Genomic DNA, 143,393 nt, shown 5'->3' with positions numbered 1-143,393 from the left:
AAATTTGAAACTCCTTTGACAACAAAGACACCCACTCGATCGAAAAAGAATCTTCAAAAGCCAGCTCACTGCGCGTCCCAAACTTTGACGTCACATTTTGATGATTGATATCAAGTACACAAGTGCTGGTTTTCGCTGGCCGGGGCTCATATTTTCTTTCTGTACGCAAAGCTCAGGATCTAACATACAGATATACAAAGCTTCTAACACAGCCAAGTGCAACGCATATCTACCACGTGACAATATTGAGAAAATATTATCACTGTACAACTCACGACAAGTGGTACGGGCTGACAGATGTTGCTTGATTGACGAAATGCGATTATTAGCTCCGTTGGGTGTTGTCTCCTCCAATGTCCCATCATCTCGCCTCTTCACGGCACCACCACTATCCGTCTCTGTCTGTTTCCGCGGCCTTCCACGTTTCCTGACACTGGCCGTTGTGTGTGCGATGCCCAGTGTCCTTTCAGCTACGTCTCCTCCATTGCGGTTTTCTGTCGAGCTTCTTACTCCAACTTGTCCGGTGTCCGACGTCGAGGTTCGTTTTCGCGGTCTACCCCGTTTTCGAATATTCACTGTTGTTGTCACTTCTGTTGTCGCTGTACGTGCGTCCTCACAAGTCCATGTCTTCACTTGGCTTCGCGCAACCCTTCCCGACACCGACAGATCCTTTGTCAGTTTCAGTGGTTTACGTGTCGGTATTTCATCATCTTTCACGCAGTTCTGAGCTGGCCCCTGCCCTACACAAGCAGAAGAGGAAGGGCATGCAGTCACATCTTCACGGGAAGAGGAAGATCCACCGATGGACTGGACAGCACATTTCGGAGGACGACACTCGCGCGCGTGAAGCGGAACAAAACTTAACGGCACATGTTGACGGGACATTGGGACATTGGACGGGACATTGGAGGAGACAACACCCAACGGAGCTAAGAATCGCACTTCGTCAATCAAGCAACATCTGTCAGCCCGTATCAATTGTCATGAGTTGTACAGTGATATTGTTTTCTCAATATTGTCACGTGGTAGATGTGCGTTGCATTTGGCTGTGTTAGAAGCTTTGTATATCCGTAAGTTAGGTCCTGAACTTTGCGTACAGAAAGAAAATGTGTTGTCGCTACAGTTGTCTGGTGTTGCTCCTCGTCGAGGTGTTAACAATGTAACTTAATTTGCTCACTATATTGTTGTCACAACTATTATTTTCCTTCGAGTTTTGTGTCGTTCGGAACATAATAATTTTCCACCTTGTCACGAGTGTTGATATCTCATTATCTTTACGCTATATGAGCCAAGCCAAGCAAAAAGGTGGCTTAGGCATAATTTTTGGAAATTTCTTTTTCCATGCCAAAGTTATGTCTACCTATCCAACTTCCATCAGGAAAATTTTGGTGCCCATCTGAAATGTATATGTGCCATAAATACGTATACATTGCGCACATGTCATAGCATACCTGGTATCAATGACACTAAGGATTTGAAGACCGGCCCAAACTCCCAAAATCATGGGACACCAAGTGGAGACAAAGCTTAGCAGGTGTGGAAGCAATACAAGAAGAACGAGCACTTGTGTTCTAATTAGAAGATCCAAAGAAAGAATAAATAATTGATCTATGTATCTCATGCCATTTCTCCACGCAACACGAATTTTCATATCCTTCAATGATGTTGTGAGCCTGTGACTATATTTTCGCTGGGCTGGGATACGTCGCATCTAAGTCTTACCAAGACAGTCCGTTACTCTCTCCGATCACCTATGCCAGCATGAATTAATCCTTTCATGTAGCTCGTAGTGTTGTGCCAGAGATCGAGCTCCATCCGTCCCTTGCACGTACGTGTAGGTCCAGCAGTCAGCACATCGCTAAAAAGCGGCACTGATTCCTTGTCCGTCCTAGTCCAAGTCATTCTCCTTCCCTGGTGCAGGTAGTGGTAGAAGGCACCACGATAATGCTTACAGGTAGAGTCAATTCGTCGTGTGGCACCATTGGCCTTGAAATGAGGAAATTTTGGAATACAGTACGCCACGTCATGACCATTTGAAGGTGCCGAAACAAAGTGAAACATCGCAGCAAGAGCCAACTCACTAGGCAGCTTGTCAGAATGATAGTCGGACGGCTTGTACACGTCTCCCCATAGCTATACTAGCCGCTCTAGTCGTGGCCACGATGAGAAACACGGCCACTATGAATGAGCGAATCTTCCTCGTCAAGTGGGGTTGGGCGCACACGGAGACAGAGTGTCATCCTGCTCACCTCCACATTCTCCAGAACGCTCCATTACGATCTCTGGCAGGGGCAAGAAATCCCCACAACGATGAAAGAGGGAACACTGAAGAAGTGTTGCTCAAAAATAGAAGGCCTCTTTCTTCTTCTCCACTTGCAAACTATTTTACTTGAAAGGTTCAAAGGGTGCTCGAAAGTGAATATTTTCGCGACTGCGCTCGAGTAGAATTTTGCCGACTGTGACGTTTTGGTGATTTTCTCGATTTGTTGGCAAAACGCTAAGCCACTTTTTAGCTTGGCGCGGCTCATATAAGTTTTAGTCTTTCCATCTTGAGCCATTCCTGTACAATCCTTGATGAGAAGGGACTGAAAACGTTCGGACACTTTATGACAAGTGCCTTATTTGACTGGATGTGTGTTTGCATGGATACTTGCGACCTAATACTTACCATATTTGACTGGATGTGTGTTTGCATGGACACTTGCGACCTAATGCTTACCTTCATTTTAAAATTCATTATAATATAATATCCTGGTGGTGACAGTCAATTTTTTCTTCAGACTTTTCCCGTTTGTGTCTTTCCCTCAAACTAGTGAAGATATAATAATAATATTATTATTATTACGAAGCAGTGGTTGCGACTTCGGCGATGATTTGTAAGAAAGAAAAGTCGGCGGAATAGCGCGGGCTCCGGTGTGGGGAGCAAACTCTTTATTATTATTATTATTATTACATTTTTATCTCCACGGAAGCTTTTTAATTATTATTATTATTATTACGAAGTAGTGTAGCTTATTATTATTATTAATATTAACACAATAATGGACCTGGTTGGAGAGCCAAGGATTACCAAGGAACTACTAGGTCCGCTATGATGTCCACTAACACCACCAGTTACTAAACAATCAGCTCGTGCTTATCTTGGTTGCGCTCACCTTCCCCTCCTTACGTTATTTCTTTTAACTTATAACCTTCCAAGTTGGAAGGCTGTTGGAGTGCGCATCCGAGATGTGCTAGAGCTGTTAGCCAGTTAGTTGTAGAACGTCAGTACCATCGGTCAGTGTCGTGCAATGTTATCGCATGAGCTGATTGTTTAGTAACTGGAACTGGTGGTGTTAGTGGACATTATAGAGTAACTTGTAGTTCCTTGGTACTTTTTTTATTTTTTATAAATTAACGCAATAAATAGAGTATGCTGCACACTCAGTACAAACACCATAAGCCAATCTTGTTTTTATGTATAATATCTTGTTCCTTGAACGCTTTCGTGGCCATCTCTTCAGAACAAGTGTTTTATACATGAAAACAAGATTTTGCTAATGGTGTTTGTACTGAGCGATCCGATTACTCTATCTATTGCGTCAATTACACTTCTATCTCCATGTAATCTGTTTAATTAAGTATTATTATGATTTATTTTTATGATTATGATGATGATGATGATGATGATGATTCCCTCCTTCCAACCCGGCAAATATTTATATTTATATTTTGATAAAAACGATTCAAAGCCTCTTAATTATTTTGTAATACTTCTAAATATAAGTTACCAGAAGCAAGGTGAAGAGACGAAGTACTGGAGATTTGAATACGTCGGTACTGGAAGTGACAACAACGATCAACAAGAGGAAACGAGGAAGACCGAGGAGTCAAACGAAAACGACCATGAATTCAAAGGACGTTGGAGGTGTCAACAAGCCCAACGGAAGAGAACAACGGCAAACGTCGAAGGTGACAGAGCTAAATGATCGGACATCGTCCATCAAGCGTCATTTGTCGGGAAGTGCTAATTGTCGTGAGTTGTATAGTGATGATGTCTTTTCGGTTTTAACTCGTGGAAGGTCTAAGTTACATCTTGCTGTGTTAGAAGCTCTGTATATTCGTAAACTAGATCCAGAACTATGTGTACAGAAGGAGAATGTGTTATCGTTGCAGTTGTTTGGTGTCACACCTCGTGAAAGTGTGACAAGTGCTTCTTGATGTGTTCAACGTGTTTGTCTACAACTTGCTGCTTTTGTTTTCGAGTTTTTTTCACACTTTAGTCATTTTATCGCCTATGTTGAAGTGTTGACTTTTTCTCTATTTTTCTATATAGTTATGTGTTTTTCCAAATTTCCAACATTCCCTGTACTATCCTGAAGAGAAGGGAAAGAAAACGTTTGATAGAAAAGAAGTGTCTACTGAATTGTGTGGATTTGCGTCGTTGCATGCGAATACTTATTACGAAACTGTTTTCCCACCGCCTCCAAACTACTGTTTGAAATATAAGAATAATAATAATTTGAAACTCGGATGTTGAGCCAATAATAAATGTAGAAAGGAAAAGGAAATATAGGTACGAGTTGGGAGTAATTCTCCATCACTGTAACAATATACTATATACAGTCAGAAAGTGCAACAACTAGGCACAAAACTGACAGAGTACTGAGACATTCGACGTCCTGACACCTAGCTTCAACACATCTCCGTAGTGCTAACCGACAGGTTCAAGGTTATGGAAAGACCAAAGAGGGGAAGGCAAGCGCAACGAAAATGAGTACAAGCTACAGTCCCAACGGAATGTCGATTGTTACTGGACTATGACGAGATCAGTAGGATATTTGACAAAGCGGTCTAACTACAATTCGAAGCAGCAAAGCAGCACACCACCCAACTTGGGTGGGTCATAAATATCAAAGATAAGTAAAGAAAGGGAAGCTTTGCGAAAACAAATTGTACAAGCCGAAAGCCAAACTCCTACAGTACTCCTCATGCATGACATTGTAATGGACTAGTTGACTACAAAACAAGTTGTTTCACACGACGTACGTTTCGCCGTATGGTTCGTGACGGCTCATCAGGCGTGCAATTTGAAACTTATAGAGCAAAAACATAGATTGAGAACTCACGCTATACGTGTGGAAAAAATAAAATTCAGCTGAACAAGTCAACAACAGGGTGAAGGTGAAGAATGGACTAAAACATAATGAAAACATCAATGAGAAGAAACATTCCTGACACTTCCACGAGGATTAGCGCCAAACAACTTGAACGACAAAACATTTTCCTTCTGGACACACAGTTCAGGGGACAACTTGCGAATATATAACGCTTCCAAAACAGACAAATGTAATACAGATCTGCCACGGGCCAAAATTGAGAAAACATCATCTCTGTACAACTCACGACAACTATCACTAACCGACAGATGACTTGAGGAAGCGAGGGAGACCGTCTCGAAAACCACCCAATGTGACACTGGAGCTCACAGACACCGGAAGAGTTACCAGAAGCAAGGTGACTGGGGATTTGAATACGTCGATAATGGAAGTGACAACAACGATCAACAAGAGGAACGAGGAAGACCAAGAAGTGAAACGAAAACGGCCATGAAATCAACGGACGTTGAAGGTGTGGACCGGAGCAACCAAATAAACAAGCCTAACGGAAGAGAACAACGGCAGGCGTCGAAGGTGACAGAGCTAAGTGATCGTACATCGTCCATCAAGCGGCATTTGTCGGGCAGTGCTAGTTGTCGTAAGTTGTATAGTGATGATATCTTTTCGATTTTGACTCGTGGAAGGTCTAAGTTACATCTTGCTGTGTTAGAAGCTCTGTATATTCGTAAACTAGATCCAGAACTATGTGTACAGAAGGTGAATGTGTTATCGTTGCAGTTGTTTGGTGTCACACCTCGTGAAAGTGTGACAAATGTTCCCTGATGTGTTCAACGTGTTTGTCTACAACTTGCAGCTGTTTGTTTTTGAGTTTTTAACACTTTAATCATTTTATCACGTATGTTGAAGTGTTGACTTTTTTCTTTCTTTCTCTATATAGTTATGTGTTTTTCAAATTTACAACATTCCCTGTACTATCCTGAAGAGAAGGGAAAGAAAACGTTTGATAGAAAGGAAGTGTCTACTGAATTGTGTGGATTTGCGTCGTTGCATGCGAATACTTATTACGAAACTGTTTTTCCACCGCCTCCAAACTACTGTTTGAATTATTATTATTATGATTCTTTATTCCACTCCAAATTGAAAATAAAAATAAAAATTGGAGGTATTACACTAACTCACCGGACTTATCATAGCCAAAGGTAAGCATATAAGGTAAGCATATATAAGCCATATTTATCAACCATAAGTACAGCTGCAGTGGTGTCTTCGACTTCATTCTCCAAAGGTAAGCAGCACGGAATAATATATGGAAAAAAAGTAAGGTAGAGAGAGAGGAAGGGTGAAAGGCGCATGTACCATCACAGGCATTAAAGCCCAAAGGTATCATGACAACAGGTATTGCAGAAAGGGGAGCATCAGAAGTTGGCAAAAAATTCAGGCCGGCAAAGCTCATCACTACGCACAATATCCAATGCGTTCCCACAGAAAGATCAAATATGAATAACCACAGAAATATCACAGTGCTTCAATTACAAACTAAAACGAATACAATAACATACAGAGCATAAGAAGCCCACCAGGGACAGCGAAGAGCCCTATGCTGCACCCAAAACAGATCTTAGAATGGCCATCGAGCCAAGGATAGCAGCCCGCTGCAGTTCGTGAAGGTGCCGCTCTTCTCCACATAGCTGCTTAATTGAGGTAGCCGCTTCCTTCGTCAGGCCACCAAGAGCACCCACTATGATGGGCACTACGGACACTGCCTCTCGCTGCCAAATCTGCCCAATTTCCACTGCGAGGGGCAAGTACTTCGCTCTCTTTTCAGCATGTCTTTGTGTCACTCTATGATCCAGTGGCATACTGACATCAATAAGTTGGACTGACTTGCCATCGTACCACACAAGATCCGGCCGATTTGCTCCAACCATCCTATCTGTAGGGATTGGCATTTCCCACATTAACTTACGGCCTTCACTATCCTCGACGTAGTGTGGCAAGTGGCCAGGGGGAGCAGGAGATGCCAGTTTGTAGCGATGACAGAGTGCCCGGTGGACTATAGCGACAAGACGATTATGGCGAGTAATGTATGCCGTCCGTGCCAACACGGGGCAGCATGCCAAAATATGGTCAACAGTCTCCCCCGGACCTCCGCACAAACGGCACACGTCCACCACGGAAGTGTCGCCAATAACCAATCTCTGGTAGTTCCTGGCATTAACCACCTGATCCTGAGCAGCAAATACTGATGACTCAGTGGATGGACGCAATGTTGGAGACTTTAAGAAGTTGAATGAGAGTGGCATGTCCAATACCGCCACTCCTCTGCCAATAGCGACCATGCAGGGGCTTCTGCCGCAGAGAAGCTTGGGTGGTGGTTCTGATAGCAGACTTAACAATGTCAGTTGTTGCACCTCCGATGTCCAGGATGTTGAAGTGCTCCATTGCTGTGGCCGCCCGGGAGATGATCGACTTTGTAGGCGGAAGATTTTCATGATGAGCATGCAGCGCAGCAATCAGCGGCAGGTCAGAGTGCGCCTGGAGATACCTAGACAGGCGGATGTATTTCCTCTCCAGCAGGTGCTCAACCGATACAATCCCTCGGCCGCCCTCAGATCTCGGCAGGTGAAAGCGGATGGTGGAAGATCGTGGGTGGCGTGCTCCCACTGTGCGGAGCGCACTTCGGACATTCCTGTCGAAGGTTGCAATAGCACCCTTCGTCCATGGCACAATGCACAAGCCATACGACAGCACTGGGAGAACATAAGAGTTAATAGCACGAGAGAGGTTGCAGGCATTGAGAGACGTGTGGGTCACCAGCCGCAATCGCCTCCAGAACTCTTTGGTGGTGGCCACCTTAACAGACTGTTCCGCCATACCAAAACACTCCCTTATGCCAAGGTAGGCATACACGGAGCCGTCCGCCAAGGAGGCAATGCTGGAGGCTCGATCCACAGTGACAGCTGCTGGCTGATCCGGATCAACAGCACCATGTGGGCACACAAGCTTAGCACACTCTGCTGGAGAAAGCTCCATTCCAATGGATTTCCCAACGCACGATACTATGTTAATCATTGAGTCAAGCTGCTTACTGGTTGCGGCCATCAGCTTCACATCATCCATGTACCATAAGTGGGATACGGTTGTTGTCCGCTGAAGTCCGCACACATATCCAAAGCCACTTCTCTTGAGTTCACCTGATATTGGATTCAATCCAAGACAGAAGAGCAGAGGGGATAACGAGTCACCTTGGAAAATGCCTCGCCGGATCGGTATTGCCTCACTCATGTCAGCTCCCAAGCGCAGCCGGGTACGCCACTGCGATGAGAGCACAGACAAGAGCGAAGTGATCTTGGGGTGGAATTTGTACAGACGTGTGACTTCGACTAGCCACTCCTGTGATCGGCTGTCGAACGCTTTCCTAAAATCCAACCAAGCCATTGCTAAGGTGCGGTGATGACGCCTAGCATCCTGGGTAATCATAGCATTGATCAGCAGCTGGTCAGTGCAGCCTCCTCGGTTACGAGTACAGCCAGTGTGTTCATGGGCCAGAATGTCATTGGTCTGGATATGGATCCACATCAACTCACCAATCCCGGAGGTGAATAGCTTGTACATGGCTGGCAGACAGGTGATTGGTCGCCAATTCTGCGGCTGGGTTAGGTCTCCTTTCTTTGGGATCATGACCGTCTGGCCCAGTGAAAACCACGCTGGGGCATCCAGCTCACCATCCAGAAGCAGCTGGAAATTTCGAAGTAGAGCTGGATGGAGAGCAGTAATTTTTTTAATCCAGAATGGCGGGATCGGGTCACAGCCAGGAGCACGCCAGTGTGGCATCTTGGAGGTCGCAGCAGACATAAGGTCAGCAGTAATGACAGAAGATTCCTGGGCATGGATGTCCTCTGCGTACATGCCTTCACGCTGGATCCAGGCCTGACGACGCACAGGGTAAGGGTAAGACCAAATGTCTCTCCAGAACTGCTCCAATTGATCCATACACAGGCGCGTGCTCGGCGATGGGCACGGGGGGCACGTGCACCCCCCCCAAAAATTTTCAATCTGGGTAATTGCAATTGTAATGTATGCAAAATTTAATATGCTCTAAAATTCAAGAAAGGTTGCAAACAAATTGCAGAAAATTGCCGGGGGGCTCTCCTCGGCTCCCGTGCACCCCCCTAGTTGGGGGGCCGAGCACGCCCCTGCATACATGGACGGTTCTCGGGGTCACTATCCTTCTTGGCACACAGGTTACGATAGAGTTGACGTTCACTGTAGCGAAATAACTGATTTTCCTGCTTACGTTTCATATCAGCTTTGTATCTGCGCATTCGACCCGCAAGGGCGAGAAGTTCCAATTTCTTTGTTCCTAGAAGTGAAGCAGCAGCGTGCCGAGTTCCCACAGGGTAGCGCTGGTACATTTGCGGGTTGTCAGATGCCAGGTAGCTTGTCAGTCTAGAGACATCCTTCCGAAGGGCGTCAACCTTTCGCTGTAAACCGGCTTTGCCAACCCAGAACTTCCGGCTGTGGCGAACTCATGCGCGCTGCCGGAACTGGCAGGATCAAACCAGTAGGGTGAGAACAGCGGCAGCATACGCAACATGATTCAAGAACTCTATGGACAGGTCAAACTCACTAGCAGCAACCAGCTGACGGTACATGTACATCATTGACAGCACCACCAGCGAAGACGAATTGTGACAAACCGAAACGCCAACATCCTACTGAACTCCACTATCATGTATGATGGACTAGTTATTTACAATAACAAGAAGTTCCACACGACGTACGTTTTGCCGTATAGGTCATGACGGCTCATCAGGTGTGCAAATTTGAATTTGAAAACAATTTGATGTTGGCGTTTTGGTTTGTCACAATTCGTCTTCGCTTAGCTTCCCCTTCTATGTTTATTACATAAACTTGAGCCTCCCAAGTTGGGTGGTCTGTTGCTTTGCGTCGCTGAGTTGTAGTAGGGCCGGTCTGTCCAATAGTCTTACTAGTTTCGTCGTCATCCAGTAACTTTCGGCATTCTTTGTTGCCGTAATGCGTAGCTTGTGCTCTTCTTCGTTGCGCTTTCCTTCCCCTCTTGGACCTTTCTGAACCTGAGCCTTCCAAGTTGGAAGGTTGTTGGTTTGCGCCTTGGAGAAATGTTGTAGCTAGGTGTCAGGTTGCTGAATGTCTCAGTACTCCTTGTCAGTTTTGTGCCATTTTGTCGCACTCACTGACTGTATAAGATCTGGTTACGTTGGTGGACAGTTTGTCATAACTCGTAACATTTTGTCCTTCTCCTTTCCTCATCATAACTATATTGGCTCACCATCCGAGTTCAAATTATTATTATTATTATTATTATTATTAACTTAGAAGTTGCGACTTCGGCGGTAATGTCATGAAGTTGGTTGCTCCAACGAGGAGCACACGCTTCTTGCCGAACTTGACACTTGACTGACTCACGACTGCCATCCGGAGCACACCAGGAGCACGTCGCACCTTCCGCTCGGCAAACCTGAAAGAAAGCACCACTCCCTGCTCAATACACAGTGTTTCGGGGAATTCACCCCTCATCAGTTGAGCTTGAGTAGGCTGAGGAAGATTGTGCCTGAAAAGCACCACTTATATACTGCTCTCCAGGCCAAACCATCACCAGGGATACAAACTTACAGAGACGCTTTGTTTCCAGCGCGACAAACACCTCGTGAAGCCCCAGGTAGCAGCGTGAGTCAGAGTCGCTCATGGAGTTGTGCTAAACAGACGTTGAGAGCCAGTATAGCTATTCACAACGCTGTCACCTCCAACAACTAGTCGCACGTCCGCATGAGGGACAACAATACGAACTTAGAAGTTGCGACTTCGGCGGTAATGTCATGAAGTTGGTTGCTCCAACGAGGAGCACACGCTTCTTGCCGAACTTGACACTTGACTGACTCACGACTGCCATCCGGAGCACACCAGGAGCACGTCGCACCTTCCGCTCGGCAAACCTGAAAGAAAGCACCACTCCCTGCTCAATACACAGTGTTTTGGGGAATTCACCCCTCATCAGTTGAGCTGGAAACAAAGCGTCTCTGTAAGTTTGTATCCCTGGTGATGGTTTGGCCTGGAGAGCAGTATATAAGTGGTGCTTTTCAGGCACAATCTTCCTCAGCCTACTCAAGCTCAACTGATGAGGGGTGAATTCCCCGAAACACTGTGTATTGAGCAGGGAGTGGTGCTTTCTTTCAGGTTTGCCGAGCGGAAGGTGCGACGTGCTCCTGGTGTGCTCCGGATGGCAGTCGTGAGTCAGTCAAGTGTCAAGTTCGGCAAGAAGCGTGTGCTCCTCGTTGGAGCAACCAACTTCATGACATTACCGCCGAAGTCGCAACTTCTAAGTTCGTATTGTTGTCCCTCACGCGGACGTGCGACTAGTTGTTGGAGGTGACAGCGTTGTGAATAGCTATACTGGCTCTCAACGTCTGTTTAGCACAACTCCATGAGCGACTCTGACTCACGCTGCTACCTGGGGCTTCACGAGGTGTTTGTCGCGCTGGAAACAAAGCGTCTCTGTAAGTTTGTATCCCTGGTGATGGTTTGGCCTGGAGAGCAGTATATAAGTGGTGCTTTTCAGGCACAATCTTCCTCAGCCTACTCAAGCTCAACTGATGAGGGGTGAATTCCCCGAAACACTGTGTATTGAGCAGGGAGTGGTGCTTTCTTTCAGGTTTGCCGAGCGGAAGGTGCGACGTGCTCCTGGTGTGCTCCGGATGGCAGTCGTGAGTCAGTCAAGTGTCAAGTTCAGCAAGAAGCGTGTGCTCCTCGTTGGAGCAACCAACTTCATTATTATTATTATTATTATTATGGGGGTAGCTTTATTGGTTTTGTGTTTGTATTATGCAGCATCCCGGGTCATTTAAGACCATGGGGAGTACTGCTGTTGTATGTGAAGAAAATATAATAAGGAAGACTGAGAAAAAAGAAAGAAAAAAGAGAGAAATACTGTGAACAGCAAATCTACAATGATGCATGTACAATCTATTATACAACTAATCTGCGAGAATGAGACTTAACACAAGCAGTTATTATTATTATTATTATTATTATTATTATTATTTGATAACCGCAATCAGTAATACAAGCTGGATCGACATTTGTGTACGCTTTATTCATGTCTCCACAGTTTTACATTACATGAATAAAGTGTACACAAATGTCTATCCAGCTTGTATTACTGATTGCGGTTATCAAATTGTTGTCTCCTCGCCGTTTGTTCAAATTATTATTATTATTATTATTATTATTAACTGGTTTGAGGGAAAGACACAAACGGGAAAAGTCTGAAGAAAAAATTGACTGTCACCACCAGGACTCGAACCAGGGACCCTCGCTTGTCGCCAGCGATGCTCTAACCACTGAGCTATGGTGTAGTAACATGCTTTCATGCTTTTCATGCTGTCGTGCTTTTTCTACAAAATGCACTCTCTGCCGCGTTGAAAGTACACTGAAGGGACCAATGATGTTCTTTTGGCACATAACAAACTGCTACAAACTCCAGTTGAGATGGCGGAGTGGGTCAGACATACTGGTGAGCACCCATCGACCATAATGGTTTAAAGCCAGAAAATCCTCCCATATATTCAAAGATCATAGGCAAAACTGGAAGTGGTGAGAAGACCCTCCCTCCCTGAGGGGCTACTACAGTCTATTCATCGGAAACAGTCCCGCTGGCTTTTGAAAGTTGGATTTGGGCCGAATTGAGGATCAAAAACACACAAAATCTCAAAAATCTGGGTTTGGGATCTGCTTCTCAGCACATTTTTCCATGGCATACATGCACCTGTCCTAATTTTGTAAAACCTGGCTGAATTTCTATTTCCCTGTTCTTGGACCTTTTGGCCTCAAATGTGGCAAGGAGAAATTGCACGGGTCACACAATGCAGGATGCTCTGTTATTTTTCATGAAATCTGCATCTATGTGCGGGGGACGCCAAAATGTTAGGGTGCCAGTTTCCAATGAATGGACTGTAGTGACCTGAGTCTACCCACACTGGCAGTATACTGATAATGACTTACAGTGGTGCCGGGATTTCACAGCAAACATCTTCTTATACGGACCCAGTCCACACGTGTATGTTCCAGGCAACGGAGGCGCAAAGTCCCAGCTTCCCAGAGAAAGCAGGGTCCACTTGCTGGGCCTGAGGACAAAATAAGTTGAGACGTAGGCCCCGTGGCGAAAAGAATATTGGCGTCTACCATTCACTAGGATTGCAGCTGGATAAGGCCTTATGAAGTTGGCTGCATGCTTGAACATGGCTTCAGGCGTACCAGATACGCGGCAATCTCCACTCTTGAACGGCCATGGGAAGCTTGGATGGTGAATCAACCAAAGCACTTTGCCAGCCACAGGTCCTGGATTACTACTTCCAAAGCCTGTCCATCCCTCGAACTGGACCGCAAGTGTATCTGCAAGAGCAACCACACACACACACACACACACACACACACACACACACACACACACACACACACACACACACACACACACACACACACACACACACACACACCAACACGGTGGAGACTGACCGACATGGGATGCAGGAGACGGACACAGGCTGTTACAAACCACAAGTTCTCAAGTAAAAAAAGGTCTTCTCGTTCATGACATTGTATTCGTTTCAATGTCGTATTTCGACTCCGCCGTACCGCTGATGCATCATGCATGGCCTACGCTATATGCGCTAGGCGCGATTTACTGTATATGCTGTCATGTATGTTATAATATGTGTAGGCTTTTCTGATATACGCTGTCATTTGCATGCTATAGATATCTGGTGGTCTTAGGCTGAGTTATTATGTTATATCAAGTGAAATATACCGTTAAGAGTCAATAGTTGTCCTCGTGCCGCGTGGTCGTTCGTTCCTGACACTTTAGAGAATCAGAGGGTTCACAACATTTGAGGCCAATTGAAGGAATTCGCCAATTCACATGGGTGCAGTCGCATCAAAGAATGGACAACATACAATCTCAAGCCATAATGCAATTCGCACTGCTCTAACTCCATCTTCAAATCATCACAAAAAATATTTTTAAAGGGGAAGTGCATCGATTTTTCAAGTAGGGCTCAGATGAAAGACAATTGGATATCGGTTCCGATGGTGTATCTCTCGCTTGCGTACGGCAAGGGAAACTTGCCATATCGCCGGTTTCCTGATCCCGTTTCCATGGCGACTACAGGTGATGACGCACATTCTGCTTAGCTCCGTGAGAGAGAAGGTCGATCACTGCAGAATTGTGTCATTTTCAGTTGTCTTCTTGTATTCACGAAGTGAAAGAAGCTGTGTTCAATGCTGTTAGTGCGGTGAACTGTTTATTAGTAGTCCTCTCCGATGTGTACTGGGACGTGACACCGACAGGGGAAAGCTGGAGTGCGGAGACGTTAGCTGGCAAGCGAAAATCGTGACGAACCAAGTGCTGAAATCTTGGTTGGGACAAATCAAACGTTCAGCATTTACCTCAACCAAGGACCATGCCGTTTGCTCTTTCCACTTCCTGAAGATGGATGCGCTGCCTGCTGGAGACTCTCCTATCTCTCGTAACATCTTCTGAAGCCAAGTGAGACGACGAGTAGCGGAGATTAGCGAACGAAATAATGTCGTATGTTTTGAAATTTTTGCTGAACATATCTCAGGAGAGATGGCGAATACCAAGCATATTCTCCTAGTCTAGAGAAACCATTTCGTAGGCTACATTCCGCCTAGGGAAATGCAGGAGACGGCCTGGCTGGGGAGGACACACTTGGAGGAGAACGAAGTAAGTGATCTTGTTTATGTTGTTCTTTGGTATTGCAATCTTATGTTTGACGATCATACGGCATGGTGCCTAGTTGGTCGTTGAGTGCCTGCATGTGCATGTATAAGTGTGTGCTGATAAACACTTCCTATGCAAGAATCTGACACTCATGCTCTCTTTCTTTCTTGCAGTATGTGCGCACGTGTGTGTGTGTGTGTGTGTGTGTGTGTGTGTGTGTGTGTGTGTGTGTGTGTGTGTATGTGAGAGAAAGAGAGAGAGAGAGAGAGAGTGTGTGTGTGTGTGTGTGTGTGTGTGTGTGTGTGTGTGTGTGTGTGTGTGTGTGTGTGTGTGTGTGTGTGTGCAGGAGCAGCGTGGAGCATGCCAGTGTGATCGCTGTGGCCGTTGCTTTCTTAGCTGTGGCGTTCTTGCCCGTCACAAGTGTGTGGCTCAGCCCCCAACGACAGTGGAGCCGTGTTGTGGTGAATACTGTGTGTCCTGCAACCGCTGCTTCCGTTCGGTCCAGGGCAGGAATAGACACCGCTGCTGAAGCTCTCCCCGGCCGTACGTCAGTCTCGTGGCAGATGACCCGAACTCTCATTTTGTGTGTGGGGGGGGGGGGTATGTATATGTATGTGTGTTGCTCCCTACGTAGACAAACTCTTGTTTTTGTGTCCCGGGTGCTATGGGGCGGCGTTCTCCCATTCTCTCTCCACTGCCCCTCCGGGCCCACGTGGCAGTGACTCGACAGGGCAGGGCAAGTGTGTGTATGGTGCATGGTGTGTGCTGGCATGTCTGTATAAATATGTTGGACAGGAATTTGTTCACCCACAACGTTCACGGAAAACCATGCTAGGTGTTGCTGGAACGTATGGAGTCTGCGAGCACTTACAATAACTTACGTCATGTCACAACAAAGAACGGTGCAGTGTTTGACCCTCATGTACTGTGAAACATGATGATGATGGTACCTCACCTAAGCTACCCATGAAGCTAGAAAGAACATCAGGTCAACAGAATTGTACCAGAGGAAAGCATCTATTGCCCGAACTTCTTCATATCAAATGAACAATACCCTTCTCCATAGAGACAACATGCAGATGAAGTGTATGGACAAATAATAATAAATAGGCCATTCGCTGAGGGCATGGAATGATCTCTACGTGTAGATTGGATAGACACATGCACGTCTGCAAGGAAAGCATTTGTTCATGGGTTAGTTCATGGGCTGATTGAGTTCACATGGACTAATTCATACATGCCATCTCTCCTGAGATATGTTCAGCAAAAATTTCAAAACATACGACATTATTTCGTTCGCTAATCTCCGCTACTCGTCGTCTCACCTGGCTTCAGAAGATGTTACGAGAGATGGGAGAGTCTCCGGCAGGCAGCGCATCCATCTTCAGGAAGTGGAAAGAGCAAACGGCATGGTCCTTGGTTGAGGTAAATGCTGAACGTTTGATTTGTCCCAACCAAGATTTCAGCACTTGGTTCGTCACGATTTTCGCTTGCCAGCTAACGTCTCCGCACTCCAGCTTTCCCCTGTCGGTGTCACGTCCCAGTACACAACGGAGAGGACTACTAATAAATAGTTCACGACACTAACAGCATTGAACACAGCTTCTTTCACTTCGTGAATACAAGAAGACAACTGAAAATGACACAATTCTGCAGTGATCGACCTTCTCTCTCACGGAGCTAAGCAGAATGTGCGTCATCACCTGTAGTCGCCATGGAAACGGGATCAGGAAACCGGCGATATGGCAAGTTTCCCTTGCCGTACGCAAGCGAGAGATATACTATGGGAACCGATATCCAATTGTCTTTCATCTGAGCCCTACATGAAAAATCGATGCACTCCCCCTTTAAACCTACACAACCTACTGCTAACGCTCCGTTTCAACAGCCTTTTTCACAAGGATACATGGTGCAAATGAAACTTGGAAGTGTAGCTGATACTGTAGTGACCACAGCAGGCGCGTGCACCGCGTGGTTTTCTTGGAACCCGAAGACCACCTTTTTGCATCCGCTATGAAGTGCATTCTGCAAACACTCAAATATTTCGTAACTTGGCTTTCCCTGAACGGAATTGAGTAACTACAGAGGATCAGCAAAACGAAATTCGCGTTCGCGTTCGCTCTCCAAGGAAAGTCGAACTCAGTGACGAAATTCGCGTTATGAGAAGGATTAGCAAACAGAATTCGCACATCCATGACGTTGACACGACGTACATTGTGTACAGACAGTAGAGCGTGGTAAATTTATGACTGTCCTGACACGAATCCGCGATTCGTGTTCCAACTACTTTTCCGAACGAAAAATGCGAAAGTTCGCAATCCAGTTCGCGAACTGAAAAAAGTTTGCGAACGCGAACGCGAATTTCGTCTTGCTAATCCTCCGTATTGAAAGGTCTATTCGCATTAGAAAGTTCTCAGCTGTCGGCTCCAACAAATCCGAAGTCGATCCAAGGTCGAATAGTGGAGTTACGGTACTCGACAGGTATTTTACGTCCCATTGCAAATTTTCACTTCCGCACTTGGGTGCCAATCATATTATTGTCATAAATATGTTCCTCTATCGCACGACAGTCCAGCCATCCATAGACATGTTTGACGTCAGGCACCGGTCTTTAGCGGCTACAAAAGAAAGGAGCGCTCTACGATGGATATTACATGTACAAAAATACTATGGATCTTAGCGAATTGTCTCAATTTCCGGTTGCGCGTGTCTTCCCAGGGCTATAGTGCCACTGCAGACTCCGACAGTGACATGGATTGACCTGCTTCTTTCACTCACTTACTAGATATGGTTAGGATTTTACCGTTCACGCTATTTTCGACGGTCGGCGTGTAGAGGGCGAGTCTACTGTTTTTTTGGTGTTTTCGAGCCACGGTTAGCACTTCGGCTCCTGAGTCCTCACTCCTGACGCAACGATCGACTTGGGAGTAACCCTAGTTGGAATCTTACCGTTTCGTTCTCCCGCTAAACAGAGCTTTCTATGGTCGAAACGGTACCAAACTGACGGTATTTGGGGTGTTGGGTACGAGTACCGTTGGATCTAGCGCGTGAACGGTAAAATGCCATGTCTACACACACAAAAAACGGTACAGGCCGACCGTCGAAAATAGCGTGAACGGTAAAATGCTAACCACGTCTAATGTCTGAATCGTCCTTCACTACTTCGAACTACTTGTATAACGTCGGCTAGCCTATTCATTTATCCGGTGTCAGGAAAATGCCTTTGTACCACATTTGTTTTGATGGCTCGGTGGGACTGGCAGCCATAACTTTTAAAGCTGTCTTTCAGTGTGTAATGCGTGTTATTAATACTGCTGAATCTGCATGTAGCTTGTTGCAAAATGGCGGTCGAAATTTTTTGGAAACCACCATTTTTTGACCCGGTGCACGCGCCTGCACAGTATGTACATGTACGATACCACTGCACAGGCGCAAGCATCACTCAAGATGACAGACTCCGGCAGTACTGCAAGACACTGATCTTGCGCAACCAGATCTGTTAAATATTTTTGCGGTAATCATTGTGACCTGGTCGTTGCCATAGCGCATTGTGTTCATCCTACCGGGAACGTTCGCCCAACCACAGTCGACCCCTGAATTGCAACGAACACCATTGTGCACGAGGATTGGTTCTTTATAGCTGAAGTTTGTTATAACCGAAATGCACTCACACCAAACAAACAACATGCCATGTGCCACTGGCATGTGTCCCTTGACTGTAGACAGGCTTCGTTTCACGTTGTTCACCACTGCACCATGAAATTTCACGTCGGTCGGCCAAAATTCGGTTTCAAAACGCACGTTCGTGACAGGGGCTGAGGCCGACACACGTTTGACGTCCACGCGAGTTTTTTTCTGAATATACTCTTAAGATAAGGTGTGGATGGCTGTAATTTTGTCAAACATATGTAATACTTTGCTTCAGCGATTTTGAGCTCTTTGGCGGGAATCCGGAGGCGCTGGAGTGTGGCTGTATAGCTAACTGGAGGTTGAAGAAGAAGAGAGGAACTACAGTTGGCTTTCTGCTTGACAAGGAACTTGTCTATTTGGAGATCTGCTTTATTTTCATCATATCTACACTCTACCAGCGCTTTGGCCGAGTGGTTGTGGGCTTGCCTGCGAATCACAAGGTCCCGAGTTCAAGTCGAGACCCTCGCTGGGAGCAGGGAGCGTGTACTGTGCTAACAAATGCGCTGATGCATGCGTGAACCACTTTACATGCAGTGAACTGCGCCGACATCCACGGTCAACTGGGTGCTCACTATTCGGAGTGAGGGTAACATGGATGCAGCTAACGAGATTCGCCCCCTTGTCGGGCATTGGCTGTGAGACGACCTCACCTCACCCTCCCCGTTACGTGCTGCATCTGCCACCCTGGTACTACAGCCATGGTGGTGGCCTGGCACAAGCGAAACCTCCTAAACTGGTTGTGTTTCTCAGTGAAATTGTATAGCCGGTGGTAACGTGCACATGCAAACTTTGCTTTACACTCTATCGAGATGTCTGTAGTATCTCCTAAGGCCAATCAAGAGTCGCCTGTGCCTGCGTCTCCTGTGTCTGCGTCAATTGGTTCCCAAGTGGCTCAGCAATCTGCTTCAAGACATGCTATGATCTGGAGATGTTCCTATTTGTGCTCGGGAAGCCTTCCATATTCGAGCCGAGGATTGGCATGAGAAACTGAGAGAGGGCAGCCAACAGCCTGAAAAAGAAAGACCTTTCCGGAATTGAAAGGTCTGTCTGCGAGGATGGTGTAGGATAGGACTCTGTGAGAAATAAAACTCTAGCAGTGTCTACAAGCTCCTAAGAAACGATGAATGTGCGCCACACAAAACACAAAGTCCGAGCTCTCCAAAAATCAAGTCTAGCTTTTTTGAGTTTCGCGCTTCTCATTGTGTCACCATGGGAACGATGCGCTTCTCACTACGCGTCACCTCGAAAAAGTGACGTTCACGTTAGAGAGCAAATCACGCGAAACCAAACCTCTCTTGTATGAGTAAACTTTGTTACTTCAATTTTGTTTTTTTCCGAGTAGGTTCAAACTGGGACATGGACAACAGTTCACTGCATCACGAAATTCGATATAAATTACACGAGTTCGTTATCAATAGAGTCGACTGTAACGAACAGTCCCTAAGGCCTAACCATTATCATCGCCAGTTGCTGTGGCCAAGAGCAGGAAGAGTAGCGTCACTGCACCTCTGCACATCACACTGATGGCCATCCTGTTCCCTCCGGCCTGGCAAAGTCCGTGATGACAGAGGATTACCTGTAGCAGCATATCACAACCCAGACATCCAGCAATGGAGACCAGTACTGTACACATTGTCTGCGAACCCTGCTGCTGCTCTACGCATACATAAAGCTGGCCTCGCAAATCATTCTGGACATTGTCCGCCCCTTGACCTTGTCTTGCAAACTAGCTCCCCTCATTGTCAAATGACTACAGTGAACACCTGATATCAAACACCATTGTGCAGGAGAATTAGTTCTTTACAGCCGAAGTTCGTTATAACAGGAATGCACGTACACTATACGAGCAGCAAGTCATGCCTGGCAAGTGGCCCATGACAGCATTAGCAGTACACTTGGTTTACATGCGACCCTACAAGAGTTGGTTCCTTATAAAAGAAAAAATGTTTGCTATAAAGGGTCAATTTTGTATTTGTATTTGTATTTATGGATTCTCCACAGGCCTTAGCCAAAATCGAGGGAGTCTCCAATTTTGCATGGATTCAAAGTTTTTTCAAACAGGGACATGGACAAAGGTTCGCTATATACAAGTTCATTATAAGTGAAGCCGACCGTATGTCAACACGACAAGTGATAGTATAGTCATACATCACAATCATGTACTTCAAAGTACGCAATATTCAACGTGACTATGCCCCGTGTCACACGGCATGTCCAAACTCAATTATCGCGAAGGCGGAAAATTAATGACAAGCCGAGAACTGCTAGCTACTTGTAGCGCTGGGCTAGCCGGCGGACGTACCATGAACTGACAATCTTTCCTTGTCGCACTGCACTGAAACGAAGAGGAAATATCCGGCGTCGAAGTCGAGCGGCATAATGCAAGCTCATACACACCACACTACATCCTTGCTGTTCGCTACGAGTATCAGTACGTACCAATATCACTCGATGGAGTAAGTTGCACACGGTGGCTGAGCGTGACACTATTCCATAGAGAGAATCCCGAACTTCTGAAGTAGGACATGGACATAATCATTGCGGCATGTACAAAATATTGAGAAGAATCCACACTGACCAGATGGCCAAACAAACTACAGAAATCTACGTATAGCATGTACCACGATGCACATGGCATACACATGCAATGATCGCGTCCTTCATTCAGACCGATTTTTATCAAAAATAATATTGATAAAAATCGGGCTGAATCAGCGAATGAAGGAAATTTTTTATGCACGGGGTAGATCTACTGCTAGGGTTTACCGGGTGTTAGCGACCGCCGTGAGTTCCCCTCAGGATCCCACGGACACGATAATTTACTTTTTTGTTTACCGGTACCATGGGTTCACATGGTTCATGAGGTCGCGCGATCACTCCCGGGAGAAGCCAACTGTCTTATCTGACTGTATACTGACACTTTAAAGTGAGAAACTGACTTTCGCTAGAGATTAATTTTCGCGACCATCACATTTTCGCAAGTATATATCGACGCAAACTCCTCTGTACGTTGATCGTAGAATTGAAGAGATAAAATCGCGACAATTTCTCATCGTGAACTACATGTAGTGCAATTTTTGAAAACCTGGCCTAAACTAAAGTCGTAAGACGTTACAGTGTTGAATCTAACAATAATATTCGCGGGATCCGCGTCGACATCCCCTGAATATTCAGCAGCACACAAACTAGCCTTCGCATCCGAAGGCCACCACTAACGTCTATGCCTGTTCACAGCTCAGTGGTGAACGCGCTGAATCTGTACTACGTGATTATTCACGACGTCGTTGAGACCAGGGAGCCCTACACATACCCATATTATATGGGTATATATGGGTATATAATGGGTATGTGTAGGGCTCCCTGGATGAGACCCCGTTTGCTGTCAACGAGGGGCAGAGGAAGAAAAAGGGGGGTTTCGGTACCAAAGCACCCCCCCCCCCCCCCCCCACACACACACATCAAAATCCTGGTTTGAAGACAATCTTGGTATAGACGTCTGCAAAGTAATTCATAAAATTAAGCTGGGCATTGCTCCTCTTCATGCTCTCTCCTGCCTAAGCTGGTTTGCTCAATCTCAAGACATGCGCACCAGAAACTCTCTCCGCTTCACTATTTCGCGGTCTGCCTCTATGATAACATCTCCTCTTGCTTACCGCCATTGGTCTCTCCTCCCACAACATCTAAAATCCTGCCAATGTTACAATACATTCACACAGCTACTGCAGAATGCAACATACTAGTTGATATCCAGCCCTGCCCTAGCTTCTCTTGCTTTTCAGTTCCCCTTTCATTCTTTTTCTTTCTCCCCTCTAGCTCTATTACCGCCATGGCTGGCTATCGCCCACATCACCATTTCATTGGCTAGTGCCACGTGATTGTGAATAAATAAATAAATAAATAAATAAATTCCACGCAGTGTAGGTATTCAGTTATTTAGTCATTAGACTTACAAGTACGTGGATTTTTTCAAATCTGAAGCCAAACTACTGTGCCTGCCTGCGTTTGTGCAGTATTAGGACATGCTTCGTGTGAGGAACACATCAAGCAAAGACGTTCGCATGGGCTCGTAACCCTTGGCGGATTTTCTGCTCGATATTCGCAGAGCCACACAAACCGTATCAATATGTCAAGCACTTCCTTGAATTCTGCTCCATTTCTTTATCCATATACCAAACATGCATGAAACATACTTCGAAGCAGAAAAAGGTACCAAACTCTGCCAGTGTTCATGCCAACACTATCCGCCAATTGCTCTCGGGCCATCACTGCGCCCATGTAAGTATCTTAGTGTCGAATGCCGCAGACCTCGCAAGTGAGTCAGGGCCGAGGGGGCCGGGGATAAGTCTCTCAACACAACGGGCGTGTAACAGACCCACAACCCCATTGCCCTTATCTTGGACAACACAAATAATTAAAACCTGTCTCACGCAGCAACTGGCTTCGCTGTGTTTTGCAGTTCTGTCTGCTCAGTGTTTGCGTTGGCGGTTATCGAAAAGAAAAGAATTTTTTTTGATTGATTGATTTTTATTTCACGGATCCTCCAGAGGCAAATAGATGCCTATCGAAGGGAGTCTCCTAAGTAAGTATGGAAAATGAGAAAGTAAGAAGCTTCGCTCATCATGACTGTGTTGCAACTAATTACTTACTGCATACTCAGTATGCAGTATTGCACGTACCTTCTCAGTAGCTGAGGAGTAAAGGTTGAAGTGCAGCTCGCTAGTCTTCGGGGCAGGTAGTAAGTCTGATCAACAATACCTTTGCTGCACTATCCACGAAGATGAAGAGACAAAAATTAATAGTCGAGAAGTCTGACTTTGAGTGCGATAGTTCCGACAGAAGCATACAGGATTTAGCTCAACACTCCTCACTAGTCACTGTTCGTCTTACCTGACGATGACCAAGTGCCGAAACGTTGTAAAAATTACGGAACTGGTTCGGATGTGCAGCGCTATGGGAATGTGTGTGTCCACCCGAATTCCTTTCGCTCCTCACCAGCTGGATGTTTACCATTCAAGGGAGATTTTCAATGTCAGCTGTGGTGGATGCTTCTGCTTACTTTGCCATCATTGCCCCTAGATCTACAGGCTACACATGGCGGATCAGCGAAAAACCCTTTACTGGCTTTAGCATCTAATCTGTATCCGGCACCACTTCAATCAGGATGAACGTCATTCGAACAGCCGTTATGATTACGCTGACCCTTTGGACTCAGCCTTATTGTACATACCGGGAAGTGATTCACCGCGAACATGTCGATAATTTGAACTCAGCCGAGGAACTACAATCATGTAGATCTACATGCAGTAGCGAGGTGCGCAACCGGACCCTGCATGGTCCACAACCACTACAAAGGTCGAAAAGTACAGTCGTAGATCCACATAATGTAGGTCTACACGGTTGTTTCAGGCTTGCGGACTTGCAGTTGCAGCAATAACAAGAGTGGCCCTTTCCCAAAGATGCTCGCCACTTTCTTTCGCAACTTTTGGTTGTTTTGGAAGAAAACGCAACTTTCGCAACTAACTAACGTGTTACTTACTTTCTTCATTTTCGCGAACTACTTCGCAACTTTTTCGCAACCTCGGCCCCATAGGCCCATAGCATGGGGTCAAAAGGTCAAATCACAGAATCATGTCGGCCTAATAATGCATACTCTCGTTCGAATTGTCACTCTTTGACTTTTCGAGGAGTTTCGTTTTTCTAAAGAGGTGGCGTATTAATACGTTATATTGGCCTCTTCAGAAAACGAAAGGCTCCTCGAAACTCCAGAACGTCACCGGATGGGAGAGCGGTGGATTAGCTCCGCAGGTTTTTCTATTCATCTTTCCGGATCATGGATGGAAGTTAGTTCTTTGACAGCTGGGAGCTCATAGTTACTACAGTGCTGGCAACTGAAATCCGACCCCCTAGCGTCTCGTAAGAATCGCTAACGCGGCTAGCGCACCGCTCGTCAGGCGAAATTACTGGTCAGTCGGCGACACGCATTTTTCACAAAAAATTGCGTTTCACCTGCTGGGAGAGTATGCGTGTACTCGAGTCTCATCCTGAGCACGTTTTTTTCTTCTTTTTTTCAGCTCCAGTATAGCTGTATTTTTCATTGCAAAGCCGTCCTCGATTGCTGTGTTCGTTGTTCAAACGAAGTGGACATTCAATCATGAAGGCAGAGGACATAGGAGCCTGATTGGAGTTTCTCGTGGCATAGGACGGCCACACGGAGACACTTTGGGATTTTCTGAATATAAAATACCGCACGCATGATGCTGAGATCAATTTGTGCGATATCAAAATTGTTTGTGATCTACCACATCGAGCAGAACGGGATCCAAACACAAGCTTACCGACGGTTAGGCTGCCGACCTGACTGGACAAATGATCCCTGGCTTCACCAGACGCCAGAAGTCGGACAGCATTTCCTTTGCCGCGACGTCCATCTCCAAAAAGAACTCCATCTTCGTCGTGAAAAGGCTTGAAATACTCAATATTCAACCGAGATTCGCGGTCTCACCCTTTCTCAGATCGAATCATTTTTTGTTGTAGCAGTTGCAGGGCAGATCCCTGCCACTACTTCAACAGAAGATGGCTCCAAAGCATGCCTGGAACAAGCCATATTGAGGTTGCAAGCCACCCCTCTCAGCAAAAAAATCGAAGAAATTCGAAATTTCAATGGTGGAAGATATACTATGAAGAGAATTTCAAAAAGTATGTTTCGCGGAGCGATCGCTCAACCTACGTCATTCAAACTTTGCAGGATGGTTCAGACGTACATGCTAGGCATGGAACCACAGAAGATGACACACAGAGTCACACACACAGCAGATTCGTGTGCACAGATACTAAATTAGTGGACGTTGTCATCTTCTTCCCGCTGATCTCAAAATAAGTACTATAGATTATTATTATTTTTATTATTTATACAACACCTCCTGTATGAGGAAATTTGAGGCCACATGCCTCGTATCGCACTGCTCTTTTCTCTCCGCAACTCAACACTTGCAAGCCAGAACATCTCCTGACTCGCCATAAGAATTTTTTTTACCTGAACACAAGACCAAAAAATGAAAAGAATTGTATCTGTAAAGAGGTTTTTTATAACAATATACCCAAGCCTCTTATACGGGCAAAATATTCACAAGCGCAACCTCCACATGTAGAAAATGAGATAAGACTACCAATAGTGAGAATGAGATGAAGGCCCAAGCCAAGTTGGTAACCTAGGATGCACAGGCTAATACTGCACAAGCCTTGAATTCAGGACTCAGACACTGCACAAGTGTGTTCTATGTACAGCACGACGTAGAGAAACTTGTCGGAAACCAGGAAGAGCAGTAGTAGTAGTATGCGGGGTGCAGGCTGTACACTTGTGAAGGAAAGAAAATGGTTAATGCCTTGACGGCATGTTGTGGATGCATACTCTTGAGACCGGAAGGTTATTGTATGGGGACAACGAATGTAATGAGCGCAGCTATAACGAAAGCAACTAATACGCAATACAACCTGAACCACACTATGGAGTGCTAGTACATACAATCAATGTAGAATGGATATGAACTGATGGCTGGGATAGTGAAATGAGCTACCACCAAGACTGGTAGTTGCCTGGGATACACTTGAAATGGCAATACTTTGAAGTATGTACAATTATATTTACCCGCAAAACGTTACCCATCCTATGCGCTGGCTTCCAAGCATTTCAACCCTAAGTTAGTGGATGCAAGATCCCATGTCAAATGCATGGCTTAGGACCACCTGCCCCCGTGGTGTGCCACAATTGTTCTCAGTAACCACACGTGAACGCATGGTCACACGCACACATTCATGTGCACACACACACACACACACACGTACACACACGTACACACACACACACGTACAGACACACATACACGTACGAAAAAGAATACCAGTAAACGGTCAGAACTACAGAGTATGGCAGGGCGGAGGATGAGGATGGTAGACGCACAATGACAAATCCTTTATGAGGATTGTGACGGGTGGGTTGAAGTCGACAGCTCACTCAGCATGGACATGTCTGTCGGCATTCTGCGCAGCGGGTGCTGAGGCACATTCCAAGATTTCTGCGTCTTGAACTTCTCATGCAATACAACTCCGAGCACAACGACGGCCATTATGCCAAAGATCAGTCCTATCCCGATCGCTACTCCGGCTCCAATGTGCAAGCCCCGGGTCTTGTCTGACTGAGCCATCACAGCTACAGTGGAGAACACGACAACATCAAAGAATACAATGCTTTCGAATCATTCCTCAAAACATCTTCTAAATGATGATGAATTATTAGTACTAGTATTACCCAATGCTGTAGACAGCAAGCTGTTTCTGCCATAAAGGCCTTATTAGTGCAGCTACGAGCTTTAAATTGGCCGAGCTATCAGCCATGGTGCAACGGAGGCACCACGGACATTAAGATAGCGCGTCGCTCTAGCGCCAGAGATTATATTATTATCAGCCTTTTTTGCGTTGACATCACCAAGCAAGCTTGGCTTGTCTTCTCTTAGGCTTCATCATCTTCGCTGATAATGAATTTGGTAACAATAAAGTTGGGCCGCTTGTGTTGATTATTTTAGATTCAAAGATTGAGTGAGAGTAGTGTGAGTTGCCATCAAAACTGAAGCATCTCTGGATGGGAAGATCAGATAATATCCAATCTTATTTAGTGTCATAAAAAGTTTAAAAAAATGACCAAGGAACTACAAGTTACGCTATAATGTCCACTAACACCACCTTGGTCCTTTTTACTTTTTATAACTAATCCTTCGCTCTCCATCCGAGTTCATCATTTAGTGTCCTTTTTATTTTGTTTCGGTTCTTGTTTTTTTACACGTGCATGGATTTGAAAGCACGTCGTTTGGGGCGGTGAGAGGTACAGGTTACTTACACTGAACGTCTCTGTGCCTGTTTCATATATTTGTTGTATTCTGATGAGGGCCTAAAGGCCCTCTTCAGACTAGGTACAAAACAGCCTATAAGTCACATTTACATAGAAGTTTCCAAGACAACAACAAGAATCTGGCGGGAAGCCCCAAAAGCTGCCCAATCCTTTCAGGCAGGGTGCCAACCCTTGTACAAGGCAACTTTCCTGCATTTATCGTACTTTCGCCAGGCAGTTGTACGAACTTTGTACCCGGGTTCGACTGTCCGCTGCTTTCACACATCCCAGGCCCCTTGCGCAATTTCGTAGGGTCAAAGGTTGCCTGTATATTGCATGTAAAATGTGTAGTCTGAATGCAGGCATGGAAAAATGTCGCCTTTTAGGTTTTATGTGATTTTGTACTGGATTTTCTATGTACGTAGTCTGATGAGGGCCTTAGGTCCATTTTGAGCATGTTCAGTTACCTGTACCATGAGATGCCTGTAATCCAGCAGATCACTGACGGTGAAACGCGGACCACAGTCGAAAATCTTCATCTATCACACATTTATGGGTGTTTGAGTAAGTGTATTTACATTAAATTCATTATATGGAAAACTCAACGTTCAAATGCCTTTTTCTCAACTTTGCCAAAGCTACACACAATGTAAGCCCCATGTCCGGATTTGGAGGTTCAGTTGTTGCTGTACCTGGTAGCATGTGAAACAGCCAATAGAATTGAGGAGGGGGTGAGACTGACTAACAGCTATGCCAAAATTGCAGCTTTCTGTGCAATACCTCTTCTGCTCTCAAAGTAAAGGGAGTTTGCACCCTACATGCAAACCGCTCAGTATGCATGTGATGCTAGGATCAGTAAGCAACCTGACAGCATTGCTACGGAACTACGGCCATTCCGCTTCCCGGGACGCAGGAACACAGCAGCTAACCTGGAGTGGCGGGTGCGGCGCTTGTAGGCTCCGACATATTCATCATGGTGGAGACTGTTATGGCGGCGGCTGCTCCCTGTCCAGCGCGATTGACGGCCGACAAGCTGAACGAGTAGGTTGTCCCCTCGGCAAGATCTCCGACTTCTAGCTGGCCAACAAGGCCATCGACCTTCATCAATTGCCTGCCGCTGCCAGAGGGTGTTATCGTCATGTATGTCAAAATGTACTCAATCACAGTGCCTGAACAGTGGCAGTAAAAACAAAATAGAAAAAAAAAACGATGCTTTAATTAAATTAAATGTGAAGAGAATGCTTCGGGGGAAAACAGTATAACTTATCCGGTGTGAAGTGCAAACATATTTTTACACAGTAGTTGGAACACAACTTTGATGCATATCGTTCTCAGACTTTTGAGCTGCTCAAACTCTCCCTGGTTGTCCATAAACGTTAGAACTAGACACTCTCACCTCTAGGCAGTGCAGGAGGGTTCCAGCTCAGCCGGATGCTGGTGATGTTCTCGCTCTCGGTCCTAAAGTTCAGCGGTTCCGAAGGCGCTGCAAACAGTGAGAGCAGGACGGAAGACGTGAGAAAGATGATTTCCGTGAGTGGATGGGTTTCAAGGCAAATCTTCACACTAACTAGTCATGCAGACATTTGTCATCCCTGTCATCGTGCAAATGTGAATGAACGTTCTCACCAGATACATTGTATGGTTTGGCAGAGCTCAGCTTGCAAGACAAGGAAATCCACGACAGGTGAAGAACAATGGTGATACGCCAGAGGCCAGAAGTCCCAAAACACTTTTAACACATCATAGCTCAGTGGTGAAAGCATCGCTGGCCTCAAGCAAAGGTCCCTAGTTCGAGTTCTGGCGGTGACAGTCAATTTTTCTGTAGAATTTTCCCGTTTGCATCGTTCCCTGAAACCAATCAACATAGAATACTGCTTGAAACTTGCTTTCCAGAGAACAAAGAGGTGACAGCAGACAATGCCCCTATTGACTCAGCTCTCACAGGAACTATCACTTACGTGCTTCGTGAGTGTACACGTTTACTGCCGACGGAAATCCGCCACGCAGCTGGCTGTTGGCTGCAACGGCTATGTCATACTGTGTGTTGGGGCGCAGTCCAGAGAGCACTACACGCTGTGGACTAGCTTGATCTAGCAGAACAGCAGAAGAGGGTGTTGGAAGTTTAAAAGCATGTGCAGTACCCAGCACTATTGTTGTTAGTTGCATTCACACCTTTGCTGCCTTGAGTGCTATAGTGCTACGGTTGCAGTTGCACTCCTAACATTCACATTTGCTGTTGTGTTCTCTCAACCTGTCACAGATGCGTGGCACCGGCGTTGGAGGTGGTCCGGGGCTGAATTTTGGAAATTAGCGTGCAAAATCCTGCGTTCTGGGCACTTCTGGGCGAAAAAGTGGTCCTTCCAAAGCCGGTCCGGGCGGACCGGCTGCTACGCCCCTGTGTCATGGCTACACCAAAGGACTATACATACATAGGTTTGGCTTGTGTTTGCATGAACACATTTTCTACACTGGAGTTCTAGTAGCCTGAGATCATGCACAGCATGCGCTGTGAGAACAAGGATGTTGCGTGTCAAATCAGCCAGGTCTTCAGTGCTCCCAACCGCAATGGAACCTCAGCAAGCTGGAATCTACTCCTTGACAGTGCCGGGCTGTTCTGAAGCACATTTTAGTATGATACTACTTTGGAAGAATGTGTGGAAAATCCAGATATGTCTGTGGAAAGGTTTTGTTAAAGAGGGTGGGCTAAATTTGAAACTACCGAAGCACTCACAATAACTGAGTGGCTGGGAATGGATTAATGGGAGGTATTACCAACTGACCGTGAAAATTGAAAATTAAACATTGCGCGTGAAGGATTTGCAGCCAAGTTCTGTTCGTCAACTTTTCGTAGATCTGTCATCCTCAAGTCAGACTCAATTGATTATTGAGTTGATGGCTAATGGACAACACAGGGAACTCACCGTCTTCATCTACAGATGGTGTCACGGATCCCGATAATGAACACTCGCCCTGACATGGACATTGACGTGGCTGCTTGCATGCTGGTGCAGAATATAAAATAACATAGTCCAAGCGAGGGCGTCCGAGAGGCTGCAATGTTCAACAAAAGCACCCAAGGAATCCATTTTGAAGGCTGTAAAACTATCCCACCCTATACACATTCACAGGCTCGAGGGAACGGTAGAGGGAGAAGTATACACTGACTCTCACCACGAGGATTTGAACCGGGTACTTTCGGTAAATGCAAGCCATACAATAACCAGCGTTTGGAGGTAATGTTTACTTTGCACCACAGTGCAGCGTTTCTCAACACCAGTGTAAAGCTGGTTGTTACGTGCACCTGAAAACTTTAATTTACTTTACGATGGCCCAATTCCTTTGAGCAGCCTTGGATCAGATAACCCCGGAAGAACTTCACTTCGTGCAGCTGGAGTGATGTTTAGCTATTGCTGTACAAACAGTGAACATCAAGGACATTGATTATGCTTTTTAACACACACTATGTGAAAACCATGAGAACGGTGCAGGACCAGAACAGGCAGCCAGTACATTTATTTGAATACACCAAACGCACTGGCTTGCCATAAGGTCTCTGCACACATACTATAATATTATTACAATGTACCAATATTATATTGCTTGCAGAACCTTACCTGGAACACAACAATAGCTTGGGTAGAGGATGAAGCCGTAGCGTTCATGTTCACTCTAGGTGGCCGATCTATATTCAATCACCACAGCACAAACACCAGAAACACGGGCATTAAAATACCTGCATTTTCCTGGTATACCAGTTACATAAAAGTGCAAAACTGCATTTCTATTCATTACCTAATTTGGGCTGTCCTTTGCTTTGGCTCTTGCCTCATGGCTTCATGCTTTGTCAATAAACCTGTTCTCCACACAATGGCCAGCAGACTTATCGCAGAAATCCCCCGTAAAGATTGGAGTGACGCATAGAACAATCAGTGCCCTTAGATAACTCTGCTACAAAAACCACAGTTAAGGCCATGTTTAAAATTATCTTTGATTCTCAAGTACGCGCGCACCGATTTTTGGCGGCACACCGACGATTTTTTTATTTCTATGCATTCATATGCGCACATGAAAACGGTCAATGCGAAAGGCATGAATCAGGGAGTAGCAAAATACTGGTATTTTTCTACTCCCTGGCCTGAATAATAAAATAACCTGTGACGTACATATGTGTGACCCTATCTTTGGAAATAAAAAATTGTGGGAAATAAAATAAAAAATCGCTCGCTATTGCACCGATTTTCACAAGCTCGTGACCTGAGAATCAACTTTATTTTTTACCATGGCCTTAAGTCAATTTACAGTGATACAGAAAGAGAAAGGGACCTACTGTAAAAGCAGGAATTTTCAGTGGTGTAATATTTTTGGTATTTCCCAAAAATCAACAGTTCGGTGGCGCGAAAATTTCGAGAAGCCAGTTTTCCGTACTGCAGTCGGCATGCTTGTACATATTTTTTCGGTGCGTTTTATTTTCGGTAAAGATTACCTGTACTGAAGTTACCGAATATAAAACACCACCGAAAACTTCTGCTTTTACAGTATAAGTTAGTACTTTAATATACAGTAAAACCTGGTTTAAGTGACCACCCCACGGTGCAAGCAAAAGCGGTCGTTAAAGCCAGGTGGTCTTTAGAACCAGGTCCCACAGAGTCTATGTAGAACTGGCTGTGCATGGAAAAACGTTAAGAGCAGGTGGTCGCTAAACCCAGAGGTCGCTTACACCAAGTTGTACTGTAGGTTCTTTTCTCTTTCCATGAAGTGATATAAAAACGTTAATAAATGCACAGAGCCATAACATACCTGACCCTGGATGGTAAACAGTCTTTTAACACTCACTGGGGGAAACTCACCAAACTGAGATGGCAGCAGTGAAGAGCTGGTGGAACCAAAGAAATCCTGGGCACCGCATGTGTACCGAGCAGCTTCTTTGGGCGAAAAAGCCGGGAGACGGTAGTCCAGTGAACGTGTGTATCCTAAGCTGAGTCGCTCGCTGCCTCTCCACCAGGACATTATTACGGGACTCTCACCGAGAACCGTACAACTAAGCCGTAACGGCGACAAGCCTTCTATATACCACCAGGGTTCTGGCAGCCACGGGGGCTGCGCAAGCTGGGCACGTGTTTCCATACGCTCGGGACCTCGAAAATATTCTGTCAAGCCACAGTCAAACAACAACAAAACGAATCAAAAATTTCCAAAAATTGTCTCATTTTATTCCGGTGGCAATAGCGCACTCAAGGAAGTCAGAAATGGAAAATTTCTTCGGAAAACAAGTGCTGTCACGACGAGCACTCGATCTTGAACCACCGGCCTGTGCTGTTGATCAACAATGCTCCATCACTTACTAAGACCTAGCTAGGGTGTTATCTTGTACTTCTTTGAAGTAGAATGGTACTTTGTAAGTTTTATGACGTATATCTTTGCAATGGAAGCTCTAAGAACTCAGATGCATGGTGAGCCGAGGAAAAATTATAACATGGAAAAAAACGATCGCATAACTTATGCCCACATGTTTCCATGTTACACTGGAAACTCTGTGTTCAGTATTCAAAAAATTAATATACTTTTAAAAAAGTTGTATTCCTATCACATCAGCTGTGTTCAAAGTACATTTTCACAAATTTTCATAATAACACCAGCTCATTACGATTATACTACTTGGCAATCTGAAACGCAGAAGCGGAACAAGGTGTCACTTGTGCTGCACAAAAAATTGATCTGTGCTACGCACACGTGTATAATAATAATGAATAAATAGATGAATAAACTCTCTGCCGAGCAACTGATAACCATGAAGTTCATGATTGGGGACTCTCCCAGGCCAGAATAATCTAGACTACACCTGTTTGCGGCCATCAATGAACACGTACAGTACTTATTGGGGTAGGCTTCCAGGAGAGTAGCTCGCACATCTATGGTCTGGTGACTACGGGCCAGAGCACACCTACAGTGCAGCGACCATGTACCACCCGCAACCTAGTAATCTGAGCTGCCAGTTTGCCCACCATGACTACGTAGTAGCCATGTTGACCATTTCGTGGCGTGTTGTCAGGGACTACGCTGACTACACATGAGTTAGACGCCTGGGTTTCTGTGTCCTGTAGACATGGAAGGGCGCATTATTTTCTTCCAATACCTGCCCAGATCTCTGCTATGTCTCCAGGACAAAATATAATTATAGATACATTAAACATTTAAACTTCACTTCTCAACTCCAAAAAAAAAAACAATTAGAAAAGATACATTGTAGATATAGATATAGATTTTTGTAGTTTGAGCACTCTGGCGCTAGAGCAACGAGCTATCTTAATGTCTGTGGTGCCTCCTTTGCACCATGGCTGGTAGCTCGGCCAATTTAGCTCGTAGCTGTACTCATAAGGCTTTTATGGCCGAAACAGATTGCTGTCGACAGCAGTGGGCAATTATAGATACATGTATGTGCAAGTACATGCTCTGAACGTTTGTGTATGGAACACTGAACTGGAGCTGCCTCGACCGGACCTGGTTGTAAATACATGCAATATTGCTATTGCCGTAGTATTGTATATTCAAGGCTCGAACAGAGAGCCAAGGATTAAATTTAAAAAGAAAGAATCAAAGTCACCTTCTGACTACACGACATCTTGCTTACAACTGTTAATGTTAATGTTAATGTTAATGTTAATGTTGGACACAAACAACAGATAGCATGTAACATCTAGCATACTTACGTATAATTTTCACCTTAAACATCAGCCGGTGTTGGGTCACTCCGCACGTGAAAATGCCGTGCGAACCTTCCAGTGTGTAGCGTGTGCTCCAATCAAACCTGGACTCATAGATGCGATCGGCACCCTCCTCCCAACTCCTCTGGGTAGTTTTGAACTCGGACGGGTCCAGCGCTTGGCCATCTTGAAGCCAGAACGGATAGTTCTGGTTGAATACACCGTCAGTTGTGAACTGGGCTTTTCTTGCGCGGATGGTACATATTGCTTGGCTAATGTGATTGTCGTTTGCTGTATTATGCCACAGCACAAACACTCGGCCCGGCCGTGTTTTTCGGTGCAAGGGGAATTTGTCACTGCTCGTTATGAGGATAGAGTATCCACCTAGGAGGTATCAGATTGTTCCACCACAACCGCACAATCGTGCACCCACATGAGCATACACATGTACGCACCCACATATGCACTCACACGCATGCACACCTTCCCGCACATGCACACACAAACACGCACACACAAACACACACACGCACACATGATAGCTACAGTTAAGCAATTCTTTAAAAAAACTTAAAATAACACTCCATCCAAGTAGAATATTTTCAGCTGTGTAATATCAATCCCAGGGGCTGCCCCCCCCCCCCCCCTCCCCCCCCCCCCCTTGAAATACTGTTGAGCCAAGGCAAGCAAAGAAACTCTCTCTCCCTCTCCAACTCTTCTGGAACCAGCTCCCAAGGGTCGGCACACAAGGCACAGGTAGGGTCGATCATTCCCCCTTGCCCAATTTCAGTGTAATTGTAGCATGCATCTCTAACCTCACTGCCACAATGCTATTTTACACAACTGATCACAGTAATTTGACTACTTTGCAATAGAATCCTGAATTCCGCCATGGAATGCTTTAGCCGGATGAAATCTAGTTGGATCAGCCTGTGAATGAACGGGCATGTATGTGCTCAGACTAAAACGAGTAAGGAGCACTGTTGACTTTGTATGATGTTGTAACCTGGGATACATGTAAGCATTACTCCTATACGTGACACCTTTCTAAGACGACCGCTCAAGGGACTTTCAAAACGTGGTCTCTGTTACCAGGTGGTCTCTGCTACCAGGTGGTCTCCTTATCCAGGGTCAATTGACTGCAAACAGCACCCGTCGGTCCTGGTTCCTGTGGTCGTCTTCCAGGACTACTTGGTTCACCGTTCATTCCTTTCCAAAATAGCCTTCTGCACAACCTTTGACCCACTCAGCAATCCCTTAAATGAACCGGGAATCTGGGGTGTGAAGAGTTCCTGAGCCATGCTTGCCGTCCTTTGAATACAGGGTGAAATAATTTTCAGATTGCTCGTCCAGAGAGCCATCCACAAAGTCGCGTGCAACTTCGTAGATACCATTAAGCCTGAGATGTTCTTCGCTGGTGAGCACTCCATCCTGCATGCAGACACCCATCTCCATGACGAAAGCATCTTCGGCTTTGTCCCACTTCTGATAAGAGACGAGGAGCTTCTGCAACACATTTCGCTGAGTGTGCGCAAACTTCACAACACAGCCCAGTGCACATCCAACAGTCATTGAGATCAGGGAGAGAATGCCGACGATGCGTCTGTCAACGTCTGCAAGAACAGTTGTCTGACTTGCACTGAGAGCTACCTGAATGACGAGCAATGTGCTGACGATCAGGTTAACACGTGCAAGCTGCTTCTCAACAGTGTCGCTTTTGTTTTTCATAGCTGCTTTTCGGCGCTTGATTTTTCGCAGCATCAACCTAAGGTGCTCCAGATGAGGCTCATCGTAATCTTCATTGTCGTCCTCACGGCACACGCTACTTGCAGTGTCGATGCTAATAGAGGTGTAGTGTTCAGTATCCATATTGATCTCTTCTTCTTCTTCTTCTTTCTTCTTCTTCTTTCTTCTTCTTCTTCTTCTTCTTCTTCTTCTTCTTCTTCTTCTTCTTCTTCTTCTTCTTCTTCTTCTTCTTCCACCAGGTCCCTTACTAGGGAGAGGAAATATTTTCGATGCGCAGGTCCAGATAGATGGGATATCCTGCGGTGATGAGCTCGCCAGTGTTGAATTTCAACCAGAAGGTCATCTGACGCACGCTTTCGTTTCCAAGCAAGATGCGCTTGTCATCCTTGGAAAACACATAGTTATTTACACCGTTCAGGGTTTGTACGAGAAATGTTTTCAACACCCTGGAATCCACGTTGTCTTCATATTGGATGGAGGGGGCGATCAGGTCTGTGTACAGCAGAACCATTCGACGACCAACGGTGAGGTCCACAGCGTGCGAGAAGGTCTGCACACCTCTAATAGCATAGCGCATCTGAACTTCGCCAGCACCCAGCACGACTCCTGGAGAGTCATTTTTAAAGACACAAGTCTTGCCTGTTGGTACTGATGCTGTAATTCTGCTGCTCAGTCGTGAATAGGAAAAAGACACATCGCCATGACCATGCATAGCAAGCGATGCGTTGATGCTGAGGACAATGTCTTCTGCATCTGTATAGGTTCCTGTTGAGATGGACACACGATCCTCCACTCCACTGGCGTTGTCCGTGATGTACAGTTTGTTCGTGCGCTCACTCACGTTCTCATGATGCAGTTCAAACTGTGCGGATTCCAAGTGAATGGTTTTACCTCGAGTATCGAATTCTTTTATGTTTAGGGTAAAATTAGCGGTATATCTCCCACTGCTCACAGCAGAGACTGCGTTGGTGGAAGTGAGAATCACAGACATCCTTGGTTTATAGATGAAAAAATTTCACCTCTGAAGTAGGAAAAAACAAGCGTCCATAGATCATGGCATTCTGGACATCAACTTCCCATAAAAGCGACGCAGAGCTTAGTTCGCAGAGGGCGGCTCGCGAGGTTCAAGACGACGTGACACAACTGAAAGTGCTGCTTGGTAATAAGAGTACGGAAAACACTATAGTGCATGACGTGCAGTCTTTGAAGGCAGTCAAATTCAACAGGACCGAAGGCATAGAGCTGCAAAAGCAACTGATAAAAGTTCGCAAGAGTAAGGGACCTCGAGGTCAAAGAGGTACAGGATGGCTCGGAGGCGGAAGGGAGCCGTCCATAGCAGAAGGTGGCCTGGGAGACTTCTACATCAACACAGGCAACGGTCTGGTGTACAAAAAGGAGTCCGAAGGATGGGTGGTGATAACAACAGCAAGAGGACCCAGAGGATTGCAGGGTCAACGAGGAGCGCAGGGACTAGTGGGAGAGCGAGGAGAAAGAGGAAGACGGGGTCGTGTGGGTGAGCCAGGTGTACGTGCCATGGTTCACACTGTCAGCGGAACACTCCCGGAGGCTCAAGCAAACACAGAACTGGTGCTCACTGAATTCCCATTTGGAAAAAATGTGGATGCCGGTACCATTGTGCCGCTTGGGTTATACATTCTAGTTGGATGCTGTGTGTGTGTGTGTGTGTGTTTGTGTATCTGCTGGACTGTGATGTACTATATGGCGGAAGAAGATGGCTGAAGCACGAGACAGCGGACTGGATTCGGGAAATGATGATGCCGTCATCCCAGTGATCATCAGCAGCGATGAGGAGGACGAGGAGCTGCAGGAGGAGCTGCAGGAGCAGCAAGGGCCTGTAAACCAACACCAAGAACTAATCGGATATGACGAGGTGGTCGTCATCAGCAGGGAGCGCGTTGAAGGAAGGTGGGTCAACGTTGTTACAATCACCACTAAAACATTTAGGTACGCCAATGGCGAAGAGTTGACCAATGTGCACGTATTTACGAACGTGGACGGTATGCAGTTCTAGTAGGGAGACTGTTCTCGGAGCTGGGTACTATTGAAGGTACTGTGCGAGTACTTGCACGCCACTTCACTGACAATACGCTGCACAACGATCGCGTGATCCTGGACATTGACAGTACTACTAGTGATGATGATGATGATTCAATCACAAACGACACCGCAGGTGGTGGTGGGACTGGGAGTGACAGCGGTGCAACTGCTGCTGCTGCTGCTGCTGCTGCTGCTGCTGCTGCTGCTACCCCAGACACTGACAGCGCCGGTGTCAGTGCCAGCGAGGATCATGATGATGATGATGATGATGATTTTTTTTTTTTTTGATGATGATGATGAAGCCACTTCTTTGGGCAAACAAAACACAATTTCCCAAGATGAAGGAGTGGAACCCTACACAAATAATAGTTTAAATGAATCCAACGCAAAGATCGTTTTTCCATGAAATACAACAATTGAACACAATTACATGCTTAAAGGCATGAAAGCAACAAAACAGCAACAAAAGGGTAAGCGCCATACCAATCCCGCATGCACAGTCAGGACACAGCACGATACTTAACAAACTAGACCTGACTCGGCCACGGCAATCGAGACATCATGAAAACATCTCGCCGGATGGTGGTACCGTGACCGAGCCCCACGTATGCACAACACAGCAGCACGCAGCAAAGCAAAAGACAGCCGACAGCGGAGTAAACCAATGACCTGGGAATAGTGAGATCCCGATGACTCGGCCTGCATCTGGCACAGTCTCTTGAGGAACACATTGCACAGCCTCCCACAACCACCATGCACAGAGAACACGAGAGGTGTGATGATGATGATGATGATGATGATGATGATGATGATGATGATGATGATGATGATCTATTGATGACATCTTTTGTCTTTTCTTTGGGTTTTAAAAGGTTAACTTCATCCTCGTGTTCCTATTGCCTTGTATTGGAATTTGCCCATAAAAGTGGCTACGGTGTGATAATGCATTTCTATAAATTATTTCGTGTTTTAACATTATTTTCAGAAAATTGCTCTTACAATACCTTGCGTTTCATATTCATAATATTGTTGCCCGTAAAAGCGGCTTGGCCACATGATGATGATGATGATGATGATGATGATGATGAGAATGACGACGATGTGTGGATGGAGCGTTTAGCCAGTGAAATGCACAGACCAAGACGTGTACGCTTCCCCCGCAGGCGTGTGATAGTGCACGAGCTGGATGACATATGGAGTGCGGATCTGGTGGACATGCAGGCGTTTGCAAAAAATAACAATGGTGCTCGACATTTGCTGACCGTCATCGATCTTTTCAGTCGCTATGCATGGGTTGTACCGCTCCAGAACAAGACGGGTGCACTTGTCAGAGATGCGTTTCGCAGCATCGTGACCAGCAGCAAGCGCTCACCTCGCAAGCTGTGGGTCGACGAGGGTAAAGAGTTCTACAACGCAACAGTCAAGCAGTGGCTTGCTGACAACGACATTAGCATGTACAGCACTCATAACGACGGCAAGGCGGTGGTTGCAGAGCGATTCAACAGAACGCTCAAGTCGCGCATGTGGAAACACTTTACAGCAAAATCAACAAATGTCTACATCAAAGTGCTACCCAAACTTGTACATGACTACAACACCAGCAAGCAAGCACCGCAGTATCGGTATGACACCTGCCGAGGCGTCCGAGGAGCGTAATGCACCGTTTGTACAGGATCACCCCAGCAAAAGTCAAGATGCACGCACGGCGCGGCGACGCTATGCTGTGAACGATGAAGTGAGAATTGCTGTGAGCAAAGCTCATTTCGAAAAGGGCTACACACCCAATTGGACTGAAGAGGTGTTCGTCGTGTATAGAGTTCTACCCACCCAACCACCCACCTACAACATTCGAGATCTCATGAACGAGCCTATTCAGGGCAGTTTCTACGAACATCAACTGCAGAAAACCAAGCAAACCAAGTTCCGCGTGGAGAAAGTCCTCCGCAAACGCCACGGACAGTCTCTGGTCAAGTGGAAAGGCTACCCGGACAAGTTCAACTCCTGGGGGGAGTAGGCATTTCCCAAATCGGCCCAATTTTTTCGCCTAATAAATCGGCTTTCGATCAGCTAAGAAAATGTCCAAATTCGGCCATATTATGAGCCCCGAAGTCAGAATTCGGCCCAAAACGGTACGTGAAGTCACCTCTCCCAGTGTAGATGTACGTTTACACGCACGCTGCAGAGGCACTAGAACATCCATTTTCGGCAAATTCAGCGCGAAATTGGTAAATTCAATGCAATTCTCGGCGATTCCTTGACAGCCATTGAGTTCGACGTCTTCTCCTGCTGACCGTTTTCGGAAATGCCCTAAAGTCGCAGTTACCATTCATCAGAATGCGTACAGAAATTGCATTCGCATGCTGTTGAGGCCCTAAAACATAGATTTTCGGCCAATTTTTCGGCCAGCCGATTTGGGAAATGCCTATCCAGGACAGGTGGTCGCCTTATCCAAGTGGTCGCCTTATCCAAGTGGTCGCCTTATCCAAGTGGTCGCCTTATCCAAGTGGTCGCCTTATCCAAGTGGTCGCCTTATCCAAGTGGTCGCCTTATCCAAGTGGTCGCCTTATCCAGGTTTTACTATACATATGCTTGAAGTATGAAACTACTACAGGTCTTCGGTGGGTATAGGAGAGCACACACAGACTGTGATGAAGCTGTTTCCATTGGTATTGGCTTACATCACACGGTCACAGTGTGATGTGTGGCATTGTGCAGCACTATGATTTTGCCATCCACACCAGCGCTGGCAAGTATTACCTCCACCGGGGCGGCGGTGACTGCAGCTGGATGATCCCGGATCTGATACCGCTATCATTTTTCTGCACCTTGTCCTCGCCCGCTTTCTGAGGTGTGGTTAGCCCATGTTTGAGATCGTTTCCAAGTCCACCCAGAGTTTAGAGATGTCAGGGAGTGTCACCGTTGGGCGATTCAATAGCCAATTGAGTCATTTCACAAGATTGAGTCTAGCTATGTTTTGCCTAGCTAGAACCCTGCACATTCTATCAATCTATCTATCTATCTATCTGTCTGGATGGTCTGTCTGGATGTCTGTCTGGCTATCTCTCTTTCAGGCTACCGTTCGGGTCAAATTTCACCTTATAAGTACACAAGGATAGAACAGCCAACTAAAGAACTTATTGAATTAGTTTACCACTCATGTTGTGGAAATGATGTACTGACAGGGCCAGCAACAAGCTTTACACTCACCGACTTGCACTGGAGCATCCTGGCCAGCAGAGCCTCCAATCAGCGCAGCGATAGCCAGGATCATACATGTTGCCTGCAGCAAAAATAATCCAAAGGAAAGATGACCGATTAGGTGAACATGGTGAAGGAGAGTCTCGACAATATGAAGTGAAAGTTAATCACCAAACACAAGGAAGGATCTTCATTACCGGTTACTGTTGCCGTCAAACGATGTCTACTCTCCTTGCCATCGCAACTTGGTCGTACTTCATACCGTACCAACAACCAGCTCATTCTCTGCACGAAACACATTCACTTGAGCGCTACAAGTCATTTTCACAAGAAGGCGATATCTGGGCGGTCTTTGGTCTAGGCTGCTGGGTGTGGGAAAAAGTTGCCATGGTTTTGTCTGCTTCAAGTAGGAGTTCAGGTGCATCGTGGAGTCACTTGTACAGTCATATACATGTAATGCAAACTGACTGTTGTTCTCTTTTCTTTTTGACCGAAAGACCCTGTGCTACGGGTTCAGTGTGAACTGAGGCTCTGGTGTTATCCCTGTAGAAACATTGGAATAGATAGCGATGAGCATGCATATACTCCATGCAGTAGTGGGCCGAAGGCGAAGGACGACAACTGACTTGGATGCTTGCGCGATGGCCTACACTCAAGGCTACCGCCTACAGGTAGAAGTAGACTCTACCCGGTATACTGTCTTTCTTGTCACCGTCCATGTTTATCTATCACTTCCGGAATTCCACTCGGCCAGCTAGTCAACCAGCTAGCGACGTCGCGCCACGGCTGACATCCTAGGCCAGGTCCACCGGGACTACTACATGCTCAGTACAATCATACAGCCTACATGTCTACAGGTCTACTGTACTAGATCTACGCATGTCCTTCCTAGATCCTTGAAGTTGAAGCTAGCCGAGCTAACATGCTGAATCCGCACGGACGGAATCAGACGGATGGCGAAACTCTCGCGACCCGCTGCGCCGCGATACCAGCACACAGCCACCAATAACACACCTAGAATAATAATAATTACTGTCTGTTGAGTATTATTCAGACCAGGTAGGTACAACTCTAACACCATCGCTAAGACCAGCCAGCGAGGAACAGATCGAAGTTCACGCACAAGAAGTGAACTCCTGCTGTAACTCTCCCCACTGCTATCAGACGCCGATAGATAACAGCAGCAACGGAAACACTTTGTACTGGTTGACGAGAGCATCAAGCTATAGCCGAGGCAGCACGATATCCTAATGCAAGTAGGAGAAAAACAATGCACCTACCTTAGTCAATAATCTCTGTCCCAGCCTTTCCTCCATCTTTCTTGGCCTTGCGACGAACACGATGCCAAACGAAAGGTTAGCAACAAAAAGAGAACTAAATTGAACGAAAAAGGCAACAGGCCGCACTGCACCTTTGCTCGTCAATCCAACAGGTAATTTCCTAGGCTCACTTGATCGAAGCCTAGGCTAAGGTCTGTGAGGGGTAGATAGGCAACGACCGTGCCTGCTGCGGACTCTACCAGTCCATGGTCCCTTCTCCGAAACTACCCCCCCCCCCCCCCCCCACACACACACAGACACACACACCACACACAGAGAGACGCATACGCACTACACAACAGGAGGGAAGCAAATGACGCAGACCTCTCTGCGAGGTCATGCTCCAACACGAGCCGCAACTGTCAGTGTCCCGAAAGGTTTCACGGAACTACACGCTTTTTGACCCTTCCGTCAGACCTCTTGTCTCTCGCTCTCTCTATTCGCTTTTACGATAACCAAGCGATCGAGGAGAGCTAGCTACCGACCTTACGTTACGCCATGCATAGTAGAGCGGTGTGCTCCGCGTGGATGGATCTTGACTCTTGACCGAAGACAGTGCTCTCCGCTTGATTGAGTCCGAATCACAGAATGATTAGCCTGATTATGACAACGTCATTGTGTTGTTCTTGTAGAGATTGCGTTAGCTATAGTACAAGGGGAGTGCGCTCGGTTCGCAACGAAGCCGAGACCCTAGGCTATTTTCAGCAAAGCTGCCCAGTGCAGCGAAGCCCAGTTCACGTTCACTTTGTGCGGGAGTGGATGCGTGGAGGTGGAAGAAGCCCTAGAATGGCGCTCCACCTGCGGCTTGGGTGAAATGGAACAAGCTCCAAGCACTAGAGGATCTAGGAGACGAACCTGTCACATTTCGTATACTTTACAATGCGTTTTGATATTGGACCTGTTCACCACAATCTCGGGGTGAGCGCCAATGGCGAGCACGGAGCCTCGTCCTTGAAAAACGTCTATCATACTCGGGTGGTTGCTTTGGGTCAGTTGGTCTCACATAGTTGCATGCAGAATTAGAAGTCGACGGTTCAAACTCGCGTAAAAGGGCACGTTACCCGGCGGGCTTGCAGTCATGACATGAATATATATGCACATATTCGGGAATATAGTGGACTTTCGTATTAAAAAAAAATAAAAAAAATATCGACGTCATGCAGCATGTCCGGTCATCTATCATTCTAGGGAGTGGGGTAGATCTACCCCGTAACGTAAGGAAGGAGAGTAAAATATTTAGGGAGCCAGATCACATCCCCACCCCCATGTCCTGGTTCAATGGTTGCCTGAATGGCACTGGATTGGAGATCCTAGGGCTAGGGCGGGGAATGCAAACGAGACCAGTGAGAAAGCCTCCTTTTCTCCAGGGCTTTGAATAATACACTCGTTCATCAATGAGAGAAAGAGAGAGCGAGAATGCACGAAAGAAAGAGAAAGATAGTGTGTTGTACATTGAAGTCTAACAGGTGAGGGCTGTGACCTCTACAACAGGTGTTTCAGGTCAGGAATCATGGGCATGATTTAACAAGCATGCAATGCGTCTAGAATATTGCGCGGATGGAGAAGAATGCGCGGAAACTTTGCAATGATATAAAAGCAGATATAGAAGTAATTTTAAAACAAGCAAAGAAGGTAAGGTGGCTGCTTCAAACTTCAGAGCGCGCGCTTCCTGCCGACTGCCTTGAATTGATACTTTCATAGTCACTGTCGATGTGGCGAAATCTTAACATCTTACAACACCTTAGTTCGTAGAAACGCTATGAAAAGATTTTATAAAAATGAATCGTATGTATTGAACGGGTTCTTCCGACATCCACGTGACCACCCAACCTCATAGCAGTGACCAAGGTGCCGAAGAACAAACAGGCCTATGTACATGGCAACTCAACTGTACAGACAATGACACGACAAAAATTGGTGATTAAAAGGAACGGCTATGACTCCGAACCCCCAGTTATTCGGCACCAGACAGGACTGCAGTGCATGAGGGTTTGATGGCCCAGCCTACACGTATGAGCAAGTATAGAGACAGAGAGCCGCATAAAGATATCGTGTTAAAGATGTACTCAAAATGTTAAGCAAATCCACCAACACATCGTCCAATATGCGGCTCCTTGTTTGTTGCGAATCGAGATGATTGGGTAATTTTTCATCAGATAACCAGGTTATTTGAACTTATTTCCGCATGATGTGATCATGCGAAAAACATTACAACAGAGCCAAATTCCACGAGAAATGCTCTTCAAATATAAAGCAAAAGCTGGTACTATAGGGATTCAGCTGTGCCTGTGTATAATGTGTGCATGCCTCATTTCTTATTTCTTTGGCTTCGGTGTTGGACAACACGGCCTATTAGGTCCAGCAGTGCGCGTATACGCGTGCCCGGCGACACCAAGTCCCGCACGTTGACATCCTTCACCATTACACCGTCGCCATCGAGCATTGCGAGGGCCGTCTCCATGTTGGACAAGAGCTGCGCCTCGCCGAGCGGCGCCCACCGGCTAACGGAGTACTTCGTGTTTCCGTTGACCGTGTTAAGCACTATGCTGGGGAAGAACGTGGACATGTTAACGGCATAGCCGCCTTCCAGGGCCAGCGCAAACACCAGCATCGTCCCATCGTACAGGTCCGACAGCGACTTCAGTGACAGGCTGAGCTTGGCAAGCTGCTTGTTCACAAAACGGAGCGCCTCGGCAGCCTCTATGGACGGGATGAGAACGCCGGACGAGGTCATCATTTCGTAATCATCATCAACTGGCTTGACCGCTTCTGCTTTAGGTGTTGAATCCCGGTCACGCAGTGCGTCTGAGGTGTGAGCGCTGACACATTGCTTGCCGAACGCTTCGAACCAGGTGTCCAACAGCAGTGGCTGATACTGGAGAGTGGGTTTCTGCGGAGTAGCCGGCGCGCCGCGGCCGTCTTTCACTTCCTGGAGAATGAACACACTGATGTCGGCCTCAGTTAAGTGCACCGGTGTTTCGTACAGCACCAGCAAGGCAAGCAGCAGCTGTAGCGTGGCTTGGATGTCGCCGTCCAGTATGCGCTGCACTGTCCACATGCGTTTCAGCCTGTCCGCAGCCAGTTTCCTATAGCGAGCCGAGAGGTGGGCGTTAACTGCACCCAGGACCGCAGTAACCCTGGGCGAGTGTGCACTGCGGCCTCCGCGGACTGCCGATGCAGCAGAAACTGGCCCTGCGCTGATGCTGTGCGCACCACTGGGACGCGCATTACCAACACCCACTGGCCTGCAATGGCCATGTGCTTGTAATGTTCTCTGCACGTTCTGCCAGCCGTACTCCAGCAGATAACCATTACGAAACTCAATGCCGAACTCACAGCCGCCAGGACTCAGCTTCCCTGTATCGCTGTTGAGTAGGGCGGGCAGTTTCTGATAGACGCGTGCCACTAGATCCAGTAGATGTTGCGGACTGCGGCAGTTATCTCTTGCATAGCTGAGAAGAAGGTCGCGATCCCACTTCGTCACTGAAACGTCTGCTGACTGGCGTTCCCAAGCAGTGGAGGCGGCTTGTAGTGCTGCACATTCATCCGTGTCCTTCCCCTGACGGAGTAGACTTACTGATGATACTGGAGGAGCGGGCAGGCCAAAACGTCGCCTTGGTGCAGGGCTTTTACTAACATTTCCTGGCCTGGTTTGTGGACTGTTACCGCCAGGCACAGATGGCGGCGACCAGTAGTTTCTTTGCGCGGCCGGGATTTCTTCGTAAATCTCCTCATCTTCGTGCCCTGGCTCCGAAGGCAGCCGCCGACCCAGTGTCGACTTACTCATCGCGCCTGGCAGTACCGTGTCTTCCACTGCACCCGCTGATATGATAGTACTGTGTGTGCACTGCTGCTGTACTAAAACTACTACGGCAGCACGCCCGATTCCAAGGGATCGTCGACCTTTTCTCAGCGAAAACCAGTTTGGATAGACAGCGGACCGACAGAAAGTCCGGCTGGTACACCTGGCTCGCATGCGACTACGAATATAATGATCTGGCTTTGAAAATAATGTCTTCCAGTGCAAGCTAGGATCTTTGTGTTCGTCTGCTCTTGACTTCGAGTTTGAGTCCAACGAACAGTCTAGCATCCGTTCGTTGCGTAACGTGTATGAAGCCACGCTCACCCGCTGCTGGCTGTAGCCGTGGGGAACAATGGAAGTTACTTCAACAGTTCAAGCGCAAGGAGCGTGGCCGATACTTCCAGCGGATGCCTGCTTCGTCCACATGCACGGCTAGGATCGGTGGACACTTGCGAACCGTGCATTCCCTTTCGAGCTTTTCAACTGCGGCATGTTTTCTACGTTTTGCAGCATAGCGTATCACCAAGATAGGCGTAGATGCTTGGAAAATTGGCGCTTTGGTCAGACAGTTTTACTTGAAGCGAAGTAGGCGTGCCTTTTCTTTGTAGATGGCCTCGCCAGGTGCTCGCCGTGTTGATTTCTGGAACTGTGTCCCGGTGTTCATGCAGAAAAGGCACTTCTTTGGCCTCACTGCAAGGAGTGTGTGTGTGTGTGTGTGTGTCTAGCAATGTTATAATTTCAATTGCCCTAATACGGTAATAGCTAAACCGGACACGGACCGGTCCAAACCAATCAATAATATTATTATGGGAATGAGATCGACGACGTGCCGTCACGTGTGTATGTACAACCCATAACCATTATGGTCGTAGGGGCGTCATGTGTGTCATACGGCAGCAGCAGCAGCATAACAAATATTTTAATAATAATATCTTCACTAGTTTGAGGGAAAGAGACAAACGGAAATAATAATATGAACTGGTTTGAGGGAAAGAGGAAATAATAATAATAATTAATAAAATAAAACCTAACTGCACTAATATTGATAAACAAGCTGCCTATGCCTATCTATCACGATCAGCAGCAACGAGAGAGAGAGAATTGTAAGATGCATTGGTCCAGTCTTTGATATTGGTGAACAAATTGTGACGGGGGCGACCACGGGGTCGTGATCATGGTGATCCAGGCACCATTCCATCCAAGAAATAGTAGGAGTAGCTATCCTGATGCCTTGCTACATGTTAACGCCGAGACCATAGGTCGGTGTTGTGGGCTAGCCTCACCAGCACAGGCTTGCTTTGCAGCCCCTACTCTCCCTGCTATTTTGTTATTGTATACTCTGTTGTCTTCTCCCCTTCTGACGAGTAGGTTGTGTACTTAGTAAAAAAAATGTCCAAACCACTTCAACTTGCGTGTAACAGTTGAATCAAGGCGTGTGAACGGGCCAATAGCATTCTTGACTTCCTGCAGCCATATGCGGGCAAAAAACCAGGTTAGGTGAACCGAAATTTTAGGTACAAAGAAGCAGAACCCTATTGGATAGTGTGTATCAATTTGTGTGAGGGAAATTAAATTTTCGGTATGAGAAAAGTTCACTGAAAGTACCGATCATTTGTTAGATTACAAAACTGTGGCGGGAGGTTGTGGCAGAGGTCTCCCCTGAGACTCAACATGGACAGGATTATGTACTGTCGTGGAGTGTTATGAACGTTTGCACATTGCTCTGACTAAATAGGCTCTACATGGTTTGAAGTAGCCGCAAAAAGGTCAAGGTTACACATCTTCATTTTAAGAGTGACGATCTTCAAGCTTCAATCTCTCACATCAGGTACCTCCGAACTAGTCATTTCCCATTTTCTGAACACTCCAACTCAAGATTCTATTCGTAACCCGTGGTGTCTCGCCAATTAAATGTCTTACCAAAGTCTAACCAATGTCAACACCATCATCTTTAAACAGATCAATTGTGCCAAACTCACCGTGTCTCCACCGCCTCATTGGGACCAGCCCCTCACATCCACCATACCTCATTTCAATTCTTTTCAGTATCACCATGATTATACGAAATCTTGGCGGCGACTTCGGCGATATCTTTATGAGTAAGTTGGTTGCGCCCCACTCTGGAGCATGCGAGAAGTCCACCGAACCTTCCACTGGGCAGCCCTGGAAGAAAGCATCACTCGCTGCTCAATGCACAGTGTTTCGGGGAATTCACCCTTGATTAGTTGAGCTTGAGTAGGTTGAGGAAGGTGACAAACAAGGCCGGTCGAGGCAGCTCGAAGCATTCGATTTAGGCCTGTGGATGATCCATGAATATTAATACAAAATAAAAAGCAGAGAAGCAGAGTGCTTTGAGGAAGATTTTATGTAGTTGAGTGTGAACACGTGGCACAATTCACCTGGATATTCCCTCATCAAAACGTTCATCTGACCGTCCCAAGTGATGTCTATGCCGAACTTCTCCGGCACTACTAAGTCTTGTACATTGCATTAGCTAAAGTGTTGTTTCATCTTTCCCGCAATGTGAGAAACTGTGATACGGGCATAGGGTTAGAAGCATTGTGAGAAACTATGATACGGGCATAGGGTTAGAAGCATTGTGAGAAGTCAGACGCGAGATCAGATACCTTTCGATGTATGTAAAAGTGGTGCAGTACTTGGCCAGTATTATTATTGAGTAAGGGAAAATCCCATCACTACAAGTCCCTGATTGGATGGAATCGGTTTGCATAGTGTATGTAGCTAAGGACTGTGTTGCACGTTGTGGATTGGACCCCAATTGGATAGATGTAATTAGTACAGAGCATTCAGACATAGAACGAGAGGAAGACGGACGGATGCTAGGATGTTGACCAAGACCACGATCCGCACACGGAACGGAGATCACCACAGCGATAACCACAGTCATAGAAAACCTGTGGTATGCTTAGAGGTGAGAGCGGGTTCCCCGAGCCGTCATGCTACATTAAAGTCTGCGAATTGTGGCTACAGGTGTTTCGCCACTCTGTACCCCCTGTAGTCCCCTATGGAGACCCACCAGTACATTATGTTAGGTCCTTAGGTCTTGTACGATATGGTTCCTCTCAGTATTTCTCACTTCCTCTTCTGTTCAGGCTGCTCGTTTTGGAGCCATCAGTTGCCTGATGATCGTGACTACGCGAAACTCGGAGTTGCGACACAGCTCCCCCCCCCCCCCACACACACACACACTCTCTCTCTCTCTCTCTCTTGTGGGTGTATGTGTTAGGTCCTTTATATCTAATGTACATCTAATTCAGTTCCAATGATTACGTACCTCTACTGTAGTCCCCGCTCCCAGACCTGTTGTATGCGTACCGTTCATGACTAGACTGTGGCTAAAAGGCCATATACAATGTACACTGAAGCCTATAAACTTGCACATGAAATTCGACATCCATCCTGAATTAAATAGTACCCGGCATCACTGCCGCCACATGGCCCTATCATGTCACGACTCACGAGCCCCATTCTGCACGCTCGAACGTGTCTCAAACGTCTCTCTCTCTCTTTCTCTCTCTCTCTCTCTCTCTCTCTCTCTCTCTCTCTCTCTCTCTCTCTCTCTCTCTCTCTCTCTCTCTCTCTCTGCGCTATTTTCATGGTGTCGGATTTCACTGGCCAGAAGTTCGCGTACCGGTAGTTTCGTGACAATAACAGTAATTCGAGACAGCCTCGATTATGACTATCGCCAGTGCAGTGTGGGCAGGGGTGGTTGCAGGCTTGCCATCGAGTTGTCCCGGCGTAGTACCATCGGCGTGGCGCAATGAGGCGGACAATATCGTGCCAGCAACTGGCACTATGGCCCAGTATGGGGGGGGGGGGAGGGAAGAGAAGAGGTGCCAGTGATTACTATCGTTAGTGTTACCTAGCATCCGCAGCTTGTACTGTGCGCACTTCGAAGTACGGTGTCCATGGAAACAATCTACATGTACGTTTACGTGCATGTAAGCCTGTTTTTCTGATGCTACTAAATTTGTGTTCTCTGCATACACTATACATGTGCATGAAGCTGCTGCTGCTCTACACTAGTCCAGAGCCGAGGTTGCATTGCTGGTGGCGAGGACACCGACAGTCAATTTCGATTGTAGACGTTTTCCATTTTCAATTCCCTCTGACATCGGAACATACAACTCTTCTTAGTAATTCAGTATCAGCAGTCTTTCGAAGAAAAACGTTAACACGTAAATGCCCAGTGAAACCTCTGTTGTTGTTGTTGTTGTTGTTGTTGTTGTTGTTGTTGTTGTTGTTGTTGTTGTTGTTGTTGTTGTTGTTGTTGTTGTTGCTGCTGCTTTTGTTGTTGTTGTTGTTGTTGTTGTTGTTGTTGTTGTTGTTGTTGTTGTTGTTGTTGTTGTTGTTGTTGTTGTTGTTGTTGTTGTTGCTGTTGTTGTTACTTGTATTTTAACATCACATCACAAACAGGCAACTGTGCTTTCTGTCATGTGTGCCACTACATGTGCATGCATGTGAAGAAAATGTTCTGCAAGAAGTGGAATGAACTGATTGTTGACGAGCAGAGGATTGCGTAACGTGTGCCCAAAGGCAGTATAATCAGTACAGGTGCAGCGTACTGTCTTGCTAAGAAAAAGGGTGTATCCGAGGCAAAATGCCTGGTGTAGAATAATTCAGGCCCCTCAAAAAGAGCACGTGATATCCCGTAGTATGTTAAATCCCTGAGTACCTGCATGCTAACACATGCATATCCAGGGATACTTTATGCTCAATTTCACTCCAACGTGTATTGCTACTTGTAGTACAAATACCAAGAGTCTTAAACCTAGAGTACAGCATGAAAAACGTTATAGAGGACGCTACAAGCCTCTTTTGCGGTCCTACAAACATATACCAACAGGTCGACAATTCGTACATTCTAAAAGGGTTGAAAACGCCGATCTACATGCGGTTTACAACATAGAAATTCGAACTGCACCAACAGTCCAACACGGTACTAGTAAGTTGCAACACGTTGGCATATTCGAGCAGGACCAACACACTGCATGATGGAACACCACTGCAAGTTACATGTAATGTCCTCTAGAAGGTACATGTATATGACATTGGATAGGCTGTGTATCGTGTAAGCTCCCAGGTGACTACATGTATCTAGAAGGGGAAAACAGAGAGGTCCCAGGCTGTCCAAGAGAGTGCTCAATACCGAGAGGCGGAGCTAGTTCAAACAATAAGAGGATGGAAAAAGTGTTTTAACTCTGAGTTTCAAGCATCAAACACTTCTTCCGTCCTCTTATTGTTTGTATCTAGAAGGGGGTCAGACCACATTAGGTTTAGGCCTGTTTTGGAGCTCCACTTTAAATAATGCCAAACAACAACAACTACAACAACTACACATATCATGTACGAGTGTGCGCGCACATTACCGAGCTGTCCACCTTCCGTCACTGCGCCAGCAGTAGGTAGGATGTGTTGTTGTCCATAATAGGCATAGCTGGTCATAATACACATGATACATGTGCATGACTGATTGTGCTATGGAGTGCCGGTTGTTATTACGTCATCGTTGTACTGATACAGTAGACTAAGATCAGGGAACCCTTCAAAATGTGCATACTGACAGTTAGTAATAGTAGCCTATGTGAGTATGTCTATCGATCCCTGGCTAAGACTAACAAGTAGAAACTACTAGTATGTCCTCCTGATCTTCACCAACAGAAAATACCGATACATAATTGGCGAACTCGTGCCCAGTGCGAGCGAGATAGGGCGCTTTTCACACGGCTCTTTCCCGTGGTTACCGTGCACGCCAAGAGCCGGCGCGGCCACGACCGCACCGCACCGACCCCGTCGCTGGTACAGCACTGAGTCTGTCGACATGGCGTGCATGTATGTACAATGCACATCTCAGTGATTGGGTCAATCACAGGATAGCACGGACGGTCGGTGAACGCATCCGTCACTGCTGGGCTATGCAGTGCAGCGTGAAAGACTGCTGCAACCAGCTAGTCATGCCCACTAGATCACACACGATGGCCCACTTGACTCTGCATCTGACCCTATGGCCTATGCCATGGCTATACAGGTGATACCAAGTCTTGATCAGCATGCGGAGGCTAGTAGGGGGGCACACTAGTAAATGCTTTGTTGTTGAAAGTGAAACAGGAACGGAGCGGGGAGGACATCTGAAGCTTGGGAGGTTTGCCAGCGCTCTGGCCTCCCGTCCTCCCCTCACACTTTGTCACCAGCATCACCACCAACAGCAGTAAGAGCAGTAATGGAGGTGTACGCTGAGCCATCGCCATCAGTGAATAATACATCATCGTTGAGCCGTGGTTTGGACTGGGAGCGTCACAGTGAGCTTCATGTCTGCCAAGTTCCGTCCACTCTTCCCAGGGACGCTGATGCGGGAAGAGGAGACTATGAAGTGCCGTTGTCGGTCGCTGCAGGGCGAAAGGGCTTCGTCGGTTGGATTACCTCGGCTGTGCGAAAACAGGTGAGCACTCTTTTCTGAGGTAGAATGACTGATGCTGTCCAATGCATTGCCTCATACATTCGGCTGTGCTGTGAGAAACCAAAACAGGGTTGGCATGTTGTTGATACCTTGGAGTTGCTTGTAGAACCGAATCTTGACAAGTACACAGACTTTATGAGAATCACATGTGACGACACGGATACGGCGTGTGGAGTATTGGTTTTGTCGCTACTCCCTCCCAGTGTCTACTTACGTAGCGCCACTCGGCACGGCCATTCCTGATGTGGTGCCTGGATTTCCAGATAGGAAACCTAAAAAGAGAGGTTTGGCAAACTGCCGGAAAAGTACTCAAATGCGCAGAGCTTCTTCACATAAGAAAAAGACAGAGGATCCCGATTGGAATATGTATGTCCTAGCTCAAAAGTTTCATGCCGATGTTGTCTGATAATTGCCTCAGTATGGACTTTGAGTTACGGTATATTTCAATCGAAAACCTCTGTCTGTCCGTTTGTCACTCTCCCTGTCTGTATCTCGGTCACTCTCTCTCTCTCTCTCTCTCTCTCTCTCTCTCTCTCTCTCTCTCTCTCTCTCTCTCTCTCTCTCTCTCTCTCTCTCTCTCTCTCTCTCTCTCTATCTTTCTTTCTTTCGCTGTCTGTCTGTTTGTCAGTCTGTCTGTCTGCATGTCTCTCTCTCTCTCTCTCTCTCTCTCTCTCTCTCTCTCTCTCTCTCTCTCTCTCTCTCTCTCTCTCTCTATCTCTCTGGCTCTCTGCCTCTCTATCTCTATCTATCTGTTTCTCTCTGTCTCTCTCTGTCTCTATCTCTGTCTCTATCTCTGTCCCTATCTCTGTCTCTCTCTTTCTCTCTCTCTCTCTCTCTCTGCCTGTCTCTCTCTCTCTCTCTCTCTCTCTCTCTCTCTCTCTCTCTCTCTCTCTCTCTCTCGTTTTCAAGTACGTTGCAATAAGAGAACTGTATAAAGTCTCTACTGACGATGGAGGCCTAAAATACACGTACTCTTCCAGGTCCCATAGTCAACTTGTCCAATTCAGTGCATACATTACACATCCCATACACATAATTATTGTATCGCTCTCAGCCATCGGCGCTGGCCGAGGATAAGACAATTCCCAGCTGCGGTTGTGTTAGCTCCAGTGCTGTTGTCAACGAATCAGGCGCTAGAGCACGGGCGATGAACGCACTACATGTGTTATCATCACCTCCTCCATTCCAAGTACAGGCCACAGTGTAGTATCGTGTACGCCGCATTACTATACATGTATACGTATACATGTACATGTACTGAAACTAGCCGGCAGTTTTCTCCATGCATATTGCATGTAAGGAGGAGAATCACGGAGGTGCTCCCAGAACTTAAGTAATTGCATACTACACAAAACGTATTCCATAGCATTGCGCGGATTCGTCTTACATCCAGATATTAATTTGTCATACTCAGCTTTTCGGCGGCGACATCTCCAAACACGCTTAGCTAGTTTTCATTGGCCGAAATGGAATGAAGGAATGAGGAATGAGCTGGGGTCAATGAGATGCACACACGATATTATCGTAATGTCATCTGATCGGTGACGGGGCTACCTTACTTCCTTGCCCGCATACCTGACCTCGCTGTAAGCTGCCAAATACGAAGCATCGAATATTGCTTTCCGCCTGGACCGCTTACCTTGTGACGTACTGCGTGCCGAAAGGCCTCGAATATGGTCGGCGGCATCGCTAGGAGCGCTTGGGCCATTTCAATCCCTGTCTAAACTGCTGTCTCGCGTGTCACGATATATTCGGTAGCATGTTGAGGTGTTCATAAAACATGCCAAGCATGACTTCTTCTCTGGTCCGTCAGCTTGTTGGACGTTCTAGTAGTTTCCACCACAGCCTCTCTCTCTCTCCCTCCCTCCCTCCCTCCCCTCTCTCTCTCTCTCTCTTTCTCTCTCCCCCTTCCCCCGTAGCTCTCTCCCCTTTGAAATTCGCTTCCATAGAATTGGGCACCATTGCCCGTTTGGCCTTGCGAAGTAAAAAAATCAACAACAACAACAACAACAACAACAACAGCCTAGGCGCTCGTTTCGAACTGCTTCTAATCTAACTGAACTAAGCGTCACTGTTCTTACATCCGAGTGAGCAGCATGTGTACATACAGGTACATGTACTTAATCATCGCATCATACATGGTGTCCGGTGATTGGTTTAGCATGAAACATTTAAACGTTACAACGCAATCCGACAGGATTTCTTTACTTCAGGCTTGTGTTTATATGTACCGCTATATGGCTTTGCGCTCCACGCTTTGAGCACTTGTTCGGCAGTAGCCACAACCCTGTATATCACGCAATCTCTGAACAGCTATGGCTGTTCCGCCCTCGATAGGTCTCACCAATGACTGTAAGGCTTAGAGTCATCTAAAGTTCTAAACACAGAGTAACATAGCCTCGTATGCAAGGCAGTAGGCAGAGCGGCTTAGTTGCAAACTTGCGATAGTTTCTGCTACGATTTCATGATCGTACAAGGCCTGGAAACTCGACGATAACTACGATGGTGTTCAAAATGCAATGTACCTTGCAACGCTAATGGCTCGTTGCAGTTTAGAGTTATTGGGCACCCTTGCGCGCATACGTATTCTCTACCGCTGGGCGAGGCGACAATGACTTTTAAAAGCGTAGGCGAGATGTTTCCGACGAGAAAGGAAATTAATAATCTTCTATGTTTAAGGCCATGTCGAGATTTTTACAAGGTACATATCCCACCTGCAGGCACTTGGGGCTAGCATGGGGTGAGACGCTGCTGGTGGAGCCTACCATGCTCAACCGACCAGAGGTCCTGTTTGTTCCCTCCTGCTCCTTTCTCTCTCCCCTGCCTCTCTCTCTCTCCATCCCTCTCCCTGTCACTCACTCCCTTTCTCTCTTCCACACACACACACACACACACACACACACACACAACGTGTATCTCTCACTCATACACGTGCACATAAATGGCGCACAAATACGTAAAGGTGCTGTATCACTTGTGTTGGCTGTCAGGCCCAACCAATACCGACGACATTCTGCGCAGCAATCTCCACTGCGGCCCAATGTTTCGCCATAGGTTGTCACCGATTCATAGTCGCCAGTACGAGTTACCGGCGATCTCTTTCCAGGCTTATTATGACTGTCTCAATCGGTACCAAGATAGCTGTTGCTCCGTGGCGAATTGTTTTTGAAATGTCCTGTTTTCATTTAGGAGGACCATTACGGTAATTATGTGATGGTAGAATGGTGACGACAGCTATGAGAAATGAGGGGCAAAGCAGCGGCAAATTGACGTGACATTGTGAAGGGTTGAATATCTCCAAATTTGGTGCTCACCGACCCTGGATACATCACACTGTATTGATGAGGTCTAAAATCTGTCGTGTGTAACCTACGTAGACGAAGTAAACCCCCAATTTTCCGAGGCAATGTGCAGCAACACAAAGTCATCTCCGATTCATGTTGTGAATCCTGCAAGTTCCCAATAATCAGTTCTGGCGGATGAAGACCACCGCGTGTGAGAACCGGGACCTATCCATTACAGAACATTGAAAACTAGCATGTGTGAAACGTGGTAATTATGGCCATGGCCAGTGTCAAGCGTTCACTCACAAAGTTATGGACATCACGCTTTCTATATAAGTATAGAAAACCTGGCTAGTCCGACCGCACCAGGAATCTCCCGGAGTGTGATCCCTATGTATAGGTGGTCTCCTTAGTCAGGTTCATAGGTCTGGAAAACGACACCCATTGGTCCTGGTTCCTCTTGAGGCAGGTGGTCGCCTTAGCAGGGTGCCCTCTCGGAGACTCTGTACAGGCGGTATACATATCCACGCACATTACAAGAACTTACAAGATCTGAGGTATTCACGTTGGGTGCCCACTACGTACATCTCTGCACTCCAGTCCTGGTGTCGTTTCCATAGTTATTGGTGCATGAACGCAGTCACGATATTACGCACAACATACCTGCACACGTACATGTATGTACCAGCAAGCAGTAACTGGTAACTCCACTCGCCAGGGCAATGGGGCGACTGGCGAACCGGCGCGGGAAATGACTGGTTTCGCTCGTAAGCGTAAAAATGCCCGTAGCTCCCTTCTTCATGCTGGTATCGAAACCGGCGCGCGGAAACGTACACATACCTTCCTTTAGAACTGAGCAGTTACGCTACTACAGGTATACATGTACAGTACACTGTACACTGATGTACGTATGTGAGGTATTCAAACCCAGTGTCAGTACATGTACTTCGAAGTAGCACTAACAGCAAGGTTAGATCTTCTACTACATGAAAGGGAAACACAAATCAGTGACAGTCTACAGCTTGACTATGCACTTAGAATATGGGCAAGGGCTTGGGAACATAATATCCCCCCCCCCCCCCCCCCACACACACACACAAACATATTCACACACAGGTGTATACGACTCCCAAGCGCAGATGTACCATGCACATGTATGATCAAAAGTACATTACCCCCGCCCCCCCCCCCCCCCCAAGTCTATGTATGTACTCTTGCAGTCTTGGTATGATGTAGGTCTGCATGGGTGTTAGGCATTGGCAGATTCTGCTCGAAAAGCAGTGAAATTGGCAGAACCATACAAACCTTATGGTGGGCAATTCCTCGAATTCTGTTCCATTTCTTTATCCACATACCAAACATGCATGACACTTACCAGAAAAAGTACCGAATTCTGCCAATTTTTCTACCGGCCTTTAATATCCGCACGTGCCTAGTCTGCATGGGTGTGCTACATGTATGCCGAGGGTCAGAGGATTTCCTGTGAGCCCAGATACAAATCTCTCTTTTGGCCCTGGGCTATGGAGGGAAATTGCTGTCGCCTGGGAGTCGAATGCCCATCTGTTTTTGAGATCGGTATTAGACGTTTACGCGACGTACACACTTTACAGCCTAGCCTTACGTTGGTGAGAAAATTGGCAAAATACGTTGACACATAGACTACAAAAATAGCAGTAGCTGCCTTTTATGGGAAGATGGCGTGAAAGACCAGACGGCAAGGGTTTGGAGGTCGCAACGATTTGCTAACAACAAGCGAAAGAAGAAGAGGGGAGAAGGAGAATACTCACTGCCCAACTAAATTCTACTTCTTCATTGTGTTTAAACATGGCCCTCAAGAGAATAATAGAAAGCTGATGATCGCTTAATGCGTGAAACTCAGAGTTAAAACACTTTCTCCGTCCTTTCATTGTCTAAAAAGCTGAATCTACAATTATGACGATTATTAACAATATTACGTCTTGGTGACATGTCGATTTTGTTTATGCTCTTGATTATTCACTGGTTTGAGGGAAAGACACAAGCGGGAAAAGTCTGAAGACAAAATTTACTGTTGTCACTAGGATTCGAATCCGGTCTTGATTATCATTATGAAAATGGTTGTCACGGCTCGTCGTCCCTTTTCATTGTGTTTTCTTTACACTCCCGTCTTCAAAGACTAAGTTCTTGCTTGCGATGCAAAGCAATGCAATCGGAGTAAATACAGGCTGTATTTTTAGAAGTATTACATGTAGTTCATCAGGTGACTAGCTATGAGAGCAACGCGCGATTTTGTGGATCAGGTGTTCACAGGAAGAGGGAAAGGGCTCGTTCATCGGTTATTGTCACGCTTGGTGCGGAAAGAACTCGATTCTTGCACTCGTAGATCTACTGAAAGCGCTAGTGTTGTTGTGTAAATAAGCGTGACCAGCGAGATGCGCTATCGCCAATATCACGCAGGTATGCGCGTATCGAAGCGGCTTGCTGCGAAAATGTAGCTTGAACTCGCTGGCAACCTCTCTTTACGACTCCACGCCGCGCGGACAGACTTCGAGACGTGCCGCCAAAACTGAGTGCACCTGTGAACTTTAGACTGACCCCAGCCCCTTCAGCATACAGTCATGCAGGCATTGCCCAGCTACCTCATGCATGCTTCGGGTAGCGACAACGATTTTGAGTATGACTTGTGTAGAATCTACATGACTGGTAGACACTGCATAAAGTAAACGACATGTGGAAGCACTGTGACTGCGTCGCGGCTTGGCCATCTCCACGACCCTCCCGCGATCTGTCTTGCGACTTCACACTGGTTGCCACACACGACGATGTGCAGGTGGCCTTCGCTCGCAAAGTCAACCGCGATAAACTCGTTGCTGGCGCAGACAGGAGCTCACCCTGGTAGTGTTCATGTTGTTCGCACCCACAATTTCAGTGTATACACAGAACAAAAGAATAGTCAGTGCACACATTGACCGACATAACGAGCCTTTCCGTTCTGTGGATCGGGCTGTCAGAAAGTTTGTGCACTCTTTCCTCACGACCAGAGCGCCTCTGTAGACTCTAGTGTGGCATTGGCACAAGCTAACGACCCGTTCCTCTGCTGCTGTAAAAAGACAGGCAGGTCGAAGATTTGCTATTCATTTGATTCGATCTCATCACAAGCTTGAAGCACATGCCGCCTGTCTCTCGTATAAGCTCATGTTCAGAGAAAGCTGTTGCGGACAGTGAAAACTGAAGGTGCGCGTACCTTGTCCTGTGGCATTTTGTAAAAGCTGTGAAAAACAAGGTGTTGCGTACAAATAGTGCAGATGCCAGCTTGCAGAGCGACAAAGAGAAGCTCGTCTGGTCCTGTCGCGGTCTGAGGAAGTCGCATATCCCAGGCTGTCCTGCTCATGGCGACGTGAAGACGTCTTCTTCTCCTTGTTCCATGGTTCGGACGATGCAACTGCACTGTCCTCGGATGGCGAACGGACAATATAAAAGCCAGAGCTTGAAAATGATGAAGTAGAGTTGCTCGATCCAGACCGCACGACTCTCGATTCGGCACGATACCTTCGTGGCTGCCAGGGTCTCTCTCTCTCTCTCTCTGCCCTTATAGCGATGTTAGAGAAAATGGTGAAAACTCGAAGTCGAAATGGGGGTACTCCGGTCACGGACTATTCAAGGAAGCCTTTGCCTATTTCCTCACGAGCTAGTATGCTGTTCATGCAGATCTTCGGCTCTCATCTGACCGAGTCCGGCGGCTTCTCGCCGATCGGTTCGCCTCGCTCCCGTGCTAGTTCGTCCAGCGGCACGCACGCCTCGGACAGACGAGGCCTGGTGGGAATCATTGCACCAAGCAGCGTGCGAGTGGATCGACCTGTGGATGCTCAGGCCAAGTCCACCAACGGTGGCCCGTCGCCCGTCTACATCGGCTCGTTCCGCAATGCCAAAGGAGTAGACGTAAGTGTATGTTGTTGGTGTGTGTTTGTGAGTGTAACACATGTCTGCTTGTGACCATTCCGATCTGAATACCATCATGTACATTGCTTTTGGAATAGCGCTGTTCTTCCGACTCTTGACTTGAAAAATAAATTGACGAATGTAGAGGAAGATTTGGAGTTTCAACTTTCAGAACAGTCGCTGCATGTGGATGCTGGGATTCTGGAGGGGTGCTACAATAGAGCGTGGTGTTGTCGATACTGGACCTGTGAGGCACCACTATACAACACGTGCGTGCTCCTTGCTACCGGCTGTGGCGTGATCGAACAAGGAATGCCGTAGTTGACGATTGCTGTTGTTACTTGGTGGTCGTGATCAAAGATCACAGGCGTTGTCGACAGTGGTTAATTATTTATGTGCACACTGCACAGGTGCTTGGCTGAATCACTGCTAGCGGTAATCTGCCGTGACCTTGTGTTTTTCTTATCTGTAGTTGTCACAAACCACCCTCTCAAAGCATGTACTTCGTAGCTTAGTTCTAGTAGTGTTGGGCAACTATCAACAGCCCAGGGAGATGATGGGGGTAGATGGATATCTTAGTCACCTGAAGTAGCTGTGAATGGCTTGCCTGTATGCTGTGTGGCATTTGATATTCAACTAGTTCTGCACAGTTCCTATTGTGCTTACAGCTGTAATTACTCTTATGATTACAGGGTTAGTGGCCTTGATGGTACCAGTGCTTGGTGTCTTTTGCAGCTATGACAGTGGATACCTTCCAAGTTCTCCTAGAAAGAAAAGTGGAAGCGTTGATAAAGGGGGGGGGGGGGTGGTCTGTAAACACCATCCCCTTAGTCCCAGCAATGCACTGTCAAGATGATGGCTATGTGCACGTGCACAGATTCATACATTGCATGGCTATTCCTTTGGCTGGTTTCCTCCCCTCCCCCCCCCCCCCCCCTATGCACACATACGCCCATCTTCCATATTCCGGATATCCAGTTCCATCTTCCCATTGAATTCCTCGCCTCACAGGAACCTCAGTCCTGTACTTAGGTGTTGCACACTCAAGAATAGGATGCCATTTTCAATGTTTTCATCTCTCGCCCACATGTCACCATTCACAATGCCTCCATTTTCTGTACGTGGATACCCGCGTACGGTTTTCCTTGCAGATGCCAGCCACTATTCAGCTGGCTGGAATGGAGGTGTTTGGCCTGCGGGAAGATGACCTAGCGCGAGAAGCGGCACGCTTGCAGCGGCTACGACACCCGAACGTCTTGAGATTCTACGGCATTGTCATCTCTCCACCGGGGCCAATGAAGCTGGTAAGGCACTACTAGCCATTGCTGTTGTTGCGTCAAATCTAACAGACAACCACTACAGCCATAACCTTGGTATATTGACACACACTTAGTCTATGTTATTTGTACCGAGTCTTTGCAGTAGATGCGGGTAAGCTCGCACGAGTTAATCTTCGTAGCGAATTTATAAAGACAAGTATTCGTCTGGGTACATTCATGTTGTTTTGGCCATGGATACGTAACGTCACGTTCTGTAGCGTAAGGGGTAGACATGATCATTGCTGTGCTTTTTTGCTGTCCCCCATCTTTCTACAAAAAAGGTGATGGAAAACTGCCGCCACGGAAACCTACGTGATGAGCTGCGAAACGGCGGCATATGCGTGCCTCTCGATCGCCTTCTGAACTGGAGCAGGCAGCTGGCTGCGGGCATGGCACACCTTGAGCACCACGGCATAGTGCACGGTGACCTGAGAGCACAGAACATCCACATGGTCTCCATCGACAGGGTGAGTCATTGGCCTGGTCATTGCACGGGAGTCAAGGCCACCCCGTAGGGTTTATTTTGCCACATATTAATTTGATTTTAGTTTTGCCGGGAATTCAAAGATTAATAGCAATAGCAATAGTCTATGGAATCATCTGATCGTACACAAACATGTTCAACGGTCTTCAATAAGCTATGTTTCGCAATGCTGTGTTAGTTCTGCATGCAAAACCTGAACACTGGCTTCAGTGTATTTACCATGATCATCATTTACCAGCAGAGCTTCAAAATTGTGACCTTGATCTATCTGCTGTTCATTATGTCTGTACAGTGTAAGATTGCGAACTTTGGGATGTGCCGCACAGCAATCAATTACAGCAGCAAGTCATCCAAGATATCCTTTGCATGGTAAGCGCTCATCAATAACACCTTGTGTTGGTGTGGAATGCTTGGCCAATTCCTGTTCTGGTGTTAAGGGCCCTTCGACGGCTTCAGGAATGACAGACGGTTAAGGGACCGTCTCAGTTCATGTTAACAACAAGTGAATCTGAAGAGTATGGCCCTAGCTCAGATGAGATGAAGCCCCTGCAAAAGGGAGTACATGTACCATGGCTGCTTGTGTAATATGTAGCCAAATCATCAAGTCCTCATTTTGTATTACTATCTGTAGGCCACTTATCACCTATAGGTGGCCTATCCACCTATCATTTCTAGCTTCAAAGGATCACACAAACGTTGAGTATCTTCATTTCTTGCTTTTGTCCTGCAGGGCATCGCCGGAGGCCATCAAAATGCAACTGGTCACGCACCAGTCGGACGTGTGGAGCTTCGGCGTAACGCTCTGGGAAATATTCTCGCACGGCACTACCCCCTGGAAGGGCTTGAATGGTCTGGAGGTAGGTCTCGTGGCTACAATAGGCTGTTTTCGTATGAATGGACAGCACCTGGATACACAACACACCCTTTGTGTGAAGAGGGAATACAAAATCATTGAGGTGTCATGACTGCAGTAGGCCATTTTCGAATGCATTGACAGACCCATGTGCAAACCTAGTATGAAGAGGAAATAAGAACTCATTGAGGTCTCATGCAAACAATTGGTTGTGTCCAAATGCACCGATAGCACCCGGAAACACAGCATAACCTTAGTGTGGATAGGGAATGCAAAATGCATTGCCGGGGTAAACACACCTATTCCTTTGGAGGGTCGAAGGTGGTTTGCTCTCCATAGGATGATATAGTGTACTTCAAAGCTAATGGTACTTGAAACAAGTAGATGAAAAGACGAGGGAAGGGCGGGAATAGAACTGCCGTATAGCTTTCTTGTTCGTTGAGTAGTGGGTGAATGCACTGGGACTTGACATTGAACACGCGACATTTCGACAATAGGTGATTTCCTTGTTGACAGATGGTAGCTGAATACCTTTCTGTTCTCCTTGGTCCTTCCAGGTTTTGAATCAAATCGACTTGCCTCTGAAGATCCGCCTTCCTCGCCCAAAGCACTGTCCAACACTGGTCTACTCTTTGGTCAGTCTGTGCTGGAAGCCGGCGACAAGTGACCGACCAACGTTCAAAGCATTGGAATCACTTTGGAAAGAGGTAAGAACTGCAACAGAATACAAGTAGTGGAGACGGTATCAATAGAGCTGACAAGTGTAAATGGCGCAATGGGCTCCGTGCACACAGACACACACACAACCCGACACACACACACACACACACACACACACACGCTGGTCTGCCGCTGCCCCCCCCCCCCCCCCCCCAGCAAGCAGTGAACTGAACTGAGTGTTTCAAATTTTGTACCTGTACTTTTTCAATTACACAGAGCCATCCGCATCGTGCTCGTGTTATTGCCGATTATGATTCACGGAGCACATCAGAGCTAACCCTGACCGAAGGTGACCTTATCACACTCATACACAGGTAAGGCCAACGACATCGTGCTGTGTTTGCAAGGTATCTGACGCACTGCCCAGAGACAAGTGGACCTAGCTTCTGGGAAAGCACGTCACGGTGAGAGTAGTCCATGCCAACTGCGGCTCGGATATTTCAATGAAACAAGAGAAAATGCCTGAACTTTTTCCCATTTTCAGTGATCTGTTCAGAACACAGGCCTGATCACTTAACATATGCTTTTATTGCAATAGGATAGGCCTGTGCCTAGGTGCCATTGGTGCTACCAGCTGAGCATGCAGTGCTTTTTCTCAATACTGTACTACACCGATTGCGCAATTATGTGTCTTGTACCTAGGAGCAAGCACCCTTCACAGTCACGTTCGCATAGCTGTGTACATCGAGTGTTGCAGTTCAAATCTGCACTCTTTTAAAAGCGTCCCTCGTGCTTTCTATTCCGATGTGCTGTAAATGTTCCTCATGTCGTTTATAGGATTTCATCAGAGTACTGGTATGGTCAGAATCAGCACGGCCACTATGGCGAGTTTCCCTGCAACCACGTCGAGCAAGTCTTCCTGGACGAGTGGAGCGGTGCTTCACAGAAACCAGCTGCCGGTGTGTATGTGTTCAGTACAGTGCCATTACTGGGTACAATGCTAGTACTTGACCTATGCTGGATACCTGTGTGCTCTTCAGAACAGACTGGATGTTACTAGCCATGTACAGTGGTCCCTCTATAATCCGGCACCATTTGTGCCACGAAAATCTGCTGGATTAGGGAGGGTGCTGGATTAACAAATCTGATTTACTGCTGCAATGTACATGAAGAGGACATTTTGGCTACTGAAAATTGTGCTGGTTTATCGAGGGTGCTGGATTATAAAGTGCCGGATTAGAGAGGGACGACTGTACGAGTGAAAATTAAATTATGTAGTGTACTTTCATGGAAAGTGTGAGCTTCGAAGTCTGAAGAAAATGTCGAGGAGCCGCTGCTTGGATGACATCTACACCATAGCTCAGTGGTTAGAATACCGCTGGCCTGTAGGGAAAGTCCCTGGTTCTAGTTCTGGTGGCGACAGTACATTTTTTTCTGCAGACCTTTTCCTTTTTCAGTCCTAGACTTGAGAAAATAAGAAAACCAATAATAGATTTCGGCAAGAATGCATCCCATGTACAACTGTAGTTTCTCAAGTCCAACATTGAGTGTCTCCTGTTATCAGTAGTTCCTATCTCACGATACATATTGCGATCATTCCGTCTTCTCTTTTGTTTTCTCTGCACAGTGCGTGATGTGGACTGGAAGCCATATGAGGACCGGGCGGCGAGGTAAGGTTACTGACAGCAGTTGTGAATGTATTAGAACTTAGCCAGTACAGCCAGCCTTGCGAATAACGACTCTCGATCGTGCGTGAGAGAAGTGCGAATAACGACTCTCGATCGTGCACGAGAAAAAGTGTCGATATTCACGAGCTGTCGTTTGTGAGGTTGAAAGTATGCAATCAAGTGGTCACTGGGCCTGAAGTTTGTGTCGTTGTTCGTGAGTTGTTATTACACCCGAGTTCGTTATTCACGACGTTGACTCTAGTCCAATTCCTTGTACGCATGATGGGTGGCTACATCAGGTGTTATTCCAAACCATGGCTTCGTGTAGTTACCCGCTTCATCTCTAAGCTGGCTTCAGTCTTGTGAATGTTCTCAATAAGTACAATTAGATAAATATGCTGCGATAACACCCCCCCCCCTCCCCCCCCCCCCCCCCACACACACAACACACAGATCTGCGGCCCAGACCAAGTATACTAAGGCCTTCGACTTCGAGTTTACTTTCTTCAAACTTGACCCCATCGTGAACGGACACCAATCTGCATGCCAAAAAACTCATGCCTGGCAAATACAGCTTCGCAGTGAATTGATTTTTTTCCGTTTCATGGCATTTTCAATGGAATTTTCACCCAGATCATCAAGCAGCAGTGACATTGCAAATATGGAGGACATCAGCGAGCCTTTCGAGTTCAATCGTCACATCTCCGTGCCCTCAGGAACATGTCCAAAGGAGGCACAGAGGTAAGTCACATCGTCTACCACATCTGTCTGTCCCGGTCTGCTACAATTACTTCAATTAGTTTGTCCCAATTGTGGCTGGAGAGACCACTGCCAAATGTCCGCCTTGAAGAGAAACGGCATTCTCCCGTTTTTGTTGTCAAAGAAAATACTTCTTGTACGTTTTGAAAATCCCATTTGCTGTATCCAAAACACAGCCTGCTGTGTTTCACCATGTGTATTGCTGAGAGTAGATATTGTTCGCACTGTCATACGCATGCCCATTAGCTTGTTGATCTGGGCGCCAAGATCCATAAAATCTAGGCAGAAACTCACTTTAATTATCACTGGAAAGCCTTGTTGAAATGAATGCACACCTCTTCACACATCCACTTTCCCGAATGGGATCTGTGTCGCACTCCTAGTCACAGTACATATACGTGAAAAGTCTATGTAGAGTAATGGGGGAAAAACGGCTAATTGTGGAAAGAGCAGTTTGTGAATCACTCAGCTGTGCGATCATTCGTACCGCCCTTTTTCAACACATTTTCCTTCTACTCACTGTGTCTGTTCAGGCTGCTGGAGAAGGAGTTTGGCATGTCGTCTGTTCGCTTCAGCACCGTAGGTCAGTGAAACCACCACACAAACAGTTTGCTTCACTCTTTCTCTTTGTCCAACAAGACGTACTGTATCATGGCATTGTGCTGTTGTTGGGTGAGGGTTGATGTTGGGCATTGTCATGTACAAGTACAACGGGAAACTGAGAAGGGATTATTGCGCTGGGTTACTATGCAAAGGTCCTACATGCGAACATGCTTTCTTTCCTTCCCTTACTGAAACATTCCCCGTGGTGGTATGCGATGCATTGGTGATGTCAAGCTGGCTAAAGATTGGATCTAATTGACATGATTTCTAAACCATCCTGATGTGCTCTGCTTCTCTTGATTGCATCGCTTAGGCTGCGCGGAGTACGACCTCGCGACACCGCACAGCACCAAAGCGAAACCCAGTGGCGGCGGCAGCAAAGCAGAACTCAGCGAATACGAGGTCATTCAGCGGATCATGGGCGTGGATACGACGGCGGCGCAACGCCGGGAACGGGCACAGACGCACACCGGCCGAGGCCTTCGCCGCTGCCCTTCCGAGCCGGCACTGATGCCGGCCTCCATGCTGGACAACGAGTACATGAGCATGGGCAAGGCCACGCCGAGTCCTGGCTTTCCTCCATCGCGGCCTACTCCACCACGAGCAACCGCAGGAGCAGCAGTGCCAGCAGGCAACAAACCGGAGGACGAGTATATGTATATGAGGTCCGGGGTGAATCGTCTGAGCCAGAGTGTCACCGCCACCTCGGTGGCAACGGCCACCATGAAGAAGAAGATGCCGAAAGTCAGGAAGATTCAAAAATCTGGTCAAACGTCGTCGCCCCCCAAACTCCCACCAACGAGTAAGAGTTCATCTCCGGCACATATGCGACCACGAGCCAGCACGCTCAATCCGACATCATCGCGAGGTGTGACTAAACACGACAGACCGGCAGCAAATCACCCTGGTGCTATGACCATCAGACAACCTGCCGTGCTGCCCAAACCCAAGGTCACCACCCCGTTGAGCGGCGGAAGCAGCAGCGCGACACTTCAACGAGACAAGACGCCAGCCAACGCGGCGAGCTTGTCCGTGCAGAGTCGAATCGAGAAGCTGCGCGATCGCTGCAACTCTGACAAGCCGCAACTCCACGCGGTCAACAAGCGGCAACTTGGCGGCACACTAACCGCAAACCGTCGTAGCTGCTCTGTTGAAAATATGCTAGCATCATCACCCGTAGAGCAGGGCTGTGTCAAAGCTGCCATCAAGTCACTGGGTGCATCGGACCAGTCGTTGCCGGGCAAGCGGAGAGTGCGCAAGACCCACTCCCGGCCGCGCTCCGTGTCCGGCTCGAACGGATCGCTGCCGTCGCTAGCGCCCCCGTCCACAGTCGGTGGAGTGCTGGGCCGCCGCTCTCCTCGCCTGGCCGAGCCCGTCTCGCCGACGTCCAGTGGCTATGAGAGCTGCGGTGACTGATCTTCACCAGTGCTGATCTGCGGCGACTGATCTTCACCAGTGCTGTGGCACTGCCGCACGGCAGGCCGATCTGCACATAGTGCATAGGAACGTATTTGTTAACCTTGAGGTCACGATTACATAGCTTGAGACATAACATTAAAATAAGCCGCTTCCGTAAAGAACGTACCCAGACCACATGTAGAGTGTTATTACGCTGAGGCCGCTAAACAAGTTTTGTCTTGCAACACTTGCATGACCATTACAATAATAATTATTCTACACATAGCCATATTTTTATTTAGCTCTCACAGTGCCAGTCAGGTTTTAAAACTCTCATGCGAGCCGTAAACTATTTTCACACCGTGCCAAAGAGCAGAGAATTGTCACGCTATAATTATATAATATTCCAACGAAAGACATAGCTATTAAAGCTCGCAGTGATTATCATCATTATTTTTCTTCCACCCTGCTTGGGGAACAGCATGCTCGGCGGCGTGGCATTGCACGGAGCATCCTTCCACCCTGCTTGGGGAACAGCATGCTCGGCGGCGTGGCATTGCACGGAGCATCCTGTCAGCAGTGTACGTCACTGGGTTTTGTACTCTATTTTTACACGATTCTGGAATAAAATTTAATACGATAAACAACACTATCAGAAACACGGCTGAAGTGATGAAATTTCTGTTAGCAAAGAGTATCAAAATACAAGAGAGATGGTAAGATATTGATGAGCTCTCAATGAGCGAAACAGCTGTCCAGAGGATATGCAAAATCTACCCAAGAATGAATTTTCCCGCTACTGCAGCACTGGAGTATGGTGTTGTGAATGTGGGCCAAGAGGGCGTCAGTGTGGAGTGGTGGAGTGTTTCAAAAACGATATCAAGAGTACATAAACCAGAGTGTGCAACTGTGCATATCAGATCTGAAACAGCGCAGTTCGTGCACTACGTCACCCTGATGAGGTCAGCCAAGCCCCGACTTGCGTACAGCTCAAATTTTCATGTTTCATAGCCTGGAAATCAGCCAAGTTTGCTTGATTTTACACGTCCAGTTTCAGGATTTCGGTGTTTTGTGTGACTGTGTACGCTGCGTACATCCACCGACAAGTAAAGTCACCAGGCTATCTGTATCAAAAAACCGAAATCAGGACAAACTCAGTGACCTGCACCACCGCGACCGGTTACGCAACTTTTCACCGTACCTGTGGCTTACCATGCCGTCAGAAATGACGTACTGCACGAATTACGCTCCCACAGGAACCATGCCGAGGTGCACACTCTGGTTTATGTACTCTTGACGATATTGATAGCACCTACTTCGAAATAAAATAGACACGCAGGAAAAAGGCATTACAAGCCTACCAGACAGAGAATTACACACACACACACACACACACGCCGTGCATATCGCACTGACACCAAGAGTCCATACACATACAGACTGCTGACTGTTGACGCCATACATTAGTTACTACGCTGGAGTGTTCTGTAGCAACCCAGCGACGGAATTGTCCACAATAAAATTCAAAAACACATCAATACTGGCAGCAGAATCTTCGTACATTGCCGAGCAGCTGTGAAAACTGCATACTGCAGCGCATGCTGCAGGGTGGAGGGCTTGGAGAGATCACACTCACGAGTGTAGGATGCTCTTCAACCAATACTGTAGCAATCAATACAAAGCCATGCTCACGCTCCTGAGTAACTGCAAGTGGGCAGTGCTGCGAGTTTCATTCAAACCACAACAATCACATGCTCAACGACCTGCACGATGTACTGAATTCCATGTGACATCCTGAACAACTCAGAAGCCTGAGAACCGCAAGACACACATCCCTCTGAGCACTCAAGCTGAGCCAATACCTTCACAGTGGTTCAGGTTCCAACATACATGAGCACACCACTAAGACGTAGTCATGTACAGGTCACGATTACCTACGCCCTCATCAGATAGGCTCATCATCTATAGTCAAATAACAGTTAAACGTCACACTGTCAGCGTGTAGGGGTGGAATGATTGAGCTGCCAAGTTCGAAGGCCAGCTGAGACACGACTGTACGGTGGACAGTATCCGATAGAGTTGACTGAAGGGACATCTCCATCGACTGGCGCTGCGGTGAACTTGAAGTGCCACGTCGTCGTCCCGCCATTAGAACGTTGATAGTAACTACCGAGAGACACGGTGGCGGGTATACAATGGTGTGTTGCCAACTTGCCGTGGTGTTGGCTAGCAGTGGCGGTGAATCGCAGCAGCTGGACTGGTGCAGAGCACTTGAACAGCTGATAGAGAGAAGAAGCGACCGTCATCAGTAGATTGGTCTGCCTCTACATGTAGAACCAACACATTTTCTCTCCTTGAGCACTGAATACTGGTATGACCCAGTATTGCACTTGTATAGGAATAACCAGTGTACTTGGCCGGTAGTTTGTGCTCGTGACCGCGTTGAACAAACCAGGCTGGCGCAAGAGGGCGGACACCTCACGGTACTGCGATACTGTTGTGTACGCTTGGACAATGGTGTGTGCAGGACCCAGCACAGGCACACTGACTAACACATACACTATGTTGGAATGCCGTCAGTTGCTGGGACACAGCACAGTGAAAGCCGGTTGACTTTCTTCTAGAGATTCCGTCCAATAAAATATTGCGACAGAGCTTTCGGCCACTACTCCATGGCTAAGAGCACATGGTGGCGACGGGTTGAGGATGTAGTCTAAGTAAAGATTCTGTCCAGTCGAAACTGTTCACACCCTTAGTCGACTACAAGGTGATAAGGAAACGTTGTCCGGTCCAGACTGTTCACTCTCTCCGTCGACTACGAGGTGTAATGGGAACTTTGTCCAGTCCAAACGGTTCACTCTCTCCGTCGACTACGAGGTGATCTGTCCCGGTCATGCGATTCCCGCTCATACTGACGCCGATGTCGATCTGAATCACCATGCCGACCTCCACTGTCGCCTTGCCGACCATCTGCCCTGTCACGATCAGAGCCGCGGTAGTCACCATGCCGATGAGCAGTGTCTCTCCGTCCACCAGACCAGCCACCTCCGCCACCGCCTCTGCCACCACCACGCCATGATGGAGCGTTGGCATTGCTGGGACGGCACAAAACAAACACAGAGACACGGAGATACAGATAAACAGACAGACAGACACACACACACACACACACACACACACACGCACACACACACACACACATACCCCCCCCCCCCCCCCCCCATCCCCCCAATACACATAGAATACACACATGCAGACACATGCACACTTGCATTGACTTGACCTTGCACCGTTAGCATGGGAATATACACGAAATAACACAATACATCCTGTAAAACCAGAAAGTTTAACGTTTCTGTAATTTTGGCGTGATTACGTGCAGAAAGTTTAACGATGGTTACCTGGCCACCCATCTGTATGCGCATCTTTATACAGACATCTAGCGATAACGATTTTTCAAAAAGCGAAAAATAATTGGTCGTTAAAACGTTAGACTTTGTGACTCGTTAGACTTTCCGGTTTTACAGTACTACGGTATCACTATGCCTGGGAACAGAGACTCAAAGATCACGCCATCGATGCAGGACCTGCGGAAAGTATCCTTGCCCTCACAATCTATTGACGGTAGCTCCCTCTATCCACTCATAAGCTTTGCAAAGAGTTCACTTCAGACCACTGAAACAACTGCGCAGCGCTCAAATGCCGCTTTGGGCTGCAGGGCCTAGGGAGTAACCCTCTTTAGAGGTTCTACATGAGTCCATAGGGGACAAAACAATGTTGGCAGCACACTGAGCAGTCTGGCCTTGAGGCTCAACACACACACATTATTGTAAACAAGTGCTTGTGATATCACTCAATGTGAGAACACACGCCTCACATGATGAAATACGACAACCCCCATCAACACAATCATGTTGCCGTCGAAATGTCTAGCACTATCTTCTAAAGCAGCTCAATCATACACTTTGTGTGTTCAAATACTCACATACTAGGCCTTTCGTACCATTACATTTCAAGTCGAATACAAAGGTGATTAACGCGGCAGCAATTAAGTCCTTATAACTGGCACTTTGGCGGTCAGAGCACTGACAAAACAGCACCTAAGATATCGTGTGCTGATTCGTTTCTCTCCAACCAAGAATCTATAGTCACATACAAAACTACTTAAGCACCTGGCAGAATACTCACAATGGCTTCCGGAACGGACGGTCCAGACCACCAAAACGGAGCTGACCAGATTCTTTTTGACCACCGAAACCGCCACCTAAATCCCAACACCGACATCACAGACAACAATAGCAAAAATCAAAAACCTCGCACCGTTGCGCAGCCCAGTGTTCGCAGGTCTAGGGCTGCGCAACGCCCGGCGCGTACTTGAGTGACGCTGTGACTGGATTTCATTGAGCAGTACAGTATCTCGGATACTAAGTACACTTTCCTGCTCGCCATGGGTACGTCTCATCAGAGATCCACTGTAGTCCATCCACGAGTATGTAAGTTGTTGTTGTTGTTGTTGTTTGTGTGTTTATTTAGAGTCGAAGAACAAACAGCAGGGCTGCCACTTGCTCCGATTTTTCGGAAATCGTCCGATTTTTGATCGCCTGTCCGACAAACCGACCGATTTTGTTCCCAAAGAGGGACAACCGATTATTATATTTTGAGCGCTTTTTAGTCCAGTTGGCCTTAATTCGGCGCTTCCAGGTCGCGTTTGGCCGGTCTGCATAATTGACATGGTTGTAGTGCGTGTGCTGGACAGTTAAAAATGTGTTCTGGGGCCCCAACAGCAAGCCATTTTCCTAAAAAAAAATAATCACGCGGGGCCCTGCCCCCAGCACCCCCGCCGGGGGACACCCCCTGACCCCCGTCAGATTTTTCTCCCTCCGAGTGTGGCAGCCCTGAAACAGGCAAATTTGCCTAATTTACACTACATGATATCGACTAAAAAGGAGAAAAAGTATAAAAGGCTAGTGAAGGTAATGAAGTCACGCATAACATCTACTCTTTCCGTGTGTAACATCTACTCTCAAATTCACACAGACCATGCTTACCTAAGCGGCGAGGAATCCAGCCAGGTAGATCGCGCTCGCACTCAAAATCGACGAAGATTTCACGACTGTCCAGAGTGCTCTTGTTCAAGCGCTGTCGAAGCCAGCAAAGGAGATAACGGGGAAAACAATTAATTTCGGACCGGACAATGATACGCCCATGACATCATGATGATATCGTCGCCTATGCTTCGTGACAAGCCTTGAGAGACAACGTTTCAGGAAATTTGCAGACGGACAGTATAATTACCTGTTATCACAACGAGCTGACAGGTGATAATAGGCAAATCACTAACAAACCGCAGTATAGTACTGTGGAGTCGGATGGAGAGCCAAGGATAAATTTATAGTAAAGAAAAAAAGGACCAAGAAACTACAAGTTACGCTATAATGTCCACTAACACCACCAGGTTGTTGGAGTGCGCATCCAATATGTGCTAGAGTTGTTAGCCAGTTAGTTGTAGAACATCAGTACCGTCGGTCAGTGTCGTGCAATGTTATCGCATGAGCTGATTGTTTAGAAACTGGTGGTGTTAGTGGACATTATAGCGTAACTTGTAGTTTCTTGGTCCTTTTTTTCTTCTTTACTATTGTACTGTGGCATGCTGAAGAACGGAGCTTTGAAAAACAAACATGCTAGGACTTCAATCAGCACAGCTTTATGATATACACGCAGTGACTCAACCGCACATAGACTTCAGCACTTGAAGCGCAGGAACTGCCTATGCTACGCCGTTGATCCCCCTCCTCGTTCTTCAGCGTCTCACAGTGAACGTAAAGGTAGGCCATAGTCAATTCTGACCGGGGGGGGGGGGGGGGGGGCAAGAGGTGTTAGAGACCTCCTGTTTCAATGAACTGGACACAGTGAGGGCGGTGCTCACTCGACAGTACTGTTGGCTTAAATATTTATAAAAAATCACGGTTCGCTTGGGACTCATTTTGACTGAGTTTTCAGCATCCACCCTGCAAAGACCAAAGGCGTAAATGCAGCAAGATAAATTAAACAACAACAGAGCCATGGCACACAGCTACACTCACCTGCTGAGCACGTCCAGCATCGCTGCTCCGATCAAACTCCACAAAGGCATAACGGCGAGATGCACCGGTGACTGCACATCACAACAAATAGGCGGAATAGGTGCAGCAGCAGCAGCAGCAGCAACGTCAACAACAGGAATGTTTTATTCCCGTAGCTATGCAGAAGACGTTACTTCAGTAACGTCTGGCGCTAGCCAGGGTCCACACAGCTTTAATTTGGTGTTTGTTTGTGTGTTTGTTTGTTTGTGTCACGCCTGGAGCTATCCCGTATCTGTCCCGTATCTGTCCCGTATCTGTGACTAAAAAGGCTCTACAGGATTGTGCATAACAGCTGTCCACAATATTTGCGGGCTCCTGTATCTGTCCCGTACCGTACCAATATTCGTCGTATTATGTATACGACTCCCTGATGTAGAGGGAGATTTGGAAAGAAATAGGGAGACGAGGAGGAAATTAAATTAGAATAGACGCCGAATAGGTGATAGGATGCGTCAGCATAAACATACTTTGGAAGAGAGATCCCGTCGGTCCCAGAAAACGTCAGGACAGACATCCCGTCGACTCCAGAACGCCCGTGATGAGCAGAGTCAGCGCCGGTCCCAGGAAACGTCAGGACAGACATCCTGTCAACTCCAGAACGCCCGTGATCGGCAGAGTCAACGCCGGTCCCGTAGCTATGCAGAAGACGTTACTTCAGTAACTCATTGAAACGTTTTTGCAATACAATGATGTAGCTAATCAAAGGAAAAAACATATCCATCAGTTCTAACAACATGCACGATGAGCTGGGCAACAAAGCATAGCGTAGGGCCCTGAGCTTGCAAGCTCTCTCGTTTCTATACATGTACTAATCGTAACTGCATCTCTTGGCGATTGGGGACAGCCAATGTTCAGTTACAAACTCATTTTTGAAGAAGGGCTGAGGCTTCCTGCAGCTTCATCTGTGAAAAGAATTCGGGTGGACACACCCATTCCCATAGCGCTGCACATCACATCCGAACCAGTTCCGTTATTTTTACAACGGAACTAAAAAAATAAACGAGAGAGCTTGGAAGCTCAGGGCCCTACGCTATGCTTTGTTACTTAGCTCATCGTGCATGTTGTGGGAACTGATGGAAATGTTTCCTGGGACGGCGCTGACTCTGCCGAGCACGCGCGTTCTGGAGTCGACGGGATCTCTCTGCCGACGTTTCCTGTGACCGGCGCTGACTCGCCCGTTCACGCCTATTTTGGGGACGACGGGATCTCTCTTCCAAAGCATGTTTTTGCTGACGCATCGTATCACCTATTCGGCAACTAACATCCATTCTAATTTCATTTCCTCCTCGTCTCCTTATTTCTTTCCAGAAAAGTCTCTCTATACATCAGGGAGTCGTACTGTATTGGCAGCTACCCTAACGGGTCACGCCGCCCACCACCCAAGCATGGGTATGATGAGGGACAGTGGCAACAGAAACAAAAAAACAGCAAGCAGGGAGAGAAAGCAAGAGAAAGACGGCGATAGTAGTACATCTGGTGTGCGACGTATAGAAAAGAGAGATGACAAGAGATGCGCACAAAATAGGAAACAATAATTATTTTTGCAGTTCCGAAACAATCAACCAGGTGATGGAGTGTGGGCACCCGAAGTCCCGCCTGGACTCCACTGGAAGAACATCCCACGCAGGGATATCAGCGATAGGCCAAGTGTTGAAAAACAGCCATGAGGACACATCGTCTAGAAGTCCACCGCGCTCGAACTGAAATTGCAGGTTCAAACAATTTACCACGCGGCGTCAGGCAGCGTAACTCTTCTCCCTGCATCACCATCCATCTCCAGCAACCGTCTCCACTCACAGCTCATGCCTCTGCCACCACTGTACTCCTCCAAGCTTCGCAGTTTGAAACCATTCGGGGGTCAGCTACACCACCGCGAATGGAGAGACGAGGACGACAACGGTCGTGACTGAAAAGACACTGCCTTGGCGACCGCGTCGCGGAACCCTCGCCCCAGCAAATTCAGAAATACGCCAGGGGCAACTCTGGTGGACCCAGAGCCACCTCCTTGGCAAGACTAGTAAGAGAAGCGACTGAAAACTCAGATAAAACGGAGCTACAAAAAGTGCAACCGTCCCCTTCAAGCACAGTTGCAACACACAGGGAGTCGTATACATGTACATAATTTTGTGGCCAGCTGTTTGTAGCCAGCTGTGTTTGATGGTACGGTACGGTACGGGACAGATACGGGAGCCAGCAAATGGCCAGCTGTGCGATACGGTACGGGACAGATACGGGATAGAGCCAGGCGTGACACAAACAAACAAACACCAAATTAAAGCTGTGTGGACCCTGGCTAGCGCCAGACGTTACTGAAGTAACGTCTTCTGCATAGCTACGGGAATAAAAAAATAAAAATAACGGAACTGGTTCGGATGTGATGTGCAGCGCTATGGGAATGGGTGTGTCCACCCGAATTCTTTTCACAAACTCATTTTTGCTTTAATTAATACTTGCTTTGTTTTCCTAGCTTACTATTGCCGTGGCTGGCTCAACGCCCTTGTCTCAGGGGATTCTGTCCCTGCATTAGCTATGCTTGTCACATGCTATGAGATTGTGTCTAATAATAATAATAATACATTATTCTAAAGAAAAGACAAGAGAAATCATTTGAGACAAGAGCCAGGAGAGAAAAGCCAGGGGGTCATGACGAATTCTATAAACTTGGGTATAAGATACCTTAGAGGGGCGAGCTTTTTTACAGGTTGCAGTAAGAGAAGCCACATCAAGCACACGAGAAAGATGGCTAAGTTAGGTACATGCAGGGGAGAAGTGCTCTTGGTCATTGGCCATCACGAGAATTAACAATCATGCTGCTCCACTCCACTTTGCTCATTTCGTGATGCTTGTATTTGTCAAGTTAGTTTTCCCAAATCCACAGCAGAATAGCCACAAGCTCTTACCAATGTCCTTGACTAATCGTACGTTCACCAGCTTCCCATACTTCTCACAGCATTCGCGAATCGTTTCTGCAATGACCCAACAAAAAAGGAAAGCACAATGTAGGAACATATGTGCAAATAGTGAGAGCTGTCAAGACTCCACCGAACACCATTCTGAGCATCTACACTGAATCAGCAAAGCAATGAGCCTTGCTAGTAACACTGACGTCAAGCCACCGAATCAGCATAGCAGTGAGCCTACATATAGCTAGTGCTAGTAAAACCTGATGTAAAGTGCAATCATGGTGTGCACCGTACACGGATGAGCCCTTTCTCTCACCTTCGCTCGTCTCTGGGGACAAGCGTCCGACGAACAGGGTCCTGCGAGCTACACCAGCCACTTGTTTGTTAGGGTGATCTACAGTGTACACCAGGGTCAGAGAATAATACAAAAAGAGATGAGAAAAACAACAAGGGACATACAGTAGTCGCGCGCCGAAGAACGTTGAGCCCAAGAACGTCCAGCCTGAAATGCTAAGAACTCCACAGCCTAAAGCTAAGAACGGCGGTGTTGTTTTCCCAGCAGCTTTTGGGATAGATATGATCAAGTACGAATTGTTTTAAGAAAGTGCTATAGGAACGCAGCCAGATTGTCCAACAAAATAAGAACGCCCCAGGCTAACCCCTTGGAAACAACGTTCTTGGACGCGAGACTCTACTGTAGAACAACACAGTACTGACTCATACAAGACCAAAGTGAAAAACGGTTGGCGATAACAGTCACGGCAGTGCACACAAAAAAAGAAGGAAAAAAGGACAAAATCACTTGCACATGTTCTGTTTGGTGCCTGTGGCATATATTTTAGAGTAGTCGCGTATCGTGTTATTTCTTTCCTTCTTTTCTTTTGTGATGTTTTGTTAACCTCTTTTCTCTCTCTCTCTCTCTCTCTCTCTCTCTCTCTCTCTCTCTCTCTCTCTCTCTCGTATAGTACATGCATGTGTGAATTATTATCTGCTCGCAGCGCTGCTCATTTTTAAACCCGTCCTAGCCAGTATGCTCACTTCATTCCTGATGATGGTTATTTTATGACCGGAACGTTGAAACACTTTTTCCTGAAATGAATTTGTGGAAAGCAGTGATTGGGTGTGAGCAAGTGTTGCTCAGAAACCACTTTTTTTACTTATGAAGCCGCGTGACGTGCCCTACAGGATTTTTAATCTTTATTTATATACCAGGCACAGAACACATTGTTCAAATTAGCACATCAGAATAACTATACTTGATGTGCTGCTCGATTTATTCACTGCCATAATTTTTTTTGTCTCCTCGTAAATTCTCTCTTCAATATTTTCGTAAATTGTCCATCTACTAGTATGACAAGGTATAGAGATAAACATTTCTTAGAGCTTACACTTCGCAAGCATGGCACGAAGTACTCCACGATCGTGCGGCACAGTGTCAGTGCCATCGATGCTGCCAGCTTGCAGGGGTTTATATACCTTGGCGATGGGAGTCCAATTAGACGACGACATTGCTATTTTGCATGCAGTGAATGACAGAATTTTTGAAAAGAGAAAATATAAGAAAGATGTCTTCACTGCAGATGTTGGTAGCCCTACAGAGCCTCCCTTAGCCTTTGAGGGCGGTAACCTTGCCCACACAGTTTCAAGAAGGGCTTTAGGACTTCAGTTTAGATGCTGGTTGGAAGAGCTCGCACACGAAGATTCCATTGACTCATAGAAGAAAAAATATTATTGTGCTTGAAAGCCCATTTCAAAAAATTGAAAGAATGGATATGAGGGTGCACGTGCGCTGCATGCATCCAGAATCCTCGCGTCAGTGCTATGGTTACTATTTTGCGCGTTGCACGCTCAGAGGACGCGTACAACCAGTTACCTACAAACTACTGCAAGCCGGACGACAAGGCGTCTCCATTACATGACATGTCTCTGCCTCTCTCTTTCTCTCAGCTCTACTCTGATCAAGCATGGATGATCTGGGACTGCGGATACAAGCCGAAGGACTTTCGACACAGCCGAGTCAACACGGTGCTGGAGTTGCCATGTTGGCTTCCCGGTACTAGTATCAACCTTCTTGCCAATCTTGGAGTACTGTCTTGTTCGATTCGACCAAGTCTGGTGTACCAGTGATGGATTTCAAACGTGACGAAATCTTCAACTGTCAGAGAACATCGTCATGTGTTTGGAGCGAAGACGAGGTATGTTCAACTAACTTCTATTCTTCACTATTTCAAACTACAGACTACAGTGCAATATTTTACTTTTGAAATGCACTTGCATGTCACGTATTTGTCAGCACAATCCACTTCCATAAACAGAGCGGTGTTTGCTTTTGGGCCATATTTGGTAGCACAATTGAAGGCCAGCACACAGTCATTGTATTAAAGTCTAGTCAAATACTGAAAATGTGCATGATGCTGTTGGGACCGTAAAGAAAGGGGTAGCACTAACTAACACCGTTCACAGCAAAGCATGCCGGATCCAGGTCCACAATCAGGACAGCCGGAAGCAGCTTTTGATTGGTCCGGTAGTCACATGACTGTGGCCTTTCATACTTCGGGTATCGAAATGTTGGATCATGTGACATATGCCCTCCACAGTAGTCAAAGCCCAAATTTGCTAGCAATTCTTTGAGCAAAATATCGGATGCGCAAGTTTCCGGCAAGTTTTGAGCAAAATATCGAGTTTTGGTGGGCTTTTCGAAAAATCCAAGGCTTCTTAGGGACTTTTCCAACACAATCAGTCACCAAGGTTGAAAACAAGCACAAAAGCTGTAGAAAACAGACTCATGGCTACATTTCAGTGGAAAGTTGAGCAGCAGCAGGAGCTCAATCAAAAATATCATCGTCATCAGCGACAATTATCGTTGAGTTTTCCCTAAAATTCATTTCATCTCGAGCAAAACCAAAGCAAAATACCGACGGAGAAAGGAAATGCCAAGCAGAATATCGAAAATGTTGTGGCAAAATGGTGCGGCAAAATATCGATGTAGGCCGAGCAAATTTGGGCCATGACTACTCCACAGTGCTAAACACATGTTGGTGGCCGCAACGTTGGTCCGGTAATAACCTGTCCAACCGGACCGGTTCCGGCGGGCCTGACAATGCAGTACCAGCCTGCGTGTATGCACGCATACAGGGGAGTCAGAAGGCATTCCGCTTTTTGTTCCGGGGCCGGGGGCCCCTCCCCCGGGAACTTGAATTGTTTTGGAAAACTGGGTCAAAAGGCAAAAATCCCACGGTTTTATTGCTTGAATAACAAGATAAAATTGTTGAACTGCACCTGCCGCACCGGTTCCGACGCCCCTGACAGACATGTAACAGGCACTCACTAGCGCCTTTGTCCACTCGACCTCGTTTCCGAGTTTGGGCCGAAGACCTTACGACAGTAATAACTAATAAACAATGTGTTTGAGTGGCCTCAGCGATGTCTATGCCTGTCATCAAGAGTCACAAGAGTATGCAACTGTGATCTCTTTTCTACGGGCCAGATGCGTGGCGCGCTGCCTTCATTACATCATTCAGCTGCAGTCCGCGCACTGCGGAAAATCAAACGACGCACTTTCCCTCTGCTTTGAAATGAACTTTCGTACGGAACTGGAGTTCACATGCCAGAATTTAGAGATCGCGTAGGTACTGGAACGAATCGAGCAAAAACAGATGGGCTCGTACGAGAAATTGTGAGTTTGAATGCATGCTTTCAGAGCGTGATGAAGGCAGCGCACCGCGCACTGACCCATAATCACAGTTGCATACTCTGTTTATGCACTCTTGCTGTCATAAATGAACCTTACCGCAACATGCTGTACAAGGACTGGCCCTGTGTTGGGCATGGTTGCCCTGGGCAACCGAAGCGGAACCGGCCCACTCCAGTGTGCTTGCATGCTGTACATGACTTGGAAATCCCTGTCGAGTCAACGATGACTGACGAGGCCTATGCCTGAGAAACCTGGCTGGTTTCCTTACCATCACCCTGGTTGAAGTGGGTGTGAATAAGCCGGATCACCCCTAGCTTACCGCTCCACGCCTCTAGAGATGATAACCCTTCAGGGCCGCCGGAACCGGACCGACTCTGGCTCAGGTCACCCCCTGGGATTCGTCTAAAACCAGGGAGAGAAAATTCTGGGTACATGTACATTGTATTATCGATCATGCATACCTACATAATTTTGTACATGCTCCTATAGTAGGCCATACATTGTACATTGATATCCATGCAAAATTATTCCTTGTAGTGGGCTCTAGAGCTCTGAAAACTTAAATTCTGCTATTTCTGACTGGATTTTTCCAAACATGCCCGGGGGAGATCCCCCGGACCCCCCCCCCCCCCCCAAACCGGACCAACTTCGACCGCCTTCCGGCAGGCTTGCCCTTTCTCAGTGTGGATGCCCATGCATGTGTACAGACGTGTGTACAGACATGTGTACAGACATGTGTATTCGTCTTGATGTGTGGCTACTGTGCAATGCCTTTCTCGTCTGCCGTTCTTGTCAGTTTTGCGATGACACGGCTGATCTCCTGGACTATGATGGAGACGACCTGGACCTCCTCCAAGAGGACAGCACTCACAACAGTGCCGCGGTTGATCAACAGTGCGCTGAGACCACCACTGCAAAAGGTATGTGCAAGAGTTTATAACCCCCCAAGAGTGTGCAACTCCTGATACCCTTTCTATGGTATTCGCCGACGGCGAAAACTCACATCACGTTGTGCAGTGTCGCAGTTGTACGTTTCAAGCCCATTTTTAGCGAGAAGCGGAGTAATAAAAAAGCCCTCTCTGACAGAAACTCACTGCGCGTATGCAAATCTCCAGCATGACTATCGTGATCATGGCAGATATTCGGGTTGCGTGCACGCTATCCTACGTTTGCACATAGAACGAAACATACCTGAGACACGTGATGTGAGGTTTCGCCGTCGGAGACCCCATATGCAGAGTTGCACGCTCTTGGGGGGTTATTTACTCTTGGTGTTAGTGTGTGAATAATTATTAGTCTGAGCAGTGGTTGGAGCATGGCTGGCCTCAAGTGAAGGTACCTGGTTCGAGTCCTGGTTGTGACAGTCAAATTTTTCTTCAGACTTTTCCCATTTGCATCTTTCCATCAAACCAATGAATGAGTATAGAGAGGGCAGTTTGGCTTGTCTGTGCATATACATGTACTAGTACATGAGGGGGCGCTGACTGCCCAGGTGTGTTCAGATAACTACAGTGAATGCACACCAGCTGTAGGCACTGCCTTGTCTATCTTGGTGCTGATAACACCTACCCTAGCCGAAATACTTCTTTGGTTGCAGCATTCCATTATTGAGCTTAACGGCACAGCACAAAGGGCATGGCAGCTGAAGTTGTAGTTTATGGCTGAGTGTAAAGGAGTTTAAAACTGTTTGAGATATATCGTGAGACGTCTTGGTCATATTATGGTTTCCAGCTCAGTGGTAACTATGTGTGCATCAGTGATATGCTATCCTATCCCCCTATGCTGTACTGTTACACTCTGCCTCATTGTGGCTGAACAGAAGTATAATGAATGTCACGGCTTCTGTCCCCTCCTCGTAAAGGTCACTCTTTCCGAGAAAATATGTGAGTACGGGGAATCGGATGTGTGCCAGTATGCCAATGGTGTCTGAAGCTATTATGGAATGGATACAGATGTTCTCTTGGCTGAGTAAGCATATTGCCTTGACATGGTGTACTGTAACACGGCATCATGTTTATTACTAATGTGTGAGCATCGCCGGCTTGTAGTGAAGGACCTTGGCTCGGGTCCTGATGTTGACAGTCCATTAATTTTGTTCGGTGGAAAAACGGTGGCCAATTGTAAATAATTGCTGACTGTACCAAATGTACCATTTATTGGATTTAGAAATGGCCTCGTCACCCAACAACTCAGAGCTGTAAAGATTATGGGATGAAACGACTGGTTCGATAAGGTTGAGTCGATAGAAGGAAAGCTCGCTTTTGTCTGATGACATGTAGCGCTGATATCACACAGGGTTCACTGTGTATCACTTCTCCATCTGTCAGGTGCAGTTCAGGAAGATGAGGCCAGAGCACGAGCAGCAGTGCAGACCTCCTCTGGCAGGTCACGTACTGTCAACAACGACGCGGAGATGTCACCAACCAGTAGAGACCAAAATGGCAAAGCTGTAGACAGTGATAGTGACGAGGGCTTAGTTTCAACTGACGGAAGTAGCGATGGCGAGACTAACGACGGCCACCAATCCCACAGTAATACTACTGCATCAAACCCTCGTATGATTAGCACTCGTGCAAATCATCAACACGGTGACCTAAACGGAACCGACTTACCATCATCTGCCGTCAACAGCCACGGCAAGCCTGGTATGACGAATCGTGACACATCACCACCACCATCTCTTCAGGTGCCACACTTTGCAAACATTGGGCAGCAGCGTAGCTTCTCCGACCTGGTGCACGTTCGCGAGCGCCAGGAGAGAACCGGCCCCTCTCCGTATGCCGGCCCGTCGCCCAGTAGCGCTCAGCACGGGGGAGCTGCAACTTCGCAGCGTCATTCCGACCCACCACCGCTGCTGGAATGCAACGACGGCAGTGGCAGCAGTCACATGCCATTGATGGAGAGTGACGTCGACGACAGCCGGAGCGTTGCGGGTACGGTGGAGGTGGTAAAGGAGCAGGTACGGTCAGTGGGTACACTGTTGTTAGGCTCATGCCGTGTATTTATACCCACTTTAAATAAAGTATACAACCACAACAACGCCGACGACGACGACAACAGCAACAACATCAGCAGCAGCAACAACAACAACTACAACAACAACAACTACAATAACACCAACAACAACAAGAATAAAGATTTGAAACAACAACAACAACAACAACAACAACAAATTTCTCTTATTGGCCACAGGCCATCATGAGAATAAAAGATTTTAAACAACAGCTTTCTCTTATTGGCCACAGGCCATCGTGAGAATATAAGATTTCAAACAACAACAACAACAACAACAACAACAACAACAACAACAACAACAACAACAACAACAGTGTCTGTTTCTACCTGTAGCATAATGACTACTTGAACTCAAATTGAAAACAACAGGGCAAAGAAAACAGTGGGGCACAGGTTATGCATTAGAGAATCCACTAACTAGACCAGATTAGGAACCGATGTTTTCCATGTTTCAATTTAATACTCTTGGCTCGCCATCTGAGTGCTTTTTTTAACTTAGGTTGACTTCTATCACCTATTTTCAGGCACCGGCTTCCATTGGTTGGCCTCATCCTCGCAGCTGCTGTCCAATGCACCCGTTTCACCACATGCCCGTGGTGGCAGAGGGTGACGGTGAGAGCAGCCAGCCGGCCAACATGGACGTCATCGAGGGTATGCTGAGCTACGCGTCGCATCGCGCCAACGCCAAGTACTGCACGCTGTGCTACTGTTACGTCTGTGACTGCAAAGCATCCGAGGTAATCCTGCAGTGGAAAAAAATTAAATTTCGAATACTTCAAAAGCAGAAATTTTCGACGGTGTTCTATTTTCGGTAACTTCGGTGCCGAAATTTTTACCGAAAACAAAACGCACCGAAAATTTTGGTATAGTACACTTCCCCGAAAAACAGGTTTACCAAAAATTTCCCTGCACCAAACCGCCGATTTTGGAGAATACCAAAAAATTAATTACACCACCGAAAATTTCTGCTTTTACGGGTTTTACAGTAACACTACAGTAGAGCTCTTTTAAGACTACCCGGTCCCCCATGGTCAGCAGGATAGTTAGTGTGCATACTATCCAAGGTACTTGCACTTCTTATCCGAACCTGTTTTAACATGGATTAGTACTGCTCCGGACAATGATTGTACTATGTAATAGCAGTGACCGAATGCGTACTAAGTGAGTTCCACTGTACAGTAAGTATCGTTTATAAAGTGACCGGATATAATGATATACCGGTTATAGTGATAGAACACGTCAAAATCAAAATCAAATCTGAAAAAATACAGCTAAAATATCACTATATACACTATTATCGGCTATACCGATATATCGCTTATTGTGATGGCCTTCAGGAAGCAAACCATATCAAATGTACAGGAAAATATCGCATATAATGATCAAGAGTGATCTTTCTGCATGCTCTTGTCCGTTTCTGGCTGTGTTGCCTCTCACGATGATGTTGCCAACTCACGTACACAGCCACTCATGTCTATTTCTGGCTCTACGCAACTCGTTGGACACCGAGTAGATCTACGATCTACGTGAGCACGGATCCAGCTCAGGCTTTTTTTGGAGAACACGCTGAAGAAGCAGCCATGCCATAACATGATGTATCGAAGTTCTAGTACATGTACAGTCTGTACTCGTACGGCACTGCCATGCACTGCTCTGTGTCATGCACCGGTACGGTACACAGTCCGCGGAGCATGCATGCACTTTCAGCATGCTTTTTCCAGCGTGTACGCATCATTTCATGTGCAGTCATGTGCCATGTGTCGGTCAAACATGCAAATCGGCTATAGTGATGCACCGGATATAGTGATACATTTTCGAAAATCAAAGGGGCACGCTATATCCGATATTAACTGTACATCTGTGTCATACTGTAAAAGCCATATATAATATATAACGAAGTTAACGAGGAGAAATCTGTCGTTAAAATAGAAATCGTTATACAGAAATCGATACATATACTGTCCTATTGAACGTTGAGAATGAGTGAGAATCGTTACCTTTGTTACACGTAAACTAGTCGATTTTGGGAAATCGTTATATATGCGCCTCGTTAGAATAATGGCTTTTACAGTACTTTTGAGAAAAGGTCAAACCCATCAACACTGCATGTATGGCTTGGATCAAAGACATGAAGGTTGTGATCATGTGACACTAAGTTCAGGTCAAGAAAATGTTTGAGGCCATGGCTAGTTTGACTGGAAAATTCCAAAGAAAAGAATGGATTTCGAAAATTTGGTCTAGGCGGCACTTTGCTATCAAGCTCTTCAGTTACTATGGTCGTATAGACACAATCATAGGAGCTAGTATGTCTAGGCCATGTTTCAGTCATTGATGAAGGCGTATGATGTTACCGGTGCATACACAGGCTAATGCTTACCTGCACTGCACTGTACACTTGCATGCTGAGGTGGCACAACGGACATGTACGTGAGTGCCTGTACTGCATCTTGTTTGATCGGTTGATTTGTTGGTTGGTATATTTTCATTGTACTTCGCCAGGAAAAACAGGCACTGCTGCTTTCCTTCCTGGACAAACATTGCCCAAGCTCTCACAAAATGACGAAGAATCTTGATCCTATTTGTTTTCCCAGTGCCTCCAGTGGCGCGATCCTCGCTGCGCCCACTGTCACGCTCACAGTCGCTTTCGGCCCTGGTCAGGAGAACGCCAACGCTACAAGAAGTTCTTCTTGCCCAGTATCCGTGCCACCTACAAGATGCCAGACATCAGTCCGTCGACCATTATGCAACTGGGAATCAGGAAACGTGAGCATGAGGGCAGAGAGAGAGCGAGAGAGAGAGAGAGAGAGAGAGAGAGAGAGAGAGAGAGAGAGAGAGAGAGAGAGAGAGAGAGAGAGAGAGAGAGAGAGAGAGAGAGAGCGAGAGAGAGAGAGAGAGAGAGAGAGAGAGAGAGAGAGAGAGAGAGAGAGAGAGAGAGAGAGAGAGAGAGAGGGGGGAGGGAGGGAGGGAGGGAGGGAGGGAGGGAGGGAGGGAGGGAGAGAGAGAGTCGAGTGTGTCGCTAATCCCAAATGGCGAGAGAGGGAGGGAGGGAGGTAGGGAGAGAGAGTCGAGTGTGTCGCTAATCCCAAATGGCGATATTTGTGGATGGCCCTCAATGCATTAAAATGGATGACTTTGCGCTCATTTTCTCATACCAGGTGCTGAAGAAGGCTTGCCGTCTGCCGTCGATTTCTTACTGAACACTACTCGCTACAAGTTTCCTCGCTTGTCGTTTGGCGAGGAGGACATTGCCAACGTGCCGTGGTCTTTCGTTCCGTCCCTGGTGGCTCTGCTGACACGCTGGCACTTCTGTTTGCTGCTCCGGCGGTTGTGCAGCTACAATGCTGACATTTCGGGGGTTAGTTTGTGGTGCTTATCCAGCCATTGCTGTATTCTGATCTCTGAACTACATTAGAATGGCAATAAAAAGAAGTAATTCCGCCGTCATCACCGTACAACAAAGAAGTCATGATAATGACGACGGCGGGATTTTTTCTTGTATTACCATTTTAAACCTCGTCGATTATTTACGAACTACATTAGATGTACATTAGATCTGTCATTTTGATCTGTCATTTTGATGCAAATTAATTCCTTCACAACTTCACAACTTCATCGGAATTCGACCCCTGAACTGCAAAGTTGCTATTGACATTGCTATTGACAAAGTTATTTGAGAGATATGAAAAGTTGCAGATATGACCATACAACATGGCAACATACGGTCAACCGAACGGACGAATCACTGCTATGCAGTAGATATTATTGCAGTATACGAATACTCAACCTGCGGACAGCATGCTGTTTCGTCTGTTGTGGACTCATCAGCGCAGCACAGAGGAAATGAGGCAGAACCTAATAGCAATGAAAAAATTCCAAAGCCGGATTTAAACCAGGCCGGAATGTACCTTGCCGGAGTATTCAAACTTACAAGTCGCAATATGCAAGTAAATAGTTATCTGCTCAATGATGCTTTCATTCTCATATTATTGTTGTGCAGCCCATGCTGTCTGCGGCAGCACCGGTGTCGGAGGTTTGCAGCGGCGATGTTTCCGGTGAGCTTCCGTCGACCGTTCCCGGCCACGTCGACCCGGACGCCATCGTGGTACTCGTACTGCAGAGTCTGTTCTACAATGTCAGTCTAGCTAGCTGGGTAAGGAGACTAGCGCTGTGTCCGGTGACCTCTTCTTTGTGTATCGGGTTTGGGTACCCTTCTAAGAGTTACATGGGTAGCCATGGTAACCCTATCGGCTAGTGTTACTGACTTTTTCATGATGCCAATGTCTATAAGCCCATTGTGCATTGCCAAATATGGAAGGTATGAGTAATGCATGTGAGTACACTGGGATCAGCAATGCACTGTTCAACACCCCAGACGACCATGCCCAGGTGGCTGTGTGGGGTGTTTATGGTACAAATTACGTCATTGCGCAATGGGCTTATTCATGTGTTTAATGTTGATGAATGTAGGAGACAACAATACGTCAGGGGCTTGTGTTGAGTTTCCTCAGGTGGGTCAAATAAAACTCGTTCTGTTTTTCACTGAATCATTTGATATCAAACACTTGAATACTCGTACCTTATTACGAAGAAGCACTTTTGGGCGGTATTAATCCCATTTTTCTGTTTGCATGGATGTTCACATATCCAATATGCACCTCGTACCCAGGATGTCCTGCTCCGCTGGCTAATATCCATGATCGTGTCTGATGACTGGGTCTGCAATGGCTCTGGTTTTGTTTTGCGCGCAGAGGTACGATCACATACTCGTATGTAACTGTTACAACGATGTCGTTTTTCAATGTTTCACTGTAGGCGCTGTCGAGTGAGAGAGTGTGTGTGGGGGGGGGGGGGGGGGGCTGGGTTCTTCCTGAAAGCTTGTCCAGGTGTGCGACGTAAGCAGTCAATGTGAAAATCACCAATCCAGGTTTAAACCCTTATGCGCTGTTCCGGCTAAGCCTATAAAGGATGTCTGAAGTATCTGGAAAATTGAAAATGACCAAGAGGATGTTTCAACCACTTTGGCCACTGATTTGCTACATCTTAATAAGTTGTCGAGCTCATCCTGAGCGATCACAAGCCACTGCTGACAAATCTCATCAGGACAGTGGTAAGTTCTTTCCGTACGGATGACAACTGAAGCATGAGCATAACATAGCCTTTATAATAGAGACAGTGCATGACACTGAGCAGCCTGTGTTACAGATATCTTAGTAGGGCTGTGGTTGAAATTTTGATCTTGGTGGGATAGAAAGCATAAAGTGTAGAATCAGTGGAATGTGTTGTTGTCTTTGCTGTTTACGTGTATGATTGTAGGGTCTTTTGGAGAGCGTGGAGCTGCTGGCTGAATGTTTGCCGAAGTGGCAAACGCCATTGACAGTCGCCGACCTCAAGCATCAGAGCGACCGGAATATGTCTGTTCCTCCACAGGTCTCTGAACTGCATAGATAGACTGAGCCCAAGTTGAGAGCGCATAGCCCCTGCCCCACCCCACCCACCCACGCGTACACAGACTCTTGCTGAGAGCCTGAGACATGGTAAATATAAATGGCAGCCAACAAGTTCCTACCCCAACTTCTGGTTTGAGAAGTTAAAACTGTGACCGAGAAGCGTAGACCGAAAAGGGCCGAATGCAAACTGTGCTGGTTTCAGCCTCCACATGACTGTAGAGTAGCACTCTGATCTCCTCAAACATGTTGTTGTAGTGGTGTTCTTCAAATCTACAGTATCCAGTTGGCGTGTAAAGTGCACCATTTTACTTGTAAGTTTCGACTTGAGGGCGGCCATTGCATTTTCTCTCGGGTAGGCATGTAAACTGCTCCATCAAGTCGGAAATTATAGCAGCGTTTTCGACCCGAGGTTGGCCATGGTATATGCTCTAGTGTGATTCCTGACTAGCATAGTACTGATTACCGCCGTGTCGCGTATAAAAACATGACTCGAATAGAAGCATGACTCAAAAATAGAAGTCGATTTTTTGAAGTGCGCCATGACGCGGAAGCACGATTTGAATAGAAGCCGGTCTGTGCAAAGACGCGTGCAAGTACTTGCACAGTACATGCGTGGCAGCATGCACTGCACAGTGTACACTGATGATGTTGACGTAGAAGCGTGTTTTGAATAGAAGCATAACTTGAATAGAAGCATGGTTTGAACCCCGGCTTACACGGCCGTAAGCACCTGCTTTTACACGCGACATTACGGTACTTCCATTGAATGCACACCTGTCATGATTGTGTTCCTTCTATGTGCATTGATGGTCCAATGCTACACAATGCTTACTATTGACATTGGCGTTGCGTGCTTTCATCTCCAGATTGGTCGGGTGCTGCTGGTCGCGTACGGAGTTCGCCAATTACACAAGAAATCTCCTGTGATGATTGCTACGTGTATTGATGCCTTTTTGGTGAGACCGGTTGTCGGGCATGCATGTGTGGGGGTGGGGGTGGGGTCATGAGTTTGTGAGTCATATGGACGTTTGTTTGTGAGTGGGTAGGGGTGGGTGTATGTCCTTATATACGTGTGTTTGTGTGGGGCAGGGGTACATGGGTGGGGGCAGGGGTACATGGGTGGGGGCAGGGGTACATGGGTGGGTGCAGGAATAGTTCTGTTGTTGTTTTTCAGAAATAATCTGACGAGGAAGAAAATTCAGGTGAACACGGCTTTATGAAGCATCGTTCCAAACTGTTTAACTCTCGTTTGCCCAATCAACTCTGTGTTTACATCATTTGCTGTAGAAGCGTAAGTGCTACTGGGTAGTCTGGCATATTGCTGCAATCCCGGAGTTGACGTCATCGCGACCGTTCGTCAAGTGGATGTTTCAGAAGCTCATGCAGCAGGGCCACATCTTCGACGTTCCCCTCGTCACCGGCCTAGTTCAGACGTGAGTGCATAATGTGTGACATGCATTCATAGCTGACGTCTCGTAGCATTAGGAGTGTGTTTGTATTGTATTTACTGTTTATGGATTCTCCACAGGCCTTGGCCTAAATCAAGGGAGTCTCCGTGTAAATGGTACTTCAGTATGTTGTTGTCTTGTTATCATTGTTGTTGATGAACCTCATGCAGCTCGTATCTTAGAGTTCAAGATGTAGCCATCTACAATCCTAGCCAGAGAAACAGGACTCCATGAATATCATAGCTCTGGGGGCTACAGGGCCCTAACACCACACACACACACGCACGCACACACACACACACACACACACACAACGCTCTGCGGACTTGAGCGCAGCGGCGCTACTTTATTCATGAGGTCGGAATTCCGCGATCGCTGCCATTGCACACCCGTTTTTTTGTTTTTATTTCTCTAGTAGTAGTACCGGGGAAAGAAGGAATTATTTACTTTTACCACTCGGATGATGAGCCAATGAAAATTTTAAATGGAAACATGGAAAACGGTGGGGCAAAAGTTATGCTTAGCACTACCGAGCAGTGCTCAAGCTCACTTCCTTGCCGTGGAATGTCTCAGTACTCCTTGTCGGGCTGGTGCTACCTTGTGCACGTCTGACTGTTCAAAACCGGGTTTAGTTGGTGGACTCTTAACACGTAACTTGTGCCCCGCCGGTTTCCTTGTTTCCTTTAGTTTGAGATTCAACGCGTACAGTGCACTACATGGCGCCTGTTTTTGTATTGGTGTAAAAGCCATACACCAACCTGGTCTTTATAAACTGTTATAGTCGTTTTAAATGTTTTTGGTATCTCTCCTGCTGCACTGCTATATTGTTGGTGGGAACGCAGTCCTGCCCTCGGTGCCCAGCTTCATGTAAGCGGTGGCATTAGACACCAGGATGCTGGCTGTATTGGTTCAGAGAACGCTGTCTTCTTCTAGTCAGGCGAAAATATCATCACACAATTTATGGTTTCCGATGTGACAAGTTGATGCCCCAAACAGGAAAATACTGCAATGAGAAATGGAGTACAGAAATCAATGCTCCGCTTAGCACAACTGACGTCTAATCCGATAATTGTGTGGCTATGTTGTGCTCGTCATCTGCTCATCTCCATGACCAGCTGGTTTACTGAGCTGTCAGATCTGGGTCTGCTACTGCGTATTGGAAAATTCTTGCTAGACTTGGAAGGTAGGTACCACTAACTTAGCTGGGTCTGGACATTTCCGCTGGAATATCATTATAGAAGATGAAGTTCAAAGCATCGGCATTCTGCCATTCCGATTATCAGTGACCTCAACCCCACTGCATGTAGCGGCATTGCACAATTCCACTAGCCATTCTCCATGCGTACGTCATCGCTGCACCATCAGCGGGAGGTTTGTGAGAGATTTTTCTGGTTAAATTCCTCTTTTGACCCAGTACACCAGTAGAGATGTAGCAAAAATGGAACTGACTAGCTCACCTCAACTCTGAAGCCTGATTTGTGCTTCATTTCCCGTACGCTACAGTGAAGAGTATTATTATAAGCGTTTCCGCGTTGAAGTGTAACTGCAGCATGCTGCGTCCACAGCTTCGCTTTTGCTGAATGGCTTGGGTGAGAGGAGAGAGGAGAGAAAGCAGCTAGGCAATCAACATCTCATATGTCACAATTACATGAAGAGAAGAGTATAGATCAGGTTGAGAAACGAGCATCTCTGTGAGTTCATTTGGTGTGACATTCTAGGACAAATGTGATGCTGTTTGTTGCACTGACACCTTTACCAGCTTAATGTAGTATGACATGTGCAGGTAATCTGTGTGTTTCCCTAATGTATCCATGCAGAGATTGGTGGCGGCTTGTCATATTCCGCTGTGCTTGGCTTGTTCCGAACACTGGTATGCCGTGCGGCGTCCCCCGGGTAAGTCTGTACGGGAGTGCACCCATGTTTAGCCTCTTTCCTCACACAGGCAAGTCAACAAGCGGGGCCTTTTGGGATTCAGGAGTGCTGTTTCGAAAAAAAAATGGTTTCAAACTCAAAGTAGAGCTCCTGCTAGCTTCAACAACTAGCACTGCTGTTAGCTCGAAAAAGAGTTGTTAGCTCAAAGTAGAACTTCTAGTACCCCAGCTGTCATCCCCGGGACAACCAACTTTTGCTTTTCGGTAAAACGTCACCACTCACCCTTTGCGGTGGACTTTCTCCTTTGTTCTAGGGCCGTGTTGTAGGCTGCATCTGCTAGGCAATGTTCCCAAGGCCGCTTTTAAACTTGCTGAATAGAGTACGTAAGTGGCATTCGGTACATCGTCGGGCACAGGCGCATAATTATACTTGTAGGTAATACATCATGGACATCTCTCAACATCCACTGCACTCTACTGCAGTCATCCATTTGAAGATGGGCCTTAACCGGAAAATTCAGATGGTTAAACCGTTTTACATTTTATTATTTTGAAATGACCCAAAGGCAATGTGCCTATCGAGGGGTTCATTTGATTGAAAGAACAGTAGATGTAGATGTATGTACAAAGACAAGTAGGGATTGATGAGGAGAGAAATGGGGAAAATCAACTGCAAGGTGGCGGAATTCCGTTGATTGCATAAGCATGGTCAGCTGTAAATTTCCTGAGGGCAGCTTTGAACTTATAGAGCAAGGCTTCCGATGTTAGACTGGGGGGGGGGGGGGGGGGGGTAAACAGCTCCATAGAAATTTTCATTCTTTTTCAGCAATTGATGTAGCCCAGAGACCGCTTGGAGAGTGCTGTGAGGACATATTATAATTGTACTTGTAGGTGTCATGTTATATTGCCTCCATCTGTGCTTTCTGCTTCCCCTTTCCTAAACAATAGAAGTGCTCTGGATGTTGTCACCCTCATCTCTCAAGTCGTCAAGTTCAACAGGTCGTCGCCAGCAGCGCAAATGTTTGTAGCACCGTTCACTGCCGGCGCCGACGTCACGTTCTCCGCTGCCGTGCACGTCATGGTATCAATGGAGCATCAGCACACCAATGTAGGTATTTACATCGCTTCTCTACCCGATGCATTCGCTAGCGCTTGCAGTGTGCGGACAGCACTGCTTCGTCCTTTGTGGATTAATTGGCCTAGCACAAAGAAGCGAAGCTGAACCTTGTAGCAATGATGTTTGCACTGAAATCATGTCCTCCAGCCAGGGCTAACGTTATCCCAGCATTATCTTTCTCCAGTCAACATTTTCTTTGGACGGAGTAGAAATGTTGTACATGCATCATATCATACGTACGGACATACGGAGCAGCCATGTTGCTTCCAACTCCAGTTAATTCCTGCATGAATGTGTCATGTGACGTCGGCCATGTTCTTTGTCTATAGCCCTATTTCTGTACACTGGTAGATCAGTGGACGCAGAAGCACGTGAACTGCAGAGAAGGCCGAACGAGATTTTGCTTCCTAGCAACTGGCAAGCAAAACATCGTTCTTCTGCCTTATTGTTTAAGGAAGCTCTGCCCATCACTGTACTGTGCAGGGTGTGGACAAAGTAATTATTGTACTACTCCTACAAGTAAAATAATGACTTTATTTAATTAACTACTAGTATGCAGGGAAATAAACTGCAATTTTAGTTTTTAACCTTGATCATCAGCATGTTCCGGGGAGATGTTTTCCTGGCGTATATCTGCAACACGTCCCAGACCATTCTACGCATATCGCCTGTGTTCTGTTTCCAGGGCAATGGTGGAGTTTGATACTAGACACACGCTTTGTCTTACAGACATGTGCATGTAAAACATGTTGACACGAAGGTTTGCTTTTTTCAATTTGTCATGTTTCAGGGCAGGCTGATGAAATGGTTTATTGCAGAGCAGTGTGCTGGTGCGAAGAGGCCACCAGCTTGTAGTATGAGGTATGTGCACTGCGGTGGCTTTGTTACAGGTAGTGGTGCAACATCGTGAGGTGACACAGCCATACCGGCAGTCACTGCACAAGGCCCGACTCCTATTGATTTTTTTACGGGGAGGTGGAGGAGAGGGTGTGAGGGAGAAAAGCCAGATCCCTTACAAGAAGAAATTAAAAAAATTGTTTTGCAGCATGAGATAACATTGGTACTGACGAACAGCCCCTAATACAGTGTGATAAACTTTCAAAGTGGTTTGTTTGGACATTTTGGATGTGTTTCTTTATTTGTCGTACTTTTCCCAAGGCAGGCATTGATGCACCATGCTGTGGCCTATATTGGCGACTCCGAATCCCGCATCGCCCCGGAAACAAAGCTGTACCGAGGCATTCCCGATTATATGGTAACTCTATATGAAATTTATATTGATGGTACTGCTGCGTGAACTCACTACCCGTGCAGCATATGGATTTTGTTAAGGCTATGCATGGGTAAATTGCAGGAGTACATAACTCCCCAAGAGTGTGCAACTCGACTATGGACGCCGTCCCGACAGAATTTCAAGTTGACATTGTTTTCACGATGCAATGCGCACTACGCAATGTGCAGTGCGCACTATACGCGTATCCTGGGTCTGTGGTTGGCACAGCCCCATTTGGTGCTGTACAAGATCATGCAAAGAAAAGCGTGTGATGCGTTGACACGCTGCACAAATCTTGTAAAATACTGGTGCAAGGAACATTCAATGATTGTATAACATTACCTCAAGTTGAAATTCTGTGGCGGACAACAGGGTATGCGGGAGTTGCACACTCTTGGGGGTATGAACTCTTGGTAATTGGGTATGCATGGGTAATCTCGGATGGAGAGCCGATGATAAGTTTATAGAAGAGATTTGTCATAACTTAGAACCTACCAAGTTGGGAGGCTGTTGGAGTGCACACCCAGGACGTGCTAGAGCTGATGTCCAGTTAGTTGTTGAACGTCAGTACCGTCGGTCAGTTTTGTGCAATGATTTATCACATGAGCTGATTGTCAAGTAACTGGTGGTGTTAGTGGACAACATAGCGTAACTTATAGTTCCTGGGTAATCGGGTACGCATGGGTAATTACTACTGATCAGATATGCATGTTTAATCGGGTATGCATCTTACCCGTGGACCTTACCGGTAAACAGATCAGAAACTTGAATCGTCAAAAACCCGACCAGATATTATGCATGTGCACACTGTACAAGTACATATACAACAACCTATAACACCTAGCTGGATCTCAATATTGACAAATTCCATAGCCGGCATCGAGCTAGCCCATTGAAGTGATGATCGAGGGTTACTACATGACTTGTTGTTTTGTTTGGCTTCTTCGCACTGACAGGGATTCCGCGTCATGGTCGGCGTTATCTTGCTGGAGAAGTTCTTTGCTAATCCTGAGCACGAAGACTTGCTTGTCCTCTGTGCGCTGGAGATTAAAGTAAAGTAATTACTTTGAACATTGTGTTACCGTAAAAAGTCTTGTATAAAAGCCGCGGCTTCTATGACTTTCTTGGTGAAATTTTGCAGGCTTCTATACGAGACAGGTATTTCTATGTATGCCAACACTAAAACCAGGCTTCTGTGTGATTTGATGGGCCCAAAATTGTGGCTTCTATTCGAGGGCGGCTTCTATTCAAGTGCGGCTTTTATACAAGACTTAACGGTATTTGTTTGTATTTATTTCAATGACATGACTATTGTGTGTAAATACACTTGATCATGTGATCATCCATTGCTGTGCTAGCAAGTACTTGAAAAGTACCAAAGTACATGTACCACAAATCTCTTTCTCTCTCTCTCTCTCTCTCTCTCTCTCATCCTCACCCTCTCCCCTCCTCTCTCCTTCTTTATCTTTCCCTTTCCATCTTTCTCTCTCTCTCTCTCTCTCTCTCTCTCTCTCTCTCTCTCTCTCTCTCTCTCTCTCTCTCTCTCTCTCTCTCTCTCTCTCTCTCTCTCTCTCTCTCTCTCTCTCTCTGTCCCTCTCCCTCTTCTCTCTCTCTCTCCCTCCCCCTCTTCTTTCTCCAGATTAGCAATACAATAATGTATCTACGGGGTGACAGTGAGTCTGAGTTTGCACCATGATTTAGCGTACTCCTGTACATCTCTCTTCTAAAGCAAGTCCAAATTCTGTGAAGAACTACACTCCATACCCTGGACAATGGATTATGTACTTGAAGTACATGTATGAACCAGATCTGTGGTTCTTGCATACGATGTCTGTGCCGTTCCAATAGAAATGTGGCTGGGCTCTTGGAGTTCTCTGCACCTTCTCCTCGGTGTCTGCGCTGAAGACTGCTAACCAAGCGCTGGCACAGGCTATCATCGATGAGCTTGCCACTCAGCCCGCAACCCAGCAGCAGCAGCAGTCGTGTGCTCAAGCTTTGACCACGCCTGTGGTTGAGAGGTTAGTTGCAGTGAGTAGTCCTGGACACAGAAACCCAACCTCATGAATATAATAGCACCGGGGACGGGGGGGGGGGGGGGGGGGGTATGTGGCCCTAGTGCCACACACAACACTCTGCGCACTCGAGCGCGGCACTAATTTATCCACTAGGACAGATGTCTCTGGCCAGAACTGTAGTAGTGTTGTGACTGACTACCTTTAGTCACCTGCTCCCAGCCCCGTGTCATCTCCACACTTAGACAATGGGACGACGGTAACTACATTTAAAAAGACTGTTTGTTGACACGACGATGCCGAAACTAGGGGTCAAAGGGGTGTACCGGGTACCCGACCGTTAATCTCAGGTACCGTTAGTAAAAGGGTACCCGTTTGGATTTTCATGAACCAGTCAGTACGGAGCAACACTGCTGGGTTCGTGTATTCCAGGCGGGAGTCAATTATTTACAACTCCATGCTTGATGTCTGCATTGTTGTTGCATTTTCGCACCTAGTAGATCTACTCCTGCGACTATCAGACCCCAATCGATTTGCGAATATCAAAATGCAACCCGAGAACAGATGAATTAAACTCTTGATTTATGTGAAAACTGCACAAAAAATTATACATGGCTGCTAAAGGGTACCCGTTAACCCGCCCTTTAAGAAAATTACCCGTTCGTTAGTTAAAGGTACACCCGTTTGACCCACAACTAGACATGATGAACTCAAGACGAAGACTGCTTTTCACACCACAACAACACGCGCATGCACCAACACCACGTACACACGACACACGACACACACTAATTACCACACTACAACAGCAGTGCATTCAGTGATGTTCTGTACTATTTACTGGTAGTGTCTAGCCCGTGATGTGAACCAAAGACAAACTTCAAGTTGTGATGGGCAGTTTTAGTCCATGCTGTGTTGAGACCTGATGTTGGGCCTGAGATGGGCATCACGGACACGCACTCTTTTATAGCAGGTTCCCAGTTGCTCAGAATATCATGTCTCAGTGCACTATACATACTGTCTTCAAGTACATGTGTACTTTGTTTTTGTCTTGGAGAGGGAGCGAGCCTCTGGGATTCTGCTCTTATTTCATACCTACCAACTGTTGCTGCACTGCACCTTGAGAAGTTGCACACAAAAAAAGTTGCGAAAACAAATGAATAAATATGAACGTATGCATATGTACACAATTCTGCCATTCTCTCAGCTGGCTTCACACACTGGACGAGCGCATGGCTGTCCACATAGTCGATGCACTGCTGAAGCATTTACCGCAGGGAGATCAACATGGTATGTACCATTGCATCGTGAATAGTGGCCAATTCATTTCATCCAAAGTCCAAACCTGCCACCCTAATTTTTGGCTTCTCACTTGTGCAAGTATAGTGGTAGATGTAGTGAAAACAATTGTACACTCTGCGTTGTGTGACCCAAGTAATTCTTCCTTTAACACATTTGAAGCTGGAAAGGCAGAGGATAAGGAAACTAGGACAGGTGTACGGTAGTAACATGTATGGAGAAGCACATCCAAAACTCACTTTCAGGGGAAGTTAAGGCAAAAATAAAAATTTCACCACTTGTAGTCTTCGGGGTGCTGAGTCGAATGGTCTTGGTCCGAGAAAGCTGAGACGCTCCCTTCCTACTTGAATCCCAATCGAACTCGCGCACTTCCACCGAAACTGGGTGACTGCGCCCTACTAGATGGGGATTTGTATGCAAAATGTCACTAAAAGCGCCATTTCGTTCTTATAAAAGCACGGATGACCGCGATTGGCCCATATGTTGTAGTCTTTTGGACGCTGAGTCGACTGGTTTTGGTCCTAAAAGGCTGCGATGCAGCGTTCCTCCTTTATTCCCAATCGAACATGCTTGAACAAGCGGTCACGTGCTCCTGCGTACGCCAGTCACCTGGTCACCGTGCATGCAGGGTACAACTAACTTACTAGCCTGTTTGACCTTTTATTGGGCGCAGTCCTGTCACTCGAATTGAACTCGAGTTGAACCTTGGTGTGAAAGTTGTCGCCTGCTGGCGTGGTGACCAGGTGATTTGAGCACCCAGGAGCACGTGATCACTTGTTCAACCATGTTCGATTGGGAATAAAGGAGGAACGCTGCATCGCAGCCTTTTAGGACCAAAACCAGTCGACTCAGCGTCCAAAAGACTACAACATATGGGCCAATCGCGGTCATCCGTGCTTTTATAAGAACGAAATGGCGCTTTTAGTGACATTTTGCATACAAATCCCCATCTAGTAGGGCGCAGTCACCCAGTTTCGGTGGAAGTGCGCGAGTTCGATTGGGATTCAAGTAGGAAGGGAGCGTCTCAGCTTTCTCAGACCAAGACCATTCGACTCAGCACCCCGAAGACTACAACTGGTGAATTTTTATTTTTGCCTTAACTTCCCCTTTAATTTAGAATGGGGTTGGAGCCATTTAATGATAGCTTGCATAGACCTCGGTCCTACCGGTAGGACATACCGGTAGGACCCTCATACACAGACATGCTGCATGGCCTCTGTTCTAACATTGACCTAAAACTTGACCCTAGACTGTTGCTTAGGGGCTAATGAAGGACTCCACAAATTTTAGACGTGATCGCACAAGGCATTCTGGGGAAATCCATGGTAACCGCCCATGGTAACCATGGAAACTGAGTATGAAAATATGCATTCCACTGCCTTAGCAAGCTAATAAAAACATTAGGATCTCACCACGATTGATGTGCCATGGTCAAAATTCACTTTGGACAGAGTTGCTAGCGCACCGACAGGATTATGTGCGGCCATTTTGACAATCGATAAAATTGCGCATACGCAATGCACTGGACATAGCCTTGCATTTTGCGCCATTACTTTGCCTGACAAAGATCTCATCTCAACAATTGTTTCAATAAATTTCTCAACCAAAAGCACTTTTGCAGCTCGATTTCTTGGGTCCTACCGGTAGGACCCGTGGTCCTACCGGTAGGACGGCATGCAAGCTATCATTAAAAATCAGTCAAAATCAGACTTTAAAAATTCAGCAGGACTATTCTGTCTGAATACTGCAGCCAGCACATAAACGCACGTGGACCGAGGACTAGCCAGTCTCCGGTGTAAACACCCAAGTTCTGTTGGTGTTGCATGCAGGCGGTGACTGTGCAGCTGGCGATGACCTGCAGACCGCCGTGCATTTTGCCGTCATCCTGTGGAAGCGCTTCATGGGCATGTGTGAAGTTGGACAGTGAGTACTGGCAATCCACGGTCACTAAAACATTGTGTAGAACATATCTTTTGTGCATTGCATGTGTACCATAATTATGTGCATCTTTCATAAAAAAATGTGGGGCAAAATGTCAAATGATTTCCTTGAATTTTAGTCGCAAGTACGAAGGTGTGTTCGACTGCACTTGCGACCAAAAATTCAAGAACGTCATTTTTGACATGTTCATGAACATTTTATGAAAGCTCTATCCTCAACACGCCCCACTCTACTAATATCTGTGTATGTAAACAAATAAGTGTGCGTGGAGAGGGGGAGGGGGGGGGGGGGTGCAACAACGGTGTAAGCAAGAAAGGGTGATAAAAGAATCTCTTTTTGAGGCAATTGCCGTGGGCGAGGTGAGAACAATGGGCACAAACCGTGATCCACGTAGACGTTATCATCCGTTTAGCATTCCGGTCAAGAAAATTATTCAGACGGCCAAAGCTTGGATCCTTTCTCTCTGTCTTGTGTCATGTGCAGGTGGCCGGAGTGCCTGCCTCAGTACGCTAAACTGGTATGCATCTAATGGTGCCATTTGAAACCAATGTTGTATCTGCCCACTGCGATTCCCTGGTCCCCAGCATAGCGTATCTCATTTTCAAACTGACAACCATGGTCTGCATGCATCTCATGTCATTTACAGTAGTCACCATCACCTTTATGAAAACGTAACTGCCATGTAAATCTGTTCAGGGCAACAACCACTTCGACGAGAGAACACCTGTCTTTTAAGACAAAGGTCATCGCATACACCAAAACCGTGTTTCAACACCCACTTAATAAAGACCTGCTGTCGGGAAAGACCACTGTCGTTTTCTGTGCACCACACAGGGTTTGCTAAACAGAGTTTTTAATGAAGTGTTCAGTATGCTTGTGCTAGAGTAGTGATCCCTGCTGTACTGAGGATGGTCGTACGCAAAAATCTTCACATTCTTTAAAAAATTATAACAAAGTGCCCATGCCTACATAGCATGGAAGACATGACCGTGCTGTTCTGCTTTCTCTTTGGTGTGTGTGCCCTTGACGCCAGCTCTGCCAGTACAACCTTACTGCTCGCATGCACCGGTATATCCCAAGCGCTCCCAATCCCGTCCGTGATGAGATCGCTAAGCTGTTCAACATGTGAGTGCACTGGTCGCTGAGTTCAGGCCACAAATATGCCACGTCTAGGATCAGAGTCAGGAATCTTTGTGTCAACTGATAAGTTACTGTTTGATACCGATTACATATCACGGCACGTACACACACACACACACACACACACACACACACACATACACACACACACACGCGCGCGCGCACGTACACACACAGTGGGGACTTCATTGTAGTTCAACCAGTCATTCTTAGCTGCGCTGACAAAATGGCTGCAGCTTTCTGGAGATCGACTATCATTGAGTCATGCAGCTTCACGAGCCTCTCCATAGCAGCAAGAGTACATAACCCCCAAGAGTGTGCAACTCCAGCTATGGGGTCTGCGACGGCAGAACTTCACATCACGTGATGAACCCATACACATTATTTGCACTCTGTGCATGCTTGATACAGGGTTGTACGAAACCCAGCTTTGGGTACAACTCTCTTGTGATCACTTTGCACTGTTTGCCAGTGTAACCTTTTGAACCATGTCACGTGATGTGAAGTTCTGCCGTCGCAGCACTGCATAGAGGTTGTGCAGGCAGTTGCACACTCTTGGGGTTATGTACTCTTGATAGCAGCCATTGGGATGAATTTGTGTCACTGTCTGTGCATGATTCTGCAGGTCCAGCATACCCGAGTCGGGTAGGGACAATGACACTGCCGATGCTATACTGTGGGAAGCGAGCTCCGGTGCTGTCGCCGAGTGAGTTTGTACAGTGCACATAGCAATGTTTACGTACACCGCGCATACTGGATCCAGTGGAGATATTAACCAACGCAAAATCTCTACTCCACCCCAGTTTGATGCGACGATGCAAAAACCGGTACACTTAACAGTGTCTGCTGTAGAGCCGGGTCAGCCGGTCAGCGACCCGGCTGGGGGTACTCGGACCCGCTTGCAAAAAGTGCCAATCGGGAAGTCCCAGTAGGGCTGCCTGATGCACAATAGCCGCACTTGAATGTGTCTGGGACTGACCCGGTTGGAAGAGTTGTTCCAGGCACGTATGTACCCGGTTCATTTGAAATCCTAGAGCAGACACTGCACTATAGTCCTCTGACAGGAAGGTCGGAAGGTATTTTGGGGTGGTATAGTCATCCACCTGAAGTAAAATTTACTTGTGGGATTGGGGTGGCTCCTCTGAACGTTTTTCGAAACACACAGCCCAAAACAGTGCATTTTGTTGATTCACGTGGTACCTGGGGTAAAGAGTGCTACGGTAACGGGGTACCTGGGGTAAAGAGTGGTACGGTAACGGGGTGCCTGGGGTAAAGAGGGGTACGGTAAATAGAGTAGTGACCGTAGCGTGTCTGACGTCCCTGCCTGACCATTGCATTGTGTCATGGACCTTCTGAGTTGAGATGGCTTCAGTCACACACGTACTCACAACCTTACGAAATAGGCAGTGAGAGACTGAAAACCGGTGCCATCATCTCAGTACCAGCCTCACTGTACATAATACAATGTCATATTGCCAAGAGTACTTACCATGATTATGCTCTCTTGATATTGCGGACCTTTTCAGTCTGCATACTTGCTTGTACGATGTAGCATGCATTCACAGAATACAGCCTCTAGCCACACAGTCTTAGTGCTTTGCGAGTGTCAAGAGTCAAGACGCAGCGGCGTCGGAAGGTGTTTCTGAGTGGTGCAGTTAACCGTATAGATAAGAAGAACGCTTAGGCTGCTCTGTAGCCTTGCCATTCTTACAATTAACCTTTAACCCGCCGGAACACACAAACAATCCTCAGCTGCACCATGTGAATGTTGACGCCCTGGGTGGCTTGCACGTATGGGTGAACGAGAAACGGTCTTTGGGTGTATGTATCGACTGCACGAGTGCTAGTTATAGCATTGACGTTATTTCGAGTGGGCGTATAAGTTGCATGCAAATTTCCAGCATGCTAGATGGTGGCATTATCCATTTTCAGCCGTTGAAGCTGTTGGCTATCTTGAATGGCTCGCCAACTCTACGCACTCTGTTTGTCCTATGTTTTCTCTCCGTGACCAGCAAACGGCAACACGCTGCATTACCGCAGACCTCCTCAGACCCAGCTTGCAGTCACAAAGGGCAGGTGGCAGCCCGTTCGTGGAGACCCGCGCTGCTGCCCATTCCGTCCGGCGAGATTCCGCTACGCATCGCCACGGCCGTGAACTCAGCATGCCCTGCTCCGTCCACGGCGCTGCCGCGACAGCAACTGCAGACGTGGCGCGATGTGCCGCCGCCGTATCACGAGGTGGACGCACATCAGACAGTCCAGAGCGCGTGGAAGAAAAAGAAGAACAACAACAGGAACTGGCCGAGCAGATGAAAAGCGGATAGCAGATTAAAAGAGATGTGTTGACAAGACCAGGCTGCTAGTATGTGTTTTGAGTTGTGTTCAACATCACGCAGGCTAATACAATTGGTAGCAATACTATACAAGTACAATACCAGTATGTCATTTCACACACTAGAACACTAAAAAATAGAGTACCGGTAGCTCAGTTTTCTTTCTTTGTGCTTCTGCCTTGCCTGTTTCATCGGCAAGATGTCGTACTTGCTTCCTGAAGTATGTTACTACACTACATGTAGTACATACACAAATCCGGGAGATCCCCCAGATAGGCGTTAGCCGAATTTGGGTAATCCTGAAATACAGATCATTATGAATTATTAAGTTGCTGGTACTTTGAAGTACATGTAGTCATTCCTCCTCAGGGGTGATGTTGCACAGTTTTCTCCAGTTTGTCTCAGGTTGTCCGCTGCTTGTTGCCGGAACCTGGAAAGGTCTTCCATGGCGGTTGTGTAGTGCGGAAAAGTGAAGGAAACGACTCCAAGCCGTGTCCGTGAACATTCACCCTCATTGAATAAGCAAGGGCAGGGCGTTGGACGGCTGCATAATTATATCTAACCAAGGATCTCCGTTGGACACCGTCGTCTAGACGGCATTGTCATGGTTATCAGTAGCTTCAACCGCCAGTATACGTACTCCGCAACTTTCAAACCGGTGCGTACTTTTACTCCCATGAAACTTCAGCATTTTGTAAAAACTTTTTCAAAGTATGACGAACTACTAAAAAAAATAAAAATTAAAACTTCAGCGTAGTGTATTATTGTACATACGAGTACACGTCCAACACTAGGCAACAGCCTGAATAATCATGAGTCGAGTGATATCATGAACAATCATGAGTCGAGTGATATCAAACCGGTAGTGTCTGAGTAGCCGAGGTACTCAACCTCGGCCATTCCGGACAGCTCTTTTCGACCTAGCAAGAGTGTATGAAGCCCAGAGAAAGCAGCTTCTGACAGTTTCTGCATGCGTGTATGTCAAGGTGGAACTCCTGGATCACGTGATAGTTATAGAGTTTTTTTAAACTCTATAACTATCACGTGATCCAGGAGTTCCACCTTGACATACACGCAAAGGGAGCCTCGGGAGGGAAGGTGAGAAGCGGAGAAAAGCTAAAGAGAGAGAGACAGACAGACAGACAGACAGACAGACAGACATACAGAGAGAGAGAGAGAGAGAGAGAGAGAGAGAGAGAGAGAGAGAGAGAGAGAGAGAGAGAGAGAGAGAGAGAGAGAGAGAGAGAGAGAGAGAGAGAGAGAGAGAGAGAGTAGAGGGAAGGAGGGAGAGAGAACGTCAAACCAGACTAGAAACTAGACTCTCTCTCTCTCTCATATCTTGTTCTTTGACTTTAGGAGACTCGAATCGGATCCTTATAACAGATCGCAGGCAGCAAGTTACAGTCGCTTCGGCCACAAGTCGTGCTCTTGACTGCACCTGTGGTGTGCCCCAAGGCTCCGTCTTGGGGCCTGTTCTCTTTAACGTCTACACCCGTGATGTGAAATTGGTCTCATCGCCAATACCCAGCGTGCAATTCGCAGACGACATTGCTCTGTGCGATTCAAAAGCTTCCGCTGGGGAAGTCTCCAAATCCGTCTCTTCAGCTGTTACTGATCTCGCCATATGGCTTAAGTCACGCGGCCTAATTTTAAATGCCTCCAAAAGCCAGGTAATGACTATCTCACCGCAACATGCCGGGCCTGAGGTCTCTATCGTGTGCTGCTATACCTCTCTACTGATAGTGAAGTCTGCGCGGTATCTTGGTGTCTTTCTTGACAACCGCCTGAGTTGGGATGTACACGTCAGCGCCATAGTGACCAAAGTTGCAAGGAAGATAGGCGCCTTGTGGCGAGCCCGTCGATGCCTCTCCCGCAGCTCGCGCAAGATGGCATGCAATTATGATCCAGGACTGCTTTGAAATTGGAGTTGGCGGTACGGTGATGAAATGGCTCGTTAGCTACCTTACAAACCGGACACAACAAGTCCGCATCGGTAGCGAACTGAGCAACATCACATTATGCACAAGTGGAGTACCCCAGGGATCTGTATTGGGGCCCATCTTGTACACCCGAGCGGTAGCTGCAGTAGCTCACCCGACCCCTAGCATACAATTTGCTGACGATATTGCACTGTACCAAAATGGTTCCAACACGGCAACTATTTCACTGGGACTCTCGTCATCCGTCACTGCGCTGGCCGACTGGCTCGAAAACCGCGGCCTGATATTGAATGAACGCAAAAGTCAAGTTCTGTCCATCTGTGGGAGGGATGCGCAAACCAGTATCGCTGTAAATTGCCATCAGACCCGCTTACCTGCTTGTATTGCGGCCAAGTACTTGGGTTTAACCATCACCGAGCAACTGACCTGGGACCATCATATCCACGATGTTACAGCGAAGGTGAACAGGAAAGTCGGAGCATTGTGGCGAGCCCGGCGATCCCTTTCCCAGAAGGCCAGGGTCCCAATACCTAAAATCCGTTGTGATGCCCGACCTATTATATGGAAGTGTGGCCTATAGCACGTCCCTCTCAGCTTTCGCTCTAGGTAGTCCATCGGCCAAATCTCAGAAAGGGCCTCTTTCGGCGAAGGTGATGCACTGAAGCTCCAACTAAACGCCCTTTGGCACACTAGCTCATGAGACCCCATAGAATACGAATCCGTTTGTTGGACGTTGCCAATCCAGTCCAGGATAGTCGAACTGGGTCGAATACCTTCTTCCGATTTTCGTAATTTCGTCCACCATTACATCTTTCTCATCGACTTTTTTTCGCTTGGCGAATGTTCTTGAGCCGCTGAGCAGAATCTACGCACGCTCGAACACTTGAAATGCATGCATGTTGACGGTTCGCAAGATTCTAGCGAGCTTGGTGGAAATCTATTATTTATTTTGACATTTTTGGGGGAATCTGAATTAGAACGGTAGAAGCTCATTCGGAGAAGACGGCGTGTCGCCGCTGTCGGATTGTCGCTACTGTGTTTCAGACGTATTTGCTTGAACGTGCTATTGAGGATGGACAGAAGATGAAGTGACGGCTTTCTTGAACACGGACGTTTTGTCTACATTGTAGCTGAAACATCTCATCTGGCGTCTCGAGAGCAATTATTATGAGTTGTGAGTGCCAGCTGAGCTGAACACAAGCTGGACACCATTCGTCAGCTGGGAATTTGCATCGAAGCTCTTGATAGCCACGATAAGCATAATTATACAGAGGTAACCTTGTTTGACTCAATACGCATGCAGGTGATACCACTAGTGGCACTACAATGTAAATGGTGCAAAATTGATGCAACAGCGAATATGTACTTCGTACAATCACGAACAATTGTAAGGCAAGTGTTCATGCCTGTCATAGAAGAATTTCAGCCCGGAAGTATTGTTGTCATGGTCATAAATAATACAGGACTTGAGTTGGCTCTGGACATAAACACACTTGTGGTGAATACGGTCATTATTGCGAGAAAAATATTTAGCCATTGTATTAACACCTGATGCCGCACTACAAGCAATATTTCATGTACATGTATGTGAGACTCAATTGCATCCACAAGGCCGTAAATGCATGTAAGCACACAATGCTGTACAGTATAAGTACAGTAAGATCGGGCGCCGAAGAACACCTCGCCGAAGACCACCCAGGCTGGAAAACCGGCAAAATTTAAGAACAGTCCAGGCTAGAATTATCAGATTTAAGAACACTTTTAAAATTTGGAATTTCCACATGAGTGCAGTATTTAACTGATCGGCTTTGAGCTCAAGTTACGACTACATGTACGTTGTCACACATGTACTTACACGAAGTTGCGAATTTACACGTAGATCTACATTGTACAAGTACATGCATTTAGGGTACCCTGTAAGAAGGCCTTAGGCCTGTGGGGATTGCCCTATCAAAAATTTAATAATAATAATAATAATAATGTATGGGAGGTGAGTACATGTCATGTACACGTGTAAACAGTAACTGCTACATGTACAGTCATTCCCATTTACGACACCCACTACTAGCACTAGTTTAGAAGTACTACATTGCACTACATGTACATGTACATGACAAACGTCATGACGTCACTCGACTTGCCGCGCGCGCGTGTGAATAAGAACGGTCTGGCTAGAATCAAAAATTTAAGAACTTTCCTAGGCTGCGCTCGAGCCCCTGCGTTCTTCGGCGCCCGATCTTACTGTAGTAGTCGACATGTGGTGCCTTCCTGCTGCACATGCACATGCGGCAAGTTGGCAACGACACATGACCTATCTGCACCGCACAGCGTGAGCTTAGAAAGGAATATTGCACACATAGTGCTATTTGTGTTCCGATATCATTAAGCCGGTATACATGTACTAGTATCCTTATGCATGTACCTGGTTACTCGATAGGCGATGCCGACTGTACTAATCTTATCCATATTACCCGATAGGCTATAGCACACTGCGTCAGATCACTATGCAACAAAACAAGAGCTTTGGAGCGAATATACACTGAAGCAAAGTAGGTTTCAACGGTACAGCACTAGTCACAATGAGGGGAGTTACGAGGATGGTTAGGCCGTGACACATAGATGATGATTGTTAATGATTCATGCACGGTGGAAAATTACCACCAATGGCGATGATATTGCTTTCACAACAATGACATCAGTAGGAGCAGCGACACAACCTTACTGCTCCAAGTAGGATTTACAAGCGAGTGAAGGGAGAGCAGACTGGTCTAATAGCAGACCGGGTCTAAGCAAGGAAGTAATCGGCATCAGAGGTGAGCTTGCACATCAGAAAACAGATGATGATCACCAAACACAGAGAAGTTGGCTATGTGTATGTTTGTGTCACTGTGTGTGCATGTGCGTGTGTGTGCATGTGTGTGTGTGTGCATGTGTGTTTGTGTGTATGCGCGCACATCTGTGTGTGAGAGAGAGGCAGACAGACAGATAGCATATGGTGGGAGGGATCAAGGTCTGACCTCAGAGTTAAATGCTGACGGTGTGGAATAGCAACAGTGCGAAATCGGGCAGGGTGGTTAATGGCCCACACTGGAGCCGAGTAGGAGCGCCAGTGGTTGAGGGCTAGCACAGGAGTAGCAGCAGCTCCAGCCTAGGAAGATCAGCTTCTGGATGAAAATCTCCCGGACACAGTAGGTACCAAGCTTCACTAGCAGGTTGCCGGCAGGGGTGCACGGCGAGCACCCGTACATCCCTCAAGCCACCAGAGCCGCAGTACTTGGACACGATCCAGGTGCTTACCCGCCAACAATGCTGAGAAGGCACTGGAGCCATACAGAAACTTATGATCGAGCATGACCACAGACTTGAAATACAGGGTCCGGCGTTGAATACTGAGACAGCGACGTCTCCTCCACAGAACACCACTCAGCCCCACCATTGCATTATTTTCGCTTTTTCATGATTTTTACAATTGTGTTAGAGCACACAGCACTCGATGCAACATTTACCAGTGACTAAATAACTCCGCGTCTCCGACCATAACTGCAGCGTTCCCGTGAGCCTGTTGGATTTCCGTCAGCCTGTTGAGATTATCTTCATCTCGTCACATGTGAGCCTGTGTGTTTCATCCGTATCGTGGCACAATTACACACACACGACTTCCAACTCAGGCCGGTTCCGTTGCTCGAAGGGTTGGCGGTAAGAATTGCTACGCCGTCTGTGGCTGCATGGGAACTTGGCGAGTCGTCGTCTTTCTCCATAAATCCTGATCGTCACGCGAACAACAGCCACTATTGCCTAAAAACTACGACACAACAGTATCAAGCTCGCCACAGCAGAAGGACACAAATGACGAGCGCTAAGACGGAGAAAGAGAGACAGGGTTAGCGAGAGCTGACTAGTGCAGGTACGCTGTCATCTCCTGAGGTGGTGGGCGAAGCAGCGAAGTGAAACGAAGGAAGATAGAACTTATTAGAAGGCATACGGAGGCACCAAAACCTATTGCCTGTCACATACTAAGTGCCATTTAGGGTTGACAGCTGTCAGCTGACAGCCTCAAAAATTTGAAAATCTGCTCAAAAAACTCTCGATCAGAACTCTGCGCACTCTCAAATGGAGCGCACAGTAAAAAACTCGGCGACGAAGAACGCTTCGTATCGACGCCCTGGACTGAATTCGGCACGTCCAACAAACGGAATAGTGTTCTCTGATATATTCTCTACGTGCTGGGTATGGTCGCGTTTAGTTGGAAGCTCAGTGCATCACCACTTTCGATTTTGAGACTTGGCCGATGGACTAAGGGAAACTCCAACGTCTTCAGAACCGTGCCATCCGCGCTGTGTTCAGCCTACCACCCACATCTTCGGTAAGCCACCAAAGGGAGAGCATATCCCTCCGGAAAATCGAGGAGACACAACACCACCGACTCCTCGATCTCATCTGGCGCGGCCTGAACGGCCAATGTAGTACAGCGCTTTCAAAGCAGCTGAAGCCCGCAACCACGGCTCCAACTCGACATCAAGCCAACGCCGGGCTCATTCTCCCGCTGGCCAGGACGAATACAGGCACTCGCCGACCGTTCTTCCGTGGACCTGCGCTGTGGAACACTCTGCCAGCCAGTGTACGTTCCTGCAAAGCCGTGGCCGATTTCGCAGCAGCCGTGTACCCGTACACTCTCAGGCCATAAACGTTTTTAAAAGAACAGAAACAGTGACATGCCCCCCCCCCCCCCCCCACACACACACGGACAGTATGTATAGGCATATAACGAACGGTCTTTTCCTGTTAGCTCTGTTTGTCCAATACATGAGATAAAACGTCTTTTTTGTTGTTTTTCCTTCTCCATGTAGCTGCTTCCAGCATGGTAAACGACAGTACCATGGCCTTTTCAGATTTTCATTGTACCTATTTGTAGTACCTCCCGGGATCAGTATTTTCCACTTGAAATAACATCCACCCCAATGCCTCATTCTTAGCATTCTTTTATTCGCTTCCATGTAATTGGGCTTATTGCCCGTTTGGTATTGCGAATTCAAATAAAAAACAACAACAAACAACAACAACAAGATATATGTAAAGGCTATAGGGCTTGAAAGTGCTACGTCACAGCATAGCAACAATTTCAAAAATTCAAAAACTGGATCCACTTGGATCCAGTTTTTGTATGGATCTAAGCACATTTCAAGCGGTCTTACCCACAGCATGGTGATGTAGCCAGTGAAACTGACTGATTTGGCTACTGGGGGCGGGGTTACAACTGGTGGCGAAATCAAAGTCACACCTGCATGCGACATGAGTGGGTTGCTATGCACCCCCATACTTAGGCAATAGCAAAGTCACACCTTAGTGGATCCAAAAATAGAAATCTGATGTCAACTTACTACTCCCTGGCCATTTTGACGTCATCACTTTCAAGCCCTATTGTCATGCCGGATTTAGAAAAGCGATCCTGTCAGCTTTTCTATTATTGTGTTCACATGGCAAGAAAAACGACACCGCTATGCTACGTAAGTTTCTACGTAAGGTGCTCGGTATTTCACTTAGGCTACGTAAGTCTCTACGTAAGGTGCTCGGTATTATCTACCAACGGGTGGTAGCCGCGTGCTGTGCACGCGCACGGCAGACATTGTGTTGCAGTGCAGTCCGTGTTCGGATGTGCATGCGCGAGGAACTTCCTCCTTTGGAACTGCTTCTTGTATGAGCTGTTTCGGATATTTCGTCTCCTGGCCTGGCTTATTTCGTTTCTGCGCTGCTGAGACCTCCTTTCGCGGAATATTACTCAATGACAGGTGAGTTGACCAGTTCCCTTTTATTCATTTCCTTGTGTTGACTCTTTCATTTACGAAAAGTGTGCTCATTTTGGGCGGAATGCAATAAATAATGGAACAGCTGACAGGATCTCTTTTCTAAATTTAGCTTTTCCGCTGCCCAGGCCTCCTTTTACGGAATACTCGATGACAGGTGATCTCTGAGTTGACCGGTTTCCTTCGATTCATTTGCTTATGCTCACCCTTTCATTTACGGAAACGTGTGCTGATTTTATTCGGATTTAGATCCATTTTTATCTCTTTGCCCTTGTCTACAGTGTGCGAAGAACGCGAGTTCACCTTCTTGACGGTGAGGCTTATGTTAGATGTGTTGTCGAAATACTCATATTCATTGTACATTGGTACGTTACAAGTAAGGCACTGGTCAGTGGCATACTATCGTTGGCAGTTCCCAATCTGGAGGGAAAGGTTCAAGGACCCATTGACCGAGTTTGCAAAATAAATTCGCATATCAGGGAACATCTCCATTGTGGAGAGTTTCAGTAAACTTATTTGCTTCATACGAAACAAGTCAAAGGGTGCAGTCTCGTCTCGTCAAGATCTCGTACTTGTATGTTTGGATTTGTTTACTCGAGTCTGGGCTGTTTGATTTATTATTTGTGAGTTACGCCGAGATTGCACTGCCCCAAATGAAGTTTCGTGCCGCCAAAGCAAGAATTACGATCTGCAAACTGTTTGTAGTACCTGCAAGAATGTGGAGTACATGTATCGTACTTTCTCTGTTGCTGTTTCAGTTGCCGTCATGTTGCTAAAGAAACGTTCAGTAGAGAGGTTCTGCAAAACAAAAATTCGAACGAAGTTTCGCGACAGTCCTTGCGAAAGTGTGTACGAATTTTTGCACGAAGTTTGCGTTCTGCACATTTTCGTAGTTTGCGCTGGCCAAGTGCACGTACGCCATGACCCGATCACACGAAAGTGTGTGCGACTGTTCATTTCGCGTTCCCTGCAAGTTTCGCATCCAAAGCTGCGAAAGTTCGTGCGAAGTTTCGCACCTCCTGATGTAGAGGGAAAGTTTGTACGCATTTTCGTTTTGCAGAACCTCTCTAGTGACTCATTTGTTTCATACGAGACGAGTCAATGAGTTGGTGTGGCTTAGAATCTTTCGCTGTAGAAGAAATCTATTCGTATGTCTATTGGAGAAATAATTGTATTCACTGGTTATAAAATAGGTTAAGACAAACTCACAGAATAAATACCATCGGTCCCTTGGTGTTCGTCCTAAAGAGGTTCGACTGGATATCATTCAAACTCACCAAAAGATGTGTAAGATTTTATTATTATGGAGTGCCTTGTTTATTTCTCAGTACCTCCAACCATAGCCTTGCCCCTTTTATCCTCAGGATCAGTGTAGTTGTTGGAACGATATGTCGGACTCGACAATGTATTTATTTACATTTTAATACATGTATATTGTTCCTCCTTTGCTGTGTTGTTTTAGAAAATCGTGGACTAACAGTTTGAAGTCATTGAACTACTTCCAAAAGTTGTATCGACATCAACAGGGTTACGATTTCAGTGCAATACGATGCAGGATGACCTTATCACGATAACCCATGATTACAAACCATTATAAACACAGAATCAACAAAAACATCTGCGACACGCACCTGGTTACATTTCTCAAATAAATCTGAAATATCTGAAAGGCAAGACAATTTTATGACAGAGTCATGAAATTCTGCTACAGCAACATGCACAGAATGACCTCCGTATAAAAAGAAGTATCACCACGGTCCACCACAACTCACATGTTTCCCCGCAGAAGAACATGCTTGTGCCATTTTCTGCAAGAAAAGGCTTGCACATCAATGCGTATAATACAGTATTGATATGATGTGAAGGCCATCATTTACATGTTGATATAGGGCATTCCATTGATTGGTGACAGAAAAAACAAAAGAAATTATAGCAATAAAAACTGCTTTATGGCAGTTTTCTAAAAAAAGTTATTGTGTTCTAGTCCATGGACCCCGTCTAAAAAGTAAGAAATTAACAAAATGTGATAGCTGAAAATTAAAATTTCACACAAAACCTCACAATAATCACACACAGAATGAAAAGCTACATGTAGAAGACCTTTTCCCCTCGTGATCCTCTTTCCTTTGCATGCATGACATGCATGTTGCCAATTGTTGGTGCAGTACAAGTCTAGTGTTGAAAGCAGCATTTCAAGTGTTGTGATTATTGTGAGGTTTTGTGTGAAATTTTAATTTTCAGCTATCACATTTTGTTAATTTCTTACTTTTTAGACGGGGTCCATGGACTAGAACACAATAACTTTTTTTAGAAAACTGCCATAAAGCAGTTTTTATTGCTATAATATGATTATGGTGCCTGCAGCTTCTCTGCAGCCCTCCGCGTGACCCAACTTCAGCGTCTGCAAGCCATGCAAAACCGGGCTATCCGATGCATTGATGGCAGCCCGCCATGTTCCGCGATGCAGCCCCTCCTGGCTGCCAACTCGATTTACCGCGTCACTGAACTTTTTAAACAAAAGCTCCTGATCTTCATCTGGCGTTGTCTAAATGACTCCACTAGCCTTGCTCTAGCCCAGCTTCTCAAACCAGCAGCATTCAGCGGCAGAAGTACGCGCCATCAGCATGCCAATGGTCTGCTCAGCCAGCCAGCTCGCAGTCGGTGTGGCCAAACGAGATTCGCCACCGCAGGAGCATTGCTGTGGAACAGTTTGCCTAGAGAGGTGCGCACCGTATCCAGATTGCAAGATTGCTAGCCTGCCTTCCTTATGTATGCCTGAAATAGGTTGTGTTTCGTCAGGCTTTGACATGTTCCTTTCTTCTCAGTATTCTCGCTCGCATAGTACTCCACTTCTATGATAATATTGCCTATGCTGTTGCTCATTAGGATTTTGGCAAATTCTACCCTTCGCTTTCATATAACTGGGCCAGGAACCCGTTTGAACTTGCGAAGTAAAATAAAATCAATCAATCAATCAATCAAATGCCAACGCCATTGTTGCAGTGGTACAAATCCCGCGATCAGACAGTCAATACCCACTTCGATCCGGCGGATCGGAGCGTTCAGAAGGGAGCAGTTTTACTATACTGCTTGCTTCATGACATTTTGTATCAAAACGTCCCGACGAGACGTCACGGCCATGCACAGTCTGTATCGCGGTCCACCATTGCCACCGATGTCAATGAGATACTTCGAAGTATATACTTGACTTCGACGGAGGGAAGCGCTCTGCTTGATGCACGCCCCCTGTAGGTGAATCGCGAGATGTTTCAAGGCCGCCTAGGGCCGGCGTCGTAAACTACTAACGTGACGCCGCTTGCCAGGAGGAATCAATGAAACTGTTTACACCAAATACCCGCTTTTCCCAACGCAGGAAGTTCGGGTCATCAAGAATTGAAGATATAAGAGCGTATACGTGTTTTACTGACTCAACTACATGTACAATGTAGCTGAGAGCATGAGCTCATGAGACTGCGGGATTGCACAAAATTACTGTGAGAAATGACGTCGACAGTACAATCAGAGCGTCTCAAGTGAAGTGGGATGCCGGTCTCAAGTCTTAGGTGGACTGGTGACTGGACCGATGCCGATGGCGATGAGCAAACACTGTTGTTGTTGTTGTTGTTGTTTATTTTAATTCGCAAACCAAACGGGCAGATCTGCCCAATGAAAAGGTGGCGAATGCAGATAGAAAGCAGTAATAAATGACATGTAATGGTGGAGGCGCACGGGATCGGGAAAGGATCGTACGTCGTTGCGGAGTACGAGCAGCTGTTCCCTTCTTTGCCTCCCGAGTCGCGAACGTCGCACAACCACCAAATATGGACACTGGCTGGGGCGAAATCGTTCTCTCGTCGTCTCGCGGGGCTGGTCCTACGGGTTCGGGCGTCAAAAAGGTGGCGAGGAGCGCCGCGCCGGTACGATCGCCCGGCGTGATCGTGCGCATACGGACTACGGTGTACCAGGTGTACAGTATGCCAGATGAGTTGCAATCATAAGCATAATTATTGGCAGCTTCGAAGGTACAGCGCATACTGTAGAGTGTAGTACCAGATGAACGCGATTTGGTAGCGAAACTACTGCATGCGCAAGACCAGGGAGCTCTACACACAGCAGTACGAGTACAGGGCCTACAATGTAGGGGTCGGCAAGTCATCACCGGTCATGGGACGCCAGCCTCGCCACGTACCCCCCCCCCCCCCGTATGCATGCTGAAGCGGACTTCTGGTCATCTGCTGCATTTGGGGCGCTCGTGTCCGTATCCATGTCTGTCAGCCTGTGTCAGGTCCGATCAGCGGTCATTCCCCGCGCTTGGGGAACTGTTTCAGGCTGTGGTGCACCGGTGCTCGCCGAAAAAATGTTCGCGTGGCATGCAGGCGGCGCCACACGGCCCATTGGCATTACATCTGCGTGTGCACAATGCGATGGAGGACTTCCTGACTTCCTGTTCCAGAAACAGCGTGTTCTTCGGTCGAGTGTGTGTCTCAGTCTGTGTGCGCGCGCGTGTGTGTGTGTGTGTGTGTGTGTGTGTGTGTGTGTGTGTGTGTGTGTGTGTGTGTGTGTGTGTGTGTGTGTGTGTGTGCTTCGCTGAAAGGCTCTCTACGATGCACGTCCAAGAAGTCGGCCAACAGCCATAGCCGCGGCGTTCGCTTCAGACTGCCACACAATACAAGTACTGTTTTGTGTTTTGTTGCACACTGAACGGAAGCAAAGTTTAATAGTACAAAACCTTGGCTATGGCCGGCCCTATGCTATGGGTTGGGCGGATTCCTTCACCGACACTGCGACAGCCACACAGCTACTTGTAGCCGCATTCCATACGCGTATCCCATGCATGCAGCTCTCTTCAATACTTCATGCAATCTTTGGTGTTTCGCGGGAAAATACCGACTCACGTGCGTGTCAAGTGTGGCGCGGTACGGTCAGCACTTGACGGGCACGGCACGCGCCGGGTGATCGTTTGAGGCTTGTGAGGTTGCGGAAAGAGATCTCTTCTTGAGTACACACATACACCATTGTACACGGTCCACAGGGTGAGCAGACTCGGGATCCGGCGAAATCCCGATCGATCGTACATCGTACGATTCCGAGTTGGACCGCCGGATACGCGGAATCTGTATGAACTCTACGATGTACGCATAACCCCGACTGGCTTCGCGACCCCTCATAGAGTCGTACTGCAGTGTGTGTATGCAGCCCGTGATCGGCGGTGTCGCACGCAGTACAACACTCTACACTTGCACCACAGCACTGCAAAGGACGCGCATGCTGCAGACAGATTCCTGCGCTGAACTTTTTTTGGCCGTGGACGCCGCACCCCGTCGGGATCTGCAATTATTATTTCGCATATCATAGTGCTGTAGCCTACTGTTGTGTTAGCTTCGTCCATTGCATGCTGTTGCCGTCCTGGAACCTTGCCTAGCTGTCGTACTGTCCCTGGTCGCATTGGCTTCTGTTTGACGACGGTTGAACTTTGAATCGAGGGGCTATTCTCAAGGTAAGAATGCTACGTTTCCCGAAACTGAATTGCGCGTCGAGTCTCTGCTCTTTGCGACTGATGTCTTCTTGCGCTGTGAAATTTGTCATCGCAATCGTGTGGTACAAATCCTGTAGACCGCGTAAGTTAGTTAGTTAGTTCATGAGTTATCAGAGCAGTATGTTTCTGTGTAGACTCGCATGGTCTGTCCAAAGCTCGTTGAATGAGTGACCGAGGTCGGAGAGGCGGAGGAGCGCAGATTTTGATTTTTTCCACGGGGCCGGCCTGGGTGGATCGGCGGCTCTCGGCGCATTGTCTTTTTGGACACGTGTACATTGAGACTGATGACGTCATCACTCCATATGCTGTACATAATAATAGTATTAATACAGTAAGTTGCTTGTGGTCGCTCGACGTCATTAGAAGCGATTGTACCCTATTGTAGACGTGGCTAGAAGTTGTACAGAATTGTCTGGTCGGGCGAAACATGCAGCGTTGACGATATGCCACGATAACCGCCGAATCCGGGCCCCAGGTACACTTAAAACTACATCGTCTTGAGTCGTTGAGAGTTGTATGTGCGCCATCTTGACGAACTCTCCATGATGGTCCAGGATTGAGCAGCTTGGAGAGGCTGTATTCACGCAGCATAGCACGTGTGCGGGCGATCTCTAGCGCTAGCGGAGGAACAGCAGCCGAACATGTCGGTTGCAAAATAATAATACATACTGTGGAGATTGGATATAACGAATCAAATCGAGTTTAGCGACACAATTCTGTTGCCCAAGTCGTTTAGCAAGTCCTTTCTGTACATTATGGATCGGGTATAACGACCTCGAAAATAACGACAGATCGAATTTACTGAGACTTTTTTGGTGCCCGAAGACCTGAAAAACAGTGAAAAGGTATGAGGTCAAGAGGCCAGGTTAGGTGAACAGAAAATTTAGGTACAAAGAAGCAGTGCCCTTTTGGATTATGTGTGTTAGTGTTTGTTTGGTTATTGACATTTAAGGTATGAAACAGATGAACTGAAAGTACCCGAAAATACAAATAAATACACTGAAAATGTGTAAAACTACAGTTTAAAGACTTTGTCGGGCACTACTCTGTTGTCCCGTGACACACTCGCGCATTAGTGGCAGATGCACGTCTGCTGGGACCTTCACTGGCGCTCGTTCTCGGATCCCGGAAATGGCAGTGGAGTTTCGTCACAGTGCCCTGATGCACTGGAGTGTCACTGAAGCTGAGACCTTAGGGGTCGTCGCAAAAGTTTTCTGTCGTCCCTGAAACGAACATCGTTCATTTCGTACTCGGACCCCCTCCCCTCCCTCTGAAACGAACACAGCTTGCTATGCTGGACGACGAAAATCGCATGCATGCACGTGTCATATGTACAGTGTCGGTCGACTTGCGATTTTGGCTCGCACCCCTCACCCCCCCCCCCCCCCCCCCCCCAAATGACTCATGTTCGTTTCAGGGACGACGAAAAACTTTTGCGACGACCCCATAGGTCAGCTGAGATACTCCAGTTTCACCAGCACCGCTCTGCGGCCACCTCTTCTTTTCAGAAAGGGTATCAGGAGTTGCACACTCTTTAGTAGGGGGGAGGGGGGGGGGGGGGAGTGTTATACTCTTGATATGTTACCGGTACAGTGCTACACATTTTAGTCTGGGTTCAGGAAATGTACTCCACTTTTCAATGTGTACGGATCTACACAGCTAGCCGGCCGGCATGGCATATTACTGAAACATCTTGGTACAGGATACTGTATAAGCAGAAATATTCGTCTGGAATTTAATTTCGTCTTTTTCGTCCAAGGAGGTTTTGGACTAAATTAAATGCCGGACGAATGTCGATTTGTCCAGCTTTTCAATACACTCTTATGATCCATGGACGAAATTTACAGCCGGACGAACTTCTTTGGAGTTGGACGAAATTATTGACCGACGAAATTATTGACCGACGAAATTTTCTGCCTGTACAGTATGTGTACATGTGGTACACACTCGCCGTTTAGATGTTTGTTGTACGATCTGTTCACGCGGTGATGTGTACACGGTACTACACTTTCAGGGCACTGGCACCACGCCGGTCATTCCCTGGATTTCAATGGCCACGTGATAAGTTCTAACTCGGTCTAGTTGTATTTATTTTTATTTTGCCCAAACAAGTACGAGTGACTTTGGAGGAGGATGTCAAGAGTAAAACAATATAATTATAAAAAAATTAGAAAGGAAAAGGACATATTGAAACGAGTTAAGAGTAACTCTCCACCACTGTAACTAGATACTATATACAGTCAGAAAGTGCAACAACTTTTATCATTGGCTCAATACCCGAGTTTCAAAGTACCGTAAAGTACCGTTGATCCGCCCCCTCTCTAATTCCCGCCCCCTGTCGATTTTCTCCTTGTGAAGCGACTTTGGCGTATACAACGAAATACGATGTTGAACCGACGCATGCACTGCTGTACACAATACTTGCCAATCCAGGATCGAAATGTGCACAATCCAGCACATTGAGTCTGATCCTCTACGTTGTTGTACATCGTACTGCACTTGACAGCCTTGATCTAATTCCCGCCCCCTGCCGAAAACCCAGCTGGGAAGCGACATGGCTGGGGGGCGGATCAACGGTACTTTACGGTATTAAAAAATCGAAGAAAAAAGCTGTACCCATGTACCCATGTTGTGTACAACAGTAGTAGTAGTACGCAATAGTAGACAGCCAGACACTGAATGGCCGAAGCGGACGTAAGAAATTAATAAAACACTTTAAAATTGCCATATGCTGTGATCGTGTATTCATGTACACCCCGCAATGGATGTATCCGTGAAAAGCCTTGGCAACGTCGTTACATACACACATTGTCCGTATAACTTATAAGGAAGATGCAACGAACTACTTTCGTTGTCACTTTAATTTCGTTAAATTTGTAAGGCTCCAGCCCTTTATGAAAATATGAACGTTGTTTCAAGCGTTGTGAAATTTAAAGTACCGCGAGAGCGCTCCACTTTGATTTCACAGCCAGGGAAAGGAAAGTGGCATGGCAAAGTGCAACTAAGGTTGTACGATGTGAGAACCTTATAGCTTATTGTACGAAGGTCGCACTTACCATGTTCTTGGGAGGAGCTCGCACCCACCTAGCACCTGGCGCCGGCCTGAAGGTAGACTGAGTACTGATTGACTGCCAAAGAGCAAAGTGTGTACAGACATGCTATACAACCTACTTTAAGTCTACACATGTTCGTCCCGTTTAAATTTCGGCCTCCCAGGGCTAAAACCCATTTCGGCCGCATCGAATTTTCGGCCTGTACTGCTGCCGCCTGTGTACACTGTCACACAGAACCTTGCGAAAACAAATTTTCGGCCAAACATGGCTAGGCCGGAAATAGCCGAAAATAAACAAGCGCCGAATATTTGTTGACTCACAGTACGCACAGGACATCACCTCCACAACCAACCCCGATAGGGTTGTGGCGGTGGGGCACTCTCGCTGTACTGTACCCTACAAATATTTGATAGACCCAGGGGCGCTTCCACGACTTCTTGGCCACGTCGACATGCCAGTACACTGCATTAGTAGTGCATACCGTTTTAATCAGGGAGTAGTGCTGGTATTTTACTGCTCCCTGATTTCAACTTCCAAATGGTCAGTCCGGAGCCTCATAATACCACACATATGTGTAGGGCTTCTATATCGAACTCTCTGTACTGTGCTGTGTGCACATATGTAGCAGCCTACGATCGACGGCACTAACGAAAGTCAAAATTTAGCTTTCGTGATTTAAAAAACTATTATGCAGTCATTTAATGACTGCGAAATAGTTTTTTCTCAGTTTCACATTGCTTCACGCGATGATGCTGCGGTTGAAGGCCGTATTTGAATATGGTAGCCAGCTGGCTTTGATGGTACGGTACGGGACATGTACGGGATAGCGCCAGGCATGCCCGACGCCAGAAACAAACACGCGTGCACACACACATACACACACACACACACACACACACACACACACTGTGACACACACACACACACACACACACACACACACACACTGTGACACACACACACACACACACACACACACACACACAGATACGAAATGCAGCGGTGTGGACCCTGGCTATTGCTGGACACTACTAAAGTAACGTCTTTTGTATAGTTTCGGGGATTTAAAAGTTTGTGCTTTCCCTCATTCTTGTGTTTCTATGCGCAGTGTTGTAACTCGGCATGGCAGGTGAACGGGATTTGAGACCAAAAGAGCCAGTTGCGTACTATCCTGATCCTGTTCTGTCAAGTTTGATCAACGAAGGTTAGCTACCGCGCGCGCGCGCGTGTGTGTGTGTGTGTGTGTATGTTGTTATCGAATTCCTTCGGTCGGACCCTAGAGTACTACAATCCCGTCTGCATGTTCCCTCGATCCCTTGCGACCACACACTCAAGCACCCAAATACGGCTTGTTTACAGGGAGTCTAAAAGGAGAGTAAAGAAGATCCACAACAGCCAGCATGATGCCGCGAGGTTCATGCCCTCACCGCGCATCAAAGAACCATAGCAAAAATGGCGCACAGCATGATCAGATCACATGATCATGATCTAATCAGCGATTCAAAGCGAGTGAACATATGATACTAAATTATTTGAATCTTTCGAAAATCTACGATGTGAAAACATCGGTACGTTTAGAGAATTTGAACAAGATCGAAGGAGAAGAGTGATTCCTTTGTAATGAACTGCGAATCATGCAATTCCATTACCATGTGTGTGCGTTTGTGTGCATGTGTGTGCGTTTGGGTTTGGGTTTGTGTGTGTTGTGTGTGTGTGTGTGTTTAGGTGTGTGTGTGGGGGGGGGGGGTGTTTACGTGTCTGTGGGTGCGTGTGTTGCCGCTGCAACACAACGTGATCAAGGATAAGGTAGACTAGTCTCTTACGGACAGAAACCTCGCCAGCTGTTCTAGCCCATTGCGCATAGCCAAAATATTATGGAAGGTACGAGTAATGCATGTGAGTACACTGGCATCAGCAATGCACTGTTCACTGTTCAACACCCCAGGCGACCATGCCCAGGTGGCTGCGTGGGGTGTTCATGGTACAAATTACGTCATTATAAATGGGCGTATTGTTTGTTTCGCTGTGTCTGTGTTTGCAGCTAAGCACGTGTCGACGATGACCGCCCCTGAGCCGCACCACGGCAAGCGTAGTCACCACCACCAGCAGCAGCAGCAGCAGAGTAGTAGTAATGGCACGTCGACAGGACCCACTGAGCACACGTCCGAGCGACGCAACAGCGGCAGCAGCAGCAGCGGCAGTGGCGGCGGTGCCTCGACTGCCGCCAACGGCCGTGGTGTGCGTGCGGCGGACAAGCAGAGCAGCGGCGGTGGTCTGCTGTCGCCCGATGGACAGCGACGCAGTACGTAAACACAACCCTTGTACATGTACAGTGCGTATCGCCTATAGGGTTGGCAGCTACTGTATATTAGTGAACGGGCTAGGTAAAAATGGTGACTTAGGACCCGACCCGTTCACTATATTATTTTATTAAGGCCAAAACAAAAAATTGGCTTGTTTCCGGTCGGCAACCCCTGAAAAAGGAGACTCGGTCGTGCATCCTGAGAAATCAAGCAAACAGTTCGAGTCCTTCCAGCTCCGTTATTCTAGGCTAGCTCGTATCGACCCCGGAGGTTTTCGAGCTGACAGCTGAGAATCTCTGCTACCTTGTAGGTGTTTCGATTGTGGAATTTGGTTGAGATTTCACCGAGTTATGACTCGTTGAGTGCACTTGCACACATGGCATTGCCACCGTTTGTATACATTTGGGACCAAAACAAAGTTTCAGAATTTGGGAAAAAGTGGCCCGGTCGGCCGACCGGAAACAAGTTCATTATTTGTTTTGGCCTATTAAAGCAGAAATATTCGTCTGAATTTAATTTCGCCTTTTCGTCCAAGGAGCTTTTGGACTAAATTAAATGCCGGACTAATGTCGATTTGCCCAGCTTTTCAATACACTCTTGTGATCCGTGGACGAAATTTCAACCGGACGAACTCCCTCTCTTTGGAGTTGGACGAAATTATTGACCGACGAAATGTTCTGCCTGTACGGAATGTAGTAAAATACCGGCCTTTAAGTGATCATTCATTTCCATTTACCATGACTATGATTAAAAGCAGGACCGTGGTTTGCTGTGAGTGCCCAGGGCTGGATAGAGAAATGTACTTGTACATATGGAAGAGAAAGGATCCAAGTCTCTGTGCCCATGCGTATCAAGCACTCTTCAGGCAGTTTGCCAAACCTTTTTTCTATAAACTAGAGAAATGCATGTGTATGTGTGTTCATGTGTGTTTGACTGTTTGCATGTATGTGTGTGTATGTGTATGCATATGTGTGTGTTTGTGTCTGTGTGTGCATGTGTATGCATGTGTGTTTGCACGCATGCGTGTTCGTCTGCACGTGAACAGACGAGCCGGTCGTGCGCTTCAAGCGCAAGTACGCCGGCCAGCATCTGGAGGTGACGTGCAACGGGCAGCGCGCCATTCTGGACGTGGACAACCTGCCCGATGCCGTGGGTTCCATGACGCACGCCAAGCGCCAGTGCGTCGAGTACAACGGGCGCATGATGACGCCCACCGAGTTCGAGACGGCCACGGGCTACGGCTCGCGCAAGAACTGGCGCAGCAGCGTGCGCATGGGCAACCAGTCCATGAAGCAGATACTGGACTCGCTGTGCAACGAAGAGTTCTCCTTCAATGTAGACTCCGAGGTGAGCTGCCATAGTCACTGGTTTTAAGGACTGCAGTTGCCATGCATACTGATTCAACACTGCAGTTTATTTTTGTTTATTTATTTCACCTTCCCGTGGCCAGGGAATAGAGGCCATTATGTAGGGAGCGGCTTTGACCACTTGCTGGTGAGCTGATCTACTCACCTCCCACCGCTTTAGGAGCTGCATCTGCGCCTTGATCTTTGAAGGGTGGCGGCGTTCCTAGGGATGCGGAAACCTCGGCCTCTAGCCAAGTCTGACGCGAACCATGAAATTTTTTTATAGGGAGTGTCCGGTAGCTGCAATGGATATTGGTTAAAGACTGCAGTTGTCATGGATACTGGTTAAAGACTGCAGTAGAATGTTTTCCGGTTGCCGTACTAGCTTTGTTGTAGCACAGGTATTGTAGTGAAATGCTACCCAATGGCCAATGCACACTTGTTCAAAATCTAATAACGTAAAAAATAGTGAAGTTTGCACATGCACTTCACCACCGATGAATTTGTTTCTTTTACCTTGCCGTGTGTGTGTGTGTGTGTGTGTGTGTGTGTGTGTGTGTGTGTGTGTGTGTGTGTGTGCATGGATGTGTGAACATGCGTGTGCAGCAGCGGAAATCGGCGTTCAGCCCGGCGTCCACCTCCACTCAGAGCCAGAAGCACCAGCGCTCCTCCTCGGTCAGCACGGCTAGCAGCGTCAAGTCCCCCGTCGCTCATAGCAACGGTGTAACTCAGTCGTCGGCGCCGAGCACCCCCGCCCAATCAACGCTGGCCACCGTGCTCACCTCGTTCTCAAACGATCACCTGCAGAGACGAGTTCAGACCATAGCCGTGCCCAGCAACGAGAACCCCAGCGCCAGCATGTCCGTTTCACCGACGGTGGCGGCGACACGAGGTGGTTCGCCGCACGCCTACGCCCCGTTGCCAAACTCCTCGGCCCTGCCGTCATCACGACAATCGTCCCCGCCCTCGTCCCGCGCTCCGCAGCAGCAGCAGCGATCGCGCGAGGGGAGCAACGGGACGGCGCCGGGCAAGCCGGCCGGCCGCGCCAACGGCTCTCTATCGCCAGGGCAACACGACCGGCATCACGGTCACGGTAGCAAACGCTCGCGCTTCTCGAAGACGGGCGCGGCCGAGAACGGCCTTCCGGACCTGATTCCGGCTCGTTCGGCTCAGCGCACGCCGTCTAATGATTACTTCTCTCCCCAGGAGTCTGCTGCTGCTAGTTCGGACAAGTCGTCGCGCTGGCCAGGTGTTGACCTGAAGAGGTCACCGCCGATCAGACTCCAGTATAGCACAGGTAGGTGCTGAGGCTCTGTTACCATGGGAACAACTAGCTACAAACAAAATTAATTGTCTTGTATGACTTTACAGTAGGGTTTGAACTTTGAAAGTGCTATGGGTCAGCCAGCCCAGAGTCATGGCAGCGCTGACTTTTCGATCCACTTGGATCCATGTTTTATATGGATGATGCAGGTTTGGGTGGTTTCCGTTGACAGTAGGGTGACACATCCACCGGTAGTAACTTGCCTGGGCGCTCCCACTCATGGTACAGACAAATTCACACCAACATGCGGCACGAGGGGCCAACCCACCCGTATACAGTCAGACCTCGCTTATCCTTTCCTCTTTTTATCCGGATCCCTCGCCATCCGGAAGAAAATCGCTGGTTACAGATGTACAGTATATCCAACATAACCGGTGTTCGGTTATCCGGTTCCCTCGCCCTATCCGGATATTTTAGTGGAAAGCGGATGTGTGCGGTTAAGCGAGGTCTGACTCTACTGTATTTTACTACAGGCAGAGCGGATCCAGTGTGACCCCGAAGTCGTTATTTGTTGACTTCTGACGTCATCGCGTCCAAGCCCATATGATGCTTCATTTTGTGCACGAAACTCTGAGTGTGTTGCAGCTGTGCCCTGGTCCTTGCGGGTGATGATGTTCCTTTCGATGCGGAAAATTCAGTCTGATGAACTCTTGCGCGAGTCGTAGTTTGGCTTCTCTGAAATGTTGTTTATCTCTGTACGTGTGTGTGTGTGTGTGTGTGTGTGTGTATGTGTGTGTGTGTGTGTGTGTGCGCACGCTCGTGTGTGCACGCTCGTGTGTGCACGCTCGTGTGTGCACGCGTACATGCGTGTCAATATGCTGTACGCGTGTCTAGATGCGCGTGAGGACGGCATGTCCATCACAGTGTCTGCAGAGCCGGAGGACGCGGATAGCAATGCACAGCTCTACATCATGGAGCCCGGTCCAAGCCACCAGATCGTCACACCAGTTCATATGCACTGTAAGTTTGTCAGGGGCGTCGTCGCACACGGTACGGTCACTACGGTATTGACCGTACCACTATTTGCCCCAAGTACCCTGTGAATCAATATAATGCACTGATTTGGGCTCTAAATTTCCAAAACATTTGGCTCAGCCACCCCTCCCCACGAGTAAATTGTACTTCAGATGGCTGACCGTACCACACTAAAATACCTTCCGACGCCCCTGTTGGTTATGCCGTGGTGCACAGCAATCAACGGGAGGATGTGGCTGTGGATGTGGCCTGCACCTGACAAGCCTCACCAGCACTGTTGCAAAGCCGTTGACTATTTCTATGGTTCATCAGTGTGCTCTTTAGTGCTGCGCAACAGTTTCCTAACAGTTACACAACTCACTCATTCTCAGTCAGGAGATTACAGTCCATTTCAAAAATATACACGCATGGCATTTTTGAAATATTTCAAATTTGGCTGGAGCTTTTCGAGTTCTTTTTTCGGAATATTGCTCAGGCCCTTCCTGCAATTAATCTCATATAGATTTCTAAGCGATCGGATAGCAAACACCCAATTTCCAATTTTTTTATGCACAAAGTGATCACAGATTGTATGTGGTATAGATGCTGGCCTAACGGTTTTTTTTGAAATCACACGTCTATACTGTAGGAGAACACAATCAGTCATGATAAGTTACACAACACCCGAAGTGTATGCAGATGGAGAGATGCACAGGCTTGTACGAATTGTCATTGCTGGAGTGCTGATCCAATGCCTCGTCAATTAACACACTACATAATTATTGCAGCAGACGGGCCATGAAGGCCCGTGATACCGAAGTGTGGTGTCGTACGCTCCTTGTGTACTGCACTCAGTGCACATCCTGTCTGTGTAATCATTTCCTGAATGTTGCAGTCACTGGCTGACCAGTTTTTTTGCATATTTTGGACAGCAAATTGTCTCAAATAGTGACTGTGCTCTTCCTGGTGCACGTGTGTGTGTGTGTGTGTGTGTCTGTGTGTCTGTGCATGTGTGTGTCTGTGCATGTGTTTTTATAGCTCCCCCGGAAACGTTGTCGTCGTCATCGTCGCCATCACTACACGAGGACATGATCGTGGGCCGTAAGTTCCCCGCCGGCCACCCGCACACGTGGACCTGTCACCAGGTGGCTCTCTACCTGCGCTCCTGCAACATGGCCGCCGCAGCACGAGCCTGCGAAGCCGATGAGATCAACGGGCGTGCTCTCCTTCACCTGCGTGAGGAGCACATGCTAAACCGCTTCCGCATAAAGCTGGGTACGGCGCTGAATCTCGTCGAGCTGATCAAGCAGATCAATCTCCATTTCTTTCCGGCAGCGAGCAAGAACGGCTGCTAACGATAGCTGTCCTTTGTGTAAATGTCTAGTTAGCTAGTCTGGTCAATAGCAAGACCGGTGTGTGTGTGTGTGTGTGTGTGTGTGTGTGTGTGTGTGTGTGTGTGTGTGTAGGCGTTATTTGTAGCCGTTGTATTCCGCAGTATTCTATCGTCGTGTCGTCTCTGTCCGTCTTGTTGACGTAATGTGATAAAAGAGCTGACGTCCCGCACAAGCATACCACTGTACTGTAGTATGGCAGTCATGTGTTGCTTGTCCAGCTCTGCATTAGTAGTGTCTGTCCGATCAAGTACATGTAGATGTTGTTGTTCTAGCTCAACTATGTCGTAGGCCGTATGAAGACGAATACCTATATTCTATAGCGTTATATACTGTATTCGTTCTCTGTCTTGTTCCATACTTCGTACGTGTTGTGCCTTGTTTTCCGCGTTCGCTGAACCAGCTTGCCTGTTGCGGCGGAGTTTTCCTATCTATATTTTCTTGTCTCACTCATGAATGTCTCCCCGCCTGTATCACACTTTATTTTACCGGCTTGGGTGCTCCGATATGTGACAGCATCCTATTATTTTTATACTGCACTTGCATCATGCATTCCGTTTGTCACATTGCATTTTCTGCTTCAATCACCCGAGGAATAACAATGCAACATTCCGTTGTCCTCTCCGATCATCGTCGACCTTTTCTGTGGCAACATATTATACTGTCCTGGACGTATGTAATGAAGCACGCTCAGCCATCATGACAGACAGAGCGTGCTTCATTTGATTTCTTACATCGCGAAGCCACATATTAGGGAAGGTCGAAGGTCGAAAAATTATTCTCGAAATGACGTCAAACGGTCCTGACATTCCTGACATGACGTCAAACGGTCCTGAAACTCCCGAAATGACGTCAAACGGTCCTGATGGCCTGATTATGCCTGCGGCGGGAAGATCGCCTATTGGCCATGGCCCCGGCAACGATCACGTGTCGTGTAAGAAATGGAAATCCGGCCGCACGTCTAGCGGCCCCAGGGCGCTGGCCATGTAGCCGTGGGTAAGCAGTACACACATGCATGGCTGTATTATTATGCGCTGCTGGTCGCATCGGATCAACATGTGCACTGCATGCAACGTTCTGTATGCGCTGAGGACGCCGGTCTCGGTCAATCGATTGGATGTCCATGTCCACGACAGTAGTTCATGCAGGGATGGGGCATGGCTGTCATGCGAAGCCGTTTGTCATATTAACATGTACCGCGTACATGTACACCTTTCTCACTGTGATGACTGCTTCGAAGTACACTGTCTTGTATACCTCTCTTATCCGGACCTCAACGTTTTAAGGACATCTCGATATACTGGGTACCCTGCATGCGGCCGGTGAGGTTCAGTGTAGATAATACTACTCGTTTGCCACTTTTTGTGGAAATAGTAACGTCATGGCCGATCTCTGGCCCGGCCCCAGCACAGTTACGAACCTTTTCAAAGTGATGGGCAGTGCCGGGATACGAGAGGCACGCATGTATAAGCTAACGCTAGCTGCATAGTGGGATGGTCTAAGACCATGATTGAGAAACAGAGGGTACCAGGTTCAAGTCCTGCTTGGAAGCGGAAGGAATTTTTCCAGCCGTGCTGCGACCCACAGTTAATTGGGAACTCGTGGCCTGGCACGAGGGTAACATGGATGCAGCTAATGGGATTTCGGTCTTTGACCACTTGGTGGTGGGTCTGATCTACTCACCTCCCACCGTTTAGGCGCTGCATCTGCGCCTTTGATCCTAGAGGGTGGTGGCGTTCCCACGGCGGATGCGGAAAACTCGGCTTCCAGCCGAGTCTCACGCGAACCGTGAAATTTATTTTATTTTTTAGCTTATACATGCTTCGCATGCTTCGCATGCTTCGCTGTGTGTCGCAATGTGAGCTTACGTCAACGAACAAAAAAACTGAGGAGCTGCACCAAGCCAAAAGAACACCAACTTGTATACATGTAATGTGCTCTTGATAAAACCACACACATGTACGGTAAGACCTCTCTATAATAATAATATCCTGGGCCGGCACCCTGATCTGTCAACTGGGCAACCCACAGACACGGTGAGGCACATCCCAAATGATAAATCAATCTTGAAACTGTCTTCCTATCCCGTGGCAGTCAGCTGAACTAATTCACCACATAAGAACTGCTTAGTCCTCAGGTCCTATACTGGGTATGCAAGCCTCAGAAGACTGAAGGGCAGTGATCATGGCTGTGCCCATTCCAAGCAGGGAGTCGTAAAATACCGGTATTTTACGCCTCCCTAATTCCAAGAGACCAATGCATTAATGGCTGAGTGTGCCCATTCCAAGAGACCAATGGCTCAGTGTGCCCATTCCAAAAGACCAATGCGCTATTGTTTTAATTAAGGCTGCAGTGCATGTGCGAAGAACGGCTGAATCCGAGACACAGGAACCTTTCGGTCGCGAGGCGCCGAGAAAAGAGTTTCTTTATTGGACGGCATCACTCTGCGCTCGCACCCAGGAAGCAGCACCAGCAGGGTGATGTTAGACTACACATTACACAGTACACAAAGGACGAAACAGTTCTGTCCGCAGATTAAGTATTTCGCTCCTGCTCTTGTAGCAGTTGAGCACTCTTGAGTGGGGTAGTGCCTTTGCTGTTTGCGTTATGCCGCCAGAGCTCACCGACTCAGTTTGAGCACTCTGACAAGGTGCGTTCGGGCCTGGTTTAAATCCAGGCTTTGGAAAATTTATTTTTCAGTGCCATCAGGTTCGGCCTCATTTCCTCTGTGCTGCGCTGATGAGTCCACAAAGGACGAAACAGTTCTGTGCGCAGATTGAGCAAGTTCTGTGCGCAGATTGAGCAAGTTCTGTGCGCAGATTGAGCATTATACAGTAGATGAAGTCCCCGACCCACACAGCTGATGGCGGAACAGTACACGACCTGAATGCTGCTATCAATCTTATTATCAATAGTAATGATTTGATACAACTATTACTTCCCTCGCTACAGACTATACCTGTTACTTCACACAAGCACAGCGGAAGCACAGGGAGAGAGAGAGAGAGAGAGAGAGAGAGAGAGAGAGAGAGAGAGAGAGAGAGAGAGAGAGACAGAGAGAGAGACAGAGACAGAGACAGAGAGAGAGAGAGAGAGAGAGAGAGAGAGAGAGAGAGAGAGAGAGAGAGAGAGAGAGAGAGAGAGAGAGAGAGAGAGACAGAGACGGAGAGAGACAGAGACAGAGACAGAAAGAGAGACAGAGACAAACAGAGACAGGTAGAGACAGAGATAGCCTCAACGATAGTGAGAACGGTGCAACGGTCACAGTCGTACAAGTCGTGCACGGCACCGTCCCATTGACAAATCACAATGTGTGCTCATGGGAAAATGTCAGAATGTCAGTATGTCACTAGAATACAGCTATCAGAGCAACATGGCTACATGCACAGTAGACAATCGATAAGCAAGACCAAAACTACATGAAGGGCAAAAGGAAGAAAAGCCGATCGTAGCCTTTCTCCGCGTTGCCCCAGAAAACGTTTCGGCTTACTATTCTATTCGGAATCTGAATCACTAGTGTTGTTGTTGTCGCGTCCCCATCGCCTGTCCCTCTTCTTCTTGGCTGGTGAGGGAGAACGTGAGCGAAACCGAGCGGAGCGCTCCTTGCGGCCTTCGTTCTTGCTTTTCCTGGCGTCGTCGTCGCTCCACTTGTTCAGGCGCCCGCTGTGGTGGTGGTCATCGTCGCGACCAGCGTCCGGTGACTGGCGGCGGCCGCGTTCAAACCGGCTCTCCAGCTGCTGGCCCGGCCGGTCCAGGCGCGACAGGACGTTGTCACGGCGACCGCCCCGACGATCCCGCTCGGACCTGTCTCTGCTGCGCGATCGACGACGGTAGCGATCTCGGCGACGCTCGGGACTGCGGCTGTCACCGCGGCGACGATCGTCACCACGACTGCGACGTGAGCGGTAGCCATGGTGATCTGGTGACCGACTACGGCTACGACGAGCTGGAGACCGACTGCGAGTGCGGCTGCGACGAGAACGAACCGGCGACTTGCCCTGATCCCATTCCCGCACTGTCTGCGTGGCTTCAGCAGATCCGTTAGCAACGCTACCAGCAGCAGCAGCAGTAGTAGTAGACGCTTCCTTGGTTGCCTCGGTGTTGTCGCCGTTCTCCGGCTGTGCTTCACTTGTTGACTCGCTGTCACCACGTGCCTGTGGCGGCGGTGAGCTACGCTGCTCCAGCGGAGACCTGGATCGACGACGCGGTGAACGGCTGTGACTGCGCTCGCGCTGCTCGGTTTGGACGGCGGCATCGCCGGACCTCCGTGGCTCCTCGCTGGAACGCTGGCGGCGAGCGTTGCGACTGCGATTCAGCCGATCGCGCAGGTCTCCCTGGGCGGGAGGAGGGTGCCGATGGCTCGACGACTCACCGCCAACTGGAGACGGTGTGCGGTACCGCTGCAACAGCACAGTCAAACAAAGGGAGGAACGAACGTAATGTAAAACGGGAAAATTCAAAATTGTGCGGCGTTTTCAGTTTGCGACTTCAGACAGCAGGCGTGTAGCAACAAATAAATTTCGCGAATTTTGTGGTCTCCGGTAAATAATGATATGAGCCCGGATCAGCGAAAACCATCACTTGTGTTTGATTATCAAGTAATTGATCAAAAAGTGATGTTGAAGTCGAGCGAAAGAAAAGTCGCGGACCTAACAACTACCCATCACCTTTCTGTCTTTCTTGTCACTAGTCTTTCTTTCCGCCTGACAAGCCCGTGTTTGTTTGTTTGTCAGTGACTAGCTAGCTAGGCAAGCCCCAGGCAAGTGAGGAGACATGGCTGGGAAACCCCACGTACCTGAGCTTGGCTGGCAAATAGGTACGATCGCGGGGCGCGAACATCGCACGCGCATCGATCGTCGTTAACGCCAATCACGACACGACATTTTTTGGTGATGACTGGGATGGCGATTGCTCATCAAGGGAGTCAGGTGAAAGCCGCGGAGCTCCAGAAGACGACTCTCTCCTGCCGCAAAGCGACTCGGCGAGGCTGCAGACTTCGTGTAGAAGAAAGCAGCGCTGATGAGAATGACGACGACTCGAGTGGATATTGTTGAGCAATGAATGACTCCTTCACTTGTAAGTTTGTCGGATTTCGACAGGGACGATGCAGAACAAAGGCGTCTCGATTCACGACAAGCAGAGCAACGAGAGCTAGCGCCAGACAAGATATGCTTCGTTGGCTTGGACGCTGAGCAACTTGGAACATTTATTTTGTCCATGCAGCAGCTCCCACTAAAATTCAAAAAAATATGTTCCTGTAGGGTCAGATAATGTATCTGCACCTAGTACGTGCCTCATGCTCGTGAGCCTGTGTGCTAAGTAGTCACAGCTACTGTGATTGCACTCCGTGTGTGCAGATATGTTTTCATGGAAGTGAAGGGCTTGGAAACCATCAGTACAGAGCCTGTTGTGGATGCAATATCAGCCCCTGGAACTTGGCCATATGCCGTTAGCTGCCCAATAGTCAGTGAAGCCAATGATTTACTTGGACAAGCCAGTGTCTGAGTACACCCCCAAGGACTATAAAATTCCTCCTTGTTAGCCCGCTGAGTTATGGCAATGCCTAACAGGATAAGACACATACCAACGCTCATACTTGCATCTTACACAGAAATGCCACTTCCAACATTTGTACAGAGATGTGGTGTACTGCATTTTTTGGTCACTTACGGTGCTGTGATTGATCTAAAATTTCTTGAGACTGGTTATCAGTAGTTGTGGATCAATTTGGAGCACAAAAATATTTTTTGAAAATTTTGCACATGTGATGGTTTTTGCTGATCCATGCTCATATGTTACTGTATCCAGTTGAAAATTCCTGCTGTCGCCTTGAAATTTCGCGAATCCTTCCCCCTCGTGAAAGTGTGGATTTGTCCCTTTTCACAATACAACAAAAAATCAGTATGGGCATGAATATGTTTTACTTTCGTTCAATGTGAAGAAGTCACCCTGGGGTCACAGACTTTGACGTGCAGGGTCTGCTGAGTGAGCACAGAAACCAGGTTTTGCCAGCACAGTGCTGTGATAAACACACCACCACATCAACTAACTCACCATCGTGCCTCTTCCCTTCAGGCGATGACCGGACCGCGACACCTGAACGGGATAGCAAAACACACACCAACACACACCAGTACACTGAGATTGTCATACCCTCACCATGGCAACGACCAGGACAATCACAGCTCCACAGAAAGGAGTATGGAGAAACAAGAGTACAGGGCGTCACAGTGGAGTGGCTAGACCGGAGTCCCCCAGGCGCGTGCCCCGTATGGGTTCCTGGGTGCCCGGAACCCTCCTTTTTTCGCTCAAAATGCAGGATTTTGCTTCATTTTTTGAAAAATTTCCCGGGGAGGTCCCCTGGAACCCCCCTTGAAGGGCACTGGCGCACGTGCCAGCCCCCCCCCCCCCGAGGAATAAATCGGTTTGCAATAGAACACACTCGCCATTGCCAAGAGGACAGTGCGGTAGCATCTAGAGGACCTACCCTTCCCGTCCGCGACGTGTATTCACGCTTGTAACCGTACTGTCGTTCCCCGCTGTGAAGAAAGAGACAAAAGAAAGAAAACCTGATCAATTAGGCCTGCTTGTTAGAGATCAAATAACCAAACTAAATGGTTGCCATCAATTTTGACTGAGTGCAGGAGGTGCGCAAAACGTGTGTCAATGAAAAGAGGACCAGAAAAGACACACACGCAATGGGCACCAGAATTACACAGTGGAAGTGGCAGTCTGTTCACGCACACGTCTCCTGGGAGCATCAGAAGTCGCAAGTGTACCTTCACACACGTGTCATCCGTATTTGGGCAGTTTGCCACCTCTTTACGTAATTACGGCACTTGGCAATGGTGACTTGGCACCTCTTCTCGTTCCCATATGTGGACAAGCAGAACCAGTTCTGTGAACCAGAACACCTAAAGCGGAACCTCACTTTCTGACCACCTCAGTAAAACAACAGCCGGACTGAACTGAAACCACCTTTGCTCGATCCTGAATTTTCCTCCATATTATAAAGCGCGCCAGGGAGTCGTCAAATACCGGTAATCGGGCATTTGACGACTGCCTGAAGCGCGCACACCGGTGGTCACTTTCCCCCAAAAAAGATCATCTCGGAAATCAGACCAATTTGACCGGTCTGAAATTGAAAGGCGGTCAGAATTCTGAGGTTCCACTGAGTAGAAAGTCCACTTATGGAACAAAAAACGTGACATTATTCGCGAGTTCACATTATTCGTGAGGTTGAACGTATGCAGTCTAGTGGTCACTGTCTGAAGATTGTGTTGTGATTAGTGAGTTGTTGTTATACTCGAGGTCGTTGTTAACAAGGTTGACTGTACATTCTTAGTGGTAAGCTAACCCAACATGTTGCTGTGCACAGCTATGCACAGCTATGCAGGGCATACAGCCATAGTCGTACCTGCCCGCTGCTCGATCTCCTCTCTTGTCATCTTCACTGTCAGACCTACGATGCGAGCACAGAGTAGGATGAACACACACACACACACACGTACACAAACAAACGCACAGGCTCGTAACGCTTTGACCAGGAGCAAGAACACTCAATCCAGCCATTCGTACAGCTTCATACTGATGATTTTCCACACAAAAAGTGTCAGGTCTTCATCTACCACCAAAGGGAGCACACCTAGTTGGACAGCAGCGAGCGTAATTGTCAAGTGCAAAGATGTCCATTAATCGAACCAGTGCAAGGCGAGAAGCGCTCGAAATGCAGACAAGAAGCGAATTACTTTGCACATACCAGTATCGTTCTGTACTTCGGGGTCTCGCGAAGTGTCGAAGTACAGAACGATACTGGAACGTGCGTTATAATGTACCAAAATTTCACTGTACACACCTGTCACTGGCAGAGTCTCCGCGATGCCTTCGCTTGTCTTTAGACTTGGATTGCTTGGCCTCTTCTCTCTCCTTCTCACGCTTCTCGCGGACCGGACTGGGCGTACGGCTTCTACGAAGCAGCCAGGTCGACGACGATGGGATGTCTTCTGGTGGCGCTACACCGACCACGTACGGATCCAGCACTTCAAGAGCGGCTGGCTTCTCCCTGAACATGGACAGATAGATGAAGAAAACAGAGAGCTACGTACGTCGAGCACAGTACGCTACACGAATGGCAACAACGGCTAGGTCCTGAAGCATAATGCTGATCAAACATGCAACGCTGTACTAGTTAGTACAGGGTATTTGAACGCATTGAGCTCTTTATCCATTGTTGTTCTCATATTCTGCTGATTGTAATAAAAACTTTGCGTCGAGTACAGGACAGCTGTAGTTTATGCTACTTAGAAGTACCGTAAAGTACCGCGAGAGCGCCCCGTCTCGCGAGAGCACCTCACCCTGAATTACGGAAAGAGGACTCTTGTTTCCGGCCAAAGAAGTGAACGTCGTATGGCCTGATGCGACTGAAATCGCACGGCCCGGGGTTCACTCTGTTTTGCAACATTGGGGTTGCGTCGCATTTACTTGTACGGTGAGCCATGTGAACTGCAGTGCCCAGTGCTGCAGCCAGCACGAACAACGTGGAATTTACCTTCACCAAGCCGCTGTTGCTTCACTGCGACAGTCGCGGCGTAGGCGTGTGTATGCCCCCAGTACAGACCACCTCACACACTCGCGGCCACCCTGCCTCCCCAGAGCGACCACGAAAGGACGATCGGTGGGACGCTCTGGCGGCACTTTACGGTACTTTCAAGGCCCTTGGAAATCTCCACTTTTTATAATATATTCACCGACAACAATGCAACCACTGCTGTTTTCGCACGAGGAATACAGATAGCGGTGGAAAGTAAAATCCAACCGTTGTTTCGGAGCAAGCAGGGTCTCGCCTGCTGTAGCCAGTGCAGGCTGTCGTAATAAAACGACTCATCCGTGTTCCATTCCCGTGCATGGTACATGCATGGTGCGACGGCACAATGACAGCTGTCGCAAATCACGCTGAGTAACGTGTTTTTTGGTGATTCCTGGTTAGCTGCTAGCTTTTCCCTACTCGAAGATGTTGCCGCCGCGAAATCTGGGGGTTTGTGTTCGTCCTGGCGAAAACCGTGTTTTGATCCGTTGAGGGAGACGAGAGATACAGTGCGAAGACGTACGATCTGTCCGAGAATCGGCGAAGAAGAAAGCTTCGCAGACGACCCGTAGTGGTTGGGAACAGAATGGAACATATACCAGTCGATGCCTGTCATGGTAGGGATGACTGCTACGAAGTTTTAGCCCCATGCTCCCCAGCGCTTTTTAGCGCCCGACGATAATTACCAAATTTCATCGATTTTCCATGTGGATCAAAGCATAGTCTCCTCAATCTTCTCCAGTCGAGCTGAGTCTGGACGCTACAATGTCGAGACGCGAAAAGAGAACATGCATGAACACACAGGAGCATCACATGCAGCTGCATTCTGCCTTGACGAAGCTGAGAACAACACCAGCACCACGCATTTGGAAGACATTTCGAAGAAGACGAACTACATATCTGCGTTCAAAAAAGCCTCTGTTCTGTGCAGTGCAGTATGCATGCGTGCAGTATGTAGCTACATATGTGCGAAGCACGGGGTCCGCGGATCGACTTCGTTCAAAAATCATTGTGCCACACGGGTTGTATGATTTGTGTGCGATCATGGCCTTTCTTCTTGACAAACAAAACTGAAGTTTTTCGATCTTCAAATCGCCATAGCGTCCTTGTCATGACTCCAAATCAGCTGAAACTTTGCAGGAGGAATGAAAATGCCACGCTGAATCGATTGGTACCATTTTCGAAGGGTTTCCTTGAAAAATAAAATTTAGCCTGCACTGGCTACCTGCTGTATGCCACCAATGCATGTGCACTTTTATGCTGAAAGAATTGAAAGTACATATTGGTCCAGTAAAAAGTACTCACTCCTCCAGACTCTGTACACACATGCATGGAATTTGCAAAGGTCAAGTGGCACATGACTGACCGAGGCAATACAACATTCAAATTATTGCCTGATAACTTTCACCTGGCCATTTACAAACAATACATTGACACAGGGACAGAGCAGCAGACAGACAAGGCACTTACTCATCGTCCGGCGAAGACTTTCTGTCTTTCGCCTTTTCCGCCTTCTTCTTCGACTTCTTCAATTTCTTCAGCTTGCGCTTCTTTCTCCGCGCTCGACGTTCCTTGCGCTCCGCTCGCTTCTGCGCTTTCTTTTTCTTCAGCTTGCGCCGCGCCCTCTCCGATTCAGACTCGGAGGATGACGACCCGCTGGAGGAAGAGCCAGAGTCGCTGGAATCGCTATCGCTGCCGCTGCTGCTCTCACTGCTGCTGGCCGGTGCAGAGCGTTTCTTCTTGGAGGATGCTGCGGCAGCGGCAAGAGAAGTTAGAGAACAGAGCAGAAAGACGGTCTGGAGCCAGAAAAAGAGACCCATGGAATACTGATACATGCACATGTATTTAGCTACGCACGATTGCAACTTGTTCTGATTTTACAAGTCGCTCTGACAAACCGGCCGATAGTGCTGCTTCACTATCTTACTTGGACTGTTCACGGAAGCACTCCAATCTGTTGTTTCGGGCCCTTGAATCCTAAAAATGATTAGGCTTCTAAAGGGAACACTGTCCCCTTACCACCACCACAACCATCAGCACCAGCACCACCACGACCACCACCACCTTCAGGTTTCTACCGACAGAAAAGTGGCAGCCCTGGCTACTGTATGCATGCGATCCAAACCCTTTCCTAGATATAGAAATATGCTATATTGAGTATATTCTTGTCGTCGCAACCAGGATGCTCATCAATATGACCAAAACGTGCAAGAACAGCAGGGCAACCAGCCACTAATTCACTACCGACTCATACAATACACTGACCAGTCATTACCTTTCTTATCTGATGCTGCTTTCTTCGCCAGGACAAGCTGGCCACAGTTGGCTATGACCACTTGGACAGTGGGTCGACTGCGTTTGTTTACCTGAAGTTGCTCAATGTTGCGTACAACGTCATGGCCGACAAGAACCTGTCCGAACACGACGTGAATCCTGCAGAGACAATCGTCGAGAACGCAGAACATGCAAGAGGAGAATGCAATAATCAGACTCGGCAACATTGCGATATCTTACGCAGACGCACACAGCTTGTCATGACCAGACAGAGAGACACCCATGTAGCATAGTGCTGTACACAAGACATAAGATAATAGACACCCTTAGCAAAAAACGTTATGTTGTAACGGTATTATCGTAAGGGGGAAAATACCGTGATTTGGGTTCGACCTTTAGCAAGATGCACGCTATTTTTAGTACGCTGTTGCCACGAGAATAGCTTTGATTTCGCGCGGTACAACCATTTTGGTCACCATATACGTGATACAAGGTGAAATGCGTACGGACTATGCAATATTTGGCCAAAACACGTACCGTTGGTCACAACGATAAATCAGCCCCCATAACGTTTATACGCTGCAGCTTCAACGCTATTTGGGTGATCAAGGTACGAGTACCGTAAAAAATAGCGTTACCGTTGTTTGCTAAGGGTGTCTAATGACGGCGTGACTGCAATTGAATACCGGTAGAAGTTACCACTACCAAGCTAGCTGCCAGGTTCTGGTACTGTACAACAAGCGTGCACCACGTTTCCACGTCGGACTTGGTTCGGTCACTAGTTTGCAAACCAGACCTGAAACCTCTCAGTTCCCAGGCAATACTGGTCATGCGAATGACATCACCATGCATGTTTCGCACGGAGTGGCAAACCAGAGCGTGTAAAATGCCACTCCATAGAAAATGCCTCAAACGGTGACGAAATCGAATAACCGCTAAAGATACTACCACCACCGCCGCCACCACCACCACCACCACCACCACCACCACCACCACCACCACCAGCAGCACCACCACCACCACCACTACCAGCATCAGCAGCACTGTGCTATGTCACATCGCCAAGCCTTACCCGTCAAGATGCGGAGCTGGTTGTGTTGTGATGAAGAACTGAGAGCTGTTGGTGTTGGGACCTCGGTTGGCCATGGACAGCAGGAACGGACGATCGTGCTTGTAGGTGAAGTTTTCATCTGAAAAAAAGTCACGCCAAAGCAAGGTTTGCTGTACAATAAAACCTGTGATAAGAGACAAGCTGTGTTTAGTGACCACTGTGATGGAAGATCACCTGTGTTTAGTGACCACTGTGATGGAAGATCACCTGTGTTTAGTGACCACTGTGATGGAAGATCACCTGTGTTTAGTGACCACTGTGATGGAAGATACCATAAAAGTCCGTAAATAAGTACGTATTTACTTTCGAATTTAGTGACCACACCCGTACTAACTTTCGGGCGTGTACTGACTTTCGGGCACGAACTAACTTTCGGACCTGACTTGTGTGTAGTGGAGAAGTCATTTACATGTAGATGTACATGCTACGTGCTGCATGTGCGCATCGTACCGGTACTTATTTCGGGCAGTATGTTTATCGGGCTTGACTTGACTTCAACACACAGAGCCAAAAGACTGAAGGGGGTATTTCTTTCGGGCAGGTACTTATTTACGGACTTTTACGGTAACCTGTGTTTAGTGGCCACTGTTATGAAAGAAAAACTGTGTTTAGTGGCCACTGTTATGAAAGATAACCTGTGTTTAGTGATCATTGTGATGGAAGAAAAACTGTGTTTCGTGGCCACTGTTAAGGCCGATTCATACTTCATTTCGCATACGGGAAACACGTCTCGTCGCGAAAAACTTGATCTGAGCTCAACTATTTCGCGTACGGGAAAGCCATCGCGCGACGGTCGCGCGATGACTTTCCCGTACGCGACATTAAGTATGAATCGGCCTTTATGAAAGATAACCTGTGTTTAGTGATCATTGTGATGGAAGATAACCTGTGTTTAGTGACCACTGTTATGGAAGATAACCTGTGTTTAGCAACCACTGTTATGGAAGATAACCTGTGTTTAGTGACCACTGTTATGGAAGATAACCTGTGTCTAGTGACCATTGTGATAAGAGATTACAATAACGACACAAGCATGGATAACTGTACCGTAGTGACGCACATAAAGGTCCATGCGCTTATGACTATGAGTGAGTTTTTGCGGGTTTTGTTGCTTTATTTTACGGGGCGTTTTGTCTCACACATAGGCGCATGCGCTTGAGTTGCTAGTGTACCAATGCCGTACAGTCATGTAATTATGCACATAGAGCAATATCGCACTGCACACTGAACTATGTGAACATGGTGTTTGTGTGGTGTCCGTGTGTCGCAGGATGGAATTGCATTTAGGTTCACTTATAAGCCCATGCGCTTATTTGTGAGGGTGCGCTTATGCCCGGGTACAGGCACATGTGCTTATATGCTCGTCACTACGGTATGCAATTGCCACTACTAACATCAGTCAGCCATCTCATGAGTCACCAGAATCGCCTATGCATGCGAGGCAAACTCAAAACACGGTATTCTACAGGCAATGACTAAAGTGGCTAGCTCAACACCACCGCCACACGATTGTACATGCAGCAGACACATTCCTACCAGCCAGAAGTAGTGAATAGTTGTGACAGCAAACGTAGCAAAGCAGCAACACACAGCACCTTGACGCGGCCGGAGCGGAGCAAGACAAAGCCAGACTTGACTCTTCCCCTACCTCCTACTTGTGTTCATTCACACGGGGACGCCTTTCAGGTACCGAGCGTCTCACAGTTCCTACCTGGGAAAGTACGCCCGTAGATCGATTCTCCGCCAGTGCCGTCACCTGAACGCACAACACACAGGGTACAGAACACAGCATCTCAAACCATGCAATATGTCCAATGGTCCCACACAGGGCACAGAACACGGCATCTCAAACCATGCAATATGTCCAATGGTCCAAGGCTGCGATCAGCAAATGCAGAACACAATAAACTGCAAGAATGGACTCAGATGGAGAGCCAAGGATAAATTTATAGAAAAGAAAAAGGACCAAGGAACTACATGATATCGCATGAGCTGGTTGTTTAGTAGCTGCTGGTGGCGTTAGTGGACATTATAGCGTAACTTGAAGTTCCTTGGTCCTTTTTCTTTTCTACAATAAACTGCAGTAAAGACATACAGTCAACCTCGTCAGTAACAGGAACTTTGAATAACAACGCTACCTTCAGACCCAGCACAGTGGGTGAGTTCTAGTGGAAACAGTATCACTCTATTGCCAACCTTTGTGGAAATAGTGACATCATACGCCAGATTTCTGGCCCGTCCCCATTGAATCGCAAGCGATTCAGACATATGAACATTCCAAAGTTATGGGCAGTACCTGGTCCCGGACCGGCCGGAAAAGAGAAATATGAGTGTATCGCTGCATAGGATTCATGTTCCGACATGCTACGCAACAGCCCAATGCAAGAGTGATGCAACTCATCACAACTGACAAGCGACTGCACCATCAGTTCATTGCAAGGAGATTCAGGGGCATGCAGGAACAACAGACACTGCCACTGGGCACCAACAAAACGTACCGTTGATGAAGTCACCCGCCTGGACCATGAAGTTCTTGACGACACGATGGCATGGAGAGCCACGATAGTGCAGTGGCACTTGAGTGTACGGACCTTCGCCTTTCTCGCCTGCATGCAGGGTGCAATATTGTCACACACACACACACACACACACACACACACACACACACACACACACCATTGGACCATTGGACGCCCATCGCCGGAGGCGATGATGGCGATGCTACAGCAGAAGCCATAGCAGCTTGTGCTGGGATTGCACCATTCAACAGCTTGCAAGGCTGAAGAATTGACCGCCACTATTCAGCCTGGTCTACACCACACAGCTATGAAGTGGCTTTTTCTGGCCAGTGAATCCCTACTTTTTGGTCTTTTTCATTTTTTTGACACACACATCACACCACATACTCCGGCATGCACTGGCTGTTGGTAACCACCCAGGAGAATGAAAGAAAAGTCAGGAGGAGTCTGAGAAAGAGAAGAAAGACGTGTGTGACCATAATCGTCGGGAATCGAACCCGCAACCTATCGATTGGAAATCGCTGCACATACCACTGCACCATATGGGACACACACACACACACACACACACACACACACACATACACACACGCACACACCACCATCACCACATACACGCACACAAACATACACACACAACATCACCACCACCACATACACACACACACGAACACACACACACACACACGAACACACACACACACACACACACACACACGCGCGTACACACACACAGCACACGTGAAAGTGAATTCAATTGACACGGCGGTGGTACTACAGACAGCACTGCACAGTCAGCTAGGTTCACTAGGGGCATGGCACATTCACCATGAACCAAAGGCATCAACACTGCCCCTCACTGGATATGGACATGCACTGGCAATCAGCGTCGCTATACAGGAACGCGGCTTTCTCCACGGAACTATCAGGTTTCATTGCACTGTACTAGACAACCGTGTTGCAACCATGAAGGCTGTTCATACTGGCAACAAGCAACGTGCAGATGGCTTTACTAAGTCATCAAACCCGACTGTACCTTGCTCGTCGAGCACTCTTTGCGCACACGCTCATACACTAACTCTGACTTCAAGTCATTTCTTGGCTTGCATGAGCACGGGGTCAGTCTGTATACGGCGTAGTTGACTGTTCAGCACCTGGGTTCTCAGGACAGCATGCACGTGCGTGTCGATTTCGTGCCAAACTAAGACATACTAGTATCTTCCAAGCCGTTCAAACCCACCACAAAAAAATGAAAAAAAAATTAAAAAGAACCAGTTTGTGATATTACGGGCAAAAGTTTGATCGCTTCACCAAACCCAATTTCCCCTAACCGCCTGTTTTGATTTTCCATCACAAAGGCCACTATCGTAAGTATGTGGCAAGCTGCTAGTATTACGCAGCAATATGCAAGAAGTTAGTACTGTGAAGTGAGAAACTTTCGCTAGAGATTAAATTTCGCTATTTTCGCGACCAATACACATTCGCGAATATGCATCGCCGCAAACCTCTCCGTACATTGATTGTAGACAGTACAAGTTCCGACTGAATTAGAATAGATAGAATCGCAAACGCTTCTCATCGTGAACCAGCCCGGTTTACGAAAACGCTAAACTTGCACGGCGCGAAAGTTTGTCGCTCTACAGTAGCCCAAAACTAGATTAGGGTCACACAGACTCAGTGTGGTGTGTCTACTGGACACTGCAGGGCGCATATGACCTATCGCCTTCAGCTGCATTAGAATAGAAGCGGCGGTGACCTCCAGGTCTGTCTCTATTACATGTGTATCAATACCACCAACAGTACATAAACTAGAGTGTGCAACTCGGGATGGTTCCTGTGGGAGCGTAATTCGTGCAGTACGTCATTTCTGACAGCATGGTAAGTCACAGGTACAGTGAAAAGTTGCGTAACCAGTCGCGGTGGTGCAGGTCACTGAGTTTGTGCTGA

The 143,393-nt window shown here is 47.3% G+C and overlaps 7 protein-coding genes across 10 annotated transcripts in view; 3 read left to right on the top strand and 4 right to left on the bottom strand.

Annotated features, from left to right (window-relative positions):
* Positions 1-23,785, bottom strand: part of LOC135818369 (uncharacterized) — a 42,802-nt gene extending 19,017 nt beyond the window's left edge. Inside the window, exons 1-5 of one of the 3 annotated variants that reach the window (XM_065331727.1) lie at positions 23,455-23,785; positions 23,244-23,332; positions 21,007-21,080; positions 20,020-20,143; positions 13,140-13,529 (exon numbers count right to left, since the gene is read on the bottom strand). In XM_065331727.1, the coding sequence (XP_065187799.1) occupies positions 13,140-13,529; positions 20,020-20,098 (469 nt within the window). In that variant the 5' untranslated portion in view covers positions 20,099-20,143; positions 21,007-21,080; positions 23,244-23,332; positions 23,455-23,785. The other 2 variants (XM_065331728.1, XM_065331726.1) reach the window with 2 other exon arrangements.
* A 1,773-nt stretch (positions 23,786-25,558) lies between these two features.
* On the bottom strand, positions 25,559-42,695 carry LOC135818368 (receptor-type tyrosine-protein phosphatase F-like). Of its 2 annotated transcripts, XM_065331724.1 has the most exons (11): positions 42,563-42,695; positions 42,432-42,477; positions 41,161-41,233; positions 34,156-34,533; positions 32,296-32,595; positions 31,063-31,130; positions 30,370-30,499; positions 29,407-29,538; positions 28,845-28,931; positions 28,378-28,617; positions 25,559-26,773 (listed from the first exon to the last, which is right to left on the bottom strand). In XM_065331724.1, exons 2-11 carry the CDS (start codon positions 42,465-42,467, stop codon positions 26,538-26,540), a joined length of 1,680 nt encoding a protein of 559 aa, XP_065187796.1. In that variant the 5' UTR covers positions 42,468-42,477; positions 42,563-42,695; the 3' UTR covers positions 25,559-26,537. The 2 variants fall into 2 exon arrangements, with proteins under 2 accessions (XP_065187796.1, XP_065187795.1); XM_065331723.1 differs by having other exon boundaries at positions 42,432-42,695.
* Positions 42,696-52,356: 9,661 nt separating this feature from the next.
* Positions 52,357-68,025, top strand: LOC135818366 (uncharacterized). Its single transcript, XM_065331721.1, has 13 exons — positions 52,357-52,732; positions 59,722-59,952; positions 61,104-61,256; positions 61,553-61,738; positions 62,048-62,124; positions 62,486-62,612; positions 63,166-63,315; positions 63,545-63,642; positions 64,106-64,227; positions 64,896-64,938; positions 65,569-65,676; positions 66,228-66,277; positions 66,611-68,025. The coding sequence occupies exons 1-13, from the start codon at positions 52,514-52,516 to the stop codon at positions 67,711-67,713; spliced, it is 2,667 nt and encodes an 888-aa protein (XP_065187793.1). The 5' UTR covers positions 52,357-52,513; the 3' UTR covers positions 67,714-68,025.
* A 1,114-nt stretch (positions 68,026-69,139) lies between these two features.
* Positions 69,140-78,461, bottom strand: LOC135818367 (U11/U12 small nuclear ribonucleoprotein 35 kDa protein-like). Its single transcript, XM_065331722.1, has 7 exons — positions 78,109-78,461; positions 77,037-77,114; positions 76,718-76,783; positions 73,779-73,849; positions 72,744-72,834; positions 71,884-71,959; positions 69,140-70,790 (listed from the first exon to the last, which is right to left on the bottom strand). The coding sequence occupies exons 1-7, from the start codon at positions 78,227-78,229 to the stop codon at positions 70,550-70,552; spliced, it is 744 nt and encodes a 247-aa protein (XP_065187794.1). The 5' UTR covers positions 78,230-78,461; the 3' UTR covers positions 69,140-70,549.
* Positions 78,462-78,678: 217 nt separating this feature from the next.
* LOC135816724 (uncharacterized) lies at positions 78,679-103,666 on the top strand. The gene is made up of 24 exons (XM_065329847.1): positions 78,679-78,915; positions 81,211-81,334; positions 82,742-83,373; positions 83,954-84,166; positions 86,021-86,192; positions 86,585-86,784; positions 87,427-87,579; positions 88,096-88,179; positions 88,743-88,856; positions 89,743-89,832; positions 90,164-90,309; positions 91,440-91,507; positions 92,142-92,217; positions 93,144-93,303; positions 94,103-94,173; positions 94,471-94,567; positions 95,542-95,637; positions 96,434-96,603; positions 97,805-97,887; positions 99,726-99,819; positions 100,321-100,354; positions 100,871-100,962; positions 101,603-101,683; positions 102,990-103,666. The coding sequence occupies exons 1-24, from the start codon at positions 78,847-78,849 to the stop codon at positions 103,288-103,290; spliced, it is 3,420 nt and encodes a 1,139-aa protein (XP_065185919.1). The 5' UTR covers positions 78,679-78,846; the 3' UTR covers positions 103,291-103,666.
* Positions 103,667-116,156: 12,490 nt separating this feature from the next.
* Positions 116,157-127,582, top strand: LOC135818365 (uncharacterized). Its single transcript, XM_065331720.1, has 7 exons — positions 116,157-116,548; positions 120,749-120,844; positions 121,682-121,942; positions 122,989-123,290; positions 123,896-124,586; positions 125,448-125,573; positions 126,606-127,582. The coding sequence occupies exons 2-7, from the start codon at positions 120,763-120,765 to the stop codon at positions 126,920-126,922; spliced, it is 1,779 nt and encodes a 592-aa protein (XP_065187792.1). The 5' UTR covers positions 116,157-116,548; positions 120,749-120,762; the 3' UTR covers positions 126,923-127,582.
* A 2,251-nt stretch (positions 127,583-129,833) lies between these two features.
* LOC135818364 (peptidyl-prolyl cis-trans isomerase G-like) overlaps positions 129,834-143,393 on the bottom strand; it is a 14,673-nt gene continuing 1,113 nt past the window's right edge. The window contains exons 3-12 of the mRNA XM_065331719.1: positions 141,426-141,533; positions 140,639-140,683; positions 138,889-139,006; positions 137,818-137,975; positions 137,013-137,292; positions 134,814-135,020; positions 134,376-134,420; positions 133,446-133,497; positions 133,013-133,054; positions 129,834-131,358 (exon numbers count right to left, since the gene is read on the bottom strand). Coding sequence (XP_065187791.1) covers positions 130,453-131,358; positions 133,013-133,054; positions 133,446-133,497; positions 134,376-134,420; positions 134,814-135,020; positions 137,013-137,292; positions 137,818-137,975; positions 138,889-139,006; positions 140,639-140,683; positions 141,426-141,533 — 1,961 coding nt within the window. The 3' untranslated portion in view covers positions 129,834-130,452. The remainder of the gene's footprint in view (positions 131,359-133,012; positions 133,055-133,445; positions 133,498-134,375; positions 134,421-134,813; positions 135,021-137,012; positions 137,293-137,817; positions 137,976-138,888; positions 139,007-140,638; positions 140,684-141,425; positions 141,534-143,393) is intronic.

This window comes from Sycon ciliatum, chromosome 5 (genome assembly GCF_964019385.1).
Source record: "Sycon ciliatum chromosome 5, ocSycCili1.1, whole genome shotgun sequence".
NCBI lineage: Eukaryota > Metazoa > Porifera > Calcarea > Leucosolenida > Sycettidae > Sycon > Sycon ciliatum.
This window is presented reverse-complemented; position numbering and strand designations above follow the sequence as displayed.

Excerpts from the sequence above, each read along its gene's own strand:
- LOC135818366 (XM_065331721.1), top strand. The coding sequence starts at position 52,514 with ATGGAGGTGTACGCTGAGCCATCGCCATCAGTGAATAATACATCATCG. Across the intron at positions 63,643-64,105 it reads CTTATCACACTCATACACAG|GATTTCATCAGAGTACTGGT; the intron begins GTAAGGCCAACG and ends TGTCGTTTATAG. Across the intron at positions 64,228-64,895 it reads TTCACAGAAACCAGCTGCCG|TGCGTGATGTGGACTGGAAG; the intron begins GTGTGTATGTGT and ends TTCTCTGCACAG.
- LOC135816724 (XM_065329847.1), top strand. The coding sequence starts at position 78,847 with ATGGATTTCAAACGTGACGAAATCTTCAACTGTCAGAGAACATCGTCA. Across the intron at positions 81,335-82,741 it reads TGAGACCACCACTGCAAAAG|GTGCAGTTCAGGAAGATGAG; the intron begins GTATGTGCAAGA and ends TCCATCTGTCAG. Across the intron at positions 94,174-94,470 it reads CCACCAGCTTGTAGTATGAG|GCAGGCATTGATGCACCATG; the intron begins GTATGTGCACTG and ends ACTTTTCCCAAG.
- LOC135818365 (XM_065331720.1), top strand. The coding sequence starts at position 120,763 with ATGGCAGGTGAACGGGATTTGAGACCAAAAGAGCCAGTTGCGTACTAT. Across the intron at positions 120,845-121,681 it reads GTCAAGTTTGATCAACGAAG|CTAAGCACGTGTCGACGATG; the intron begins GTTAGCTACCGC and ends CTGTGTTTGCAG. Across the intron at positions 123,291-123,895 it reads CCTTCAATGTAGACTCCGAG|CAGCGGAAATCGGCGTTCAG; the intron begins GTGAGCTGCCAT and ends ATGCGTGTGCAG.
- LOC135818367 (XM_065331722.1), bottom strand. The coding sequence starts at position 78,229 with ATGTCGTCGTCTAATTGGACTCCCATCGCCAAGGTATATAAACCCCTG. Across the intron at positions 77,115-78,108 it reads TCGTGCCATGCTTGCGAAGT|ATCACCCTAACAAACAAGTG; the intron begins GTAAGCTCTAAG and ends TGTACACTGTAG. Across the intron at positions 70,791-71,883 it reads CGTCCGTTCCGGAAGCCATT|CAATGCCAACGCTCCATCAT; the intron begins GTGAGTATTCTG and ends GTGCCGTCCCAG.
- LOC135818368 (XM_065331723.1), bottom strand. The coding sequence starts at position 42,467 with ATGGAGGAAAGGCTGGGACAGAGATTATTGACTAAG. Across the intron at positions 34,534-41,160 it reads GGATGCTCCAGTGCAAGTCG|GTGGATACTCTATCCTCATA; the intron begins GTGAGTGTAAAG and ends GATACCTCCTAG. Across the intron at positions 31,131-32,295 it reads ACTGCTGCCATCTCAGTTTG|ATCGGCCACCTAGAGTGAAC; the intron begins GTGAGTTTCCCC and ends GATTGAATATAG.